We start from the raw sequence: 123,608 nt of genomic DNA on the forward strand, positions 1-123,608 counted from the left end.
CCTCAAATAAAGCCGCAGAAAAGTACAGTATGAGACCCACAAATCGGCACAGGAATACAACAGCAATACCACTGAAGCAGTGATCCATTAAATTAAGAACACAACGGGGCAAAGTGGGAGGGTCAAGCGCTGCCCCGAGTGCACTTTATGTTTGAGGTAAAGTATACAAGCGAACAGGGCAGGCAAATCATCCATATGATCTCTTGAAAAAAAGGCTCCTGCATACCATCTTTTATTTGTTTAAAAAAACAACCCAAAACATGGAGAACATGTGAGCTTGCTAGCAGCTTGCTTTGACGCGGCTACGTGATTATACATGTCTGTTCACATGTGAGTTGCCACAATGCATCAATTTAATTAATGTGAATGTGCTTGGAGCAGCCCGGAGTCATTCCTGCCCACCGTAGAGGGGCTGTTATGTCACTCACACACAGAGCAGGAGACACACACACACACACACACACACACACACACACACACACACACACACACACACACACACACACACACACACACACACACAGAGTTATTTACAGACATTTTCCCGCCTATAAACGTGGAAGAATGTTCTCCTTGTATCCAACACACATCTCTGGTCATTTGTTTTACTTGGTGAGCCATTCCTGCCTCATTTTTCTCTTTTATTTTCATTTTCAGAGCCGTTTCTGTGAGGTAGTGTGTGCTGTAGAGCTGCAGCTGCTGAGCCACACACTGACTTCTGGCTGCATTCATTAGCTCCTGTGCTTCTAGGAGGATCTGGCTAACAGCACTGCACAGGCTTTCAGTCCTCATCTGTGTCTCTCCTCCCCCTTCCCTCCTTGCCAGGCTGCAGGAGTAAAATTCAGACGGTGTGTGTGGTCACCCTTGTGGGTACATGGGGAGACAAGGTGGGAGCTCTGAGAGTGCACATGGCAATTGGCCTCTTCTTAAAATGTTGAAAAGCGTGCATTTGTAATCACAAACAAAGGAAAATCAGTCTAGTTGCCAAAGTTTTTTTTCCTAAACGCTAACATTCTTCAAGCTTTGGAAGAAAACAGTGGAGGGTATTTCATACACATTGCTGGAGGACTGAGCCGATGTCCTCCCTGACCTCAAGGCAGGCCTTAAATTACAAACATCCACCCAAGAAATCCAGTAATATAACTGTGAACATACAGTTGTGACAAGCCTTTGACTGGACGGTTTTATTTGCAGTCTCCCAGGCATTTTGTGAACCTTAACATTACTTGCGGTTGGCTGCAGATCCTCATGTGTCACAATAGTTTATAGTTTGTCTTCTGTGGGTGCTCACAAAGTCACAGAAACAAAGCCTGGGTCATTTGTGAGGGTGGAAAACCCGAAAGACACAACATTCATTTTCGAGACAGGAAATGTTCAGACGTCTCCTTTTCAGTTTATCCATTACATCTCTGCAACTGTCACACCAGGCATGTCAACATGGGCTATTAGGCTATATATAGTTATGTTTTTATAGCTGGCTTAATATTTACAAGTCAATAATTCTATCTGTAAATCCTGTTTGGAAACTAGTGTGCACCTATTAGTGCCTGGTAGATCCTGTGTGTTCCTTACAGGTTTTTTTGTATAGAAAGGTGCTGTGTCTTGTTTGTCAAGTACACCCACTGCAAATGGTAGACAAAGACGTCATCTGCTCAGGCAGCCTGCCACCCAGCCTGCTCCTCGTCTATAAAAAGTGATAACAAACTCCTACTTCTGAATGACAGCAAATGTCAGACTATAGCTCTGACTCACTCTGTGAGGATTCATCAAACCTCACATCATCTGCCAGGCGCCAGGCTGTCAGGAGAGAAGAGTCTTTCAAGCTGAACCAGCAAACTTTGCACACTAGCGTCTCCAAATGGCAACGAGCCGTTTGTGGAAACTATTTGAACTTCAAAACCCATAAATCCTGTGAGGTGACGTCAAGTAAACTAGACTCCGTTTGTTCATGTTTACCGACTGAGCCGGCACACTGGGATGACAAAGGTCTAATTTTAGTATGTCTCCTCTTTCTCCTCCAGGAGTTGAAACATCTTTCAGTATGTTTATGTTGATGCGATATAGTGATTGTTGTGAGGCCTTGATTTGTTTTCGTTCTGCAATCCCACTAATATTTCATTACATCTCAAATAGTACCTTGCCTTATTGGTGCAAATCACTGAGCAAACGAGCCATAAACTCCAGTTTGCAGCAGCTCTTGTACTGCCGCGTTAATGGTGAGCAGGACTACAGATCGTATAAAACACGGACGTAGCTTCCAGGTCTGAAAAATTAAGTCAGCACAGAAGCGCTTAAAACCTGCATTCTTTATTGTGGCCACAGGGGGCAAAAGCTGTTGTTTTGTGACTTAACCTCTGTGAACACGCTCCAGCTGAGTTATGGTCTCAGCAGTCACTCATACTGGTCATACTGAATAAAAAAATAAAAAGGGATCATTCAGGATATGTTCATTGGCTAAACTTGTGACTGACATTTTGCCAATGAGCATGTGCTTTCACAGTCAGACCCGCCCCACTCCCTCTTTGGACACACCCCTGATTGATTTAAGTCAAATGTATTATCAATTATCAAAAGTGGTGCTAGATAAATTTATGTAAATGTGCGACTGTGGATTTTACACTTTAAAATATAATTAGTTTACTTACAAAAATGGTTATGAAACAATTGCTTAAAAAATTCAGTAAAATTAGACAGAGATGATGAGTTTATTAACTTTCTTTGTTGAGGGTCACGCCTTAATTTAATTAAGAACGCATACAGGATGAGTCACGTGAACTGTCAAAGTAAGTCAGCATTACTTGTTTGTTACATTAATTGTTTTTTCAATCAGCAGCTGGTTAAAAAAAACAAAATTATTATTTCCTATAAGAATGTAAAATGCCTTTTTTTTTTTTCTTTTTACCTGAGCTCAAAGAACTGCACAGCCACCGAAATGCTTGTTTGTTGTTTTGTTTTTTGTTTTAATTTCTGGAAGTGATTAATCGCTACATGACTCTTTGGCATGGCGACCTGTTGCTAGCTAAACTTGAGAGACCACATGTCTACAACAAGCAAAGCCCTGACACAGCATATTTAAAGTAATGATCCCAATAAAACTAAGTTAATTACTTAAACTTATGCATTAACATTTCCACGAATCTTTATGCTTGCCTCTGCAGAACTATTTGTTCTTCGGAAGAATCTAATTAAAATCTAATTAAAAACAAATACGCAGGTGAAAAGTTCCGATAATCCAGAACAGGCAGATAAACCAAGGCCGTATATAAAAAAGGTTTAATTCACTCACTCACTTTAACGACTTAACAGTTCTGTATTTACAGGTCAGTGTAGTCTGCTTGAAATTTACTATACCTAAATGTTTAGCAGTGTTGACTAGTTGGTTGACTTTTGTCAAAGAAAAAGCATCAGTGAAATACAAAAGACAAAACTTAACAATGAATTTAAGGCTTTGAAAAGATGCAGAGACTTTAAATGCATTAAAAAGCTCCAGGGGCTGAGAGACCACTGCAAAGCTGAGTGATAATTTCACTGATTGGAGCAGCTTTAAAAAGAGCATTAAAATTGCTAAATTGTAACATTTTCTCCACCTATCAGCTTTGACTGTAACATAGTATTCCATCTTTGTGCAGATTTAATGCTTTTCCTCATTTATTTGTTGCAGATTTACAACAGAAGACAGAATAATACAGGTAGGAACGTTACCGCAGATTATAATGATGACTCCTCACAAGGGCCAGAAGGCCCTTCACCCTCTTCTTGTTGGGATGTGTGTTGGCACATTCCCCCCCATGGCTGGTAACCAGCAGGCCGCAGGCCCAGGGCACGAGGAGGTGAAATGTCAAGAGCAAAATGTAAATTCATGCTGACAAGCGGTGCAGAAAACATGTTCTCTGCGACTCAGGGAACCTTGATATTTCACAAAGTCAAATGAACATGTCAGCCAACACTCCAGGGCAACCATTGGGTTATTTAAAGAGGAGGCTCAGAAAGCAGGCCGGTGTTACGTTACATGCAGCAGGGACTGTTTTCATGTAGCTCAGCAGGCAAAGCTCTCCTCTGATTGTGGATGTTATCCTCCTTCCACAGTCTCGCTCCGCCTGTGAGCCATCACCGAGTCCCACAGTGAGATACAATGACGATGAGACACGAGAGGACACACAGTGTTTCATGTTGGACTGTCATTACAAAACTGCTGCGCTCTCACCCGCCAGGTCCGCTGTTGGACCCAGATCCTGCGCGTTATCTGTCCCAAAACACCAAGCTCCCCAGAACATCATGTGGCCCACAGCCTGAGCTATGATTAGCAGCAGGACAGCACCAGGACTCAAAACCTCCTTCATCCAGGCTGCATTATAAACTGAAAAAATAAAGATCAGAGTCTGGATGCTTTGGAACCGATGACTTTATAAATATGATATCAGAGTCTACTGTGAAAATGTGATCTGGACGGCACTTGTACCTCATGTCTTTTGCATCACTATGATAGAAGAAGCGTGGCTCTGTGAATGTCGCTGTCAGTCTTAGATGCACTTTGGTCCAAACTGAAATATCTCAGCAACCACTGGATGGACAGTTCCCGAGAAGTGGAACTAATCCTGATTAAAATCCTGACGTTTCCTCTAGCACCACCAGCAGGTCGACATTTTAGGGGTTTTCAACTGACAAGAGTATGACGACGACTGAGCAGCCTGTCACACTAAGATTCAAACTCTCTTATATTGGACCTCTATCATTACTATCCAAATAAAGATGTTCATATCAGCCCAAAACTCTACGCTAAGATGAAGAACATGGCAGAGACGACTGTCAATTCCTGCGAGTATGGACTGAGGCTATGAGCCTTATGTGCCACATCTGCTGCCCCTCCTTGATAGCCAGCTTTTCACAACATTTTTACTGCATCCGACTGTTTAAAGGACCTAAAGCTGCCTGATCAGTTAAAAGGTAATCACCAATGCTGTTTCTATTACATTCATAATATTTAAGTTTGAATATATTCATTAAATGTCATTATGTGGACAGGATTTTTGACTAGAAAAAAAAGCCTGGCACCCAGGCCCTGTGGTTGAAAACATGCCTAAATCATCACCCCTCCACCGCCGTGCTCATACTGAACCCTGATACTTCCTGGTGCTTTGCTCAGTTTTATCTTATGGTAAATTTGCTGGGATGTCCACCCCCGTGCCACTCTTTAAGCACACACCTGAATGAGCCAGACCAGCAAATTGCCAAAAAGGTGATCACACTTGCTAATGTTTAATTAATCAAGTGCATTTGATTAGCACTGCCTGACTGCTTTTTACCCTCTTAATTCAGCAAGGGTGTGCTTATTTTTTCACAGGTCTGCATAGAGCCCTGTGAAAACTCTTTTTCACATGAAAGTACGCCCCATGATATTGGTCCTCATAAAAAAATGTGATTATTTTTAAGAATACTACTGAAGCTATGGAGTGTCATAGTGCTTGAAAAATAAGTAATGTGAATTAAAATATGCAAGATTTTGACCCCTTTGTGGATCAAAATGTTTTAGAATGGGATCTTCTACCAAAAAAACATTACATCTTACATAGAGGCCAATGAATACTCATGGATAGCTATTAATATACATTTCAAATAGATGGGAAAATAAACATAAATCTAAAGATTAAAGTGCTTAATTGATGCGTCTGCTCATCGTTCTGTACCAAATTCTTTTTATGCCTGGGTTAATTCATAGCTAAAGAGCTCTCCTTTCAGCAGAGGATGTCCTGATGACACTCTCTGACATCTGAGATCACGCTCCCTTCTGTCATGGTGTACATGAGCTTCGCTGGCTGTGCTCACGAGTAGTTCCGTTTCTGATTTAATGCCTCCTGCACTCAGACACGAAAAAATTCAATGAGCTCTTGATGTGACTGAGAGTTAAATGAAGCTTCAGTATCCACACTTAACACAAACTGAAAGATGCAAAGAAGAATGTCAACATTTACAATGCAGACATGACTGCTGATCTCACAGCAAACAGAGCATGCAGTGGAGTAAAGAACATATGTTGCATATGGCCAAGAGGGGAGTGATTCAGACTGCTAAAAACAACCGTGACCCTACTCTGCAGTGATATAGAACAAGGTCCAGAATACAGCATCACACACAAGGACAGAAAAGTGCTATCAGTGTTTGAAATGTTAACATCCTTGTCAGTCCCTAAATAGAAGCTAATTGCAGCAGGAAGCAGCGTGTTTTTAGGCTTTTTAGCGAAGTGGTGAGGGGCACAAAGCCAGACAGAAAATGGCATGTGATGTGACCAAGGGACGTGTCCATGTGAAAAGATTTCTGTCACTGAGGCCACATTTGACACAGCCAGCCACATGTTGGCCTGATAATGTCAATATCATTTCCTTCATCAGCTGTCAGCTCAACGCCTGCTCCTTGTCACTAAAACAGTGTGAAAATAAAGAACTCCCACACTTGGTGACAGTGCTTGAGCTGCACAATAAACCCCCTAGAGTCAGTAATTAAGGGGCATCCAAAGGGTTTTTTTTTCCCCCCCTCTACAGTCTGCTGCATCACTGACAACCGTCTTTAATGGAACAGTTCAACATTTAGGTTAAGACACTTTCTTGCTGAGAGTTAAGATGAGCAAATTGTACACTAGTCATGTCTGGGTGCCAATACGAAGCCTAAGGCATCAGTCAGCTACCTCAATTTAGCCTGGCTCACTCCAAAGTTAACAAAACACACCTGCGTCATTAACGTCTGGTTCAGACCAAGTTTAGCTTTTTTTAAATAAAGTAATGTCATGTGTTTGGCAGGGGAAAAGTCCGATGACTCACTTCTGTCATGGTGTAGCCTACTGAAGTGCAAATTTTGCAACCTCCAGCTGCTCCAGGGTATTGAAGGTTAACTACAGCGGAGGTGGCCCATCTGCATACAGGCCCTGTGAAAGTACTCATTAAAAAACTGCAGAGTAATCCAAGCTATGCAACCAAACCGGGGGTTTGAAAAACCCTTCCATCATGAAACCCATAAACAGCACACGAAACCAGCTTAATGTTTATGTGCTGCCTGTATGTGAAGTTACACCCCCCACCTCACCCTCATTCTGTCACGCATGTAAGTCTGTCAGGTCCAGCTTGACGTGTGGGGGAGGGACCACACAATGCACATGCCAACTGCACAAAAACATGTGCAGAGCCCTGAGCATCTTCCTCATCCTTCCCTCCCAAAAACTGTGTTGGTGTAATCAGATTACACTGTCAGTAGAGTTGTGCCTGGCTGCTGCCAGTAGCACAGATCCATAACTTATCGAAAGCTGATTAACACATCAACCCTCGTGCTTGTGCCTGCTAAGAACGAGGAGCTGTGCGGTTGTCAGGATTACTTAAGTGTGAACCAAAGACTGAGGCTTCCAGATGTGAGAGCCGTGCATTAACCGTCACTGCTATCATCACAAGCTCCTGTCACTGTGACACTTCAAGCTGGGCTTTACATTTTAAAATATACTTTAATAATCGCACAATAGTTTACTATAATATTAAAGAAAAAAACCCGAATAGGGTATAATGAGGTGGAAGCAGATGAGCTGCGACAGCAAATGGTGTCTCATTAAGAATCTAAACGCCATTAAAGGATGCAGCTGCTTCTGACCTTTGACATGGATTGAGAAAATCTCTCGTTTGATATCTTGAGTGCCTCCTTCAGCACTGCAATTAAATCTGAGCTGAAAGCTCTGTGCTGCTCCTTTTCAGCTCCCTTGGGATCTCAGACTGTAGGATGCCTCCTGGTGGTGACTTTTGGCAGTCAGATGACATCTAGAAATCCTCCCCCAATTGCCTAATGAGCTGTAATTTTCACCAATAGCAGAGCTACTTTGGGAATTTTTTTCAGGGTTGGCTTCAGCAAAAGGGCCCGTCTTGTGCAGCCATGGCAGGATGGTAAATTGGAGCTGGCGCGATGAGTCTTGACAGCAGCACAGTCTTGGCCACGAGCACAAACTGCCGTGCTTACGTAACCAGCCTATTGTTACCGCCCTGTCACTGCCATTAAAATTCATAGGATTCACATGAAAATATGACCCAAACAACTGTCTGCTGCTGCTGCAGCAGAAGATGGAGAAGCAGGCAGAAAGAGGAGATTCAAATGAGCTAAAAGTGAAAGCACCACACAGATGGCCAGTCCACTGAACTCTTGGTCCCGTTTCAGCATACAAGTCACTGTACTGGGGACAAGTGGGTCCTCTCCAAAGAGCAGAGGCACAGTGAAGGTAGCACTGGGAACAACTCAGCTGACACTCCTTCACACCTTGATGACAAGCCCCATCTGTTTGTAGCAGTACTATCAAAGAATGATCACATGAGGATTATTTATAGCTGCAGGTGTAAAACACTCGTCTAGATCATTCAGTCGTTTTGCTTTCTGATCTGCATCACAAAAAAGGTAAAGAGCTGAACGGTTATATCAAAGAACTCTTTTCTATTGTTGTGTTTTGATATTGTTCCTTTTACAAGGGAAAATAAGTATTTTTCATCCTGTTAGACATCTTTAACCCAACTCACTGAAGGGCATTACAATGCAGGAAGCCGAGTGTGGATTTGAATGGCCCTTTAATTGGGATCAAGGGATGTCCTCATTATCGGCAGAGACAAAAGGAAAATGGAAACCAAAAGTAATTTAAATATAGATTCACACAGCTCATAGACCCTGGAGAATAAACCACAAAAGTTGAAAAAACCAAAACAGCATTTAGTAATATTTCTATAACCTCCATTACCACTAAGGACTGTGATCATGATGTGGAAAACCCCCTTCTTTTTTTTGAGCTATTAATAGCGTAGTGCCCATGTGGCTTTATTGTACCAGGATGTAAACATGTTAATTTTGTCTGGTGGAATTTACTCTTTGGAGCCAGCCTCTAGTGGCCAACAGAGGAATTGCAGTTTTTTGGCATTTTAACATTTGCTCCATTTTCAACCCTGAAATTTGGCGCTTGTCCAAATCCAAAAACCATACATTCATGGAGGTGGGGACGTGCTTGTACAGTAAGACAGCACTCCTCCTGCTAAAATATGCTCGTTCTCTCTCTCTCTCTCTCTCTCTCACACACACACACACACACACTTAGATATAATTATGCAGGTGTTTCCACACTGTTCAGATGGAATGATTTATTCATAATTATGATAGCATAATAAAACAATGAACATTGAAAGCACTGACAGTTGAACCCAAGGCCTCTCACACACAGCATGCACCACCCCGACCCTAGCATTCAGACATTGAACATCCCTAACGGCAAGTTGCTCCTGGCTTCTGAAAATCGTCCTTTTTTAACTCTGTCCAAGTCAGTTTTTTCCTTGTTCTTTTTTTTTTTAATCCTTTAAATATATTTTGATATAAAAACAAGCCCACGTATGATGAATCAACCATGTTTGTGAACTGCCTCTCCCCCTTCTTCTCCTGTTATTGCCCTGCCACCCAACCACCCACCCACCACTCCTCTGGGCGGTCTTTAAGGAAGGATGAACATGACACTGGCCCCCCCAAGTCTCCTCAATTCCTATTCTCGTGCTCTTCATGGACGCTTGGATTAACAAAACAAAAACAAAAAAAAAAAAAAGAGTCTGATGTCAAGATGGTGGAGGTGAAGGAGATGCCATTTTAAAAAAGAAAACAGTTTAATAACCTCTGGAACAAAGAAAGCAATAAAAAAAGATTTTGTTTAAAAAATAAAAATAAAAAATGAAACCATAACAGTCCAATCAAAAGAAGTGTTGGAGGGAAGTCTGGAGCTCTGTAGACTGGAGGCACTTTGGCACAGAGCGAAGGCCCCACACCTGACACCAAGGCCGAGGGAAAGCAAGGAGGGATGCAAGGAAGGAATGACAGAGTTGGGCTGAAAGGCATGCAAAGCCACATGGTGATATGAGAATCTGGGAATGATTGAGTGGGGTGGACTGGAGAAGAAAAGAGCACCTGACAAACGTGGAGGAAAAGGCCAGCCTCCCCTCCAGTTAATGCCATGTTCAGGAGAGGAGGAGGAGGAGGGGAGGAAATACAAAGAAACAAAAGGGAACTTTCACACAGAAGAAGAAGAGCAATTTGGACCAAGTGACAAAGAGAAGGGAGAGTGAGTGAGTAGTGGCAGGTGTAGGAGGAGGAAAGAGGAGCGGCCCATCGCGAGAAGAGGAAATTGTCTGGCAAAAGCTATACAACACGAACAGGAAAACAGTCCTAGTGTGAAAGCAGAGGACGGCTGGTGGACGGCGGAGGTCGGGGGAGGGGGCACAGCGTAGCAGTCCCACAGGTCAAGAGGCTGGGCAGGCAGGAGGAAAGTGCTGTGGTCCCTCTTCTCCTTCTCCTGCTCCTCCTCCTCCTCCCACTTAACAGCTGTGCTGGGCTGCATCTCGCCCCCGTCCTCTTCCCCCGGTACCCCCCACAAGCGTCTCCTCTTCACAGGTAGAGCTCCTTGGCTCTGATATGCTGCAGCTTCTCCCTCAGCATGCGGAAGGAGGGCCGCATCACGGGATCCAAGGTCCAGCACTGCTTCATCAGGTCGTACACCACGGCGGGGCAGCCGTCTGGGGCGTCCATCTTGTACCCTTTCTCTACCCGAGGCACCACTTCTTTCAACGGCTGAGAGACACAGACAAAGAAATGCTGACATTAGCTCAACATTGTGATCAGTGAAACTGATGCAACGGACTCAAAGGTGATGCAATATTCCAGGCAAAGGTTATTCTACATAACAAGAATAACTAAAAATGCGAATGTATCAACCGGTGACACATCACCTGCTTCAGTTGTTCCATGGCATAAATGAGGCCAACACAGAGAACCAGCAGTTACACTGATCTTGCACAAAAATAAATAACTGATTCAGGCAATAAAGCCTGCCATCTGCTGGTGTATGTCAGACATCAGCGAGCCACAGAAAATCCCATAAAGGTACTTACAATTCTAGGATAAGGCACACGCCCAAAGGAGTAGATCTCCCACAGTAGGATCCCATAACTCCAAACGTCTGACTTAGTGGAAAACCTCTGTTGGATTAAGAGAGAAGCCGAAATTCATACATTATACATAAAGGCATTCAGAAAGCAGATCAGGCTTGTGCCTCCCTCCAGACCAACAAAACCAGGTCGTACAGTACATACACCCCCACAATGGATTTTAAACCAAACAATCAAGATGTGACTGAAGTGCACACTTTCAACTTTAATTGATGGGGTTTAACAAAAGGACTGCTTAAACTGTTGAGGAACTGCAGCCATTTTTATAGACAGTCCCTCATTTTCATTTTAAATATAAAGATTTCCACTCTATAACTGTCCATTTCCACTCCACTGCTGCCAAGGCCATTATATTTTGGCCTGCTGCCTTGACCCTCGCACACACACACCGTCTGTGTGTTTTGAACCAACATTAAGATGTTTGCATCAAATTCAGAAACACATTTCTCATTTTCAACATTTTCAGTTAAACTTAGGCCTTAATTCATTAACATTTCAGTGAATTTGTTTACACTGTGTCCTAACTTTGTTGGAAACGGGGCTGAATAATTCTTCTTTTCCCCCATATTTGCAGCTTATTCATCAGTCACACACTCTTTCCTGTCAGGCTCTGGGTGCCCAGAGTTACTTTATCTGGGCAGAAATTCTGGGCAGCTTGACAGATGATTCGATTAAGATGTTGGGAAAACCTTTGGGCTTGCTTTTACTCTCCGACAGGAAATCCGTTTATGAGCCACTAAACACCACTCTTTGTTAAACTGGGCTCTTTAAATACTTTTAGGGCAGACAAACACACTATTAATGGACTTGCTAGACCCGGGATCAAGATTTTACCACTATTTAAAAGACTGTCTTGGATTGGCACTCTCATTCAAATAAACTGATATCCTGCAGCCTCCCCTTTTTAACCCATTTTAAATAAACCGCCCTTGTTCAGATCAATTAAGATAGTCAGCAACATCAACCCGGTCTCATTCTATCACCTTCTCTCTTAGTGCTTCTGGGGATGTCCATTTGACGGGCAGCTTGGCAGTGTCCTGTATGGAGGATGCCTCCTTGGTGAGACCGAAGTCGCTGACCTTGGCGATGTTATCGTCAGAAACCAGCACATTGCGAGCCGCCAGGTCTCTGTGGACGAAGTTATTGGCCTCCAGGTACTCCATAGCTTCACATACGTCACTGCCAGGAGAGGGGATGAGTGAGAACTGGTTAACTAATATAGGACAATAGGTGGTTGAGGATTTTACTTTTATCATCTGCCCTTGTCAGGAAAATTAGTTTGGCTAGAGGGAAAACTAAACCATTATGAATTTCAATTTAGTTTCAGATGTAAATGTTCCAAAATGTTTTTTGCACCTCTGAAAGTTATTTCAAAACTTACAAGGCTCGCACAGAAAATGAAACATGAACTGATTAATTTGAGACAAACATATAATAATGCTCATCTGAAGCCTTACACTCATTCTTTGTGGTGATCACAATGGACATAACTTGCTTTAGATTAAAATATTAACTAGATAAATATTACATTAAAATAAATAAGGAGGTCTGAGTTGAGGCAAACAACGCTCATGTTACTGCTATGACACAGTTCTTCTGAAGTTTAGCAAGAATGTTTTGGGTTAAAGTGGCAGTGATTTAGTTTCAGATCCCGAAAAGAGCAGTTTAAAAATGTTCCTTTTTTAAATAATTGCTTGAAAGAGACTCACAGTGAGAACTTGAGTAAGCAGTCTCCACCGAGAACAGTCCGCCCTCGAGAGCGCAGGTAGTCCACTAGGCTGCCCTGTGGTGCAGATTGGATTATTAACACAATGCTTACATTCAAGAAAGTCTCATAGAAAACTGTGTAGGTACATTTTTAGCATGAATAGTCTGAGTAAAATCCATATCCACGACCCCGTGCAAAAAAAGAAAACATGTCAAAGTATTTTTTTTTTTTTTTAATAAGGGGAAACATTTGTTTAATCTGTACAATAACAAGTGTTTTAAAAATCCATTTGCTGTTTTACATGGGGTCACAATCGTCATCATTTCTTGGCTTAGAAGCAAATGCCTCCTCTAGTGCACAGCCTGTAACCCCCTGTGCAGATGAAACAAACAAGATACAAATCTTTTTGTAACTGCTGAATGGGGCCAGGTCAGGTGTTTTCCAGTGTCTCCTGTCTTTATGCCAAGCAAGGCTAACAACTGTTTCATTAGCGTGGTTTTGACTGTGTTTTATTCTCTTAAAGTGCTGAACTAGCCTTTAAATCGCAGAGGGTTAATGCGAGCATGTACCATTTCCAGTTTTAGAACTTGTCATAAAAGAGCACTTGGGCTGACCTTAGCCATGTATTCTGTGACGATGTAGAGACTGCCCCTCTCCTCCACGATTACCCCTAGCAACTGCACCAGGTTGTTGTGCCTCAGTTGCCTGTCAAAACACAGAAGCGGAGGAAGAAAAAAAAAAATGTGGTAAGCATGCAGGAAAATATTTAAAAAAATCATGGTCACCTTCTACCCACAAAAATGACAGAGGACGACCTAATATAATGATGAAGAAACATGTCTGCAGACAGAAACATCTTTTATAGGTGGGGTGAAGTACAAAAAGCAATAGCTGCAGATCTTACGTCATGACAGAAGCCTCAGCGATGAAAGCCTGTGCTGTAGCATCATTTTTGATGCACTTGACCGCCACCTTGGTCCCTCTGTAGTCTCCTACCATCACATCTGACAAGGACACAGAGGGAACAAAGTTTTAGTACATTCTCCAAGGTGACCTTGGCGTCATGTGAGAAATGAAAATGAAATATGAAAATATCCTGGTTAAATTAGGCTCTTACCCCCAAACTCCCCTTTTCCAATGGTCTGGAGTAGTTTCAACTCTTTCCTGTTCAAGGCCCAGCCACCTGCCAAAAGAGGACATTAATGACACTCTGCAATCATAATGCAAGTAATAATATTATTCCAAAAAGGCGTTATGAAAAAAATCCTCTAACAGCACGTTTATATAACTTTGCAGTTACAGCAGCTATTTTCTTGTTAAAATAACTTTGACAATGATGTATATCCTTTGAGCGGGAGAATTAATCTTTGCATTTCTCTGGTGTAAGAATTAGCCGGGTCAGATGGGTACGTGAGGGTAAATAAAGACAGACAGAGCTGGAGATTGACCTTGAGAGCCGGTGAAGCCCAGCAGTCGTTCCCAGCCACACAAAGATTAACAACCCTTGTTGATTAATGCTATTAAAGCTCGTAGGATACGCAGGATTTCGCTGTACACTGTGTGTGTGTTCATGCATCTGATACTGTGAGGTTAATGTGGCATACAAAGACAAGCATAACAAAGTGTCCTGTGTGTATTGGTGCCAGTGTCCCTGTAGGGCTGTGTAATGAGCTCTGTGTGCTCTTACTCCTAGAGAATTCGTCTTGCGCTGCCACTGTTCCCTCCATCAACTTGGGTTTAATCAGCCTGGTACAAAGGCCATCAGCATCTTTGGTGTAGTGCTGGAGAGAGAAAGTTTGAGAATTAAATAAAATCTCCATGCATAAAGGGAAAAAAGTCTGTATGCTTCAAGTGTTAAAAGTTATAAAGAAAATCCTCTCTCTAAAGGTTTTCCCTGAATTTAGGTCAGCAGTATATACTATACTGTGCCACTGTACCTAGCTGAATGATCAGATACGGGTGTTCTTGGATTACTTCATACTGTTGAGTCTATATACAAGCTTTTGATATGCTAAACAAAAGCGAGGCTGATGTTCGGGGCCACCCTCTGCAGGAAAATGTGAATGTAGCGATGAAAAGAAGATTCAAGCTGTGTTGTAAGATTTTATGAGAGGAGGCTCCATCCACCAAACAGATACAGCATGACAGGTTTACCTTTTATCAACATGCATCTTTGTTAAAGATGAGGAGGCTTGTCTTGAGGGACGACAGAATCCCAGCCTTATTTCCATATAAAAGATGGAATAAAACAGGGGCAGCAAAGTTGGGAGGATTTACAGCACAGTACAAAGCTAGAAAACAAAGTAAGGTGTTCGCCTGAAGTTTAAGGGCTGCTTCTACTGCTCTGTAAAATTTAACTCCAGCTCCAGTCAGAAGTACTCTATTAAAGCAGTGTCTGTTCCTAATCAGCTCTATTTACAAAAGACATTAGTACATTTTCAGATTTGCCTTTTTTCCAGCTCTAAAACAAACCCCCCAAAAAACCCCACCAGAATAAAGTTTTATTACTTTAAAAGCTCAATTTTTTTCTATGAATTCATGTAGTTAAAGAGACAGCTATGTCTAAACTTACTTTTATGTGTCTTTCACTGCATTTCCATTTGAAATGATTCTTAGTCATATTACACAGAGACTCATCCACTGTGTGAAAGATTTTAGCTTCCTTCCCTTTAAGACAGATTTCTTTTGATTGGCTGTCCTAAGTTTGCGGGTGGGTCTCCTATGCTCACAGCCTGAGATGACCAAATTATGGATATCAGCCCTTACTGACATCACGCAGAGCCATTAGTAGACTTGTTTGTTACTGGAAACTTTGAACATGTTTAATATGATATGAGCATCCACCATTGTAAAACAAAATAAGAAAAAGCATAAGGTGTAGCCTCATTAAGCTACTTCAGATGTGGACAGATCAGGGGACAACAATACAGAGGGCAAGTCACTTTTAAAATTACATCCCCTGCAGCTTTGGCTACTATATAAAATGCTTATATAATCAATACATTACAGAAAAGTAACTATAACAGAAGTCAATTAAAAAACAAACAAACGAAAAACACAAAGAAATAAAAATCTACACTTTAAAGTTAGACACACTGTGATGAAATGATCACACTTGGGAAATGTTTAAACCTCTGCTGGACACGGTCAGTATGAGTGTTGCCCTGAACTACAGCTGAGAAAAGTTGTAGAATTTCTCCCCAGCTGAAAGGTGAGGTTCCTGGGGAGCATTTACTGTGGGAAACAAAGAGGAGGGTGAGAGGGCTGGTGCATTTGCACTCTGCTGGCAGTACAGGGATGACTCGTCTACCTACAGAGACAGAGAGCTCTGCTGTCAGATGGAGGCAGCGTGCAAAGTATGTGGTACAACCGGTATTTGGGCCACTCTGGCATGCACTGTTGTTGGTCTGTCTGCCAGCCACGGAAAAGAGCGAGGTTATAACATATAAACAGCTGAAGTGACAATGATAGTGACAAGTGTCCACTGCAGCTGCTGTCTGTGCTTTTTGTACTGTATTTCTGATCTTTTAAGATTTTTTTCACAGTCCTCTCATTTGAGATGAACTCTTCTGTCACTCCCTTCCCTATTCTGGCCCACTTGTCAACCAATCGCCTTTCAGCAGACGCATACATCATCTGCTTCCAGCGATGTGCAGATAGGGTTTTGGAAGACTGCATGGCAGCAGACCTGACATGGGTGTACACGCCTCTCTGCTGTCTGTCCAAACGGAAACGTGTATGCAGACAGACACATTTGTGGGACCAAATTACGCTTTACAGTTCATCCTTATAAAGACAACAGAAGAACCTAATCCCAGCCCACATCTGGTTATCAATTTAGGTTAGTATTACAAAGGCAGAGTTCCCGTTTATCAAGGCAAGTAAAGAAACAAAGACCATCTGCGTTGAATTGCAAACACACAAAAAAAGAAGTAATGATGTGAAAATAAATCAGTGCCTCCTCAAGTGATAACAGAAGTTACATAAATCATGAAACCTCTTTCTGACCACTGTTACACAACTGTGGACTGATGTGATGACTACAGACTGTAAGATATTATTATAACCACCAGGGGGCAGCATGGTGAAGGAAGGCTGTGCTCCCAATTACATTATTAACAGACAAATTAACTGCACATGTAAAATAGCCACAGTTATATACACAAATGATGCATTTAGATTATATTCAGCATTCATCAGGTCATTATTTATCATTTCTGAAGCGTTGCCTATATGATCTTGAAAAAGACAGCTCTGAAAGGACCTTAATTAGCACTGCTTATGTAACACATAATCACTGAAATGCAATCTTAGAGTGCATGAAAATGTGTTTTTAGAGCACAAGTGGCTAAACCACAATCTTCCCATGTGTAATTAGCAGAGAAAGGTGTGATCACAGAGTTGAAACAGCCAGTGAGCACCCTAACAGACAATACTTTGACTGTGCAATTACACCCCTAAAAATACCATATGGAGCGATCTTTGCTTTTGTTTTTGTTTTGTTATTTTTAAAAACCACATGCATCAGAGGATGCGCTGACTGAAGACAGAGGTCTGCCAGCATTTGATGTGTAGGTCTACATAAAGAATAACAACAGAGCAGAGGAACACCAAGCAAGCCGGAAAAACACACAAGAATGTAAGGAATTCTATCATGGGCAATTATAGAGAAAGAAGACACAAGGGAATGCAGACAGGCTACAGGATAAAGATGTAGAGAGATACCGAAAGAAAGAAACAGCGAGGTAAAGCAGGGAGCGGGAGACAGTGGAGGGCGAAAGGAAGATACTGAGATGAGAGGAGGACAGAAAGCAATATGCCAGGTATCCACCAGGGAACACAAAGAGAGAAAGAAAGGAGGAGGGAGGTGGAGAAAGGAAGTAGAGGCAGAACCGAGCCCGGAGGGTGTGTGTGTGTTGGAGAGTGTTAGAGAGAGAGAGAGAGAGAGAGAGAGAGAGAGAGAGAGATTGTGGGTGGCTGATAACAAGAATGCGCTGGGGATGTAGATGGTCTCGTTGCCAGCTGGCACATTCCTGCCTGTCCACTTCCAACGCCCCGCAAGGCAAAAAGATGAGGCCCAATTAAAAGTGTGATAGCCGCCAATCCAGCTCTTCTCTTTATCTAAGGAGGATGAAAGGCCTTTATCTCGCTCCCTCTCCGTTTCTGTCATCATGTCTCCCCATCTTCCCCTTTCCACACTCCGTCCTTCCTCTGAACGAGCGCACACAGAGCAGTCAGGGAATGAGAGGATCAGACAGCTTTTTGAAGGATACGTACTTGAGTCAGAGTTTTGGGAGAAGTCCACAGAGATATTCAGGGTGTGTGTCCTTTACAGAGTTATGTAATCAAAGTGCTGCATCATTTATCACCGTATAACTACCATAACTTATTTTTATTAGCTGTCGTGCCATGATGGATGGATGGATTCCAATTGTTTATTCCTAATAAAAAACAACTTTTTTGTTGATTCAAACAGGTTTACATTTTCCTTTTTACCAAACAAATAAAAAAATAACCAAAGACTGCAGGTGTAATGTAAGATAATCAGCTTTTAATGCAACTGACTGACTGTCACAAATGGTAGGGGAATGTGATGGGATCATTGTGTGACCAAATGGACAATGAGATACAATATTTGGCTGTAGAAAATAAGTGATATAAGAGGCTGTTAGCTCTGTAACAGACTAGAAACAGGTCTTTTGTACAGTGTTAACTGTGTTAAGATCTAAAACACCTTTGATAGACAGACGAAGCATATCTGAGGGGATAAACAGTTGGCCTGAAACAAACAGAAATATAAATTCTCATAGGAATTATATAACAACCTTTTAAGGGGAAAACAACATAAAACAAAAACAAAAAACAAGTAGGTTTGTTTTCCTGCTGCTCTTCAGTTTTACTGAAGAAACTCTGCTTGTTTCGGCTGCTCCCTTATTCACAAGGGGTCACCACAGCAGATGTAGCACATGTTTGATTTGGCAGATTTTTTTCCACCAGATGACCTTCCTAACGCAACCCTCCCGCAGGAGGAGATTTGGTTCTCCTCCTGGTCTCAAACTGGGATCTTTCATGTGTCAGGCACACGTGTTAGTTGCTAAACTATGGAGCCACCCTTTCTGAAGAAACCCTAAGATGGAATAAACTTAGTAAAATTACCAACTTTTTTACTGTAACAGTTATTTTAAGGATCGATACTTTAATTTGAGCTACCTAAATAAAATTTAGCCTACCTCTCTGTGACTTTCAGGATAGAGGAAGCATGCACTGGAACATTAAAACAAACTGACATTTAAAGTTTCATTTTCTTACAAATCGCTCTCTTCGACGTTCAGTTAAATGCCTGAAGTCTTTTGGCTCTTAAAAACACACAAACCAGCTGGAAATGATGATGAGAGGGCATTCATCGTTTTTTACTGCCAAACTGAATGCCAGTAGTACTATTAAAGGTGTTCTGTCAAGAAAAATTAGACTACAAATAACAGCTATATGTTCTCCATCCTTCCTCACCTCCACCAGCTGCATGAGGTTCTCAAAATACTCTTCCTCATCGATGGTGAGTTTGCCGTTGTGGTAGATGATGCGGTAGTGCTCCACCTTGCCATCACAGCTGACACACAGGGTGTAATCTCCAGGATAGTTGGTGCTTTCCCTCACCAGGAATAAACCCGTCTCTGGAGGGTAGAGGAGCCGCTCGGCCTGCTCCCGAGTTATCTTCCCATGAAACCAGCTGGAGAGAGTGAAGAGAGGGGTGGAAATGAAGGACAAGTGGGGAGACAAAGAGGGAAGAGGGAGAGAGAGTATGTGAGACAAAAAGGACACACAGTTTTATGGCCGCACACAGAGCGTTTATGTAACAATGACATTGTTTGATCTATCTATGAAACTCAAGTTGTGCCGTTTTTTAAGAACATATATCTCCAAAAAGAGAGAGAGAGAAAAAACAACTAAACTTCAACCATGCAGAGGTACCAAATTCCATGCATCATGGCCCACAGCCTTCCTCTGAAATGAGAAGTGAAAAACAAGAGGGGGGCAGTAATGGGAAGCCGACAGCAGCACTTCCACCCTGTTCAGCTTGAATGGTGCAGGGGCGAGGCTGTCTGATCTTGGGGAGTCAGTGAAAAAGTACCTGAACCCAAACAACAGGAAACATTGTGCTAAAACGCACACACGCACGCGTGCGCACACACATATGCACAAAGCCTGGGGCAGAGTCGGAAACTGACATACAGGCACTGCAATAACAGGAAAATGCAAAAGCTGCTCAGACAAGGCGGGGAGCAGGATAAAACCAAGTCACCCATTCCCGACTGTGGTCAGAGAGACCAAGAGACGGATTGACCTTTCACCACCCGCTGTAGCGAAAAGGAGGGAGATCAAAAAACAACTCCACCTCCTGCTAAGCTAAAAAGCTGATCACAATTCTGTTGGTTGTGGCAACAAAGAAAGCGCTTGCTTCCTGATTTAGAAGCTAACTGTTACACAACAAGCATCAACCTCGCCATATGGCTTGATAGGAGGCATCTATATGCTACTGAAGGACGGATTAGACAGCTGGATCACACACTTTGATCTACTCAACCACCATCTTTAAAAATTCTGTCTTTTACAAAAACAGAATTTTTTTACACTGCTGTTGCAACACACTGCTGTTGAAAAGCACTGCTGTTGCTTTTCAATGATAATTCATCCTCCGTCATGCTTAAATGGTAAACGGTTTTTAATCTTTGTTAGATACATTTCAGTTTCCTACAACAAAAGCTAATGCCCTATTTCAGTATTCTGAATTTCCTTCCATTCATGAGTATTGATCTGTGGTATTAAGCATAAACACAGGGGGGTATCCCATGTACCCTGCTGATTTCTGCCACTATTTGTATGAAAGGTCACATTAGTCACCGAGAGTTGCAAAGCACAAAGTCTCCTTATCGGCACTGGCTGGTCAATGGGTGGTAATTAACAACTATGAATGATTTAGCCCACTTTCCTGTGGCTGCCTCTGTCACGCCCTCCTCCTCTTCAATCACTCTACTTGGTCTCCTCAGACAGCAGAGGCCCTTGTGGTAAAGCTGCTTAACATGGCTCGAGTTGATTAGATCAGAATAGGGAGCTTCTCCGATGGAGAGCAGCTCTTTAACTCCCAATAATCCGAGAGCAGGCGCCAAGAGTGGATGGCCCCAGTGACACAAAGCCCAGTGGTAGACACACACTTGCTGCTTTGTCTCCAGAAATTAACTGCAGTTTTCAGAAATGACATCATATTGAAATAAAAGTGAACAACATGTTCAGCACAACTTGGAAGGAATGAGTAGGACAGCACAGATGAATACGCCAGCTTTCTTTAGGGTGGTTTGGTTACATGGGGCAGATATCTGCCACATGAGGGCAGTAGATGGAGCAGAGTCAAGTAAAGGAGGCAAGCGCTGTATGTACAGCTGAGTATCAACTGATACGGGTGAACATTAAAGCAGAAAACCGCAGATGAACCCTTACATAACCCAGAAGAGAGGGAGCGGTCCTCTCCGAGACATTTGCTGATGATTCATAAAAACATCCCAAAGTCCCTGCGGGGTACAGAGAAACGACTTCTGATGACTTGAGTTTAAAAACACTGAACTATGCAGTGATCTCAAAGGCAGCAATTAGAGCAGAAGGTCAGGACGTGAAAGCATGCTGAATGTTTGGGAGTCAAAGATTAGTGAGTTAGATTCATAGCACCGTCTTCTTTCCTTGTTTCTTTTAGAAAAACAACTCTGAGAAAGACATTTGGTATTGGCTGAAAACAAGTTTCATTAAATTCATTCTGAGCTACAGATTAATTACAGCTGTTGCCCACATTAGCCTTTAATAATCAGTGTTGTTGTGTGCACACAAATTCCTTGTAGCTGCACAAGGCTCATTTTAAGTTACTGCACCATCGGGCCTCCTCATATCACACAAAACATGCCTGAGCTGCATGACACAGTAACCGAATTTAAAAAGGTGTGAACAGACGGTATGAGGTGGCAAACAGAGAGGTCAAAGCTTTCAGCAGCAGTTGATGAAGGGAGACAAAGAGGGTCAAAAGTCTATATAAATGTTTCCTGCCAACATGTTAAAAACATATCACTAAAAATAGTGTGAGCTACACATGCAATGCTGATAAGACTGCATTTCGCTTTCTATCCGCAGTGAGAGCTGACACCTTTATTGTGTTAATGATTTCCTTCTAGGAGCACGAGTTCATTGTTGCTGCACGAGGTTTGAAAGGTACAAGGAAATAAAGGAGCAGCTTATGTATATAACTGCTTACTGTCAAACTAAAATGAAAAGAAAATTAGATACTTCCAATACTGGAAACACTGAGAAACTGAAATAAAAATTCTACTTCATCTTTGACTTAATTAACTTAACTATGCCCATTATAACAAACCACAACTTTGAGGTCCGACGTACCATTCTCTTCTTGCAATTCATGTACTTCCTACTGAAATTAAGAACTTTCTTCTGCTTTGCAAAGTTTAAAGACTTGTTTATTACCATCTCAAGAGTAAACACAAATGGTCTGGCGGCTCTCACAGCTTTCCACATCTTATAGCTCATAGCTCGGTTGCAGCAGCTTGGCTTTCCTGTCTCCTTTCATTTGCATATGCCTCTCGTTATATTTTCCTCGTTTTGAATAGCTGCATTTTCAAAGAGCCCGAAATGTCACTCAAATCTAGTGAACAGCTGGCTCTAGCCTCTATGGGTGTCAGACACAGACAACAGAAGACAGGGAATTTTCATCTTTTGAAGTCAAGACTAATTTCTCCCTCTCACAGCAGGAGACAAAAGTGAATCGGGCTATAACAACTTGTTCATACATTTAAGGATGTCTGAGATACAAGACACAAACCATTAGTATTTTGATTACTGCTGTATTCTGTCACAATCCTGGAGAACATGGCAATTTCCTAAAATGTTATTTCAGAATGAAACAGTTCTGCAATCCTACAAAAAAAATATGTACCCTTCTTTTAAAATGCATTTTATCCTCTTACATTGCATAAAAAGATGTTTGTATGGTCTTAAAAATAAACGCAAAACACCACAAACACACAGACATGACAGTTTAACTGGGTTTATCCATTCTAGTACTCACGGCATAAGACTGAGTTTCCCTCCTGACTTGACGCCTTCCCTTTTCTGGACATAGTTAGCTGGGATGGTGCCCTCTCTGCCCACCTGGTTCCTTGCTCTGTACCAGTTTGGATCCTGAAACAATCGAACACACCACAACACAGCTGAAATACCATAACTAAGGCGGGGTACCATTTTAATATACCAAGTCATTTTGTAGGTAAGGAACACTTCTGTACCTCAGAGATAACACAACACAGAAAGACACAGTGGAGAATAAAAGCCAAAATCCACTTCAGCCCCATCAGATATTTGTGGGCACAAGCTGTTGCATCAACAGAAACCAGCGAGTGCCTCTAGCTAAAAGGAAACCCACCAACTGAAGCAATAAAGCTGTTTGATAGGATTAAGTTCACTGAAATCTCAAGCTTTTTAAAAGCTGATATACTTTTTTTTTTTTTTTTTTTGAAATGTAGCTCTTTGTTTGTCTTGTACCATGCCATAACAAATGAATGAACTAACTACTTTGTTAGGGACAAAACTTTTGGTTGTCTTGTTTTCCCACTTCAAGTACAAAAAACTAGGATTGTCTCATGAAATACTGCACGAAATACTGTTATAGGTGCTGTTGCTGACATTTCAAGGAAGAAAAATCCATGTCCTTTTACATCTCTGCATACATCTGTGCATATCTTATATCTGTATATTGTTTTTAACATACAGAGAACATTTTACAAGTCCAATCTTTGGTGAATGATCCAAAAAACCAACCCCATTAACTGTGAAAACCCATGAAGAAACAGAAACAGCTTAAACACTAAGTTATTCACTGAATAATAATTGCTAGGATGGCAGCTCTGTGGGTTTAGTTAGAACAACCATATTCAAGACACTTGTTTTCTTACCCTGGTGACTCCGATGATGGTCAGTACATCTCCTTTACAGAAGGGTAAGTCCTGTTCATTGGCAGTCTGAAAGTTATACTTGGCTACACACTCTGTGCCAGTCGACCATGGTACCTAGATTATAGAAAACACAGAGGAACCAACATTATCTAGTGGTGTAACTCATTAGGAGCTGAATGAAACAAATTACAGAACACAGTAAAAGAGTTTAGAGGCGAAGAGGCAATTGGGAAGGGCGAGAACAAGTCCTAATCACACTGTTATGAGACTATGATCCACTTATTAAAACCAAAGCCTGCCAGCATTACAGTCCTTACTCTGAATGTTTCTTTAGAGAGTTTACTCTCCTTCTTATGTTGTTTGTTTTCCCTTTTCAAATATTTCAGAACAGCGTTAAATCTGTTCAAATCCAATAAGGCCTCAACAAATAAAATCGTAAGTAACACTTTTTGCAGTAGTTTCCTGGTGCAGTACAGGAAATATGAACATTAACCTAGCAAGTAATTTTCTTCCCCATGTTTAGAGAAACTGGAGCTTTCATGGAAACTTGGGAGATAACTGTGCTAAACTCTGAGCCACTGTTCAGTCATTAAAACAGTTTATTAATCTAAAATAAAAATTAAACATTAAATGTTGTGCATGAACAAAAGGTGTGGCATAGATAGTAAGCAATAATTTATCTCGGCTGAGCTGTGCTTGATATTGCATACTTGAAAGGCAGAGATAATGCACCCCAAGGTAGTTATTTGAATCTTGGCAAAAAAGTTAAGACTGCAATAACATATCAGATAGAAGCAGTAACTGTATAAAGCAGTAACTTTTTATGTGTAATGGTAGTACCCTCCCCATGAATCACAGGCATAAAGGCCTATATAACACCCAAGTGTCTAAAGCCAAAATGTGTTTCTGCTTTGATATCCAAGTAAGTATTTTTCTGGATGATCTACAGTTAAAAGGAAATAAATGGGACCTATGACACTCATTTCGAGATCCAAATATGAATTATTGGAATCAAAAGTAGCTTTGGATGGTTCAGTCTATGTTTACATTACACTGGGCCTCACTGCAACCTTTCATATATAAAACTTATATACGAAAAATGAAAACAGATTTTCTCTAAATATTTTTCTCTTTTAGATTATCAAGCTGATGTCACTTGGCAAACATTTTTACCATTAAAAAGCATTTAAATGTGTAATCTAGGCAAGGCAAGGCAAGGCAAGTTTATTTATATAGCACAATTCAACAACAAGGTGATTCAAAGTGCTTTACAGAGACATTAAAAACAAAAACAAATAAAAAGCAAGCAAAAAAAAAAAAAAAGCAAGCAAGCAAAAAGGAAATTTCACCATTTAATCGCATAAATTTAACTAGTGTTGAGATGGGAGCTGTTGAGAGTTTCAAGCTACTGAAACAAGCATGCAGGACATTTAAATTCAAGAATCTCATTTCAAACTTGATATGTTTCATTTTCAGACATTTAGAGTTCAGTTACCACTCCATGCGTTAATTTTGTTTATGCTTGTGAAACAAAAATCGGATGAGGCAGATCTCCTTCCTAGATAACAAACAGTAGGTTTATTAAATCTGCTGACCTCAGCTTATTCCCAGCATAGCTGCCAAACCTGTACCTGCTTAGAGATAAAATAACCCTGGGAGAAAAAAAAAACATCTGTGTATGTGTGTACCCAAAACAATGTGCTTTCAGTGAGAATTATTGCCTGTTCACTCCACCGCAGTGACTTTGAACCTCAACAAAAGCTCTGCACTATAGTTGGACTCACTATCAATCTCGACTTGTCTAAAAGCCACAGCTGCAAGAAACACATATAAATGACAGAAAAAGGAAAACAGAGCATTCAGCTCGCACTGTTAGATCAGCAAAGTGGTGTGATCACAATCATGCCTCAATAACGTGAAATGACAAAGCCAGAGAACAAAGCAGCAGGTGTGAGTGAGCGAGTAGGGCCCTTGAATAAGCTGCTTTATTCGCAGTGGAGGCTGTGAATGTGTCTATCGCAGTCAATAGAGCGGTACGAGTTTGATGGCTGCTGTGACACAGAAAAAAAAAAATATTGCATCTCCCATAGCCTTCATTTCCATGTGGTCACATCAAGAAAAGAACTTTATTAAACTGAGGCTCTGCTAGACTTAATGTGTCATTGGGGGAAATTTCCTTGCGGCTCTTAAGCAATTTAAGACACAGCCTCATGCAACACACAAAACAGCTGGGGAAGAAAACTACGGCTAAATTTAACACCAAGTTGCGTTCATATATTTTTAACAGCAGCATGTTTTCCTTGTGCCGTTTCCTACGAGGGAAGCGCTTGAGAAGAGGATGTAGATCATCCACCTCGAATTCACCTCTTGGGCGATATACAAGTCAGTTTTGATGGCTTATTGTATTTGCTTACTCCAGCTCTACAGTCCCCACCCCCATCCTTACACTGTCAATCTTTACAGAGGACTTAAAATACATTTATGCTTCTGCAAAGCTTTGAATTTTGATGCTTAAATATCTAGAATAATGAAACCATTATTAGCTACCACTTGGACTGATTGAGAAAATATGAAAGAAAGCTAATAAGTGCAAAAAGCATAATCAGACTGTTTCATCAGCTAGATTTCATTCATCTGATGCAATTATATTTCACAAGATGGTTACATATTTAAAGCGTTAATCAAAATGCAATTCTTAACCTTCCTAAATAGAATTCTACTATTTAAATATTGACAAGAAAAAGAGAAGTTAAAAAGTAGCTGTCAAAATAACTTAGACAGAATATAGAAGAAGGATCAAGCAAAAATTAAAGTCTTGAAGTTAAAAAAAATAAATAAAAAATGCTGTGATAACAGCGTCAAGAAACCTCTGGCAGATCAAGGAGGAGTATGCTACAGTGTTGTTTTAATCTAGAGAGAGACATGCTTGTCATCTACATTAAACAACATTAACAAAACCAGACAACTGTTGCTTGGACATATTAACCTCCAGAGGGCAAAAGTAATGCAGCAACTGAAGACGTGAGGAAACGAATAGTTATGTCTATAACTTCTGTTCCCTGAAGGAGAGGAACGAGGTACAACACATAAGTATGGGATATCACGCCCTCGCGTGTCCTGGCTGAAAAAACCTTTATTCACGCCTTTAAGGCAGATGACGTGTGATGACACGCGCACGGCCCCGCCTGCACATATAGCCGCTGTCATCACAGTCATCCCTCAGTTCGATAGCCGCTCTTCACCGAGCCAAACTGCTCAGTGGGGCCACCTTGTGTTGTACCTCGTTCCTCTCCTTCAGGGAACAGAAGTTATAGACATAACTATTCGTTCCCTTTCAGTCGATTCACTCGGTACAACACATAAGTATGGGACATATATACACGCCCCGCAGAGCAGCCACCGAACCGGAATCAGGCCACCACTTCCTTAGTGAGTGGTAGACCCAGCAGAAAGGACAGTATGAGCCACCGAAGGGGCTGTAACGTCCAACCGATAAAACTGCACAAAAGTGTGCGGTGATGCCCAACTAGCTGCCGCACAAATATCAGCTACAGGCACCCCTTTAAAAAGAGCCCATGAGGTTGCCATCCCCCTGGTGGAATGAGCTCTCACCCCGTGGGGCAAAGCAAGACCTCTGGTGCCGTATGCCAGTGAGATAGCTTCTATAATCCAGTGGGACAGCCTCTGTTTGGACAGAGATCTACCTCTATTTGGATTGGCGAAGCAGACAAACAGCTGGTCACATAAACGCACGTTCTGAGTGCGCTCAACGTAGGTGGCGTAGCACACGCACTGGACAAAGAGAATGCATCCTCCTCTGCTCCTCAGATGCAAAAGGAGGGGAGCAAAAGCTCAGCAACTCAAACTCCATTGAGCTATAAGATTCAGGCATGATCTTGGGAAAATAGGCAGCATTTGGACGCAATACGACCTTGTGGCCATCAGGAGAAAACTGTGTGCAGGCGGGATGCACGGACAGCGCATGAAGGTCACCCACTCGCTTTGCCGAAGCCAAAGCGAGAAGTAATGCAGTCTTATATGAAAGAAATTTCATATCCACAGACTCGATGGGTTCAAACGGGGGGCTACAAAGGGCCTCCAGCACCAAAGACAAGTCCCAAGCAGGGACACTGGACTTAAGCACGGGTCTCAGCCGGCGAACCCCTTTCAGAAAAGCGTATGGCGGGGATGTGCACCTGGTGTCACCCGTCAAAGCCAATATGACAAGCAGATATAGCTGCTAAATAAACCTTAATTGTCGAAAATGAAAGGCCCTTATCCAGCAGCTCCTGCAGGAATGACAAAACATCCACAATAGAGCACTGAAATGGGAGAGTGTGGCGGTCCTGGCACCATTGCTCGAAGGCTCGCCATTTGTAAGCGTACAAGCCTCTAGTAGATGAGGCCCTAGCGCTCTGAATCGTTGCTATCACACTAGGTGGCAAACCCTTAGCAATCAAGTTTAGCCTCTCAGCAGGTAAGCATGAAGGCGCCACAGATCTGGGCGCGGATGAAACACTTCGCCTCCTGCCTGAGAGAGGAGATCCCTGCGGAGAGGAAGCTGCCAAGGACTCGCTGCTAGCAGGCTGATTATCTCTGCATACCACGACCTTGTGGGCCACCAAGGGGCCACTAGAATCAGAGAGAGGGAATGCCGACGCACTCTCTCTAGAACTGGAGAAATAATTTCCACTGGGGGAAATGCATACAGGAGCACGTCTGGCCATTGGTGCGCTAGCGCGTCCAAGCCCAAGGGTGCACCGTGGTCGATTATGGAGAAGAACAGGGGGCAATGAGTATTTACCCTGGAAGCAAAACGATCTATTTGCGCCTTGCCAAATAGATCCCAAATCTGAGCCACTATTAAAGGGTGTAACCTCCATTCTCTCACCAGAGGACGCCCCTGAGAGAAGGTCCGGCCCCAGGTTCAGGTGGCCCGAGACATGGGTGGCTCTCAGAGACAGAAAATGAACACTGCACCATAACAGCAGAGAGCGAGACAGCTTCAACAGGGGAAGAGAGCGTGTTCCTCCCTGCCTGTTTATGTAAGACACCACTGTTGAATTGTCCGTCCTGACTAAGACCTGCTGGCCCTCCAGGACTGGACGGAAATGCTTTAGAGCTAAGAACACTGCTAACAGCTCTAAGTGGTTGATGTGCAGCTGGCGCTGAGCTGCGGACCAGATCCCTCTCACTGATGCACCCTTGCACAGCGCTCCCCACCCTCTTAGGGAAGCATCTGTGGACACCACCTTGCGAAACAACACTCTCCCAATCCGAGAGCCCTGATGCAGCAGCCTGGGCTCCCTCCAAGGACGGAGAGCTAGCATGCAAGACGCGGTTACCGGCAGCCTCCTCCGGAGGTGACGTGATGCACACAGGCGGTGAGAGAGAGTCCAGCGTTGAAACGCTCTCATTTTTAACAGTCCAAGTGGCACTACGGCGATCATAGATGCCATCATGCCCAACAAGCGTAATATCGTCTGGAAACGCAGTCTGCGTCCCAGCTGAAACCGGCGAGGCAGCGATGAAAGCGCGCCACTCTGTGCTCCGACAAACATGCGCGGCTGGAAAGCGAGCATATTTCCAAACCGAGGAAAGAAATCTGCTGACTCGGGATTAGTGAGCTCTTTTGAAAGTTCACAGAGAACCCCAGTGTCTGAATGTGTGACAGAACCAGTGACAGCTGTGTCTCCGCCTGCTCTCTGGAGCAAGCTACGAGAGCCCAGTTGTCTAGGTAGGCTAAGATGCGGATGCCTCTCTCTCTCTCTCTGAGGGGCGCTAGCGCTGCTTCGGCACATTTCGTAAAGATGCGAGGAGCGAGCGACAGCCCGAACGGCAGCACTAGGTATTCGTAGGCTACGCCCTCGAATGCAAACCTCAGAAACTGCCTGTGTTTCGGGTGTATAGCCACATGAAAATAAGCATCTGTTAGATCGATTGTCGCAAACCAATCTCCCGGGCCGACTGCATTCAAGAGCTGTCTGAGTGTTAGCATCTTGAACCTGTACGTACGCAGATACGTGTTCAAGACTCGCAGGTCAAGGATGGGACGAAGCCCTCCCCCTCTTTTCGGAACAACAAAATAGCGGCTGTACCAACCTTTGTCTGTCTCCGAAGCGAGGACCACTCCTATTGCTCTTTTCTGCAATAGCGCCTTTATTTCCTCTCTGAGTATCATGGCCGCCTCGGCGTTGACAGTCGTGTTTACGACTCCTTGGAAACGAGGCGGCTTGACCCGGAACTGCAACCGGTAACCCATGGCAACGGTTCGCAGCACCCACGGAGAGGGGGCGCAAGCACGCCACTGAGGGAAGTGAGCAGCCAGCCAGCTGACCTGCAGCACCGTCGGCGGGGCGTTGTCGCCCCCCAATGTGTCTGCAGGGGACTGCATTACCTGCCTGACCTGGCTCATTCTGCCCGCAGGCTGAGCATTTGTGATTGTTTGAGAATAAACAACACTCTTTATTTTTTGTAACATTCATTCATTCATTCATACATTTTGTTGGAGGCACCTTTTCTGGGGCACAACAATGAAGAACAGCGGGAACACTTGATGTGGTCACCTGAACATTTAACACACCTGAACAGGGAGTTACCTGAGGCATTTTGTGTGCAGGGGTTTTGTGCTTGGGAGACTGTGTTAGGAAAGTGCAGCGCCTTCTGGGGCTGACAACCTGAACAGAACTTAAGCGGCACCTCTTGGGCGGCAACAGAGGGGTAAAAGCAGCGTCTCCCTGCTGCTGGACCCCTTCTCCACTCGAAACCACAGCTAGGAGGGCTGAGGCTTCTTTCTCCTGGGCGTCGGGTCCCGCCGGGGGCCCGAGGGTGGGCCTCTGCTCCAGGCCGACTGGCGTGGAGCTCGGGCCGGAGGATGTGCTCTCGCTGGCGGCGCACCCACTTCAGCAGTGGGCGCCGGTCTCTTGCCAGTCGGCAGAGGAGCGGCGGGCCTGTGAGAGCTAGCTGCGGGCTTGGGCTTCGGCTGACGTCTGGGGATGATGTCGCGCAGAGCTTCCGTCTGCTTCTTCCTCAGATTGAATCTAGCCTGAATGGCTTCAAGTGAATGTCCGAATAACCCAGCCGCAGACACTGGTGCGTCCAGATATACAGCTCTGTCCCTATCCGGGACGTCAGAGAGGGTCAGCCACAGGTGCCTCTGCGCCACTACTGTCGAAGCCATCCCTCTGCCCAGGGAGAGCGCTGCACTGCGAGACGCACGGAGGATGTAATCTGTGGCGACTCTGACCTCGTTAAGAGGTGCCAAGGGGCTGTCATCAGGAACCAGCGATCCGAGCTCCGCCAGGCACATTGCCTGGTACGTCTGGAGCATGGCGCCGGAGCTCATGGCGCGAGCAGTGCCGGCCTGAGCCCGATAAATCTTCCCCAGCTGCGAAGCAGAGAATCTGCAGTGCTTGGACGGCAGAGTTGCGGGGCCGCCGACACCATGGTTATGGGACGGGGCCAGATAAGCAGCCAGAGACGGCTCCATAGGGGGTGGGTTAGCTAAGCCAGCCCCCTCGGCGCCGTCCAACTCCATGTACTGTCCATAGCCGGGCACAGTGACGCGGGTAGACAGAGGTTTGTCCCATGATGCTGTTAGCTCGCAGAGAAAGTCTGGGAACATGGGAAGGCAGTTTTTGGCCGTTGCGGGCTCCGGTGGGAGGAAAAACCCGCGAACCACGACGGCTTCTGAGCTGGCGGAGGAGAGGGCCAGTCCACCTGCAGCTTCTCAGCAGCGCGGCGAAACAGGGAAAAAAGAGAGGTGTCATCGTGGCTGACCGGCGCAGCAGCGGCGGCACATTGGGCCGACAATGAGCTCTCCTGCTCATCCTCCGACAAACCATGGATGTCCAGGCCGATGTCCAGCACGTCATCGTCTTCCTGGGGAGCGCTGGCAGGCTTCAACCCAGGCTGAAGCCCGTCAGCGCTCCTGCATGGTTCCGGCTCGTCCTCGGCTAACCCGTCAACATATTCCATGTGGTCAGCCCAGCTAATTGCGGGGACATCGACCGGAAAATCCTCGTCTTCGGACTCGGACAAAGCCGGGGCTCCAGACTCGGAAAGGAGAGGGTCATGCCGTGCGACAGCCGGCGCCCCAGCACTTTTTCCACAAACGTCACCCATCTTTCCAGGGTCGAGCGCGGAGCTGGCGACAAAACGCACAGGCTTCGGGCTCCGTCAACGCTCTCCCAGCGTGGGACGATCCCCAGGCAGACAGGGCAGGCATCGTGCTGGTCGCTGTCGTGCAAACAGAAACCACATCCCTGAGGACAGGGGCGAACAGAAGATTTCTGCTTTGCTCGCTTCGGTTTGGAGTCCATTCCAAACGCAAAGCATAAACGCTGCACAGGAAAAACTTGAAATTAGCGCCCGCGGGCAGCCTACACACCAACTGGGCGGTGGAGGCTAACACCAACAGGGGCAGTTAAGCTAAGTTCAAGTCGGCAGACAACGGAGCTAACTAGCAGCAGCTAGCTAGCCCAACTCAGCAGAGGTGTTCTCAGCGAGGTGAAGAGCGTAAGAACTGAGGGATGACTGTGATGACAGCGGCTATATGTGCAGGCGGGGCCGTGCGCGTGTCATCACACGTCATCTGCCTTAAAGGCGTGAATAAAGGTTTCTTCAGCCAGGACACGCGAGGGCGTGATATCCCATACTTATGTGTTGTACCGAGTGAATCGACTGAAAGGGAACTTTTCTATCTTTACAGAAAGGCATTATTAATTTAATGATTAGTAAACAAAACCACGGGAACTTATTTGAAAGAGTTGTACATGTATTTATATCTAAAGTAAGAATAGCGCTGTTGGAAGATCAGATGTCTGTATTGGTGGTATTTCACAAATGTTATGCTAGCAGCTTTTCTTTGTGTGGTTTAGAGCTGGGCGATATAATTTTTTTTCATATCACGATATGTTTTTTTCATTTCAGGCGATAACGATATATATCACGATATAAGCCAAATAACTATATTTGTAAGATTTAAATGTGCCGTTGCTCACAAGTAAAATGTGAAATAATTAGCAGCTTGTTTTAATTAAAATATTTATTTCCCATAATAAGTTCAACAGGGTAGATGTACTTAAGGAACATGAGACTTCAGTTTCAGATAAAGGCAAATATTGTAAACTACACAAAAGGCAGCCGCTAAAGCGTTTAAGTTTCAAAATAGAACAAACAAAACAGACCACTAAATTGTCAATTCCACTTAGAAACAAAATTTTAATTCTAAAAATAAATCTTAGGTTGTTTTACAGAAGAACAGACAAAATTGACTAACTTTTGTCAATATCAAATAAACTGAGAACTAAAAGGAAATTCTCAGGCTACGTCCACACGTACGGGTATTTTTGAAAACGGAGATTTTCCGTTTTCGTTTTAAAAAATAATCCCGTCCACACGTAAACGCAGAAATGAAGGAAAACGCTGCTAGGAACATGCCAAAGCAACAGGTGGCGATATATTCCTAACCGTGTAGAAATGTTGGCCAATCAGAAGTCTAGAAGCCTCGGTAGGAAACAGTAAACAAAGATGGGGCATAGAAACAGAACCGAGTCGTATGTGTGGAGGGACAGTAACTATGTGTGTATATGTAAGCATTTAAACACTGCAGAGAGTACAATTAACAGTAACAGTATTGTAGAAATTCATTTCACCGAAACAATAACGTGGCGCACAGTGTGACGTCAAAAAGGCGCACACCTTTGACGCCTGCGTTTTCTCCGCTTTTTCTTGTCCACGCGTAAATGCAAAACGGAGTTTTCGAAAATATCCACCCTGGCAGGCGTTTTAGAAATCTCCGTTTTCAGTGACTGAAAACGCCGTTCACGTGTGGACGAAAGGTGCAAACGCATAGAAAAATCTGCGTTTTCAAAAATACCCGGTGCGTGTGGACGTAGCATCAATCTCTCCTTGTTGTATAGCTTAGCTTTTCAAACAGTTTTAACAGTTACTTTAGTCTGACAAAAGCCGAATGACGAATTAGCGCTTTCAGTCAGAGATTGAGCATGCACCGCTTTATTGTATATCCAGACTTGCTTTCGCACAATTTACAGTGCGCACTACTCTGTTTTTGTCAGACTTGAAATAGCGAAATACCTTCACACCACGGAACTTCTGTGGCCCTTCCGTTTGACAATCTCTTCAGCATTGGAACCATCATCTGTTTTTTCTTCGGTAACCTTCGCTCACGCTCTCGGTTGATTTTTCTCTAGTCGGCAAACTCATTTCCTTCATTACCTGGGCGGCCCGGCTGCAAAAACAAACACATGTGCGCCTTTGGCGCTTGTGCTGTACGTAACAAGTCATGTGACGTGGACGCTGCGGCTGTGATTGGTTCGGCTCTGCGCTACTTAATTTGGATTGGCTGTTCTTTTTTTTTTTTTTTTTAAGAGGACAAGAGATGAGGTCTATCGCAATAGTTTAATTTTTCTATCGAGAAAAAGTTATTTCGCAATACATATCGTTATCGTTTTATCGCCCAGCTCTAGTGTGGTTACATTAGTTTTTGACTGAACTGCACCTGTGGGCTAGCTGGTTGATGTAACAGAAAAGCTCAGACGATTATGATGTGTCATCGTTATGTTTACTTTAAGACTTGTTGGGAAGCTTTTACTGCACTTACAGTTATGTAACGTGTTCTTGTCAGTGTGATTAATATTATTTCACTTCATCTATCTTGTCAGCTCCACTCCACATGTGATGCATGTGTGAGTGAGCGCAGGTGCACTCAGTGAGAGCAGGGTAAAAAGAAACTATGGCAATCATAAATGACAGTAGTACGCAGTGAAGACTCGCTGCACTGAACTGAGACTAGAGCAAATAAATGGGGTCAACCATTATTTTGTTTCTCATTTTTATTCACCTAAAATTTACTAAAGAAAAATACCAATTCATTAAATTGGATAAATTTATCTGATAAATGTAATTTTTCAAAGTTAGGAAAGCAGTTTTTAATTGAAACCTGATATTGCCCGATACATAAAATAAAAAAAAAAAGGTGGTGGTGGGGTGATACCAGCAGATACCGAAAACAAATGTATTAGTATAATTACTGGGAAAAGAGTGAGATCTAAAGCTTTAATAGACTTTGTAACCATCCAGAACAACTAAAACATGCTAATGACAGAATCCTGTGTTTTCATTTCAAACAGATTCTTTGAAATATAGAGAGGAAGAGGATTTTTAATTCTATTACATGTGGACACAAAAAGTGTACAAGCGAAGGTGAAAAAAAAAAAAGCAATATGTTCTTCACTTACATGGATCCCAGACATGATGAAGGGAATTTGGCAGCAGGTGTCCTCAGGCAGGTAGCGGTCACTGTTCAGCTAGTACCATGAGAGCTGTAAGACACAAAGGTAAAGGCATTAGAAAGACAACTACTGTATTATATATAAAACTGCTGAATGATCACAGTGTATGTCATAACAATAAGAACACAAACAGCCACAAGAAGCAAGTCACAACCATATCTCACTGGCTGGTTAATAAGCCCAAATGAAACAGTTTGGGTTCCAACAACTCTAACACTGATCTGATCACTCTACTGCTAGCATTGCTGAAAGATTAGTGGATGGTGTCTGCTACCACGTGTTAGTAGAGATTAGGGCAACTGTGATTTGGGGGGGGGATTAAAATAACATAAAATGCCAATCTATCCATCCATTCTCTTATAGAGAACAGGACACCCTGGACAGGTCATCAATCCATCGCAGGGTTAATATGAACAGACAACCACTCATGCTCACGTCTGACCAACTTAGAAATGCCAATTTACCTAACCCATGGATGCCTTTGGACTGTTGGAGGAAGTCAGAGTATCTGAGGAGAACTCTTGTAAACATGGAGAGGACATGCAAAGTCAACACACAAAGGCTTCGGTAGGTTCAAACCCAGAACCCACTGCCGCTTTAAGACGATAACCAAATGCAGTCATTGCACAGTAGCAATCATAAGTTTACTTACTGCCTGAAAAAAGAAAGCATTTTATTAAAGTGCTTAACTGCCACATTGCATTTTAAAGATTACTTTTTTAATTTTCTACTGCACAAACTGTTACACAACACAGCGTTGTTATAATGAAGCAGAAGTAACACTAGGTGCAGGTCTCTCACGGTAGGCTCCATTCAAGCATCTTACTTCCATCCAGTCCAGAAAACAGCAAGTTGAAACGGGGAGGGTGGAGCGTAAGTAGGAGGAAGTTGCTGACGCACAGTTTCCAGTGGTTCTTATGGAGGCAGGAAAGGGCTGTATTTGGATACCAATGTGAACATGTCTACACTGCTGATCTTTAGACTAATTTTAATGGTCTAAACCTAACTTTAATTGAAATCAATTTGAAAGAGGTGAGTACTGGGGAAAAACAACAACAACAAAAAAAACCCTTCAAATTGGACTGTGACTTGTTCTGTGTATTGTAGATGGACTTAATAATGAAAAACAACCTACAGCTTTCACTTGGATTATATTTCAGTGAGCATAAGCAGGCGATTCCCCAAACTTATGAAATAACAGAGCTCTGTGTAATTTTAGATCCATGAATATGATGCATCTCCTTCAAAGAGTCTGGCATTCTCCCTAAAAGCATCTATAGCAAAGCTTCACAGCCCTACCATATCCTGTGTTGAAACAGGAAACAGCCTAATTGCAGACCACTGCAGAGCAGTATGCAAACTGACAGAGCCAAATATATCCAAGGCCAGGCTGCTCCTGTGAACCCAGAGGGTACTTCTTTTCACTTTACCATTCTTTACATCTAAAGCAACCCTGCTGGAACAGAGCAGCCACACTTGCTAGCCAATGGAAAGGAGACAAGTGAGTGCTATTCTTATCTTACTCCAGCGCTGAGGAATGGCTGCAAGCTATTCAAGAGCTTCAACATCTCACCGCTCACATCACTCTCCATAAGTTCATCAAGTGGTACTCAATAAGGGCCTGTGTCTTTGTCAATTCAATTTTCTATAGAAGACAGTTGAGCAATAACACCAACGCTTCGTCCCACAGAGCAGACTATATATTTCTAACACACATACCTGCATTAACATACATGTTTGATACTGGGAAAGGCAGTCCAGAGAGTGCAATTACACTGTACAGTATTCTTGCTGAGTATCTGTGTAAAAGCCTAAGACTGTGCTCAGTCTGACAATGGCATCTGATTTAAAAACAAAAACATAGGTAAGTGTGCCTGAGTAAGCAGCTACAATTTCTGGCACAGTGTGACGATTTATCAGATGTCAAGACACTGAACATCTTAGATTCCTCTGAAACAGGATTTTTGATTCACATGTGGAACCAGAGAAAGCCAATCCAAAACCAAAAACCAAACACACTTGAAATTTGTGTTAAATTAATTTAGCAAGACAGTATACACAATACATTTATAAATTTAAAGTTTAAGTGAGTCAAACAATTCCCGGTGAATATTATCTTTTTTTTTTTTGCTTTGCTTTTATTTTTGCTTAAAACCTTCATCCATAACAGACTAGCCTGGGAATGTGAACCTTCAGTTTTTCTTTAGCCTGATGTAAATATGAACCATGATCCGGGCCAGATGAGCAATAAGCACAAACAACAAAATCTTGTTAAGTGAAATGGTTCAAGTGTATGGATGTTCAAATATCACATCAAAGGGTACATTTTTAATTCAGGCTCACAACCCCCCAAGAACCACATGTGTGGTAACACATGAATGCAAATCACTTCTTTCTCCACGCCCCTCCTCCTAATTGTCTTCCGTCGTGTGACAGGAGCTGAGTGTTATGGCAACACACCAAGTGATGTAACAGTAGGCTTTGATGCAGCGCTGCTTTTCTCTCTGCTGTGCCAGATGACAGTAATAATGTTATGGTTTTATTTTATGTGTCGTTTGTATTCTAACCTGCATTGTGTGTTCCATCCTGTTCTTTTTAAACCTTTGTGATTCATATCAGCTCCTGCAACCTACTGCACTTTGGTGGATGTAGATTAAAGAGATTAAGTGCTCGCCTACCATCTACAATATGCCTGTATGATCTTGTTTCACCACATTAATATTTCAGTGCATCGAAGCTCTTAGACAACTTCTGCATTTTCCATGACCTTAGAGAATACAGCGATGTTAACTCTTGTTTCTGTACTATACACCCCCAACCTGATTCCTGAAGAGCTGTTGCTCAGTGCGCCACAGAACACAGATACAAAGAACTATCAAAAACTATGACAGGACTGGGTTTTTATTATATGGTGTCTATACTTCTCAAATCAGCTCTGAAAAAAGACAACTGAGATAGCGATAACAAAAGATGATTCATACACCCCCACGTCAGCGGACAGGACAGTTACTGCAAAATAATCCATTGCTTCATTTTATTAAAAGGAAAAAAGAGAGAGAAAAAGACCAAAAATGCCAAAACATAATTAACAAATGTTTCCTTTGAAACAAATGTAACACTGACGTAGGGTCTCTAATTGTGTTATTGGTTTATTTTTACACATTTTTGGTTCATTTGCTTTAAGAAGTTGTAATTTGTTCCAATATAGAAATTTTCCTGTTGCATAATGTTAAAAGAAGTGAAATGCAAGAGACTGGTTCTGACATAAAATAATGTTGGAGTTAAGGTGCATTTTCGAATTCACAGTTCTTGGAATACTGGGAAATTTGTGTCATCTAGATATAAAAGATTAAAATCACCATTTAGTGATTGCAGAGAGCAAAACCTCAGGGTACTTGAACTGATTTGAGCACTGACACAAGTTTTCTTTCTTTTCTTTTTTTTTTTACCCGTTTATTGAAAGATATTTCAATTAGAGTTATTTAATGGAGATGGACATAATGTGTAGACTGTCAGCTTTCAACTGGGGGTATCTACATTCAAACCGGATGAAGGGTTTAGGAGTTTGAGCTCCTTAACATGTGCCACCATTTTTTTAAAGGAACCAAAAGTATTGGGACAATTGACTCAAAGGCTATTTCATGGGCAGGTGTGGGGAATTCCTACATTATGTCATTAATGATCAATTAAGCAGATAAAAGGCTTGGAGTTGAACACAGAAAAATACCCATCCGAGAATTTTCTACAATATTAAGAGTGGCAACTTCTACAGTTGGCACATCCTGAGAAAGATGAAACGCACTGGCAGAACAGCTTGTGATCCAAAGCATACCACATCTGTAAAGCACAGCAGAGGTAATGTGATGGCTTGGGCATGCATGGCCAGTGGCACTGAAGACACTAGTGTTTAATGATGATATTCTCACGTGTTCAGAGACATATTGTCTTATCAAATCCAGCTACGTGCAGTCACACTGATTGGGCGGCGTTTTATAATACAGATGGGTAATGACCCAAAACAACAGCCAAAGCAACCCGGGAGTTTATTAAAGCAAAGAAGTGGAGTATTTTTGAATGGCGAAATAGGTCACCCGATTTTAACCCAACCGAGCATGATTTCACTTGTTTAAGAATAAACATTGGAAAGAAAGACCACAAACAAATCGCAAATGAAAGCTGCTGCAGTAAAGACCTGACAGAGCATTAAAAAGGAGGAAACCCAGCATCTGGTGATGTCCATGAGTTCAAGACTTCAGGCTGTCACTACCAGGAAAGAGTTTTCAACCAAGTATTGAAAAAAAATGAATATTTTATTTTCAGTTATTTTATTTGTCCAGTTATTCTAATAACAGCCCCCCTGATGGGATTGTGTTAAAAGATGCTTTTGTTTCTCAGATTTTTATGCAATCTTTTTGTTCAGCTCACTGAGCTAAAGCTAGAAGTCTGCACTTCAACTGCATCTGAGTGGTTTTATTTAAAATTTATTGTGGTAATGTACAGAATTCAAAATTAGAAAAATAAAATTTGTCCCAGTCCAAATGTATATGAACTGTATAACTATGATCTTTGGCTAAAGGATACAAACAACTGGATACAAACAACTGGGCACAAATGAGATTCCTCTGAGAGGTGTCTTGGCTCTGTTTTAGAAGTATAGTGAGCAGCTCACTCATTCAGAAGGGGCTCTGAGTAGAACTGCTATTTGACCACATCTAAAGTAGCCAACTGACGATGTTGGAGGATCTGACAACAATGACTCCTGAACACCTCCTAGGTGGGGTGCTTTGGGCATTTCCTACTGGACATCCCATAGCAGACCCAGGATACACTGGAGTGATTGTGTGTATTGCCTATCCTGTACTGGAAATGGAATAGAGTCCCTTGGATGAGCTGGCTAGGGAAAAGTATGTATGCAAGCACAATTAGGTTGCATTTAGTTAAGATACAGAGTCTGTGTTACTGTTCATTATTTAATAAACAAAAATATATTTTATGCTTGAACAATTGATACCCAACTTGAAAAAAAAAAAAAAAAAAATAGTCCTGGTCATTTTCTTTTTGGGGAAGACCAAAACCTCTTTGGGCAGTGCCAACATGGAAGCTACAGGAGCATATTTTTGCTTTGGTTGCAAGCTAAAATCTTGGCCATTAAGCTCATGGTTCTAGTCCAGCTCTTATTATTTGACTCAGTCCAAGAAATGCAGCACTGTTTTACTAGACACCTATCATTTGCATGCAACTATGAGAATGTTCAACTGATTGCTGCCATGTCAGCTTTTCCTGGATAAATAAGAGCTTAAACAGAAATCACCAGAGAAGGCTGGTGTTTAACTGAGATTGCTGTTGTTGATTTCTAAAATTACTGTGACAAAGCCTTGGGTTATGCAAGCTCAAGTCCACAGCAGGCCCAAGGCCATCCACAGATTACAATCTAACAGTAATGCTTCAACAAGAACTTATTAAAGTCTTTTTTTTTTTTCTTTTTTTTTTTTTTTTTTTTTAACTTGGGGGTGGCAACTTAGCTTGACCTAGATTTCTGTCTGTTAAACAGCCAATAACTATCCTGAGGGAAATTTTATTTACTTAGACAGCATTATGCCACAGCTCCCATCACACTCAACAAAGAGGAGTATTATACGTAAACTTGTAAACAACATTCCCAAAGAATTCCAAGACTGGTTAGTCAGGTAATGCTATGCAATCTGGTGCCAAGACAGCTCCATTCACAAAACAAAGTGTTTTCAGTGCATTGCATATTTTATATTCCAGCTGTGTGTTGGTTCTTGGGAACTGCTAGTTTTCGACGCTGCGTAAACTCTGCATCTTTTGACAGGACTCCAAACAAAATCTATATTTTGCAAAAACAGCTTTTTACTTAGTAGTCTTACTACAGGGGGCAATTAATCAAATAAATTATTCATCATTTATGACTTCTTGAAAGACCCCATCTTACTCACATGAATATATGTTGGGTAAATTAACTGCCGACACTGTCAGTTTGTTTCGAACTTCAACAAATCAAAGCTTATAGAACTACCAAAAAACTAGTTGCTTTCAGTGAGTGTGTGCTTTTGATCTAGGTTTATGTTCACCCACACACTGATGCAGCTGACATGCTTGGACCTACCAAGCATCTAGTGACATTAACTAATAAAACTCATCTATGGGGGCAATTAAGAACAGAACAGAACAGAGTTAGAGGTGCAGACAAGGAAGAGCTGGTGCAGAAAAAAAAAATGTTGTGGGTCTTTTGGTTTCAGTAAAAAAGACTGAACAAATCTACATGCAAACTGCAACGTGTAACTACAGCAGCTAATACTGTGTGAATTTGAATTATTCACTGAAGTAGTAGTAAATAAACACTGCAAATGTGAACATACATTATGCACTGTTCATTCTTGTCAAAGTCAGGACATGGTGGCATTTGCCCATCTGGAGCATTGGGACATGTCCCAGTGCCATGAGTGCCGTTTTGGCCTGCTGTAACCAGCCAACTTGTAATAACATTAATAACTAGTAAGCTACTGCTAAACCAACAAACAGGGTTGAACTACAAAATTAGCAGTCTGGTGGTTTGTGGCGTGGAACAGAGTTATGGCCTGCTCATGCGTCAGACTATTTTTGGGTTCTCTGGCTGTTTTGAACAAAAGCCACAGGTTTATACGCTGACTTGGGTTGCAGGTTCAAAATTACTTCTAGTTGTGCACAGATGTGTATGATCAACAAATTAAGAAGACAATCAAAGGCAGGCCATTACACACTACCCAAAAACACTGTTACGCTTCCCTTTACAACCAAAAACACATAATGCCGAACTAAATTAGACTACATGTTTTACTGTAAATTTAAAAGTGAGTTGATGTTAACTATTGACAGATACAAGAATTAACAAAGAAAGAAAGAAAACAATCAGACTACTAAATTCTGTATTTAACTATAAAGTGTTACGAGCAGGAAACAAGAAGAGAAGGAAGAAGCAGAGAGCAGAGCAGTCAGCCATGATGCAGCACCCGAGAAGCAAAAAGGGCTAAGGCCCTGGACTTAACAGCCCAACAGTGCAGTTTGGTGGTGCCTGGGCTTGAACCAAATTGTAGTGTTTTTTAATAACATATGCTGTTGAACAAATGAGTTTATATACGTATAAACAATATTTACTAACCTCATTTTGTCTAGAGTAAATAAACCGACTGTATATTTTTAACAATGACGTATCAACAGTAATGTCTTGTCTCTAGCACATGGAGTTATTACAATTATGGCAGTAAGTGTAGTGCCGCTGTGACTATCGAACCTCCACTTAGACTCAATACAAAGTTTGTATTGTATTTGTATTGTCTAAAAAAAGGCAGGGAAATATGGAAATGTGACCTACTGGGTATGCAAATATACAGTGTAAGCTTAAACTAAAAAAAGACACAGCTTTTGCAGAGTGAACAGTTAATCCATCACTTCCTGACCGCCTGGCTGTTCAAACTGTGAGCTTTGCACTCAAATTGAGTTTCAAAAATACAACCCCACAAAAATGTTAAAAGCTAATTTTTAGAAAGAAAAACAAGAATAAAAAGAAGGGGCAGTAACTAACCAAACAATGTCTTTATTAGATCACACCATACAGCAAGTCCAACAGGATGACAGCTAAACAGAAATATTTGGCAATAGAGTCATCCCATCAGAGGACAAGTGTCTGAAAAAAAAAAAAAGTACAGGCTTTTTTTAATAAGCTTTTGATTTTCAAAATCAACAGCACACTGGTGCAAAGCTGTACTGAAAGAAACAGGGTGGGGGATTAAAACGGACATAAGAAGACATGGCAGCAGGCAGGCTTTGTGGTGTGCATTTGTCTTTGTATCTGTATCTGCAACTACACTGATGTGTGTGTATTCAATGTGCCAAGAGACCCCCCACAAGGAAGCAGGAAGTAGGCACCAATTAGTGGAAATGCAGAGAGATGATGTGCCTAGAGATGCAAGCAGCTTCCCCAGACATTTAATAGGCTTCAGTGTCCACATGCCCTTCATCTGGATGAGCTGTCTTCCAGCACAGCAAGCAGCCACTACCGGGGCTCCACATGCTTCACTGATCACATGACTCTGACTGACTGTTCAGAGCAAGGGCGAGGCAAAAATCACCATACAACATCATTTCTCCACTATTCTAAAACCAAACCACAGTGTTCAAAAAGACCGAAAAGCTTAACTGAGGGTGAATTCAGCTGATTTTCAGGTGGACTAAAAGTAGTGGTTAGTGGGTCATTCAAAATGTTAGCTCTCAAAGATAAGCACATAGCATTTTAACAGAGAAAAACATAAAAAAAATGTATTTATCATATCAATATACACTGATGATAAAGTACTTTGATCTGATCGACTTATAGGCTGCAGCAACCAAACAGTTTCTTACAAAACAATTCTTCAATTCATCAGGCACGTTAAAACACATCTGAGAACCTATTAGGGACGGTTAATTTGGATAATTCTTCACAGTAAATGTCATGTCACTCATCACCATTATATGAAACTACATGTATGGAATCACCAGTTAACCCGGTTAAAATCTCTTAAAAAGAGACAGGCGACCTCGCCAAGGTCTAACCTGTTCCTAGTTGACACATGCCAACAACAAAAAGCAGCAGTGGTCCACAAGGAGGAAAAGTTGAAGGCATGAATTCACTGAAATATACAACGTGTTTAAGTTAAGCATAAAAACCAAAGGAGGAAATGACTTCCTTGTAAGTCATGTTTTTTATCCAAGCACACACCTCAGGTGTGTGTTTTAACAGTTACGTAGCTTGTTGCAATGTGTAAACACAGCTTAGAATTGCTTTGTCTTCCTTCTCAAGGCTCTACAGACCTATTAAAGCTCTTAGGTTAATGAGGATAAGAGATACAGAAAAACTGATTCCATGATATAAGGTTTAAAAACATCTGCCTGATTTGTTCCTTTACACTACATGTATTAAGGCTAATTCACACCATCTACATCGGTTAAATCAAAATTAAATGCAATTGAAGACTAAAGTAATTTGTTTTTATTGCTGTGATGCTGGTGGATTTTAAGAATCTTGGTTATGCTTTGGTAAGAAACGTATTTAAGGTTGTGGTGTAATCACACCTTAATATTGCATAAAACAGCGCTGGTCACATTTTCTGGACACGTGTTCTGCCAGCTGATTGCAGCATCCAATCTGCACAACAGTCAAACGAGGGGGAGAAAAACAAAAATCAAACAAACAAAAGCAAAATTGGACAGAGCGGGCAGCGTCAACTTAAGTTGTCGATCACTTGACTCAAACACCCTCAGCACTATGGCTAACCTTTCCGTGCAGCTGGCTAACAATGAAGAAGTCCCTAACACTACACATGCTCCAAAAACCAACTTTATTTTTTAAGCTTCACAGAGAGTAATAAATCTGTGACAACTTTTGAAGCAGGGCTCTGTGGTGTATATATCTGGATCGATACATGTAGGGTTTTATGTCCACTTATTCCTTTTTTTGGTCTTGAAAGAGAGCTCCCGGATTATACCAGGTTGAAGTCAGAAGAGAAAGCCATGTTCTCTCCGGCAAAAGCTGGTGTTTGGAGAGAACACTGAAATCTCAAGAAGAACAGAGAGGCAGGAGAGAGTGAAGAAGTTCAGAGAAACTGTGGCTTACTCAGTCATTATGACTGTGTGGCTCCCTCTGCCATCTGCCACATGAAACATTTCTAGCCATCGCCACTACCTTTTCTTTTTTTTAGCCGAGGTGCTGCTGTAACTGTCCTACAGAAATTCTTGTTCCGAGTTTGACTTTCTGATTTAGCAGCAACAGAGACAGACGGACGGTTGCAGTGTTGTAGGCTGAGGCAATTTTGTGGTCTCAGAAACATTTATCCAGTTTAAAAATAGTGCCCAATACACGGATAATTATAAAATGAACTTAGCAGCTGCAGCTTAAATTATTTTAAGATTTCAAATTAAATTTTAAACATAAGCAAGTTGTGCTTTTACCAGAAAACCTGCATAAACCTAAAAGAAATTGTTACAGTAAATACTAGTCAAAGTCTGAACTGAGGAAGAAAAGACAAAACGAAACAAACAAACAAACAAAAAAAACCCATCCTTTCTTTGCAGAAGATTAAAGGAGTCATGCGTGCATCTAATCCGTCGACCCCTATTTTTATCTGACTCAATAAAAAAATAGAGCAGCGTGACACAGAACCCTCTCACTCTACAGTCAGACAGGCCAACTGACTGACAGGTGGGAAGACAGGAGGCAGCCGTCCAGTCTGCTTCTCTGACGTAACAAGTGACAGGCTTGGGCTTGCCGCTAATGACAAATTACAAAAGCAGGGAGACAGGAAGTGAAAGAAAGAAAGGAAGAGGGAGAGAGAATACCCCCCTCCTCCTACTCCTCTCCACCTCCCCCTTTGAGTTCTGGGAGGCTGCTGGACTGGAGAAAGCAGAGGGGAGGAAGGGTAGTGGTGACGGCTTATTGTTTGAGCTCTGTGTGCTGCGGTTCCAGTCTCAGCACACACTCATGCAAGCCTGGCTATTTATATCCTCTCAATATCCATGCAGGCGGAGGCAGGCTACAGTCATTTTCATCATTTCCTACATTCTGGAGACAAAGAAGAGACTACTTGCTGGGAGTGAGCCTGCTTGGACTACTTTTTGTAGAGGATTCCCCCATTTATAATTGCGTTTTCATAAGAATATGCATTAGCTAAAAAAAAATTACAATAAAAAAATATCCATATTCATACAATTAGCTTAACGATGATTGTTCAGTTAGTAGCACCAATATATATTAAAAAGACCTACTCTATTAGCACTGCATTTAATGAAGTCAGGGGAGTTGCTAGAAAACGTTTGGTCTAATCTGACAATGCAATGCATGCTCTATGAGTTGCCAAGGCACCAAAATGGCTTGTTCACCTGACTACGGAGAGACAGAATAAATATAACAGATGCTTGAAATGTTGACTGTAGTTTCTGTAAGTATTTATCATCACCATTTACCTTTAAGTTACTCTAGTCCTATTTTGAATGATAGGACACGGAGCTCTTTGTAAAGGTTTATTCTGAGCAATTGTGATGGCAAGAGTCAACAAAGTGAAAGCAATACAGGTTCAAAAGTACAGTGCAAGTAGGTGTGTGTGGGGCTGGCTGTACAGACTTAATTACATCCATTAATGAGACAGTAGGTGTGACAGACAAAGGAAAGCTCAGTGGTGATGTTATGCAAGTGTTCATGTTAAATGCAGAGGTGAACAGAAGGAAAAGATGACTAGGGTTCTAGGAAGTTCCTCAAGTAGAGATGAGAGGTCTGAGATAGAAGTGGATGAGGGAATTGTAGTTCATGTGAAAAAAAGTTCACTAGAGAGGCAGTTTAACAAGGGGACTACATCAGCGAGCCAGGTGGGAACTGAGACATAAAGCCCTGTGTTCGGTAGAAAGTAGTGACAGAAGTCAAACTAATAACCAATGGATTGTCCATTAATCAAATTATCATTGATGGGTTTGTTCTTTGAAAAACAAATGCTTAAATTAGTCCCAGCCATTAATATAGCCAGGCTGCCTGCACAACTAAAGTCTGTAGCCATTTTGCACATGTACTTCAAAACTTTGAACTTTTCTAGATATTCTTTGATGGAGGAGACAAATGTCTGATGCAGCTGACCTGGACCTCAAAATGGTCTTTACCCTGTCAGCTCCCAAGCACAAAATCAGTCGCTGTGCGATGCTTCCTGCATGCATTCCAAATTAGCTTCAACAACAATTTTAGGTTCTAAATAAATTGAAAGAATATAATCAAGATAAAATATTTATTGTGCTGCATTCTGTTTTCCAATAATTCTTGGTTTGCCCTTTAGTGAATCCTTTTCCTTTACTTTTGCCTCTCCATAAACCAAACTTAATCTTTCTTTGGTAATTTGACCTATTTCACATCTGCTGTAATGGGAGGAACAAGTTTTTTTCATGTGTTAAATGTAAAGAATATTTTTTTCAGTCTAACAGTAATCAGCAGGGGTGACATAGCATATAACAATACTGGAAAATATAGGAAACTTGTAATTATTAAGTTGTAACGACACAGAAAAAAAAAAATACTGAATGCTTCATTGTTAGTCCGGCTTGCAGACTACCACAATTACTTCAAACAAAATAAATGGAATTTTCCATCCTTCTTTTACAAAGAAGGATGGAAAATTCCTACCATCACTTGTGACAGACTACCTAATTCAAAGTGTAGCTCTATTACCACAAGGTGCCAGCAGCAGCATTACAGTGCAACAGAAGTTACACAGTAGTATTTACAGTGCCACAGCAAAAGTCTAATGTAAACACAAAAGTACCCTAGGTAGTGTTTTCACTGGAAATTTTAAATAAAAGCATAACATAACTGCTCAGCAGATTAACAATAAAGTAACGTAACCCTTTAACTCTTCAGCAGCCTGCACAATATAAGGAACAGTCTTCTTGCATATGTTGCAAAGCATTGTGCTTGTTCAACATTGCTGAACTAGCTTCCCTTTACTAAATTGTAATGCGTGCTACGGAACATACCCTCATGGTGCCCTCATGTCAACGACACACTTTTAGGCCACATAAAAATTTACACCCGTATTTATTGCAGATCATGACAAATGTGTCTCCACATTGTAGTGGTTTACACATTTGCCAGAAAAGTGAAAGATCCTCATTTTGATCTTGAAAGGAGACACAAAGCCCTTTTGGGATTGCATCAAGAAAAGCATCCAGAGTAAAAATCTGCCAGATTAAATATGTCCAGCTATCTGCTGTTGCAGCCCATTGTAAATAAGGGAGCACGCAAAAGTAACTGCTTCTTCTCCTAGTAATTATGTTAAAAAATTCTGATCTCAATACTGACAAAACCTTTTCTGGAATCGAGCAGCCCTGTGAAAACATCCCTAACAAACTGCTGTGTGCTAAGTGTGACCTGATTCTCCAGATTTTCCAGACTCTGTGAAAACAGCTCAAGTGTGGGACACAATGCAGTGTATATAAACAAATACGCACATGCAGTCATGGCTTAATATACTATACCTTAAACGTGCACACCTATATACATTATTGGTTTAAACATCCTAGGAGAGTGACTGAGGAAGGGGATACACAGGGAAACCGCCTGCTGATTCTGCTGCTTTCATTGCCTCTCCTACTCCTTTGATGCTAAAGCGCGACAACTCCTCTATTCAGAGCAGAAGAGGAGACGAGGAGGCAAAGCACGGCGATGGAGACACAAAGAATCTCATTAGAAGCAGCCACAGCGGGGTTTGGGTACAATATGGCAGCAGCATTAGTGGCAACAGCAGCTCAGAATCTCTTCAATAAAAGCAGCATTCAGGGGCAGTGGCACTGAGACCATGCAGAAAAAGATTCAGTGGACAATAAAGGGAATTAGGGAGAAGAGAGGCATACAGGGAGAAGCTGAAGCCAAAACCCAAATTGCAAATGACACTTGAAACTATTATGGTTCAAAACAGTGATTATACAGACTGCCTGCACAACGAGTAATCCCAGATTTGGAAATAGCCGGAATATTTTCCACCTTTGAAAATAAGGTAACTACAAATGGATGCTGCTGCTCAAGAGAAAACAACAGCAGCTAGAAATAGAGCGTTCTTCTGAAAAAAAAAAATAAAAATGTGAGATAGACTTATCAGGTTGTCATGGTCAATGAGTGTTTGACTGGCCAGACCAATCACAAAAGGCAGTCATTGATAAATCCTTATTGCTCTGCAGTTACAATATTTATATAGATTACCAAATTTAATTGACAAATCACTACTATACTTTTCATCTCCACATTATATTTCCAATTTAATATACATGTGCTATTACAAAATGTTTCTTTAACTTCCATCAGATATTTGTAACGCAATTAAAAACAAAAGAAAAAGAGTTTAAATAAAGAGTTCTGTGATTAGTCAAGGAAAGCACAAAATACCCAAGATGCAGAAAGAGAGACGAAGATGATACTAAATGAGAGAGAAAAAGATGCTCACAGATGGAGAGGACAGAGATCAGGAGAACAAGGACATAGAAAAAAAAGAGGAGGAGTCAGACGAGCATAGAGGACTGGTAGGTGTAAATGACAGTGGCTAGAAGCATGAAGTGTGGTTTCTTGGCAGAGGACTCTATCTGCTCGTCCTTAATGCAGTCATCTGTTGGTTCCATCGCCAACCATGAATAATAAAGGCTCCACCCTGCTATGCCAGTACTCTGAATTATTAATTCACAACCACAGACTTGCATTAGCGCACACTATGGGGTACGGACACATTTGCCTGTTTAGACTAACCCACGTGTGTGTGCGCACACAGTATGTGTGCACATGCATATTCACCACAACGACAGTGAATGAAATTAGTGTTCTCTCTGAAGCTTCTAGCAAGTTTTTCTTGATGGAGAGAATGTGATTTTTTTGGGTTTAGTTTACTTGGGGTAATCATTGCTGTTACTTCCATGTAAATATCAAAGCATGTCAGATTTAATAATAAACAACTGTAGAATTAGTAAAACAAAACTATAACAGGAGTTTCTAAAATCAACACGTCAAAATAATGACGACACGTAGCTATTCTTTTGTTTGAGAGGGATAAACTGCACTTAAAATATCTTGCAAGCATAACCAGTTCAGAATTACTACTGTTTCAGCCATAATAGTACACCCCAAGAGATACTATTAACTAGGTCATTGGTTTCTTTTCATAGGCTTGGTTAAGTGATGTAGCCCAATTAGCTTAAAGGCGAACTGACAGATGTAAATGTGCAGTGCTGCTGTGACTGTATGTCAAGCGCTCAACACTGAAAATGAGGGACTGTCCAGAATGGCTGTGTGCACGACAGACATGAAAATATTCACATTTCACCATATAAACAATGTCCTACTTTAAGTCCTTTTAAAAATCATACTAAGCATGCTGAGGACGTTAAAATGCAAGCGCACACACACCAAAAACTCCTCTTACTCACCTGCTTTGCATCTGCTGCAAAAAGAGCCTAACTGAAAAGACACTCCTACACACTGTGTCTCTGTTAAATCAAAGCAGAAAACATCTCTGCTTCCCCACACAGATACCAGGCAACACAACCTGCCAAACAGTGTATTGTTGGGCTGGAAAACAACACAAGACTAGCAGAAACAAAAAACAGAATGACAAACCAGCAGTGAGCATATTCGCTCAGAACATACAGCTGTGTGAACGTTTTAGTGCATGTGTTTCTACGAGAATGTGTAAACTGGAAAAATGCATTTAGGCAGCCCATCCAGACCTTGTTTTTACCATTGGACACTGGGTGTTAAGGTGACAGTAATGGTGTAGGTGAGAAAATCCAGGTAGACAGCGAGGCAGGCATGAGGCATTAGGAGACTTTCTGCTAATGCAGAGCCAATGTTTGCACAGACAGCAACTGCAAATCTTCCCTGCAGAGAGTAGGACTTGGGGATTTCTTCTGCAAATTTATGAAAGCTTGACAGACTTCATGCACCGATAACCCCATTCACTCTCACAGTCCAGGGACAGGCACACAGCCTTAAAGTGAAGTTTGAAGCACTGTATGACCTTAAATACAGTTTTAAACATTGGTCAGTAAAATAACATACAGAATTAAAAAGTTACAAAAAATGTGTTATACAAAAAACAAACAGACACTGTTTACTCTGCCGAGATTTGCAAGTTGACCTGCAGAGTTCATAATGTTAGGGCTTCCTCCATTTGTGATTAACAAGTATATACATGATTAACAAACTGGGCCAGTCTTAAGGTGTTTTCACACCTATAGTTCGCTTACTCTGGTCTGGATCAGTTGATGAACTTGTAAACTTGTAGCTTTTTCTTATGGTTTAGTTTGTTTTTACACAGAGAAAAATCCAAGGGAACGCGTCACTACAACCCAAGTGAGAGTTTTAAGTGGGTTCTGGGTGGGAGTAACAGAGTAAACACAGGAAGAAGGTGTTGTACTGGATGACTATTGGAAAATATTGAGTATTTACATTCATTTCACAGATAGTTGCTAGTCTGTGCAGACCTTTGCACATTTATTGTATCTTCCTGCATTGAGAATACAAAGTTTATGTGGCTATGGGCTTTTTTTTCTTACCTCAAACTTGTAATGTACACCTGGTTATTGGTTCGGATCGGGTTCGCACAATAAAGAAAGCACTCTGGAGTTCATTTGGGACCGTACCGAGACTCCTCCTTCAAAGGGTCTCAGTGCGATTGTTCTGGTCCCTACCAAAGTGCGATTACTGTGTTCACATCTGCACGAGCAAAAAGCACTAATAAGAGAATTATTTTCACAGTTAAAACTCATTATAACACAAGCTATTAAAAAAATGCACCAACGCTGAATGCTTAGCTATATCACAATACAAATACAGGATTTTTCCAGCTTCACAATGGGCCGTTGGGGAGTGCCTACACACGTAAGGTAGATTGTTCCGCATACAGTTAAGACAATGAGTCTACTACCTTACTCAACAAATGCATATACATTCTTCCTCTATTTCTAAATCAACAAATGTATTCCATGTTTGAGGAAATTAGTTTAAAAAAAAACACTGGTTAAGATTATTTCTCATGAACCCTGATATAACCATGCACAACAATGGTCTGAAAATTTAAACAGAATGGCCTTTATTAGTAATATAACTTCACAACAAGTGTGAAGGAACCTCCTGTGTCAATAACAAAAAAATCTTCTGCTTGCCCTACTTAGACAAAAACAGGAAGAACCACAGAAAATGATCTAAAACCCTAAATTTATCACATCTTTGCCCTTACTTGAGACAATGAGAATAAAACTCAAACAGACCAAATAAAGAAGAAGAAGTGTGTGGATATGAAATGACCCTGAATTCTTACATTCCCAGGAGACTCTGCCTTTACAGAAACTTGAGAAGGGTGGGTTTATTTTCCTTAGACACTGACCCCATAAAGTTGTTGACATCAGGAGTAACAGCAGATGATCTGTAAATGAGTGATAAAATGTAAGTACACAACTCAGATTGGACTGTGAGGGCTTTGTGTGAGTGTGAGATGTGCAATTTTATGAAAATTAGGTTCATTTGGATAAGCTCTTAACTGGTTAACATATTCAGTCAGTCACATTTTTTTTTTTTATTTGTTTAGTAAATTTAGACTTATTTATTCATTTTTAATTTGCATTTAGTGGTACGTAGAATACAGTGGCTTGCAAAAGTCTTCGGCCCCCTTGAACTTTTCCACATTTTGTCATATTACAGCCACAAACATGAATCACTTTTATTGGAATTCCACGTGAAAGACCAATACAAAGTGGTGTACACGTGAGAAGTGGAACGAAAATCATACATGATTCCAAACATTTTTTACAAATAAATAACTGAAAAGTGGGGTGTGCGTAATTATTCAAACCGAATACTTTTGCAAGCCACTGTACAATTCTATTGCAGATACCAATTTTGTTAAAAACTGTTCATTTCATCCAAGCCTGGAGTCTGAATTGTCAGTTTTAGACCCCATTTTCTTTTGTTGTTCTGTTGTAGGGCACTGAATTGAGATGGTGATGCAACACATGTCTTTGTGATGCCCATAGACTGACAGAATATGGAAAACCTGAAGACATACAGTTTAAAAAAAAGCATACCTTACTCTCAAGACATCCCAGGTTGTTTGTTTGTTTTGTAAATAAATGGTTCATTAAATATTAATGTTTTCATAATGAAATGCTTATTTATAATGATAGAAAAGAATAACCTGGAGGTCTTTTGAATAGATTATTATGGAACTGTTTTATTGGACCAGGGTGTCAGACAATCAATCATACAGCCTCAGTAAGAATAAGCAAGAAAAAGGAAAAGAGCTGAGTTAGATTTAGAAACTGGTTATACAGTGCAAACTATGCAACCATTAACAACTGCTAACGTGCATACTACTAGATCAGCCTTCATTGTATTTCTAAAAATACACGTTTAACATCGAGGTTCCATTGGACCATGTGTAACAAGACTAAAGATAGCCTGGGAATTGAAACTTGCAAAAGAAAAGCCTTGTTTTCAGCCTGAAACTTAAAATGACCATGATGGTGGACTTTATTTATAACATGATCCAAGCCACGCAGTGCTGAATCTAATGAACCTGTAAGATTCCCATTGTGTACGTACCCTAATAAACGATCCTGAGCAACAGATACGGAATGTAACGTAAACTTCCTTAAAGACAAAATAATTATTTTTTATTTTACCCGCCACCATTATTCAGAGTATTAAGTCCAACAAAAATACATACAGTAATTCCCTCTACTTTCAATATTTCAAGTGCTGACTAAAACACGTGGGCTATACTATTAAGCTATTTGGATTTTAATTTATGAAATATAGTAGGTGGCCTTTAATCAGTCCATCTCTAATCTGCAATTATAAACCCACTTACATATACATCTATCCAGCTGCCACCTACTGCTCAGAATATTATTTTCTTGAGATTATTAGCTGTTGTATCAGAAACATGCTCAGATGTTGGCCACAGTTAACGATAACCATCTGCACTTCTAGTGTAATCTCTCCTAAGACAAAAAAAGAAAGAATAAAAATGCTGCTTTATTAAAAAGATAGCCTGAGGGAAACTGCACACAAAATAGATCAAGTAAAATCTTCCTCGTTTTAAAGAGGAGCTAATTCAGGTCACTTTACATCTGAGCACTTTGTGTGACATCATTAAAGCACAAGCGTTTACTGTATCTTTGAAGTGTATCTGATGACTCGAACGCATTGGGTGAGGGGGGCAGATAAAGAGGAACTGCTGGAGCCTCGCTGCTAAGACAGGATTCATTGCCATTATCATCAGTGAATCATCTTGTATTCTTTTTAGAACAGTCAGAATAATTCCAACTGGGTTTAATGTCGCCATAACTGAAGCAAAGGAATATACCAACTTCATCGTGACTGCACTGCTTCCTCCGTATTTCCCCCCACTGGCCCAAATATGAGGCGCTTCAGTGAACCAGGACGCAGGTGTTATATGTAGAAAGACAGACTGAACAGACAAATGAGATTTAACCACAGGACAATGCATCTTAACACACAGGGTATACAGCAGAGAGCTGACAAACTACAGAAGCCTTAAACCATGAATCATATGATGAGGAGATTTGGTGCCCCCTTATCCCATGGGAAGCATTTTATGATTTTTTTTTTTTTTTTTACAAATCAATACTCAGTAGTTCTGAGTCATCAGCCTTATCCTGTGATTAAACTTTCCATCCTGGTGGAAGTGGTCTTTTCCAGGATGTGCACACCAAGGGTCAATGAGTGGCTCGATGAGTATGAAAATGATGTGAATCACATGCTATGCGCCTTGCAGCCACTACATCTCAACCCAACTGAACACCTTTAGGTCATGTTAAACTCCGCCATCATCAAATAAGGTTAAATCTTTTGGAGGAATAGTGATCCAGAGACTTAGAAAAAGTGCACTGAAGCTGTTCTGACAGAATGTGGTGGCCCCGCAATTGGCTAATAAACTTTGTGTAGACAAAACTGTCAGTTTTTCCTTGTATCATGTAACCTGATTCATTCAATTAGTTAGTTTAAAGATGAAAACAACCAGACAGAAAAGGAACTCTACTGAAAAAATCCTGTCAAATAAATACACTGTATCGCAACAAAAATCCTTTAGCTGACCTAAACCTTTGACTGGAGATATTATATGGGACAGCTGTTCTGATAATATGTCAAAATCTCAATGATCTTTGTGCAATAATCAGGTGGCAAGACTCATATTTTTATATGATTTCTTCATTTTCTTGGCTAAAGGAACCTAAACTGGAAAAGCAATTGGGAAAGTCAAAATATAAAGGATAGAGTTGCTAATCTATGACAAATGGAGCCACTACTATAACATGATTAAACAATGTTTTAGTCATGTAGCGCATGTTAAAAAGTCCGTTGCAGTGGTTAAAAAAATACAGTAACATGTATGTAAGACCTATACAGATATAAATTTTAAGTTCTTGTGTCTTAGTGCTGTTGTGCTTTAGCCATTAGTCACTACCGTAATAACACAAGACAGCTAATGTGGCTATCGGGTGACGGCTAATAGCTAAACCTCAGACCTCAGCTAAACAGCTAACGTTACCATGAGTGGTGTCCTGTTTAATACTTCAATGGCAGGTTTACTTTGTCCTAAAGTGCTGTTCACTGCTGTGAATGTCGTCTATGTCGTCTATTAGTGAGTGCAGGGGCTGTGTGCCTGCCTGTCTGAAGTGGTGCCTGAAATACAGGAGGCAGAGATTGCCCTTTTGGTACTGACGCCGTTGCAAATTAGTATACAAATCAATGAAATAGGCTTTACACCAGCAGCAAATCATTTGGTTTTGTGCTCTTCTGCATGATTCCACTGAAAGAGGAAGTGTCCAACTGTTTCCCACAGCTAACACATATCCTTTTCCTCATTAATTTAAATCAGCTCTTGCAAAATCCAAAACAACCTGATGTCATCAAGTTGATCTTTCATTTAAATAACCAGTCATTGTGTCTGCTGCTTTGCACCATGAGTTAACTCTTGGTAGACAGGTAAGGTGGTGTATTGAAGGAGGATCCCCAGTGGTTAAATGGCAGTTTAATTTTGGACCCAAGGGATTCTTTAGCATGCTATATCTAAGTTATTACTTCATGTTAAAAATGGTTGAAAAGATCTCATGGGGTTGTTATCAGGCTTCTTTTCTGATGACAATACCTCTTAAAAATATAAAGCAACAACACAAACAGGAAGCTTACATATGAAACCATAAAAAATATTTATGGACAGCCGTGACTCATCACACACTGAAAATACAGAGAATGACAAAATTAACAGAAATAAAACTGTTTTCTTTGCTGTTGGTAACATCTTCACAGGTTCAGTAGCAGCATGTGAACAGGCAAACAGGAAAATGCTAAAATGTCGGATTATATCATTATCCTTTTGTCAAACAGTTCCCAGTAGGAAATCTCCAGAGCCCGTGGGCGTAGTGAAAGACTAAGGCATGTGTCAGGCCTACAGCTCTACTCATTGCCTGCATTGTGCAGCTAGCCAACAGGCGTGGTGGTAGAAGGCCCCCGGTCGTCAAGGAGCTGTCCAGCCGCTGCCCAGATGGAAAAGCCAAGCGGAGTTTGCATGCAAGACGGCTGGCACAATGACACTATTCTACTGGGATGCATGATCAGTAGGAAGAAGTGGATGTAGAGGTTTTGCCTCTATTATAACATGGGGGGGCGTGGGACCCGGTGGGGGGGGGGGGGGGTACAATAGTGAAAAAGCGGGCGAACAGATCATGAGTGTGAAACTGTGCTAAAGATCTGTTGAGAGAGATTAATATAATAATATACAAAAAATATAAATAGCTACCTCTTCAACAAGTTATCAACCTGCTCCAGCTCTAACTTTATGGCCTGCAGCATGCAGCTTGTCCTTGTTTTGCTCTGTATCTTTGCAGAGCTCAGTGTGGTGGCACAAGAGTCAGTTCTAAACCTCCTGCAGGTTCTGGTTAGAGCAGCCCTCCAGCTCAGTCCGAGACACCTGGGCTAGAATCTATTTGAACGTGTGATTTAAAAAAAAAAATCATTGGAGAAGAAGCTACAAAATGTTGAAGACTGCCAAAACAGCAACCTGCCAGCCTGCCATTAGTAGAAACAAAAATGGCCTGTGCTGCTTATCAGTTATGGAACATACTAAATTGAATGAATTGCCTACTTAGTCAGCTATTAATATAACTGGACCCAGGAAAGTCTGACCTCGATATTGCAGAGCAATGTCGACTGATTTTTGCCTTGCTGTCAGTTACTGGTCTATCTGCAAATAAGATGACCATTCACATAAGGAGACCAATGTTTATCTGCTTGGTCCCATCAATTTAATAGTTTTTGTGCTCTGGTTTCAGTAGTTTGTAAGATTAGTATTAGATTAGATTAGATTATGTAAGATTAGCTTTGTACTCATTTAAAGACAGTGTGATGAAAAGTTAAAAGGTTGTGATTAGTCCTTTAGTAAGATGGTAAATTTTATGTTTTCAGGTTTTGGACTGTAACCTGCAGATGTCAACTTAAGGTCGGTTAAGGTGCCAGTCAAATAAAAAAAAATATGCGGAGAAAATGCCAAATAAACAATATCTTATTGTCAACTGAAACCCTAAAACATATGTAGTAAACAGTGCTTGTATTGGCTTTAAACTACAGTAATGAGTTGGATAATGACTCATCAAATAAATCGATTAAAAAAAAATTCTCAACACAAATTCTTTGCTTCTATGCTAGAAAAAATTAGCAGGAGACCTTCATCAAACATCCACTGCAGTTTGTTTTACACTGCAAAAAAATCAGTAATCCTCCAGAAGTTATATTAACATCTGCAGATGAACTGTTAACTTAGTCTGATACACCATGTTTAAATTACATAGCATGATAAAGGCTGACAGCAGCTGACCTATTTCACATGGAAGTGACACCTGCAGCAAACGGGGGTGAATCTAAAGGGGGGCATGGGGTGTACTAGACCACATTTATTTCAAGGCTTTCGTAAAAGTTTCAGATTAAAAGTGAAATAATATAAAATATCATATTAATTAAAGTGCATTAATATTTAAACATATAAAAATAAATGCTTTTTTCACAAGCCAATAAAAATATACGTGGGCCAGTAAAACTTTGATCTTCTGACCAGAGAGTTGTTAGGTTATTATTAATTAACATTTACACCATCAAAGGTTATCTTAAAGGTTATCTTATAACATCTTGTTTTCAGCAGCACAAAAACTCTCCTTCAAAGTCCAGGGCAAACTTCAGAATGCTGATACGCTCGCTTCTCTTCATTGCAGCCAAGACATGCTCCTTTAAAGGCTTATAAAATAACTAACTCATTCACTCGCACACTTAAACAATGTAGACACATATACACATTCCTTTTGGAAACCACCAATATGGCTTGGGTTTTGGGGGGTTTTTTGACAGACATATGCAATTAAACTTTAAAACATTGTATCCCCCATCACTCAGGCCACTCACACACCAACTCTATTCAGACCGAGTCTTTTCTTTGCACTACTTCTCCAATGTGCACCCGCAATTTTGTTGTAAATGTACAATGACAATAAAGGGAAATTCTATTCTATTCTAATTTCTAAAATGGAAACCAATGAGCAGTTCGTTTTGAAAGACGCATGTCTCTTTACTAATATGACAAAAGTATTTCTGATCCGATTAATCGATGGAATAATCTCAATAGATTACTTGATTACTAAAATAATTGATATCTCCAGCTCTAGATAACATTATGATACAGTTGTATCATAGTGTTATGCTATATGATGAAAATGATGATCACCTACCAGCTGAGACAATTAATCTGTTGTTCACTACACAGTTATATCCAGTGATACTGTATGATGGACCTAAAAAGGGGAAGGAGTGCAGGTGCAGTGCAGATGTGCTGCCAGTTTCAGTTTCTATCACTCTTTCTATTCAAGTGATGCGTACCACGACTTGCCACTTTGCATCTTGCAAGGTCTAACATATAAGTGCATTACTCTGGAGGTATACACAATAAAAGCAGCAGACACAATACATCACACTGAGCTACTAACACACTACACTAGAATGCTAAAATGAACACAGCCATGAAATAATTGATGAATTCATCCATGCAGAGTGACATGAGACCCTACTGTGTCTTGCACCATGTGTGAAATCCTGTTGCTCATGGGTGTCAGTATTAGAGACACAACAGTACAAACACATAATATCAGAATTATTAGTATTAACCCAGTGCTTTTAAAAAGTGATGAAAATGTTAAAAACTACTGATACACACACCAAGATAGTTTCGCCAAGCTACGTCCTGCCCCCTAAACATCTACCAAGGTAGCTCCTTCTTATAAATCAGAATATTTCATGTAGAATGTGTGTGAAGGAGACTCTCTCCTTTTGGGTGACAGAGGCGAAAGAACAACTGCAAATAATATCCAGTGTGAAAACAGTTACACGTATAGTGCTTTATTTGTTTACTCCTGTCTACAGAACACAACAACAAAGCTGTCAGCTTCTGGACTTTAATAAAATATGTTGGCTGGGTCCAAGGGTAATATATGTGCAAGCAAAATGTAATAGGTTGTAAATGTATCCAACATGCTCATTATGCTATGCCATAGCTATTATTACGCTGGTGTAACATTGCTTTAAAAAAATAAATAAATAAAATAAATAAATAAATAAACAAAATTGATCCTGAAATTCTTTGCTCTTCTCTGCTTCTTTGCCCTCCGTTTCCTTAAAAGTAACTGTTGTTCAATATTAACTTTCAAGCACAGTTCCCAGTCCATGAACAGCTCAGTTTCTGTCGTGATGGCAGAGAATTCAAGGCACACAATTATAAATGCTAACAACAACACTCCCCACTACAACACGGATTCAACGCAGTACTATGAATGTGTTTAAAGTATAAAAGTCTCTGAAGCACTGTCACTACCTTAAGCCTAGACTTTCCTAGACTTTAAGTAAACACATCCTGCATGCTCTGCTGGGAGACTGTTGCTAACTTTGATTGACAGTATTTACAGAAAGTTTTTCTATGGGTGGTAATCAGCAACAGACTTACTGTGAAACAGTAATACTAACCAGTGGGAATTTTATCACAGTAACCATTAACTGTTCCACTCTTTGTCAGTATACTGTTGAGCTCTGCACCAAAGTCACCACAATAAATCCCTCCTCTGCTGTTAGAGTTGGCGATTAAAGAGACAGCATGCGCTGAAGAGAAGAGTCCTGTGGGTGGGTGGGGGGTGGGGGGGGGTGGAGGCAACTAAACGATGTCATTGTGTTGAGGTCAGCAGGGCCTTGGACAGGCTTCAAATGTGCAATGAGATGGTCAGTGTAAAGACAGAGAAGCCATTACTTCCCTGCTGAGCACATAAGCCAGGCACAAAGCTTAATATGAGACAGTAACACAGCTCAGCTCCTCGCCGATTTAGGGATCGAGCAGACATCGTTTCCCCCCCCCGCCTCCTTTCCGTAACCCATTGCTAAATAGAAGAAAGCTGACATGTATCTAGGCCGGTGGGCTTGTAATGTCACCTTTACTGCTCGTCAAGCTGCACCTCAATCAGGACTACTCTGATCTACCCATCAGTCATTCAGGGTGACGGGGATGAAGCTATTGACAAAGAGACAATAGGAATGGACAGAATTAAGTGTGGTCAACGGTTTCCATCTGTGAGGTGTGGGCCACCTTACTAGATGAGTCTGATTTTTCAAATAAAGAGCTGCGTGACCTCTCATTGCCGCTTTTTCCAAAATATGGCATTTTCTAACATTTAAGGTAATGAGTTTTCAGATGAAAACAAGAAAGTGTACTTCCAGGGATCCTCAGTGCACTATGCTGGACATTCAAGCTTATGGGCAGCAGGTTAGCCCTGACAGACACAGCATATGGATTCCTAACATGCTGCTGTCTGGCTCACCAGATTCCTCCGGCTAATAACGAATGCCAAGCCTGTGCACCCCCACTTCACTCTTTGTAACAGATTTATTTAATAGAAAACCAGAAGCTTCATCCTGCTTTCATCAGCACTATGTGCTCATGGTAACTAGCACATGAGTCGAGACAGGTAGGGGAAAAAATAACTTTCTGACAGCAAAGGAAGAAAAATCTACTCTTTCAAGTTATTGTTAGTTTTTGGCTTCAATTCCAGTTTTGGGGTAAACTCTTAAACCATTGTGCAAAATTTGGAGGCAAAAACAGTTGCATATTTTATATTACAATCCAAAAAGAGCAAAGCAACTATCTATCCCATCAAACAGCTGTTTTGCTTTCATTCAGATTACAATGTAAAAAGCTAATCACTGGTCAAACCCGCTGAGGCAATCAGTTATTAAAATAGGCAACAAGATCTGGACTGATATTTGAGATTTCAAGCTACTACAACATGCTAATGTATTAGATAACAAGAACTGGCACAGAGATAATACACTAATCATAAGATTTGTTCCCTGAAAACAACCCTGGAGTAAGATCAGAACTGATTAGGTGTACTACAAACCATTACAGTTAGACAGTCTTCTCCTAAACTACACAGTAACATTATGTAAAGTACAAATACTCTACAAACATGCTTTTGGGTACTCAAGCCTTGGCTTGTAAAGGTATGTACGTCTCAACATTACAAACAGGCAATTATATTGAAGTTCTGTGCACGGAACCTGCACATAATGCCAAAGCTGCAGGGACAAGACGAGTCATAATGTCAATTTTATAAACTACCAATAGGACTGAAATATAAATATTGCAGCAGTGGCTAATGCAGTTCATGTCCTGTGAATGTATCCTTGAGCCGGACACTAAATCGTTCCTAGGCGATTGTAGTTTAACCTGACCTTGCACCTTCCTGTGGAGCCATGCCAAGTGAAAAACAATTTGCCCGTGGGATAAAGAGTATCACATAACTAAGTATTTTTTAAACAGTTATCATTATTTCATTGGTCCTGCCCTAAAACCAAGACAAATGCTAAAGTGAGTAAGGATGTTAGCAAGCTTATATTAAAACATGAGATACGAATCAGTTTTTCCTCAGGAAAGGGGCTGGACCTCAGCTCGATCCCTGTGTTCTAGAGCAAGGCGGACGAGGCTAAGATTACTGGATCCATTATCGGACAGAACCAGTCTTTTGTCGCCCTCAATTCCCAGCAACACGCTGAACAACACTATAAGGCCAGACCACAGTATTTGTGCACAGGGTTGTAATTTCAACGACACGTTAGCTGAACCTCTACCTTTAGATCCACCACATGTTAAAAAAACTGGAAAAACGGTACATCTGCCTGTATAACAATGCTGTACATTTTTTTTGTTTGTTTGTTTTGCTGAACCCATGTTTTTATTTTTGGGCTTCCACGCGGTATTGCACCACAGCGTTTCGACAGACAAAGACTGTCAAAGGAAATGGTCAAGTACCCAAGACACGACCAAGGTGTCCGACTATGGAATCAGATGAAAGAAAAAGGTAGTGACTCGGGAGATTTTCGGCACAGGCGCATAAATCTGGGTAACACAAGCATACAAGGCAAAGATCATTTTAACAGATGCCTTGTTTATCCGTCTTCTGCTGTACTGTCAAGCTTACTGACTGCATTGGTGGGGGGGAGTAAGGAATTGTAAGTAAAATCAGTTCAAGCCTAGCATAACACTGAATTGCGTCCGATAATGGATCTCGTGACGCTACGTTGCTCGTTAACTAGCAGCTCAAGCTAACACTCCCATTCAGGTTAGCACTTCACAGCAGCACGTATTTGCAACAAAAGGCACTTTCATTCTGTTAGTGAATGTAAAATAAAACCTGACTCCAAAACGGAACAGAAAGCCCAGTAATGACACTCCTGTGTGGTGTATCTCCTGAGCCACCCCTGTGCTAAAACCCTGTGTTGCAGCGGCAGCAGCAACAAACCCGAGACAAAACAGTCAATGCACTGTGGGCAACTCACCCAAAAGATACCACTGTGCTGTCGACCATATGCTGCTGCAGTTCAGCGATGAACACCCATTAGAATGATTCCTGCGGTTGGGGGGCATCCAGGTGTTGCGGTGTTAAGATTACACTATTCCAAACGCTGCTTCGCTTTGACGGCTGTTGTCTGTACTGAGACCGCATATGTGTGTATGCTTATGTGTGTGTTTGTGTGTGTGTGTGTGTGTGTGTGTGAGCTCTGTAAGGCCTGCTGCTGGAAGGAAATGGTCTCCACTCCGTCAGTGAAAAGCGCATGCGCTTGGGAATGGGAATAGCACGGCCAACGGGCGAGCGGTCTGTGAGCACAGCCGTGTGGCCAACAGGTGAGATTGTCAACCGATGGCTGACTTGTTACAGCGGGAGGTTACCCGCTAAATGGCCACCTGCTGCCCTTCCCAACGGGATAAAGCAGCGGTGCAGTAATACAGGATACAGGATAGATATACGCTCTAATTTACTAGTAATAGACTGCAATTAAAACAGATTATTAAGGATTTCAAAGTCTTATTTGGTTTTCATAGACATATAATTCTTTTCTTTCTCTCTTTTTTGCCATATTTTCCAAGTAACCTATATTTGACAACAGCATAATAAAAATGGAAATTCTGTTTTTGTGGTGCCACCGCATTCTTTTTAGTGGCCCCCATATGGCGACCCCTATGAAACAATTCTGGAGGCGCCCCTGACTGTTAGGGCTGCGTGGTAAGTTAGTGCAACATGTTCAAAGAATAAAGTGGACTACAGCACGTGTGAGCTTTGATAACAGCGTTCCAATTTATTTGTTTATTTTTTATAATTCCATAAGGTACTGTTATTCAGACCGGAGGCATGAATAATGTTTATTCAGTATACCTATCTACTTTAACACAGGGGTGTCAAACATAATGCCCAGGGGCTGGAATTGGCCCTCCAAAGACTCTAATCCAGCCCATTGGACAGCTTTTAACTGAAGTATATTTAAGTATAGCTTTTAAGTTTTTGATAGGTTTTAAGTTTTATAGCTTTTCTGACTGTTTTCTACCATTTATACTATGCTAAAGTAAATAAGTAACAAAAAGAACTTTTTTTGCAGTAAAATTAGCAAAACATTCCTTTTTATAATTACACTAAAATCTGGGAAGTGAGCTACCAGAACTTTCTCTGTTATTTAACACTTCTTACAATTTAAGTCATGGTGACAGATTCATTTACTACAGTAGGAATTTTTTTAGCATGTACAAAAACTGAGACATACTGTTGAAATTGCACTTCTTTTTCTTATATAAAGATATGTCAGGGATTGAATGTGTAGTTAAACCACTTTACACTAACAAAGTGGAGTTTTACTGGTCTAGCCTACTTTAGATCAACATGAGCCGTATGTGGCTCTTGATGTAAAATGAGTTTGACATCCCTGTTCTAAAGTGAATGAATATATATATATATATATATATATATATATATATATATATATATATATATATATATATATGTATATTTTTTTTAGCCCTGACTGACACCTCTGGGAAACATCAACAATGCAGGAAAAACCTTTTATGTTTAGCCTCTCACAAGGAAGACACATTACCTCATCAAAATGCGTAAAGTAAAAAAAGTCCAGTTGTGAAATTTTCTTGCTACTAATTATTCTACAGTCAGCTGTTAGGGGTTTTATAACAAAGTGGAAGCAACTGGGAATGATAGCAAGTCAGCCATGAAGTGGTAGGCCACATAAAATCAAAGAGAGGGGTAAGCAGATGCTGATGCAGGTGGTGGGCAAAGATCACCAACTTTCTGCAGAGTCAGTTGCTACAGATCTTCAGATTAGCTCAAAACAGTGTGTGGAGAGCTTCATGGAATGAGTTTCCATTTCTGAGCAGCTGCATCCAAGCTTTACAACACCAAGTGCAATGCAAAGTGTTTGATGCAGTGGTGTAAAGTGCGGCACCTCTAGAGCAGTGCAGACGTGATCTTTGAGTGACGAATCATAGTTCTCCATCTGGCAATCCGATTGACGACTCTGTCTTTGGCAACTGCCAAGAGAATGGCACTTTTCTGATTGCATTGTGCCAAATGTAAGTTTGATGGAGGGGGGATTATGGTGTGGGGATGGCCCCTTCCTGTTCCTTCCTGTGCACAAAGCAACGTCCATAAAAACATGGATGAGTGAGTTTGGTGTGGAAGAATTTGACTGGCCTGCACAGAGTCCTGACCTCAACCAGACAGAACACCTTTGAGAAAAATTAGTGTGGAGCCTGCACTGTACTTTGACAAACTGTTTAAAACGGTTAACCTTTTTTAAAACAAATTTTAAACATTTGGATTATTACCTTTGTAGAAGGTAATAAAGTCACCAAGAATCTTTGTGAAGAACCATCTGCAATTACTATGTGTAAAACACCAGCACATCAAGTGATGTTGAACTTGTTTCACGCCTAACGGTGTAATGCCACACTGTATACACTGAGTCGATGTAAGTCTTTAAAGTACCTAATGCAATTCATTCATAACTATTCATATTCTGTAACTATTCTTACAGCAGTGACCTTTAGGGTATTTCTAACCCCCATTTCCTAAGTTCAAAGAACAGAACACTTCTGAAAAGATTAACAAATCATAATACTGCCCCCTGGTGGTGATAGTTTGAGCTTGCAGTTTGGAATTTCAAAACGTACCTTTACATGCTTTGCTGGTGGTCCAACAAGCATAATATACCAAAAAAAAAAAAATAACAACAATAGTCATTTGTTCAAACATCAGTGGGTTTTGTAGGAAGAATTAAAAGGCAGACAGGCATTGAATTCAACATTTTTATTTTGCAAATTTTCTCCTTTTCCCCATTTACACCAATGAATCTCAAAATGAGACTTCTCCACAATCAAAAATCCAAGGCATATTTTAAAACGTGAACTGATGACAGTCATGATCACATTTTAGTCTCTGCTACAATGAAAGCAAAGAACAGTGAGAATACACAAGAGGCTGTAGTCACTGTGACCTTTGTAATCCTGAGTGGTCACTTAGATATTGTGAATATTTATTTTTATGCAATTCACTCAATCTAAACAAATTCCTTGATTCATTCTTATTGTTTTTGGCAAAATACCTATTGCCATGTTCTAACAAAATGACAAATCAGCAAAAGCACAAAAAGAAATGTGTATGGACACCTAAGATGAAGTATAAAAAACAAGGAATAGTTATTACAAATGTAACAAGTTAACTGAGTATATAAAGTGTAAAACTGCAAATCCTTCTTATTTATACCCTTACATTTCAACTACATTTGTTTTATGCAAAAGAAAACGTTCATAAAACCAGACTTATGAGCTTTTGAAAAACTGTTATTGCTCCATTTCAAAAGTGCACAGCTTCAGTTTTGAAAATAAAATACAGACTTTTTTGTTCAGGTACAGTTAACATTTTACTGACCTCAAGCTTTAACAGAAAATTTTCATGATGACCAAGAGCAAGTCAGTTAGAGAGGTAATTTAACTGCAAGTGCCAAAAAGGAAAATGTTATGCAAATAATAATGACAACAACAACAACAACGCCACAATAAATAGCAGTAATACTTGGAAAATCAAAGTGGTAGAAAACTACTATGAACTAAAGACACCAACTAGTGTAGAACGAGTGCTACCACAATGTCAATGAAAATATAAACTTCTGTTTTTTCACCTTTTTAACAAGTTATTCCTGAGATGTGTTCAAAAAAATAAATAAAAATATAGATTCTGTATAATATCACATTTTCAATTGAACATGCTACACAATTTATTTGACAAAGAGCACCCTTTTCAGTAAAAAACAATACAACATATGGAAAGACAATGGGCACAGACCTAAACTGTGAAAGATGAATGGCAGTTTTGACTGGCAGTCAGCTTTAGGTTGAGCGCCACTCCAGGTCCGGGAGTCAGGACCAGACTCTACATGTAATTTAAAGAAGGAAATACGAACTGTGTTTGCACACTATGACTGGTCACAAGGTCAGAGCAAAAGGTCAGAGGTTAAAGATAGACTCACAGTGGTCAGCATTTTGTAAACGTATTCACATCACCACAGAGCCCTTATCAGAACGCACAAGGAACAGGAAACCTCTCCCCTTCCAAAACAAGGTGTCACACACAATGTAACGCACAGTTTATTCTTTCCAATGATGCTTCCAAAAGTATCAATAAGTTTCATACACATTGCAACACAGTTTTGCTTGGGGCATGTTGTTGCTTGTCTGCACACTCAAATTACCCATTCACTCCAAGCACCAATAAGTATAGACTCTGTTATACTGAGTGCAGAGGGATGACGAATTTGCATCCAAAAGGTGAGTGGTAGCTGATTCCAACTTCTTGGTAAACCATCTTAGGGAGGCCAATATCACAGAGGTAGACTCTGCTGTCTTTGTCTGCTAAAGGCAGTGGAAGTCCTAAAGAGAGGGTCCACTTTGCATCCACACTCTGAGGCTGCTCACTGACTGGGGGATCAATACTTAGGACTGGAGCTCGGTTCTTGTTGGCCCAGTCAGCAACAGATTGGTACCAGGACTGCTCTTTCAGCAGTGGATTCTCATGGCAGTCCAAGCAGTTGATGACGAGATCGACTGGGCTCATGGGCAAGTCTGGGACACAGCCAAAGAGGGAGAATGTTTTTTAGTTGTATTGCAAAATCATAAGACAGAAAAAAAAAATATTAGTGCATTTGATCCCATTACAAACAGTACATTGAGACACTACAGGAATTGAAAGTGCCACATGTGTTGGCACTTTCAATTCCTGTAGCAAGGAGTGAAATTATCACCCCTTTCAAAAAGATGCTGGTGCATCTCACCATTTGGCTTTTAATCCAGAGAGGTATACTATAGAGCTCAACCCATATATTTAGTATTTATTGATGTATTATGTTGGTACTTATAAAACCCTGATAAATGAAAATGTAAAAAGTTAAGAGACAGGAGAAACACCCTTCTACCACATTATGAGTCAAATAGTTTGTCCACCAGAGGACATTCTGCAGCTTGCCTGTTGGAAACATGTTTGGATTGCTATAAACACAACAACCAGCTGATCCGAGCAGAATTGGGCAGAGCATAAATGATATATATAAATGGTAAATGGCCTGCATTTGTATAGCGCTTTACTCAGTCCCTAAGGACCCCAAAGCAACATTTTACAACTTCAACCTAAAGCGCTCTACAGCCTCAAAATTATATCATGATATTTACAATGATTTTTTAAAATTGCAATTTATGACAATATAGAAAACACTGAATGTTTTATCGCTGCTTGAAGCTTACAGGCACCAACATTTATAAGTTTAAGGAAAGAAAAGCAAATAAATCTTTTTCAGTCATCTACTGTCACTGATCACAGTAGCTCATTAAAATTTGAAGTGTGAATCTGCTGAAATAAAGCAGCAGCAATATACTGCAATATTAGTGAAAGCATTATATCCAGTGATAAATAACTGTAAGCATAAAAATAGCCTAGGTATTTTTTTCCCCATGGAAATTATAACTATAATATGACTGATTAAAACTTTAGTCTAACCAGAACTAAATAGAACCTGTTTCTAACCAGGTTGTGTTCAACATATGTTACCACTGAAAACAGCGACTTTATGCTGAACATAGTTCACTAACATTCTTCCTCTGCAGTCCCCCCCTTTGAGACTACACTCATCAAACTAACAGTAAATAATTACAAACCAAGAGTGGATAACCTTGTGTTAATTTAGACCAACTAAAACGTTGCAGAGGTAAAACCAGCGTTTTGATTTATAAGTTTGCGTCCAAGATATCAGTATAAGCTCCAAGCACAAGAGGAGTCAGGAGTGTCTTAAACGGTGCAACTCCACTAGAGGGCAACATTTGCCTATGATAGTCATTTCCAACCAGACAAGGTTAATACACCATGTCCCCACTCAGACTCTCTCTTAGCCTTTTCTAGCAACATTTTTGAGACCTGTATAGGCAACAGTGTGAATACTAAATAATTTAATACTAATACTGATGGAGTTGTACCTTTGACGCTGGAGACCTGCTTGCCGCTCGTCTTGCTGAAGAGGTTGACCTCACTGGTGACCGACTCTTGCATCTTGACAAAATTAGGCAGGAACAAGATCACCTCCACTTCATGGTTGGCCAAGTGTCTACCACAGCTGATGCCTTGGGCTCCCTGAACATGGGGCCCACACAGAAGGACCACGGTGGGTCTCTGGTGGACATTTTTTGGTGTGAGCCTACGAATATTTGAGAAAAGAAAGACTTCTCCATTAAAAAACCAAAAAAGATTAAAGGCAACGACAAGCACATGAATTACTCTGCGATCAAACTGGCGATGCCAAGTCTAAACCCCATCAAGTATTTTGCAGAAAGTTGGACACTCATTAAATTTCTGTAGAAAAGAAAAACTGCACCCCACCAAAGGTTTCTTAATTATGATTATGGGAATTATGACAATGGTACTTGACTAAAGCATGTGAGCTATACTAAGTATTTTATTTACAATTACATTTTTAAAATATCCCAACCTTGATAAAACTTAAATAAAGTCTTCTATATTTACATGTTTTAATATTAAACTGAACAGATGAATGGAAATTGTTGTGATTTTGCACTACAACACAAATTAAACCTGATCTGAGTGCACTGTACTTCCAACTTAAATCTGAGTCACGCAAGTATTGCAGTGCAAAGTAGATGAAAGGACTGAGGCAATAAACCAGTTTTGTTATGAGTTACTGTGTTGTGTTTCTTTGATGTTAAATAAGTCTCTGCCACTCTTAAAAGTACATGTAAATAATACCGAACAGGGTTTGCTTTGGTCTTTTAGGATGTTCCTGACATTATATTCAATCTTAATGTAGAATGTAGTGTCTTCCTAAAACAATAAACCTTGTTTTTCAGATGAGGATGTTCAACACACTGTTGTACATTCTTCTTCATATAATACAAACAACTAACAGTAGCTAGCCATGAGCCTGGGAAGTCTAAGGCACCACTGAAGCTAGAACTGGTACTCCTTACCTGTTTGGTCCACCTAGCAATGTGAGAGCCATCTGACTGGAACAAACACCGACTGCTTCTAGCCTGCGCTCAAGAGAAAGACCCCAGCGCTCTGCAGCTGCTAAGAGTTGTTTATGAAGCTCATAGGGCACACTGGGAACCACCAGACCTGTGTCTGCAAAAAGAAAACATGTGAGATAGAGAATATGTTAATGTGTTTTCATTTCATTTCATTTCAGCACCAGTTTTAGTTACATTCTAGCAGCAAAACATTTAATAAAACTGAAGCCATTTAGCCATTCATCTTCATCAAAATGGCTTTAGAAACAAAAGTAGGAGCAAAGTTAAATCTAATAATAGGACTTTGGAGATAAGGACATATTAGTCTACAGATAAACACATTCCCAGGTTCTCAGGGGATGGCAGTAGGGTTGCAATAATTCATTAAGTAATTCAAATAACTTGATTGCTAGAAAAAAAAAGAAAAAAAAAAGAAAAAAAAAAAAGAAGAAATAAATAAATAATAGTAATAATAATTTTTGCTTGACATCATGTAAACTCAAGCATTTCATACACATTTGTGACATAAAATAGACCTGCAATAGAAATTTATCTTGGAGCATGTGTGGGAATAAAAAGTACGGCAACATGAAGCTCATGCAAGCCTCAGCTTCTAAACAAAAAGACGGATAACACAACAGCAGCAGTGAAGATGATGCTGCTATAGTTTAATGTGGAGTCCATCCACACACATACACACACGCACGCACACAGAGAAGAGCAATGGGGGAGCAGTTACCGAGGTGGTGAGCTCAGGTGGAAACAAAACATTTTTCTAGCATCCAAAACAGCAGTGCTTGTTACTGTAATCACCATTAAAACTTTTACTAGGAAGAAGTGTGGTTCATCAAATCACGTGCTTAGCAAGCTCTGATGTGACCAAAACTGAGTTTGTAGCTGCTTCTCTATAGCTGTTAATTTTACACAGCAAAAGTTACAGACGTTAAAATATGAAGATGAACTGTTATGAACTTTGTCTGATACCATTTTTAAATTAGGCAGATTGCTGAAGGCTGACAACAGCCATCCCACGTTCTATCGCAGTGATACCTGCAACAAGGAGAGTCGGTGAGTCTAAAGGCGAGCATGGGGTATAGTAAACCATATTTATTTTGAAGGTTTAGGTAAAATCATTTTTCAGATTTAAAGTTAATTTTAAAAATATTATATAAATAAAACCGTATTAATATTTTAAAATATACACAAGGAAGCTTTCTTGTAGGGCAGCATGAGAAAGACAAATGCTTTTAATTGACAATACTGTATGTGAGATCATTTTATTTTTGGACTTCATTTTAATATGCCATGCAAATACAATAAAGAAATTTATTAAGTCATTTATTTTTTGAGAAATGCATGCAGTTAAGCCATTAAAACATGAATTTTAAAAATAGAAATTAATGGGACATTTATTTTGAAAGTCCTGTGTTTTTTTGTTTTTAATATTTATTATTGCTCATTAATAAGACAAAAGTATTTTGTATCTAATTGCTAGATTAATCAGTTGATTAACCAATGACATACTGGATTACTAAAATAATTGATACCAACTAGGGCTGCAGCTAAGTGTGAGTAAACTATTGGGGGAAAGCTTTTCTTCCTCTATCTGACCTGATCTTGCTCCCATCACAATATTCTCCATTTCCCTTCCTGTTTGTCACTGCTGTCTGAGGAAACAAAGGAAAGATTGGCAGCCTTTAGAAAAGATGACAAACATGAGGCAGTCAGAGTGATAACGCCTATTCCCCACGGGCCCTGAACTCACACGCACCATCACATGGTTTCTGACCAATTCCCAGTTCTTAGCTGCGGGACAGGACTGCACTGCGCTGGACCCCCCACACTGGCTGCTTCTCAGTCAAAACACGCAGCGAGTTCGCGTGACAAAAAAGGGGGCAAACATCACACAAATATGAACACCTGCACCTGTATCCCAACATCTTGTGGTGAGAAACTGGGGAGGGCTAAAAAGTAAGATGGATGGTGGTGATTGGGCTAAAAAGTGAGTCCATTCATCTTCTTAAAACACACTGTTAGCCATTACCAGATGAACCATCACACAAAGTTTTTAACTGAAAAACATAATTCATGCACTATACACTTTTAGGTAAGATTTGCCACCTTCTACTTCAGGAACCTTTAAGAACTGTGTGAAGTACTCTCAAAATCGTTTTGGAGGCTTCAGCCACTGGACTGGTCTGTCTAACCTAATGACTCATATTTTGGACTTCTTAAGAATTTTCTGTTTTTAATTAGGAGCTAAAAACAATCATTTTAGGAGCATCGTTCAGAAAAAAAAAAATCATTGTTACAAATTCTTAATACACATTTAATTAATTTCTATAAAGGTAGCTTTTGTTATACAAGTCACCTTTTCCTAAGCTGTCCTATTTCAAGGAAAATTCTTAAATCCCTTTTTTTTTGTAAATTGCATCCTTCATACCATGTAACCAATCACAATTGTTCTTGTGTATTTCCATGAATTACTGTAATGTATTTCTGCAGTTTGTTTTTCTTTTTTTAAATCACTGTACAAACTAAATTGTGTGGAAAGCTTTATAGAGGGTGTGCTAATCCCTAGCTATCCATTGCCTTTGGCACATTATAAGGGTAATAAGAGTCAAGCTGGGGGAACTGTGCGGCTCAGGGTCCCTTTGATAAATAAAGCTACTGGGAGGCAGTTAAGTCCTTAATGGCCTCCTACATATCTCCGGCCTGGCAGCTGAGAAATTGGTGGCCTCATTGGTGTGCACAGAACCTACACTGACACAGAGATGCAAGCAAGTGGGCGCATACACACACACAGATCCCACATCACACTCATATACACCCACGACTTTGCACCCAGACATGCAACACTCTCAATGACACACACATTCTACACACGCACACCCTCATACACAAGATAATTGCATATAAACACAGAGACTCATGCCGTGCCTGACCGAAATTCTTGCTTATCTTTAGGTCAGCCCTGTTCCCCTCCCACTATTCTTTATTGATACCACACAAAGACTGCTAATATGTTTCAGTGGGCAACAGAAATCTAGAGCATGCCAATCCTCCTGTGAGCGATAAGCACAGGAAAGTCAACTGGTTCTTGTCATGCAAGTGCTGCCTTGAGTGCCAAGCTCAGAGGAAGTGGGTGTTGCACTAGTATGCACTAATTGCTTTTAAACCAACCCATCAGGTGCGCTTCTTAACTCTGCTGCTTAAATTTCTGCAACCAAAACTATCTGCCCCACCTTTCTCTCTCACACATACATGCAATCCCTACACGCTCTCAGTGCAGTATTAAAAACAGACTAGCTAAACTGGGTAGCTGTGAGTATACAGCAGCGCTAAAATAAACTGAGCTGGAAGTTATCCTTCAAGCATGACAAGGAAACCGGCAAGACTGAAAGCAATACGCGCTGGTTGGATACGAGCCATGTGTGACTAAGGCTTGCACTGGGGTAGGGAGGGAAAGCAGCCCATTTCATTCACTTCTGCTCCACTTTAAGAGTTGCAGAGGTAGCAAGAAAGAAAATAAAACTAACATTAAAATTTGAAATATTAGTTTTCAGAAATTTAGTTGTTCAAACAGCACCACAGAGGTTTTTGAGTCTCAGTCTTCCTTTGCTGGTATTGTCTTTACCTGTGAGCATGCAGTTTTAAAACAGACTTATGCATTTCTAGGCACTATTACAGTGGCACATAATAGCAAGGTAAACATACGTGCAAGTAACTCCTATGAGCTCAAGCTCATGCTATACAGGGCTCTAAACAACCAGGTCAGAGGTGTTTAAATGGGTTGTAACAATTCAAAATATGCTTCTATTGGAGAAAACATAATGCCAACAAAGTGATACAGCACGAAAAGTTAAAGTAAAACAAGCTCATTTTAAAATCGTTGCAACATGTTTTCTAATTTGGCTTGCCTGACCTGAAGTTTCACTACAGTAGAGAAGAAAACAGCAAAACTACAGAGGCTACAACCTTTACAACAATGACTTATAGAAACAGAATCTTAAATCCCCATGTCCGCTTGTTATGTCAACCTAATCAACAGCTGGGCACTTTGTTTTACTTTCTGTGTTCTTGCACTGTTGTTTTATCTGTTTACTGGCAAAGTTTCCAGGTCAAGAGCACTGCGGTTTTTTTCCTGCTTCAGAGGTGCTGTTTATGTAAGGTTGTATGGCGGCATACTAATTACAGAGTGCAGAGGATGGGGATTATGATGACAGCCCTGGGAAGCAAATCTGTCTGCACGGTAAGAAAGGACGCTCTGCTTGGAAGCTATATGCAGAATGGTTGGCAGCTGCTTATACTGAGCTCTCCTGAGTCACCACATAAAACTGTCAATCTGGGATAAAAACACCAATGTCATACGCACCTGTCACCCTTGTACTAATATCTAGTCTTACCCATCTTCAGAAATTCACATAGAACCATGCATCCTGAGCAAACAATTTAGATTTGAATCATTTGGTGTCAACAACATGTGAAGATGCAGAGTACAACGCCCCACTTTGTCCAACGGTCAGCAAAATATGCAAATTACATTTAACCACAGAGACAACTAAGAAGCATACCTTGACGATGAAAAGAGTATGTTTTTTTAAATTGCACCTCATTTTAGGGCCTCCTGCCACAGGCCAAAAATTTGCAGATATATTGGGCATTAACTTATTCTACAGTTTATTCCGTAACAGACCACATCAGTAAAGTTTAAAACAGGCCATTCCTTGTGCCACAGCCATTTGCTTTATTACTGCTCACCTGACAACAATCACACCTTTGACTCCAGGGCCTGTTAGCCATTACTTATCTTGTGTCTGAATTAACCAGTTACGTAATATTCCTAGATTGAGCCAGTTTGAGAAAGCAGAGGGCAGTAATGTCTATGGGCTTATGCCACAATAGCTTGCAGAACTTGCATCCAATGACAAACAGTAACCAGGTATATATACACTCTGCCAACTATTCTGCAACAGGGTGAACTCTGATCAAGAAACTGGGTCACCTGTGAGCACCACTTAATGGTGCATGTTGTCTCCTTCATTGTGTTGAATAAAAGAGACACTATTAAAAGCTCATTTAACTTTAACTTTTCATTTTACTAAAGACACACTTAAAAATGTCCTGTATATTTAATGTTCGCAGTTACATAAACTCAAATAAGGATACTTCCCACGATGCACAAAGTTTTAACGGAGGGGAGTCAAACTGTGAGCTTCCAAGATTAATTTTGTTCTTATATCAAATATAGAAACCAAGTCAGAAAAGGCCTTTCATTTACATACTTCATTCATACCCACTATTTATTTCTGTAAGGTGTGATTACAGAAAAAATAAATTAATTAAAAAAAATAAAAAATAAAAACCCTCCCCAACTTAAAATTTGGCCTTTATTCAACATGACTAGATGCAGCCGAGTGAAGCTGATATTTTTCAGATGTTACCTGGAAGTCCTTTTACGACCACTTAGAGAGCAAAATCACAACTCTTTACAACTGACCTGAATTTTGCATGGAGTATTGCTAGTTATTATAGCTGGCTTTCCAGCTTAAATGGAACAGATTTCTACAGTTTTCAGGTGTAGTCCACAATTACATAATTCTGTAAAGTAAGGATCGTTTTTTCTTTTTTAACATTCACAGCGTAGTCTAGCAGAGTTTGACTACTGCTTTAATGTCCTGAAGTGTCTGGCCAAATGATCTGAACTATGACGTCTTGCAGGGCAGAGTACAATTCACTCACCACTTGCAGCTTTGGCTTCTCTGCAACTTTGTCTACTTTTAATTAAAATGAAGTTAAATATTTTGAAACACTGGACCACAAATTGTCATACACAAATGTGTCCTTGCCACCAAAAATTTGTGTGTGCATCTTCTTCTTACCCGTACAATATTCCTTGCCCACATATTGGGGCACAGTTATCTGTCTGTATGTGACCGGTTTCCCCTCCAGAATATTCTCATCATGGCGATAGGACTGGGTCTTCTGCTCAGCCTGTGTATTGTGATGTTGTAACTTGTGGCTGTTGCTACTGGCCCCATCAATCTGGGAAAAAACGGCAGCCTTGTCGAACAGAGCCAGGTTTCCCTCAAAATCAAAGTCAGTGTCCAAATTCTCATCAGTCCCATCACCAAAGCATTCATCATTCTTTGATCTCTGCCCTCCAGCCCCTCCGTTCCTCACATTGCTTCTCCTGGGTGTGGACTGTGTCGTCCCTCTGCTGTTTGATGAACCTGGAGACAATGGAAAACACAAACTCTGAGGATTGCTCACATAAAACAGGATTTGGTGTTGGACAATGCTGGCAAAGATTTAATCAGAATATTATCAGGGGTAGGTGCACAAATGGGACCTCACAATCCCTGAGGAAAAGAGTATATGTGCCATTGCAAACGATTCAAAACTTGTTATGGATTTAATTACCCAAGCATACAAACATTTGAAGAAATTCTGACACTAGGGCCATATGTCTATGGATTACATTCAATTATCAGTGGTGGTCTGCATGAATGTATAGTATATCATGTTAGCATTTTGAGCAGATCCTTTACTCTTACTCAAGGAGGAAAAACAATAGATTTAAGCCACTACATTTAAATAAATGAAATAAAGTAGCAATGCTCGTCTTTTTCACACATTTATATACAATCCATTAAGAGGATCATAGTTTGCTGATGCTAGGCCTGCTGGCATAGTAATATTCCACTACAGCCACACGCCCTCATTACTCTGTTCATAGCTGAATAATGGTTAAGGCGAAAACAGGAGGATCAGTTGATACAAAGCAAAGTGTTCCGACTGCTTACGTTCTGTCTTATTGTAAAGAGCCAAAAACTTAGTTACTTAGTTGGAGTAGAGCAGGGTCTCTCACTGATGTGAAACTGGGGCACTTGTACTGGAAGGCCCTTACCTTACAAAGTGCTCTGAGATTCCTTATGTTTTCAACTGATAACAATACAAAAACAAACAAACAAACAAACAAACAAACAAACAAACAAACAAACAAAAACAAACTAAAATGAACTGAACTGAAAATGTTGACTGTTCTTGTGCTAATTATGTTCTTAATGCATATCTGATTTGCTCTACTATATTTGGCTGTAATGTGGTCTTGGCATGTGTCACATGTTAGATCCAGTTGTGAATTTTCAATACAAGCTGACATAAGGCGTGTGTTCATTTAGGTTCATTTTTGTAAGCTAAACCTGAGCAGTTGTTCAATGATCCCAGGCTTTTACACACAAAAAGACACAGCAGTGTGTTTTTTTTAAATTTAAAAAAAAAAAAAAAAAGTTTTTCAACAAAATTAAGTTCTAAAAAAGTTTTTGGGGCAAATAAAAATGGATTTAAAAATATTCCTAATTTATAAACAAAGACAAACTCAAAAAAAGTCCTAGTGTACTTTAAATCGAACAAAATATTCCAATAAAAATCTGGGAATTATGGTGTAATTAATCTCTGCTACAGTGTCATTTAAAATCTAAAGAACAAATTAATCATACGGAACTTCCAGTCTGAATCCCCTGGATTAAACCCCATCAGCCGCAGGTTCAGACCGGGGATCCAAAGGATATGCTAACCCTTTTCCCTTGAAACACAGATTATTTTAAATATAAATATTTAATCTGTCAGACCCCACTTATATCTTAATCATCTCTAAAAGAAGCTATATTATACTATATTGAAAGCCATTGTGTTATAAACCATGTAATCCATACACAAGTTCCTGCACTCAGCAGTTTCAAATTCTGATTGGGAGGTTGCAGCTCTTTTATCTTGGATAGCTGTTACTGCAGACTCTTATCGTCTCACGGATAGTTACGATAGCTCAATGAGAACAAAACACTGCTAACACTTAAAAGGCCCAATGGCCGAATGAGCGGTGCTTGATAAAGTTTATGTACATGTAAGCACAGAAAACAAAAAACAAAATGAACCAAGGGGAAAAAAAAAAAAAAAAAAAAAAAAAAAAAAAAAAAAGCAAAACTGGAAAAACCTGGCCTTCAACCCCAACCATCTAGAGCTCTCACGCTAACAAGGAGACACAGAAACACACTCACACGCTACTGTCAGTGTGACAGCTAAGGTACTCTGGCCTCTCTCACGCAATATGCTGGGAAGCATATTGTCATCGTACACTTCGCTTGATACAAATTTGCCAGCAAAACTTAGAGCTAGTTTGAGCTACTTTGAGCTGACACCGGTGTAGCTCTATTTAGCAGTGAATTGGGGGTTAAACATGCAATTAGTTTTTACATCACAATTCTTAATTTAATTTTTAAAGAAACCCTATATATAATAGACCTTATATACAGATACTACTCTAAAGCATAGTTTTAATAATTATTGGCATAATTTACAGGTATATGCAAAATGCTAAACAATGGGAGTGAGAAGAAGGTTAAGTGTAAGTGTGTTTGTGTGTGTGTGAATGGGGGATATAAGCTAGCGTTTTATTAGCACAAGCCAACATTGTCATTATTTACAAGGAAGTGTTTTGTCATGCTATGAATCAAAAATCTGAATGAACTTGGCAAAGCTCCAAGTTAAACAGGCTAATGAATAACAAGTAGACAGACAGTGAACCTTACTGATTTGAGTTTAGACAAACTTCCCACAACAGCTACAACTACAGAGGCCTGGAATGTTCTTAACTGAAATGTGAGTTTAGGTAAGAACACAGTGTTCAAACTGTGAAAGCGTTTCATAAAACAATATATTTTATTATTTTTAGTGATCTTGGTGGTTTTCATTAAATTGGTCCATATCCTACTCAATATCTGGTTTCATCAGTCATCATCAGTGATTAGAAGCAAAATAAATAAAAAAAAACCCCAAACAATCCCTACGACGTAAACGTGACTAAAAAAAAATAAAATAAAAAAAATAAAAATATGATGATTGTGGTGAAGCACACGCACACTGATAATCAAAAGGCAAAGTCAAATAAAATGACCTACTTACTTACTTATAATAGACTTCGAGAGTCTATTGTAAGTGCAACATTTTCCGATTAAAGGAAGTGTGTGAGGTTACTTAAAGAACAAGGATGTTCGTGATGGCATGGAAAACACAGTAGGAAGGCAACAATGGTGGTATGCAGGGCAGTACAAGTGTTTGATTAGATTTGCAACTAAAAATAAATGGTTGCAGATTTTAATATGCATTTAGGAGCACGTAGGCATGCGAGTGTCACACAGTGGGCAGCAAAGAGGCAGTAAAAACATTTCAGATTTGGATTTTGGATGGTTTTGGATTTTTTTTTTTTCTTTTTTTTAAACATTACAGCTGACAACAGCAATGATTGTTACGGTAATTGAGATTTAAAAAAAAAACAAAAAAAAAACATTGCAGGTAAAAAACTGATAAGAGTTTTTCATCAAACTACCTTTATAACAAACAACATACGCAAACTTTTCAACTTTAAAAGCTAAAGTAACTAACTTAAAAGTGGATATGATTTCACTCCATATATGAGGCAGCAAGCTGCTTATAGGAATACAGAGTCAAGCAGCTCCTCCAAAAGACAAGCTGAAAGAGATCTGTTTGGGGTTAATGAAATCAACTGTTCTTCTATACCCCTATGTATCCTCCTCTATATTCCCTTTGTGCTCTCCAAGAAAGATCATTAACAGATATTAAAAAAATAAAAAAAATCCTAGAATCTGATTTTATGTGTGCAACAGCCCACCCTGCCTTCCCGTCTTTGTGACTGGGGGCTTTTTGGGAGCATGGCATTGCGTGTGAAAGGACCAGCCCAGCCCAAGCCACTCAGCACGTTGGCCCTGTGCAATTTGGGCATTAGCTCCCTGGCCTCCAGCCTGAAAGCGAGAGATTAAAATAAAAACTCAAAGGTAAACATTGCTTCCACAATTGATATCGCTTTGGCTTTCCAAGCACACTGGGACAACATGGCTTCCTGTCGGGGAGGGGGTGTCGGTTTCCTGTGCTGGCCAGAAGCAAGTCAGGGAAATGAGATGGGGGGAGAGGGAGAAAGAGAGAGAAAGAGAGAGAGAGAGCGAGAGCGAGAGCGAGAGAGAGAGAGAGAGAGAGAAGCAGGGCACTAAGCACAAAAGCCTGGCTTTGCATAACCTTCTCTTTAGGAGCAGACACCAAGAGGGAGGGGTAATGTTTATTGATTTTAGTCACACACGTATTGTAAAGAGGAACTTTGGTACAAGCGTTTAGCACGCTATGGGAATCATAGTGGGGAGTTATAGCGAGGCACTGTTTAGTCCCAGGCTCAGGTTTCTGAAGAGAAGGTAGCAACACGCACACAGGAATTGACAATGGATTAGCAATTTATGACTTATGACTTGAATCTTAATGACTTATTCATTTAATGAAACATGGAAAAGACTGGTTTTCTATTGTCCACGTTTCTATTTCCATGTTCAGGACGTAGTGTTTAATCACACTGGAGAACACTGGCAATTTTTTTTGACCCCTGACTCTTCCATTGTTTGGTGATCCTGAGTGTAAAACTGAACAGACTTTAAATGACTCCAGCAGAGGCCACAGAGCTGTCCAAGCAGATTTCCTCCTTATTTGCTGCTGACTAGAGGAAATACTGTTTTAACTTTTATCTAATCAGGAAGGTTGAGTAACACATTCTGATTTTTAAAGCAATGTGCACAACTTGGGACAGGAAAATCTAAATATGTGCTTCAGTGTCAACATGCATCAGAGTTTGCATGTAAAAAAAGGTTACGACTGAAAGTAATAATACCCCAAGTATAATGGTTTTATATTTAAAATATCAATATGAGTTTAAAAAAAACCCTCCAAAATACAAAACAGAACTTTATCATTAAAAAAAGTTACAATAACAGCAACAAATTAATCAGTTAGTTCTGAAACTAACATCTGCCAAAGAGATGCATTGATCACAAACTGACCATCATACCAAATGAGATACCTGTGTTCTAAATGTATAAACACAGTTAAGTATATTCCTCTATAGCAAAATCTACTGTGCAAGATAAACAAACAATTTAACAATATGCAATATAAAGATGGTAGAATCCATCTTTAATAGGGTTAGTCTACCTCATCGCCAGCTTCTTTTGACAAGAGATGCCCTTGGTAGCCTGAAATCATAATAAACCCTTATTTAATGCTGTCAAGGACAAGGCTAGTGCATTCACTATTCTGATAGTGGGGATCTCACTGGAGCGCCACTTACCGTATTTTTCGGACCATAAGGCACACCGGATTATAAGTCGCATTAAGGGAAAAAAACAAAAACAAAAACAAAACAAAAAAAAAAAAAACAGTCAGATAATTCAAACTTTACTCAAATCACTCTTCTTGCTTCCTCCACTTCCGTACCATTGATTCATTAATGTTAAATTCTCTCGTAGCTGCTGTATTCCCATGTTGTTGCAGTATATTAATGACTAACCTCGTATTGTGGATGTATTATCTCAGTTGTTCTCCAGACTGAAGTTTGGTCTGTTTACAGCATCCTGCCATGCGATTGCATTTGTCCCTAACCATCGGGAACCCTCATGTTAACTTTTATCGAGTGGAAAAAAAGTTAGCGTTCATCCTCCATCTTCACTGTGTTTATGTTATTCTAACATAGCTGTGTCGCTAGCGATCACATAGCACAGCATTAAATACCAGCTGGTCCAACTTCAGTAACCATACAAAAGTAACTGATGTTTAGTTTTCTGTCTTCGTTTATGGTGGAAGTGATAGCAGAGCTGCACATTTTAATTTTTTCAGAAATCTCTCAGTCAGAACATGTTATATCATGTTTAGGTAGAAACTAGCAAGCTAACTTCCTGCTAACGTCTAACTGTTAAATTTAACAAATTCTGTTTTAATGGATGCCTAGGATGTTAAACTTAATTGTTACACCCGGTAAAGCGGCAATGCTGATTGTTTTATTAAAGATGAAAGTATTTTTAAAGATAAATGAGTTTTTAACTCTCAGTGATGGCGCAGTGTTCGTTCGTTCATCTTTGGGACTTGAAGCGGACCGAGTTTTGGACCTAGATTACTCCGCGAGGCTCCTGACTACGGTAGCCGTAATGCTCCGACAATCAGTCAAGCGGTGCGGCTTCGTAGCTTACCAAAGGTGTACTAAAACATTTCTTGACAGATGTTTTGAGCGCCGTGTACCACATAAAATCGGTCAGTAAACACAACCAGAATTCATACATAAGGCGCACCAGATTATAAGGCACACTGTCGATTTTTGAGAAAATCAAAGGATTTTAAGTGCACCTTATAGCGCGGAAAATACGGTAAATGTTCAAGTAGTACAACCCCCCGCCCCCAAACAAACAAGCAAGAAAACACCCACAAATATTTCCAAAGATATAGTGTTTTGCTAGGTTTTTTAAAAAAAAAAAAAAAAAAAAAAAATTCAAATATTGTATAACAAGACAAAACTGTACACGCGAATGCATTTTCCTCCCTCACTCTTAACTGAAGCCTTTCACTGAACTACCAAATAAAAAAAAACTGGCACCCTCTTTTGGGCCAGACACATGGCAGCACTTCTGCTATAATTTTGTTTGCATCTTACAAAATAAAAATGCAGAGGTAAGTGCACACATTAGTTTTTGACTGCTAGTCAAAGTTTCTTTTCAATAAACTTTCCCACTGAACTAACACAGCCAATCCCACAACTTGTTTGTACTCTCTGCTCATACTGCCTTCATATTAAAGTAATTTTTTGCTTTTTAAAGAACTTATTTTAATATCGCACTTAACAACAAACAAATCCTCCCTAAGTGTAAAAAAAAAAAAAAAAAAAAAAAAAAAAAAAAAAAAGTTCTTCACGGGCCAAATTGCATTATTCACGTCAATATACAGACCACAAGTAGGGGTGACATGGGCTGCAGCGGCCCCTGCACCACGAGTTTGAGACCCCTGACCTAAAAATTTAAACTAACAACTGGGATAATAGTGAGCTTCTTTTAAAAATGAAATACCTGTAAAAATCTGTATCTGCTTGTGTTATACATATTCATGCACAACCATGTTTATTTTCTTTACAATTCACTGGGGTATTCACAGTGAATTTCTCACCATGCTGTCCTGGGGTGCCCGAGTGCCAGTGCACCCTGTGGTTCCTTCAGTTTCCACTCGAGACTGGCTTTCAAAGTCAATATCATACACCCCCATGTTACAATGCCCAACTGCAGTGACAAAACACATTTACAGCTGGCTACAAAACAGTTCTCATTTATTTAGCCAATTTCTAACCTACTTAATGGAGATTTGGTGTGTGTGTTCATTTTAATAACTCACTTATTTGGATTTGATTAAGGCTAAAAATGATCAGTCTTGGAGGCAAGGCTGCTCTGACTGACAGCTATACAGACAGAAGCAGCAAAAGCAATAACCGTATGCAAACATCTTGATCCGACAAGTAATGCAGCCTGCTGTGAGGTATAGGGACTTGTAAGATGTTGCTTTAGTTATGGTGAGTGAAATTAGTTTTTATTAGTTTGTTATTTAACACTAATAAGCAGGTATCAGCATCTGTATATTGCACCTGTAGAGTTGATAGGGCTTCCCAGTGTTAGCTGGAAACTAATATGGTTACTTCTCGCTCAAAAACAAAAAAATATCGAGAATAGCTATTAAATTAAGTGGATGGGCGAGTAATATCGCAGTGGTTATGCTAATCTTTTACATGTAGTCTAAGGGCACATATCAACCCACAGCACACTGAAAACATGCGAGTTTCTTTGCACAGCACAACAGTCACTCCCTACCTGTCCAACTCTCGAGCTTACTCTCAGCTTACCCGAAACAAAGTTCAAGTTCACGCATCACCATTTTGACAATGTGAGATCCAGGAGATGTCTTTGATGTGTATAGAGGGTGCATTCCAAGCGTGACAGTTTGGCTGGGAGTGGTGTAACGCTGCACTACTTCAAACAAACCAACTAATTTCAAGTCTTTTTTTCAAATCAGTCAAGGCACCTTGCAATTGCATCTCATAATAGCTGTATGCTTTTTTCATTTTTATTTTTATTTTTTTTAATTCAATTATCATCCATTCTCTTCCGCTTATCCTTTTACAGGGTCGCAGTGGGCTGGAGCTTATTCCAGCTGTCTTAGGGCGAGAGGTCACCAGTCTGTCGCAGAGCTAACACATAGACACAGACAACCATATGCGCTCACATTCACACCTATGTGCAATTTTACAGTATCCAATTAACCTATCCCCACCAACTGCATGTCTTTGGACTGTGGGAGGAAGCTGGAGTATCCAGAGAGAACCTACGCAAACACGGGGAGAACATGCAAATTCCTGCTCAAACTGTACGACTGAATTGCAGGGGTTAGAAGTTCGTAGCTCATGATATATGTTCTCACACTATACGGCCCGATGCTCTGTTGCGACCGGAGTGTTCACAGTGTGCGTTCATATACAACACGTGGTGTCCTTGTTTCCAGAACTGTAAGAAGAAAAAGGAAGTGGGGAGACGGTAATCTGAGAATGTACTGCTGGCACTGCTTCAACAGTGCGATTCCCTCATGAGGGGCAACGAGGATTTCAAACAGGTTTGATTTTCTTGTGACCACACGATTGCTGATCGGGAGCTGGTCGTGAGGTGCTAATCGCTTCTCGTTATCTCATGTATGCTAAGGCGAAACTCGGGCCGATCCCCAAAAGGGTCGCATGAGTGAAATATCGTCTTAAAATTTGCCAAAAATCGCACAGTGTATGGCCAGCTTTACATTACATCCAGCAATTTTATGCTAGTTTCTTGTTTCTATTAGATAAACATTGCCAAATCACTGGAAATCTGTGCTTTCACCAAACAATCAAAGTGTGTATATCAAACTAGTGTTAGGTCAGGGTGGCATACAAAACTAGTCGTGATAACCAAAATCTTTCGGCTCCCTTCCAGTACCAAAGACAAATTTTTCTGGTCAGTGAAGCATCCAAGATAGGCAATGGGGACTTTCAGGAGTCATTAAGTACCACTGAACACAGCATAACATTGGGACATTGTGATTTGGTACAGATGCAGTGTATGACACTATTAATCATTTTATAGTTTAGATTTTATGTAACCTAAAATGATTTGAACTTCCTTTTTGGTATTTGGTGAAGAACACTTCAATTGTACAAACACAAACACTGATGTTGAGTGACACTGCACTTTTGCCCACTTTCTTCAGTGAGGCAACTTTCAGGCAATTAAAAGTGTGATTGGGCAATATGTGAAATTTGTCAACAATTTCACATATTGCCCAATCCTATATTGTCAGTGAACAATATCAATTTCATTTTCTACTTAACAGAAGAGAACTATATGGCCAATGGTGTGGTAAATTCCTGTTACTTATTTCATCACTCTCAACATTATTGCTGCACTCTGCAACAATAGCCCTCTGTGATTTGACAACTAGGAAACAAAGCTTCAAAGTAAGCAATAAGCTGAAGTCTTAAAAACACAGGGATTTCCCCATTTTATAAAGACGTCAAACTGTCTCATTGTTCTGGAACAACTGTAAAATAATCTGTCACCATTCTCCTATGATAATGCATAATCATGTGCTTTCCGAGCTGTGCTCAGTTGCTGTAGTTTGATTAGCACATCCTTTGTTGAGTCTAAAGGTCACTTGGTTATCTGTCATATCAATGGATAGAAGTCAAGATGTTATATGAACGGATGCTTACAAGTACAGCATTTGTCTCATGTCATAGCAAAAAGGTTTCTGACATGTTTAAAAACATAAATTTGGTGTTTTCATTAGTACAAAACAGAGATTTTTTTCCTTCCCTACGAGTCCAAAAAAACCCAATACTTAAAAATGAATAAATGAATTTAGTAATTTTCACCATACATTTAAATTTTGTTAGTACTTCCTAAACATTAGACTTTGAATCAAATAATAGGAATATAATTAGATAAGTAGAACATGGAACAAATTATTAAAGTACTGCATTTTTCTACTGCCAAAGTCTAAGTTTGTGTGTGCTTGCTTGAGTCTTATAATATATTATTAGAAGAGGGAGCCAAGAAGGGTATGGAAGGGGAAAACAAAACAAAACAAAAAACTATCTTATTTTTGTTAACATGAACACTGAGGTTAATTACACAAGTGACTATAATTTACTGACTTTAAGTGTTGAAGTGCTTTATCCCTATATTAACTACCAATTAAATAAACAATAAATGATGAAATGTCAATTTTTTTCAGGTCATGACCTACCTCTACGGGGGTTGCTGATCGAACCAGAGCTGTTGGTTATTGCATGAGAGTGATTTGTTTTGTTAGTCTGGCCATGGCGTCCTGTTGATATGGAGCTGGGTTCTGTTGCAGTGTCTTTCCCAGCGCTGGTCTTGTTGACTTTGTTCTGGATATCCAGGAACTTCAAGTCCTTGATATCCATAGCACTAAAAGGGACAAAAAAACAAAACTAACATTCCTTACATTGCTGGGAAATATTTTTCAATCCAAAACCACTAAAGTGATATTAACGGATTTCTTGACTGATTCTAAAATTTTAAACAACTAATATATTTTGCCTAATTTTAAAGCTATTCATTCAACAAGCACTTACAGTCAATTCGTTTGTGATTCATAGAAAAATATGGAGTTTAGGATGACTATGTTTAAAATTTTCAATGAATACATGGATCTAGATGCCAAACTTAATAAATATACACATAGTGATAAGTAATACTGGTACAGTTATGCAAAAAATAAGTATATACCATTGTTGACTTAATGACATTTGGATAAACAAAGACTGGATTTTCTCCCATACTGGGCCTATTATTACATCTGCTTGACCTCAGAAGACACTATAAAACTCATTATCACAATACTGCTTGTTGAAACTGATGCTGTCAAACAATTTATGTCCACTGTTATTGTGGGGGGAAAAAAAGAACACATTTCTGATTTGTCCAACCAGAAGTCATAACAGGCCTTCACCTCTGGGTTCACTAGCAAGAAGTAGCTTGTGCTGATGTTTTCTGTTGTGAGCATGGATTCCTTGAATTTGAAAAATTTTCAGTCAACTCAAACTTCAGTTCACTACAAAGAGTTAAATATTCATTCTTTACTTTTAATTGCTAATACATGGTCAAAGTTCAACATAACACAGGGATCTGTTGAACTAGCAAGGCAGCACACTTGTTTAGTTTTGTGTTCATTTCCAAATGCTTTTTATTTCAGCAAAATAAAAAAAATGACATGTCAGTAGCAAGCCCTGAGGATTTTATACACACTTTTTTGACAGTTGTACTCATGCACTAAAGGGGAAGCTCAAGGGGTGGGAGAAACTGCAGTAATCTATTTCTAGGGGCTTTAAAACACACACACACACACACACACACACACACACACACACACACACACACACCAAGGAGAATTACAAAACCTGGTCAAAGTTCTGAGCTCTCTGAAGTATTCTATTCATTACCTGAATGTGACCTCAGGAACAGGACACTTGACTCCATTGTGATAGGGATGTTTCAGGGAGATGGTTTGGCTGACGTGATCAACAGATGACACCTCACCCTGATAAACTCCCAACGTTGCTCCACAGTCTATGGACACAACACTACCCACCCAGTCTGTGGCCATTCTCTTTACAATGATCCTGTTTTAAAAACAAAAAAGGAAAAAGGGCTTTAGTGAGACATGTGTTAGATCCATGTTTAACAGGCTAATTGAATGTAACGAGTACATAAGGTTTGCAGACTAATTTCTTAAAAGTTGGCTAACTTGGGCCATTGTAGGCATTATACTGACCAGCAATTAGCCATCTGGCTTAGAACTTGTTTTTCGACCAGAGACCTTATAAGAAAGAGACTTTACACTAAGAGTCCTGAACGCGGAGTCCGAACTTTGCGTTAGTAAAAGCGGCAGTGGAAGCTAAATTGACAAGATAAAACTAGATTTTAATTAGCTTAACTAACCAGCACCTGTGTGGTTGTGTTTGGCGTATTACAAATCAGACGTTTCACAGGTAGGTATAAATATTAGCAACCTACCGTTTTAGCAGGAAAGCTTTCGTTTGTCATGTTACAATACAAACTTATATATTTAAAATGACCAAAACTGTTGCTGACATTCTTGTGAGGACAACATTTAAAGAAAATGAGGGCAAATCTCAACATTTCGCCGTACAACAAAGAATCTATGATAGCTAGCTCGGTAGCTAACATTAGCTTGTTTTCTGCCCCCTCTTTTTTCTTTCTTTCTTTTTTTTTAATAAAAGCAGATTGCAGCTATTTTTAAATTGGTTTCTGTCGCCGATAAGCTAAGAGCCTAAATCTACTGAATCTACAGTTGGTAGATTTACCTTAGCGAAAAGCTGTGGTGAAATGTCAAAGCAAGACAGAGCCCAGGCTGTTTTTTGTGAGCGCTGTGTTCCGGGATAACATACACTACGTCACTTCCTTTATGTCCCACGTTGCTTTGTTTGTGTCTGTCTCCACGCATTTGACGATCAATACTCACACATAATCTCCGTATGTGCACCATTTTTCTACAAAACTAATTATATTATGATTATATATGTGTTATTTGTTTCTTTATTTATTTATTGGCGGTCTTTTTTCCCAAGTCAAGATGAACAAGAACAACAGGATGATTATTAAAATACATTTTTATTTGTGTATCAAGGGTTCATGCCCTTACATTTTGTACATAACCAACTGAAATATAAAAGTGTGTTACATATATTCCAAAATCAATCGATCGCAATGCTGTCTTGATAAGTCATATCATTGCACAGCAAAACATTTTTAACCCCTAATACAAATATAAATCCTATGATCTTAAAAACAAACAAACAAACAAAAACAAACAAACAAACAAAGACAACATGTCATTATGAAATACAAAAGTCTTGGTGTACACTCAAAATCACATTTTGGGATACAGATATAGCTTAAGTGTGTCTTACATCCACAGCATAATGGAATGCAATATAATATAATAATTAGCTTACATGTGTAAATGTTATCACAAGATAAAATCTATTCACTTCAGAGTCCCATATCAAAGAAAATGTTTGGTTGCAGCATCCTAAACTATCCACCCAGTAAGACATACTGTTTGTCCCAAAGTTCAGTTGTTTTGTTTTCATTTCTGAATGGGAGAAATTTAGATTCCTGCTAACAATACAGCAGGTGCAACAAACTAACTCCTTAAACTTCACTGACAAGCAGCAGCCATTTGCAGAAGTATCTCTTAGCTAACCAAAAACAGAACAAGAGACACAGACCTAGACATCACTTGGAATCTCCAATAAGCAAACTCTGCTTATTTGCTTTAATGCCATTAGCTCTATAAGCTAAATTTGACATCCAGTGTCTTACATTCTAACTTTGATCCTTACAGCTTCAGCTTATATCACCTACTAAGTTACAAATTGTACGTTATAAGGAACTTCACTGCTCATTCTTAACTCGCATTGTGGCTCTCAGATGGTAGCGTTTGTGCTTCATTGTTAGACCATACTCTGGGGTCAGGTCTAGCTGGTCTCCAGGCAAAGCTTGAAAGTTTAGTTTTTGAATGAGAATAGCCAAGAAGAGGAAGAGTTCATTTCGTGCAATGACCTCGCCAATGCAGCGTCGCTTTCCCAAGCCAAAAGTCATCACCTTCTCTCCCTCTACCTTGTTGACCTCAGTGCCATCAGCATTCAGGAAACGTTCTGGCTTGAAGGAAAATGGATCTTCCCACAGCTCCCTGAAAGGTTCAGAAAATAAAGGAATAAAAAATATTGCACTAACAGGCTTGAAAGCTTACAAATCTCTAGGCAGGGATGCATTTGGGGAAGGAAATGAAGACTACTATTGTCTTTCTTTACAACTATCCATAAAATGGCCTGGTGAAAGACATGTTACCGTATTTCTGTAGTATAGGGTAGCTTTGAATATGAGTCAGTTTACATCAGTTTACATTCATTTTGGCAAAGTAAAAATGTAGCAAAGGAAACCTACGGGTCATGATTGATCTGCCACTGATTGATGAAGACACAGGTGTCTTTGGGGATGAAGTAGCCATTCAGTGATGTGTCTTTTGTGGTGCTAAAAAACAACAAAGTGTCAATTCATTGCGTAATGACAGGTTTTCACATTTATTTTTATGACTGTAAAAGCCTTGTTTTGTGTCCATCTTTTTGTTGTTCTGTGATACTTAGCAGGTCATTAACACCTATATCCTTGTACTTTCTTACTACAAAATGAATGAATCTCACCAGTGCGGGATTGTGAAGGGCAAGTATGAAGAATGGCGAAAGAGTTCCAGGATGTAGGCTTCAAGAAGGGGCAAGTTGTTCCGATCAGAGAAAACAGGCATACGATCGAGACCTACTTTTTCCTCTGAAAATGAAAAGAGATCACAAAATATTAGCGCATGAGAAGATGAAGATGGACACTGTGCCTACGGACTCTGTCAGTGATTACCGAATTACAGTTAACCATTCATCTTTGAGAGCAACAAGATGTGTTGCACTTTCTTATCATTTAGTTGTTCTTTTATTAAAAATCTATAATGCAAGAGAAATACAATACATCCAAAAGAAACTATACGCACTCATTTCTTCAAAAAGCCTGTTCTGGATCTCTGGGTAAGCCACAAAGTACATCAGTGACCATGACAGAGCAGTGGAGATGGTGTCAAAACCTAGGAGAGACACAAAAGTTCTGTCAGAATACTTTTTTTTCCCCAAGTTATGTTGCTTTATGATTATATCCCTTAACACAAAGAAAAAAATTCTCCTACCAGCTCCAAAGAGATCATTGACGATTCCAACAATCTTCTCATCTGACATCTGGATATTTGCATTCTCATCCAGCTTTCTGTCCTCGCAGTGATCTATGAGGGAGTCTGTGATGTCACGGATGTTGTCCTAAAAGTAGATTAAAGGACCATCTAAATTAATGTCTGTAATTTCTGCAAAGTACAATGAGCTAAATAATATTGTATAGTGTGAGGCGTACCTTGTCAAAGGTGGCATAGTGCTCGGTGACAAGCTTTTGAACAAACTTGCTGAAGCGAGCATTGAGGCTCACAAATTTTTTCATTTTTGTGCTGGGCAGGTACTGAAGAAGGGGGATGAAGTCTGCTGGGTTGCCACTGCCCACAACCTTGACAAAATCATCACTGAGGTTCACTAAGCTAACCAGCTCATCGTCATGGTGGTCATAGCGCCGGCCAAAGCACATGCCACAGATGACATTGGCAACAGAGACGACGACGTAGCGGAAGGGGTCAAAGCTGCCTTTGGTCTTCATGACAGTGTTGAGCTCTTTGATCAGATACTCAGCCTCTTTGCTGATATGTTCCTCCAGGGCACATGAGTACTCTGGGGTTGTGCCCTCTAAGTTGGAAAAAGAGCGCAGAGCACTGTAGGCCAGCTTTCTGCGGGCACGCCAAATGCCAGCTTGGTCTGTACTGAAAGACAGACTCTTGCCATCATTGATGTAGCGAAAGCTGTACAGGTCAGGTCTGCCTGCAAACTCATCCCCTTGTTTGATGAGAGCCTGTCGAACTGTTTCATTACCACTTAAAACAACCACAGGACGCATGCCAATCTGGATCTGGAAGACGTCACCGTAGCATTTGCTCATAGAAGTGAGACTCAGGTAGGGTCTTTTTCCCAGCTCTAACAAATTCCCAATGATAGGGAAGGGCTTTGGGCCAGGGAGTTGCTGAAGCCCTTCGGGAATCTTGTTTTGTGCATTCTTAATAATCAGGTAGACCAGACACGCTGTTGTCACAGCCACCAAAACATGTGATACTGACAGTGCTCCAATGAATGGCAGTATCATTAGTGCCATGATGACGTTTTTCTGGCTTCAACCTGTAAATTAAATAGCAGGTGCATTAGAGCAGTGTAGACAATGAGAGAGAGAGAGAAAAATAAGTGTTACGCAACATGTAGAAAACATTCACTATAAAGTTTGAAGTAACTGAGAACTGTGACATGTATTTGCGTGTATCTATTTGGCTTTTTATTTTTAAAAGCACACCAGCACTTATTACAGGCAGTCTATGCAAAGTAGTGGCCTATGTGTATAGGTATAAGTTAATTACTACATTCTATGATTCAGGTGAAAATACTAAGTAATGCATCAAAGTTATTCTAGCAGAAATAATCTCCATTTTGCACTTCTCTTTTCTTCCAGCTAATAAGTAAGTAAGTCTATAAATCAGTCTGCTGCATTCTTGCCATTTTGTATATGCATGTTTTAAGCTTACCTTTGTTGAACTGATGCAGGAGGAACGGCACTGTGATCCTTGGAGTAGTTTTTCCAAAGTGCATGTAAAGTGTTTGGAAGAGTTGTTCTGAGTTCACACTCTTGATGTCCCTAAAATCGGCAATGGACTCCTGCTTTATACTATGCTCCACAGCTTGATTGGTTACTGTTTGTGACGTACCCTGCCCCCTCTCCCTCCCTTTTTTGTCATGAATGAACTTAGTACAGAAAAAATGGTGCGTGCCTGCGTGCGTGCGTGCGTGTGTGCGTGTGTGTGTGTGTGTGTGTGTGTGTGTTCTGGAAAAAAACACCTAAGAAATGCAAAGAGGAGTCATCATGTCTTTATCATTTATATGAGTTTTATATTTTTTGTTTTGGGCCACATAGGGCATAATAATTATTTTATAACTTCCACAACTGTAGGACGGTTTTTAATCTGTGATTGCATTGTGCCTTGTGCCAACTTTTTTCGGACTGATTTAGCTTGTTTTTCGAGTGTCACAGTCTGAGCGGTAAAAATACTGTTCTTATTCTCATTGCCAATGATTGCAGGCTGTTGCATCTCCGTGATTCTTGCCCAAGCACTCAGTGATGTGTCAGCAATTCCTTCGACCAACTTATAACCCGCTGTGACGTTAGTGCAACTTGTATCGATAATTTAGGGCAGCTTGTTACTAGCGTGATGTGAAATTGGTTTTACTGGCCAAGAATGGACAGCGCAATGAGTCGAAAATCACCTACATCATTACAGCGCAGTTTTGCATGAAAAATGTATCCCCTAAAGATGATAACTTATTGAACTGCAGAAGGACCTCGTCATGTTTAAAACATTTGGAGTTAGAACGGAAGTTTGTGACAACCCCCCAGTTGTAACCTCCCAGACGGCTTTAAGTCCTGATAAAACAGTCAGATGCCATTGCGTGCTTGTACCTGTTAGTTCTCCGTTGGAGTTAAAGATTGACCAGTTGCGTGAGAGCACAGTGATCAAACCCTCACCTCTCCTTTGAAGGGGATGCTGGAGGGGAGGGAGAGAGGGAAGGAGGGAAGGAGGGAGGGAGGGAGGGAGAACAGTTAGGCTGCACTGCTCGAGCGCTGGGATAGATACGTTCAGTATTCATATCTTATTGTCACCACTTTTATTCTTTCAGTATATAATTAGGGCTTAACAACCGCATTTTAATAATAACTTCATCTGAGAAGTGAAGCTTTTTAAAGTTGCCCCCACCCTGCAAGTGTAGAAGTATACTGATTAATTATTTCCCTTAGTCTTTACTATTATACGTCTGCATGAGATTTGTTATAAAGAAAAACTTGTAGAATTAAGTGTTAATACGATTTAAAAGTCTGAACTCTTAAACTATCCTCACTTGTTTCTGAGCAAGAACCCCGCAACACCAAACTGCACTTTACATTTCACTGATCTTCAGTTTGTATGATCACGGATGTCAACATGTGTTACTATAAAGTTCTCAGGGACGTATGATCAGAATATAGATGACCTTTTTTAACATGACCTTTAATAACTGTATACGTTTGCTTTGATAATCAACTTACTAGTTGTGTTTTTAACGTACAATCACGATGTCATCAAAGCAATTTAACGTTTATTCAACAGATAGATATACAAATGCATTTTATTTTTTAGGCCTGTGTATTAGTGCTGATTAGTTAATTATACGAAACATGTAATATTCTGAACATTTGATCAACTACGACGTGATTGGAGGCAAATGTTGATTTTAATGCAGCAATAAGTTCTTCAAAAAGTTAATTTTCTCTGAAAGTCCGTGTGATTTGTATTTACCCGGAGCTTTGGAAAGATTCTGAAAATGATATTGAAAAATTGTTTTCAGTCCATCGTGGATTCCGAATTCTTATTACAGCCACAGCAATGCAAAGATGAACTAAAGGGTTGGGCCGTGTTGGCTGTTATCATTATTATTATTGTGAGGGAACAAAAACTCAGACAATCGCTATTTCTCAGAAAATTGATCAAAACAGTAGATCAAAAATGTCCATGATCGCATCATTTTTTAAGCAGCACTGGTAAAACATTAAAAATGGCCAATCAAAGCACGGCGTTCACCAACGCAGCCTTTTAAATAGTGTTGCTCTGGAAAAATCCTGATCAGAAGTGTCAGTTATAATCCGGGCTTTAAACTTTAACCAAGCCTGGTATTGGGCCTAATTTTCTATGAAATACACATTTCATTTCACTTCATTTTATTCATTATTATGCAGAGTGACATGAAAAATCGCTGCGTTACATCCTCGAAATTTCTACTCAGCCTTAATTTAAAACCAAGAGTGCTCTGACCACCATACAACGTAAATAGCAGAAAAAAGAGAAAGGTATCATGGGCAAATGTATTTTAATGTGTTTTGCCCGTGATATAGACATTTTTAAGCCTAAAGATATTAATTAACTTCATCAACTGACTGTGGGTGGAAAATTAATTTTTAAAAATGAAATCTATTCTTTGGTTGTGGAAGTATCCCGTTCGCTTTAATAGGGTGTAGCACATAACCACAGTGTATTTATTAATTGATTTATTTGCCTGTTCTCTTTTCTATTTTTTTTTCTTATTAAGCTGAAAAAACTCACCAATAACTTTAAGCTAGCACATAAATCAATAAATCAATAAATACATAAATAAAGGCAAAACTTTTCTTTGTTCATCTGGGGCGGAAAATCGGCGAAGCTGAGCTTTGTCATGCTCCTCCAGGACGCGAGTGCTGATTCTCCAGAGATTCTATGCAGTGCGCCACGGCGCTGCGCCTCTGGTGCTGCAGGTTGCGTGAGAAGCGGAGCTGCCGTCCAAAGGGGAGGGTCTCGGTCTTCTGGACAATCCTAAATCTGCTTGGTCAAGTCACGCGAAGGCAACAGCCTCTGGAAAAGACACAAGGGTTTTAAACTTGCAGAACAAAGAGCGCAGACACTTTTTTCTCCACCCTGCTTGGGCACGAAGGTGCACATATTTGCGCGCTATAGCTTCTGTAAATGCGAGGATCTTGGGGCTTTGGAGTCATGCAATCTGCCACTCAGGCTTCATTCACTGCAGTCATGCAACACCGTGGGGCCATTCCGAGCTGCCACACAGGCGAGAATCCACCTAAACCAGGCAAAGAAAGTTACGAAAACTGAAACTTAGGAACAAGGTGAACCAGTCACCCTTTCTGTCACGTAGCAGGTCCCAGAGGTTTTGCAAGGATAAGAACACGGTGGATGGAGTCCCTAGGCAAAACTATTAAGTAATTTTAACCAAAGAGGTCACTGCAGTAAAAAGGGCTTTTAGATCTGTGATCCTGTGTGGTAATCTTTAAATATTTTCTTTAATATGTAAAGAAACGTAACTGCACAATGATCTGTTAAAGTTAATTTTCTTATTACAACGAAGTAGCTCTATTTTTATTCACAATGTTTTAAAATATGTCAAGTTTTTTACTTGCCCTACATACTGGTTGTAACAATAAATTTTATATCATTATCATAACACCATAAATAAATTATAAAACAGGTTTATAATGCAGTTATGGAGAAAAAAGATTATTTTTACCTTCCATTAAAACCTTACAAATGCCATACAGTTGCAAGATTTTGCCAAGCTGAGTGAGTGGGTAAGGAAGAAACAGAAACACATCTTTCAGCAGTGTCAGAATTCAACGATATGAAAGGAATAAAAATTAACTTTGATGCAGTCCAGTGAACCTAAATAAATCCAAAATCTGGAACAGCATTGGACTATCCCTTTGGCATTATATACACCACTTGAAGTGTTTCCGAATCAAACGGATCACATTTCAATTGTTGCATTTGTAAGTTGTGTGATGGGTGTCAATAAGCCCCAGGGATAAAACTGAACCCGATTTGAGATGAATGCGACTGAGATTGTGTGCGGACATGTGCCTGACATGGGAGCCTTTACAGAGAATACTGTGTTTACAGTGGCTGCAGGAGCATCTGTCACATCACAACAGGTGAGCGGTATTCAACAACTGTAAATGCCACAAACTCGGGGAGCAGGTGAGGAAAGATGTGGGAGCATTGATGTGAGTCACAGGAGAGTTTCTGTGGTGAGGTGCACATTCTTAAAAGGATTAAAGAGATTATTTGCTACTACAGGAAGCAATCAGCTGTGCTACTGTATAGATCCTAAGCTGTGTGTACAAATGACCAAAGAGATCACAGTGATAGGCTGGACATTGGCCTGAAGGTGTTTGGTGTTAGTTTGCAAATGTGTCCATTTCAGAGAAGTAGGACTGCGAGTAGAAAAAACAAGAAAAAAATGTTTTGCCCTCTGCCATATACCTCTTAAAGAATTCTTGGACATAAAAGCTGGTGTAATGACTGTGAAGGTTGGTAAGTTTCTACTCACGCAAAGGCTGTCACGCACACACCTTGAGAGCAGGTGTGTACTGCCTAAGTGTGTGAACGTGGTTCTTTGCATACCAGTGTTGTGAGGAGGTTGTTTTTTTTCTGTGTGGTAGTTTCGTGATTTAGAATCAGCTGAGAAATAAAACACACCACTCTGGTTCTTATAATGCTATAATTAAAAAAAACCCCTCTATAAAATAATAATGATGAATGATATTTATTAGATGATAATAATCCACACGAACGACTAAAATCTCATACAATACTTGCTTAAACCATCTGATAATCAGTCAACCCAAGTTTTGCTGCATAAAACAGTGGAGGTATACTTGGTCTAGGATAGCTGTACTGACAGCTGTACAGTACCTCAAGGGAAATAAAACAGAAAATAGGAATTTCCCCTCAATGATCTTAAAGGAAGAATCTTGTTTAATTCTTATCACCTTTGTCTGTGGAGTTTCCCTTGTAACTCTTGTCAACAACAGGTCTCTTTTTCATGGGTCTATTGATTAGTTATAGCACCTGTTTAGTGTTGCTCTTACATTAAATTGTGGCTCAATAGCTGATTTTGAAAATTTTGCCCAAAATTGAGCAACACATACAATAATATTCTAAATCTTAGTGTATTCGACTATTGCGAGTTGAGCCCCGGGGCTTTACATTTCCCATGTCTTTCATCACCATTTCTTTTTTTTCATCTTTGGAAAGATTCTTTCCGAGCCACATCAGAGGATGCAATCATTTTCATTTTCACAGCAGTACTTCTCATGATTATTAACCTGAGTTTCATGTGTGAAATCACTGTGTGCCCTTCTAATGCTTATTCAGCTTCTCCTTTAATTGTGAATTCAAAAGGCAAACCTCAAAGTAACACAAATGTACAGCACGTTTACTATAAATGAGATCAAAGCTCGACCAGTAGGACATCAGCAAACAGGCTCCTGGCCTTGCGTGTGCCCCATCGAGCAAAGCTTAATAGGATTATTTTGGGCTGCAGGTCATGACACCTCACAGGAATGTTGCCTATGACCTAATACAAATTTGCCGCATAGGTATTAATATGAAGCTAAACCCGTAAGTTTGCATCAAACACTCCACAGGCTAGCATGAGCCATATTTAGCATTAGCTCATGCCTCACAAAACTGCATTTATGCTTTATCATATCATCTGTTGCATTTGATATGATCAAAGGTCTTCAGCTAATATGACAGCTTAATAATGTAGAGAAGAATTCCTGCTCAACTTCTCTTAACAACATAATAACACACAAAGCATGCTTACCTGTGTGTTTAATGAGCATACAATGTACCATCCTTTGCTGCACGCAAGGTGTAAAAGTTATTTTTGTCACATTAGATTTCTACAGCTCCCCTGCGCATGTTAAATGTTTATGACTATCTATTGAGCAATGCATCATATTTGATTATGCAAGTAGCTTATTTATTACGCAGTGTTTTATTTATCCCTTTTAGAGTCTTTGTTTTAGTTACAGATCCCATTTGATTTTTTTCCACTGTATTTTAGGGATGTGTGTACCATGACACTTGTAATTTGGAGACTGGAAAGAAACAATTTTAAAATGAAATTACATACACCTGTCAAGTGAAAAGTGAAGATTAATATTCCATCACTATTCTGAATGTGAGAATGTTCTGATTTTGATACAGGTCAGTTACAGAGTGACCCTGCTGTCACCCAGTGAAATTGCTGTTTTGTCAAAACCCAAGTCAAGCAACTAAACATGCATAATATGTCCTTTGCTGATGCCTTGAAGAACACACCACTGTTCTGCTTGAAAGGATGGTAAGATTTATGGAAATGCAAAAATAGCAGGAAAAGTGGTGGTGGACTTATTTTGAAGCCTAATGCTTTTGTTTCACTTTGTTTTAACTTTAAGTTTAAGCACTACAAAATACTTGATTATGTTTAGAATCCTGGTTTGAGTTAACAACATGCCCACAAATCATAACTCTGCATGTTAAAATGATACTTAAGGCTTCTTAGTTCATTAAAATGTGCTCACATGAGGTCCTGAACAAATGCCCAGTTTGGATAAGTTTTTGAATAAGTTGCTGCAGTCAGAAGAACTGTTAGTGTAACAACGATTACAGCCAAGGAATGAGGTTTTGCTTAGAGGTGATAAATCTTGTTGATTAGCACATATTATATATACCAGTATTACTCAGGTTTTAGGAGCATTCACTAAACATGGACACGACACATTAGGAAAATGCATATGGATTTGTCACTGCAGTAATTTCGCAATATATGGCCTCCTTCCCATTTTCACCATCACCCCTGTATGCTACACAAAAACAAACTAGCCAACAGTTTGGAAGGCTGGCACTAATATGCTCACCAAAAACAAAAAACAAAGAAAAAAAACATATTCAATGCTGTAAGGGGAAACCCTAAACATAATGAAAAGCTGGGATATCTGCAGGGTCGTGCACCTGCTGCACTCCATCAGACAGTAATATTTAGATGTGAATTTTTTGTCTGCACAATTTTAAAAGTGAAAAGTGTAGTTTTTTAGCATTGAATGTGAAAATAGTGGGAGGAGGTTTTATGTCATGTTCTTGCAATATAAAATAATTCGCCTGAATGACACAACAATATGACTTTTGCTACCAGCACAAATGTGAACTGAATAAACAGAACAGCTAGGAGATGGTGGTGGTGGTGGTGAAGCGTTGTTGTTTTTGGTTGATTTGAATTACACACTGTAGAGCACACAGTGCAGTTGTGTTGTAATTTCGACTGTTTTTGTGAAATTCACCAAATTCACCAGATTTTCAGGTTGATATTACAATAAAACTATCTAACGTACACGCTGTTCATTGTATTTATAATCAGTGTTAAACTAATGCTAAAGTTTAACATTCAAAGCCCTAAGAACTGAAAACATATATCTCACTTATTAAAAATCTATAGTACTAAATGTTCTCTCCCTTTAAAGTGATCTTAGGACAATTCAGAAGTGATAAAACTGCAGTTTATCTAAAGGCCAATGACTAGAGCAAGTGATTACACCATTTTAGAGGACACAAAGTCAAGTTAATCTTTTAGGTCAAAAAAAGAAGGCAGAACCAAAAGATAACAAGTCAGGGAGGTCATCGAAATGTGCTGTCTTTCACACGCAACCATAAACACTTTGCATTGTCCCTGGGGGAAAAAAAATCCCTTCTCACATGAATTGTGTGTGTCTGCGTTTGCATGCCGAGGAGGCAAAGATTTTATGTGAGTAAGGGTGTGTATGTAGAGGTGGTGCGTGTGTGTGTGTGGGGGGGGGGGGCTGCTGGATCACCTTCCCTTCCTCACCGGGCGTAAATACCACATTAGTAACTGAGCTAATGGTTGATGATGTCCCCTCCCTCCTATCCCCATAACTCTCCTCTGTCCTTATGCAAGACAGTATACTGGCGAGTTGTGGCAGGAACAATAGTTGCGTGCGGAAATATCTCGGTCATTCATCTTTCTGTCACCTCTTCCTGAGCGGAGCACGAAGGTGTCATAACTGAAGGAACAGGCAAAGAGAGAGAGCGATCATAAAGCAAAAAAAACGCTTGAGATCGCGTGTCTGGGTAGAGTCATGACCCGCGCTGCAAAAAGTAAACAAAAACACAACATAAAAAAAGAGAAATCTAAAACTAAACAAATAAATACATACACACGCACAAATATATATATATATATAAACTTGCCCCCACCTGGCCCTGAATTATCTGAATTCAATCAGATAAAGACAGAGAGTAGTCTATTAGACTCTTTTGCACTACCACCACACACATGACACAAATGACAGCAAATGATCACTGCATACTTCCACACTTTAGTCCCTGGATCCAGAAACATATTTGGATGTGAATCAGTTAATTGTATTCTGCTGAGGTTATCTAGATAATGTCTTCCATTTTTTTTCCCCTATTTCAATTTGATATGTAATTAGATATGATGGGAAATATAAAATTCTGCCTTTTCTTACAATGGTAAATAATCTTTGCAGAAATTTCTGAATCCAGATCAAGTCCAGATTGACTACAAGTTGGTTCTAAGAAGACCTAAGACCCAACTAGTAATATATTCATGCAAATCCATACATAACTTTTTGAGTAATCCTGCAAACAAACAAGCAAAATCAAAAGCATAACCTCCTTCTTGGCAGGATCAATATGCATACATATATAAGGATAACTTATATTCTGAAACATTCATTTGTATTGACAAAAAAAGAGTTGCTGAATGATGTGATCTTTGTATAGTGTTAGTTTTGTTGATTATGGAATATCTGCTGACTGACTGACTGACTGATTGCTGTAGCTGAAAAAAGAGTAAATGAGCACTTTGGGGTCATGACACTGTTTAAGTGTCTAGCCCTGACCTGATCCTGGCGCCTAGGTTAAAAAAAATCTCCAGCTTCGTGCAAGAAAATATTCAAGGCTCCTTCAGTCAAAACCATTAACATTGTCTATGCAAAATGTAAAGGAACTTTACATGGTGTCAAACCCAAACTATGATAGCCCAATTAGACTGCAAGCCTGTTTTCAGAAAGACAGGCTCTAATTACTGCTCTGATAAATGGACCGTGTACTATTCCTTTACCACTAAACAAATATAAATAACACTTTTGTACATCTGACACCACTGCTGAAGGTCCTCCCCGTTTTCTGTTTGTTTGTTTGTTTATTTTGGGGGGGGTTTTCTGTAGGATAAACAGTGTACAGGTTTGCTTTTGCAATTGTTAGCTGATCTTTGGTTTTTTTTGTTGTTTTTTTTTTGTCTATGAAGAAATAAGATATGGTTAAGCTTGGCACGCAAAACAAGTCACGCATGACACAATTTAACCTCTTCTGCCCCGTTCACACACAAACGCGAACGCAAGCACACATACACAATGCCCCCACCATAACCTTCATTCTCTCTGCAGTACAAACCAACGGCCTGTCAACGAGCCTATCGTCTACAGGTTAAACCAAAGATCGCGATTTCAAGAGGTTTCACTCTGCTTCATTTTAAAGAACTGACCCGAGTAATGGCTTGTATTGCAATTTCATCTGTTGTATTCGATGTGTCGATGACAAATATATTCACGGAAACTTTTGTGGATAACCATATGCACCGAACTGGGTCTTTTATTTTTAACAAAAGTATAAAGACTTGGCGAAAAGAATGATAGCTGCTAAATAGTTCATTTTGGTTAAATTTAAATAAAAAGTAAAAAAACAAAAATTCAACTTCAAAATACTTTTTTATTATTGTTTTTAATAAAGTCAGAAAACGCCGAGATAACTTCCACTAGTACTTCTTAGCACTTTGGACTTGGCATGAGAAAAACCAGTGAGAAAAAAATAAACTAGCAGATGTTCAGGTCTAACTGTTGCGGCCAGGAAACTATTTTTCTTCCTGAGTGAGTCCTCCCCCAATAGACGATCTGCGGGTTAATCATTGTGCATTGCGTGCAGACTGTGTTTGCTCGGACAGAGCCAAGGGTCGGGAGGTTGTGTACAGAAAGAGCTGAGGGAGGTATCCTTCACCCTTCTCTATCATAACAATCATCGGCCGTTTTTTTAGACAGCACGCAAAGTTGTGCAAAAAAGGGGAAAGAAAAGTTTGCATTTGTGCAATTATGGAGCGATTATGCATTTGTAGCTAGCTAGATATGCTTTGCAATGCACAATGTCCTTTTCAGAAGCAGTGCAGCCCTACACAAGTTCAAACAAAATCTGGAAGCAAAATTAATAAAGAACTATGCTAAGACTGCATCTAATTAGTCACAGATCAGATCCTTATAATACAAAATGTCCCATATCATCATTTTTTTTTCCGTCATTCACAGTATTAATGTAGATTATGGTTAAATTAAGTGACGGCTGTGCTCTTGGGTAACATAGGTACACTGAGCAATGTAAATTCACATGCAGAGCAAAACTGAAAAGTAATGAACCATTTTGTGATGACGATTAAGTCCATAAGAATATGACAGCTTTTACTAAACCTGCCAATTTGCTATAACTGTCCCAAAATCTGTTTGTGAAAAGGGCCATCACATTCTTTATATGTTGCCCTTTTCATAAACTTAGTAGCTTTAGGGAAAAAGAAAGAACTCACTAGATGATGATTACATTTCTGATTTACCAGTGGGACTAAAGAGACTGGCAAACTTTATTTGTGGGTGATAAGCCAAACAGGCCAGGTCCTTATAACTGCACTGATGTTACCACCTGAAACAGTAATATGTTAGCAAGAATTTTCAGTTGCAGGTTTGTGCAGGTTATGTGGCAAATTACTCACACATAGTGATCGTTTTAATCAAAGAAATTGTCTGGTTTTGTGTCTCGGTGCTATGAGCTGACCTGGGGGGATTCACATGTAGAAGGACAGTTCAGCAGGACTGCATTACAAAACTGGTGACAAACTCTGTGGACCTGCCACTGCCAAGTAATTATAACCACCTTCAGATCTGGGCTGCTATGTTCTTGCAAATCTCTGAATTCACAGAGATGCAAAATAAAACATACACTGAGAGGGAAGGAACTACAAAAAGGCAAAGCGGGGAGCTAAAAAGTGCACATACAAGGAAAGTTGAGACAGGGAGACCTGAACTGCAGCTGGACTCATCTGTGCTATCTTATCAAATTATATGGTCTTAAATAATTATAACAAAAAGTTTATTATTTTTTTTATATCAGTAGAACCTGATTGCTTGGGTCTTCTCTTAGACGCAAGATCTATGTTCTCCAGGCATAGAGATGAGTGAAGTCCATGTTTATGTCAACCACCTCTACCAGCCCCAAGTAAACAATTATCTTATAAAGCCCACCTTGTTTTCATGTGGCTCACGAGTTAACCATGCATGTACTGCCAGAAAAGGGTGCTGCCACGTCCTTTGTACATTGTACTTTGAACACTCGACTTTTTTCTTTATTTTAGTTATTTTGTTTGTTTTCACTGCTTTCTGCACCACAAAGTCTTTTCCAGAATTGTTTTTACTATCAGCATAACCTAAAATAACTTACAGAACATTGTTGTTCTTCTGCACTACGCTTTAATTCTGTGGTAAGAAACTGTCACATTAAAATTCCTTGATATTTGTTATTTATTTAGTGATTTCTCTCAGAATTCAAGTTTGTGGAAATCCAAAGAGACTGATCAGTAGAGATGAATAATTTCTTCATTTGAGGAAGCTCTGGTTTTGCAGGTACACGTGTAGCACTGAGACTATTGTGTGCCAAGCTTTATCTCCTTAATCAGTTCTCTTTGCCACCAGTTAATCATTTGTGCATGCCAAGGCTCAGACATACTGGTTTCATTACACGTGGTGGGAAAAAGGAGGCTGGATGACAACACTGTGGCTGATAGTGCTGACTTAGCCGGTGGACAGTGGTATGAATTACACAGCCGCCAGCCCTTTTTTTGTAACAGAGGGAATAGGTTTAATTGTGTGCATTGTAAAGCACTCCAATATATGATCTTCCTCTGTCTCAACATGCTCTTTTATGCACTGCAGTAAGTGACAAGAAGAAAGATGAGAATAAGGACTGACACATCTGGCCAGTGGCTTTGTGAGTGTGTTTGTACATTGGCATTTATGCATGCACATGCAGCTATAGCTGCAGTTGTGTGTCTGACAGGGCCAGACTGTGAACAGTTATTTTTATCTTACATGCAGGGATGACATGTGAGGTGTGTTGGTACAGTTATAAAACATGAAAATGAGCAATCCAGGAAGAGATAGATACTGACAGTGCTGACAGTGCCAGCTTGTGTGTGTCGTGCTGGCGTGTGTGATAAGTAAAGGCAGTAATCCTTCAGATTGTTAGCACAAGCTTCATACAGCAAGAGACCAAAGATGGTGTTCATGATACTGGAATGCTAAAGAGACAAAACAGAAAGTACAGAAGAAACTGCCACACCTAGCTTATGTATATATCACAATGCTTGTGAGCGTGTTATTTGCTGCTGCAGGTATGTGTGAAGGTATGGTAGATGTCAGTGGTGTGAAAATGACAGAGAGAAGAATCTAGATACTTGTTGCCAATGGGTGTAACCTGTCTTAAATAAATTTTGATTTCTGCAGGGCAACAAGGATTGTCATCCACCCATCCCTGAGATTCGAGCATCTTATAAACACCATAACAAAGCTTTGACTTTCTTCTGAAGATCTCTTTAAAAAAAGTTATAAATAAGAGACGAAGGAAATGCTACTGATATAATATGACGTGATGAGTCTGAGTCCAAATGAGGTTACAAATACATCTGCCAACAGCCCATTACCCTGCCTGTCAGATAAGAAATTATTCTGTTTTGATGTCAAGCCAGTTTTCCAAATGTAATTTATGAGCAAATAAAAACCTTTTCTATTACACAATTGTAATGTCGGACTGAACACCTTTGATGTTGCACAAGATTGTTCCCAATAGTTTAGTTACAACCTTCCTTGAAGCATTTAACAAACACAGTTTGTTATATTGACTTAGAGGTTTAATCTTAAATCAAGAACAATGAAATTCAAAATTATTATTTCCATATATTTCCACATATTCCTGCTTATATTTGTTACATTACCAGAGATTTATCACTTCCATCCTACAAACTGGCAAAATCTTGCAAGTGAAGTACTGTGCAAAAGTCTTGAGGCACCCTTCAGGAGAGAAAGTCTGACTCCTTGGAAGCAAATTAAAGTGGTCTTGGACAATAGATCTTGGATAGGCTATCTTAAGGCCTTAAAAGTGTTTCTTTATATGTTGCCTGCTTTTTCACTGATTTTTAAGTCCAGTTTTGTGCCTTTGTCCAGTCTTTTTCACAGTGGTGTGGAAAAGTGTTTGCCTTCTTCCTGAATTGCTATTTTTGTTTCTATGTTTGTTATTAAAGAGGAAAAAACCCTACATGACTCTGTGTGAAAAAGTGACTGCCCACTAAACGTAATAACTGGTTCAGCCACCTTAGCAGCAACAACTGCAATCAAGGATTTGCGACAACTGGCAATGCGTATTTTACAGCGATGTGGAGGAATTTTGTCCCACAGCGAGTCTTCCAGGTCCTGAGACAGCCCCAGACCATCACACTACCACCACCATATTGGTACTGCTGGTATGATGTTCCTTTTCTGAAATGTTGTGATACTTTCACCCAGATGTAATGGGACACACACCTTCCTTTTGTCTCGTCAGTCCACAGAATATTTTCTTAAAAGTACTGGGGATCATCAGGATGTTTTCTGGCAACACTGAGATGAACCTTTATATTCATTTTTCTTAGAAGTGGTTTTCGTCTTGCACAGTCTCTTTCTTATGGTGGAGACATGAACCTTGACCTTAATTGAGGCAAGTGAGGCCTGTATTTTTTCTGCAATTCTTTGGATCATAGCATAATGTCTGGCTTTAGATGAACTTTAAGTCCACTCCACTTTGTTATCCAGATCCTATTTGTTTTAACTGATTTCTTGATTGAGAACAGGGGTGGCAGTAATCAGGCCTGGGTGTGACTGGGGAAACTGAACTCAGCTTTCCAAAGATGTTAATTTGTGTTATAATGGGAGGGGCAATCACTTTTCACACAGGGTCATGTAGGAAATCAGGGAGGAGGCAAACACTTTTTCACACCACTGTAACTCAAGGGATAAGCCAGTACTGTTTAGACACTTTGTTACTACCAGCTAGTTGACTAAAATACTACTGATAGCACAGTTTAACAAACATAAAACAATATTTTTGCACCAACAAAATGATTTCCAAAGACTTATCAGCAAAAAGTTGGAATATCTCTTCAGAAGCAGGCTTAAAAACTACCCACACCAGATAAATACTATTGAAATTCATGACCTTAAGAAAAACAGATAACGGAACATTACCAGTCATGGACTGGCCAAATCAGAGACAATATTTTGGAAGCTCTGGGTATCATCATGACAGAGAACAGAATAAAAGTGTGTCAACACCTAAGGAAGAGCTTTGGAATATCCTTCAAAAAGCCTGGAGAACTATTCATGAAGACTGATGAAAAGAATTAAAAGAAAGCTTGCATTCAGCAGTTCAGACTGTGTTGAAGAATAAAGCTGGTTGTAACAACTATTGACTTTTGAGCTCATTAGAACTGTAAACAATAATATCCTTTATTGTTTGTACATGTTTCAATAAATTACTGTAATTTCCCATTTTCCTAAAAAAAAAAAAAAAGGAATGAAGAGTGGCTCAAGACTTTTGCACAATACTGCATACTGGGGTCATTGTCCATCTGTTTTTATGAATTTATCTCCTGACTGATGTTTTTAAGTCTGTAGCTTTTCTTTCTCATAGTGCCACCTCCTTTGTGCACCAGTCTTTCAGGTAGCAAAGCAGAAAACATTCAATTTTTCAAGTTTGTATATTGATTACACAAAAGAATATTATAAAGGATTACTAATTATTCAAAAATTAGTAAAAGAGCTATCCAGGAACATATAAACAGGATACAGGAAATCTGTGACTTCTGTCATGTGACGTCGAAAGAGACTGAAGTGCTCCTGGGCCACCTCTGCATCATAGCTATGGGAGGTTAAAAGGTCTTAATATTTAGCCTCATGTGAGTAAAAATGATCAGAGTCCTAAAACAGCTTTTCTCTGTGTCCTAATATTTAAGCATTTGTATTCTTAATCAACGATAAATCAAAATATAATTTGATCAATACATAAATGAGAAACGTAGTTTGAGTAGTGAAAAGGATTGCTCTCATGTCTGATTTTTGTGGTGGCATGCATGTGTGTGTGTGTGTGTGTGTGTGTGTGTGTGTTGTGTGCACATGAGCAAGCTTCAAACTTTGCAGTTTTGTGTGTGTCTGGAGGAATGTAGAAAGATAAGAAGTGTGTCGTCAATACACATGATCCTGAATTACAAAATAGCATTAGGTGTTGCAATTGTTAAACACATAACCATCATTTATTTGTGGCTTTACTGATGGTTAACACAGTTGCACAATAACCTAAAAGTTATCATAACTTATATGTGGTTTTAATGAGAGTAACTTAAGCTCAACTGCTCAATACTGGCATACTGAATAAATAAAATAAATAAAAATAAATATGGTTAACTTAACCAGTATAATAAATCAGAATATAGAATAACAGGGAATCTAATAACAGGTCTCACCGAGAGAGTCTGATCTTGGTGTGTGTGGGTGCCTGTGTATGTGTATGTGGTGCAGGATCAGGGTGAAGGCGACACACTGGAGCCACTAACCTCAGAGAATGTCTGACTTATAAAATGTATGATAAAATAAATACAAGTAAATAAATGATGTCTGACAGAGTGTTTAAAAAAGTAAAAGTATTCTTCTGTATTTGAATTGAAATGTTATTATGTTACATAAACGTGAAAATGTGCTAAAGATAAATCTAACTGCAGTAGAATTTCATAAACTGAATGAAACATGAAGTGAATTGTATCCATATGTGACTGAGTGTTTAAATGTGATGTGAATTTTCTATGTTAAGAATACCAAAGATAAATAAGGAAAATAACAAAAGATTTTAAAGTTTAAACTTCTTGTGTAAGTCAGATAGATAGAGAGACATAGATAAGGTGTGGGTGGACGTCGGATGATTAAATGCAATTAAATTAATTGGATGGTGAAAATGTGAAGATGTGACATCCAGTGAAGGAAGAGTTGTGGAGAAAATGGTTAATCTAAAAAGTAATAAATATAGTAGTACATTACTGAATGTGTGTACTAAATATGTTTTTCTACGTGTGTGTGTGTGTGTGTTTGGGGTTCTTTCAAATGAAATAGAGTTTGTCTTAAAATATACAGAGAGATGAGCTGTTCAGTATGGAGCATAAAATTGAGGGTGATCTAAGAAGTTCAGTCTGAGCTGAAAGGTCCAGTCTGCAGAGATGCGCTGATGAGTAGTCTGGAGTTTATGGCTGGGGTGAAAGTCCAATCCTCCCTGTGAACCTGTAGAATTGATTAGGGAAGCTCACCTCCAATTATCCGTTCAGCAATTTTGGAGAGCTTTTCATCTTCTCAGGTGGTTTTAGCCATGTTAAATGTCTTGTTTATGTGTACTGACCACGAAGATGCAATTCAAAAAGATTTGAATTTACATTATACTTCCACTGAATGCCAAGCTGTTTTCCTATTGGGTGATTATCATCAACTTGGAAGATGGGGATAAGTGGATCTTTGAATCCAGTTGTGTGACATCCCATCCTTGTCTCCGAGATGAGCTGTTCCCTCCACTAGAGATCCAGCAGAACAAACAAAGCATTAGCTGTGAATTGATTAGGGAATTTTTGGCTTTTCATCTTCTCATTTTAGCCATGTTAAATGGTTAATTCAAAGGATTTGAATTTACATTATACTTCCACTGAATGCCAAGCTGTTTTCCTATTGGGTGATTATCATCAACTTGGAAGATGAGGATAAGTGGATCTTTGAATCCAGTTGTGCCCATCCTTTCTCCGACGTCCCTCCACTAGAGATAAGAACAAACAGCATTAGCTCAGAGTAGGTAATTTAAATAAGTATAGTTTAAGTGATTTGATTATTCATTTTTTATTTTTACTATTTGATTTAGATTTGGCTTTGCTCTTGTTACATTTCTTTAATAAAACTTCCTGCAATTTAAGTCTAAATTGTGGACATTCAATTTTTAGCCTTTTGTGAAACAGTAAAGGCAGAAGTCTGAATATTATTCTTTATTAGTGCAAATAGCTCTTACAGGTTACCCTAGCATAGTAAAACATCTTTCCTTGGAGCCTGCTGCTGATGCTACTAAAATCATCCCAGAAATAAGATATCATCCCAGCCTATCAACTGATAGGCTTTGACCTGCAAGGATAGTCAGGTTTCTTCATATCAGGGTTAGCAGGGAAGACACCTGGATGAAATTACATGGGCTCCAGACGCCTCCATTATCTCCTGGGTAAGAATCATAGGATCAGGGATTAGGATTTATACAGGAACTGAACTTCCTGTATAAGGATTTTTTGTGGGCCTACCTGAACAGTTTTTGGATACTAAACCCAAGACCTTGATACATTAACAGCTGGCATATGTTGAGCCATTAGGTCAATAAAAGGAAAGATGTTCTTGTGTGGGTGTGGTGCCAACTATGTAGTTGCTTTAGTTTCTTGCTCACAAAGGTAAGTGAGTGTGCAGGCATGCTACTTTGCATTCCAGTTCCCGTAGCGTGACTCATGTATTTGCTTTCAAACAATTAGTGGTGAGGACCAGCACACAGTTTTTTCATGTTGGGGAAATATTTTGTATAAACATAGGTGGAAGCAGCTGCAGCAATAGGTATTTTTAATAATGATCTATACTGAGGCTAAAAATTTGGTAAATAAAGATAACAGAGCTCGACCTAGAGTAATGCAAAGTTTGATATCTCTGTGTGAGATCGAATTTCCAGTTAATAAAGTGTATGCTTCAGATCTTCTTGGTTTATTCAGTGTTATTAAGCTCCTGGCTCCACATAAGAAATTCAGACTCTGCTAGACACATGAATTGAATGTTGTTATGTTATGCCATGTTATTTGTCAGCACCAAAAACATGATCAACTGGTTCAGAGACTCCAGTTAGCTAAAGGAAGGCCTTCAGCTAAAATTTACTGGGTAATTTAACAAAAAACTCTAACCCTGTGCAGCTGTCATTAAAGGAAAAAAACTAGAAATACAGGTTTATCTATGAATTATTTTAACAGTTATAATCTAACACAAAATTTCTTCTGAAAAGTTGTGTATTTAAATATGGGAGATGAAGTTTTTGGTACTCCTGTGTTGACTTTATTTTTTAAAACCTAGAGATTGTTTAATTGCCAAATACAAACCTGGAAACTTACATTTGTCTTCATCTGTTGCTTTATGTTGTGTTCTAGGTAGAAAATGTGCCTGCCTGGATTTCTGATGGCTATGGTCTCCTAATATAACTACAGAGAACCACAAAGAACCACTCACTGTGATGATACAAATGTAAATCTGATCTTCATTTAAATTTCACAGCAGCAACTTGTAAATATTTGAGCAGAATGTATGAGCTTAAGCTTCTTTAACAAAACACATCAGTATCAACAAAACATAGCAATCGGCCTTAGGTCATAGAGCTGAGTCAACAGTGAGTCAACAGTGATTTAAAGTTATGCAACAAAGGAATGTGAACATAACAATGAATGAAGTTGTATTACAGTAACCAAGAGTTGAATACAAAACATTATAGTTTTGCTCAATCGCTTTAGTGCAGTTCTCACATCAAGGAAGTCATTCTCAACACTCTTAACAGTGAAGGCATTTTACTAACACAGACTCACCTGTGCACAAGACACTGCAATGATCAGAACTTTTTTCATATATGTCAAAACATGAAAAGTCAATCAATCACTTCAACTTTGTGAATAATGAATTAAAACCAATCACTGCTGTTTTAAGACATCAAGATGATTTTTTACTTTTTATCCAAATCTCATTGACTTTGAGTGCTGCAAAAAAAGCCGGCATAATGTAGAGTAAAAAGTATTCAGACACAAAAATGAAGTGTGAATGATTCAAAATGTTGAAAAGTACTGAAATGGAGAAAAGCAACATGATACTTATGAACTACACGCATCAGGAAAGAGACAAATCTGAGACATAGCATAAACTACTGTACTAGATACGTTCAGCAGCTGCTTTATAAGCTTGTTAGACTGCTCATTAATTCAAATATCTAATCAGCTAATCACGAGTCAGCAATTCAAAGCATGTAGGCATGCATACATGGTCAAGACAGCGTGCTGAAGATCAAACCGAACATCAGGAAATCAGGTGACTGAAAGTAGAATGATTGTTGGTCTACGTGTTTGCTGACATACTGGGATTTTCCCACACAGCCACCTCTACGATTTACAGAGAATGGTCCAAGAAACAGTGAGCAGCAGCTTTCTGGGTGAAATTACTTTGTTGATGTCCGAGGTCAGAGGAGAATTGCCATAATACTTCAAGCTGATACAAAGGAAGTAAATCAATCAATCACTTGGTAAAAAGAAGGCATGCAGGAGAGCATCTCTGAAAACACAACACATCTAACCTTGAAGCAGATAGGCTACGGCAACAGAAGATCACACTGGAGGCCACTCCTGTTAGTAAAAGCTTGATATAGAGAAGAAAGAAAGAAAGAAAGAGAGCCAAAGAGAGAATATTCTGACAGCATGGGTTTCCTTTCCTTTGCTGAGTATAGTATTATGAGTCAAGGAGGAAATGCCACTGTGCCTTAAGGATAAACTAAAGAAAGAGACATGATGAAACACCCGCACAGCCAGTTGATATTTCCTGATTTTTTGTGATGTACTATAAATCAAAACTCCTTTTTAACTGTCTATCAAACTTGTTTCTCAGAGGAACGTTTCCTTCATTCCTTATTCCCCACACTAGGTCCAGTTCTGTTTACATTACACGTTTCCCTTTGGCAGTATCTCTCAAAGCATAGCATAAGCTATGCAGATTATACCCGACTCAATCTATCCATGAAGCTAAATGATGCAATTAGTTAAACTACAGGAGTGTCTTAAAGATACAAAGACGTGGATGACCTCTAATTTTCTCTTCTAACTACAGGTAAAAATGAGCTTATTGTAATTAGCCCAAAATATTGCATGTAACCAGATACTTACTCTGTATAGCATTTCCTTGGCCTGCAGGAACAATGTGAGGAATCTTGGAGTTTTCTTTGACTGAGATATGTCATTAAAAAAATATGTAGGACTCCTTTGTTTAATATACACATATCTCTAAAGTATCTCTCTAGAAACATCCTGAGTGATACTGAAAAACTCGTTTGTCATTTTGCTACTTCTAGGCTGGCTCCATGTCAGTCAAATTAAATCCTTCCCCTTTATTCCGGCCACATCTTATCTCAAGGACCTCATAGTACCATATCCCTGGCTCGCTTTCACAGTGTGTGTGTTTTTTGTCCTGTTTTCCTCCAATCACCCCAACCAATCGTGGCAGATGGCTGCCCCTCCATGATCCTGGTTCTCTGAGGTTTTTTCCTGTTAAAAGGAAGTTTTTTTCCACTGTAACCAAGTCTTTGCTCAGATGGGGTCGTTTGACTGTTGGGGTTTTCTTTGTATTATTGTAGGGTTTTTACCTTACAATATAAAGTGCCTTGAGATGTGATTTGAGACTATATAATCAAAACTGAATTATTTTTAGAGTTAGCCGAGCGGCAGCACCATGGCGTGGTGGTTAGTACTGTTGTCTCACAGCAAGAAGGTCAATTGCGTTCCACCACCTGGCCGGGGTCTTTCTGTGTGGAGTTTGCATGTTTGCAAATGTCATCTCTCTGTGTTTGCATGGGTTCTTTGCTACAGTCCAAAGACATGCAGTGGGGTTAGGTTAATTGGCCTAACTAATCTAAATTGCCCGTAGGTGCCAATGGTTGTGTTAGTCAGCGAATGGTTGTGTTAGCCCTGCAACAGGCTGCTGACCCTGTCCAGAATAGGCTCCAGCCCCCCTGCGACCGTGACAAGGATAAGCAGAAGAGAATGGATGGATGGATGAGTTAGTCGAACATTTGCTGCCAAAAATGCCTGTCAAGCACATTAATCAGTTAAATAATCCAATAACAGGATGTGTTGCATCTTAAGATATTGAGGTCTAGAATGTGTACACACTCCACTCTTGTTGATAATGTCAGTGTCCTCAGTGATTGCAGGGGAAGTTTTTAGTTCTTCTCCTATTTTGTTGTCAAACAAATGGAACTTGCTTTGTTTTGTGATCACAAGTCACGGATGAAGTGAAGATCATCATTACATAGATCACCTGTCTATGTGCAAATATGGAGAAACTCCAGATATTCAGTGAACTCTGACTGATAGTTTTGGCCTTTTACCAGTCAGTCAATATTCTGATGTCAGTGCTTTGCAACCTTTTTGCGTTTTTTCTGGTGTGTCTTGTTTTTCTATTTTGTATTTTTTAAAAAGAAATCTTTCATTTTTATTTCATTTTAAATTTCTTGCTTTTAGATAATTTTAGTCTTGGTGAGTTTCACACAGTTTCACTTTAGTTAGGTATTTGACTGTGAAGGCCTGTGACACACAGTCACGATATCTAAATCTCAGGTGAGATACTCTATGTACCAAGACCTCCTGCATGACAAACTCTAAAGATAAATGCATTTCTTGCATATTTTTTTAAAATGCCCTTTTATTTGTTTTATTCATTTTTTATTTATTAAAGCTAACTGAATTTTATTTAGTGGTAGTGTTTAGTTTAGTTTCACCTAATTATAATTACCTTCAGCTGATGTAACCCTAACAGTTTGTAACACTTTGTTTTTTTGAGCAAAATTTGTTTCATTTTATTTTGTTAAGCAGAAGTTTGCTTGAGAGTTTAACAAAAGTAAATTGGCATTAGTCATCCTGGGCCTGTATTTTCCTATTAAATAATTTTAAAGTGCTGTTAAACCAAATCTAAACACCCAGTCATGGGGAAAGCTGAATGAGCTTTTTCAGGTTTTGTCTTCTTTCACAACTTGTGGAATTGGAACGAGTTTAAAAGAAAATGTTTACACATTTAAAGATAAAGCAACAGTGCTGATAGAAATGTAACAGTGCTTGACATGTAACTGGAGATCATATGGGAATTTGGCAGGGCAGTGTTGATTTTCAAACTAGTCAGTCAAAGACATGCTCACAACTATCTGTATTCACTCAGATTAATATTAGAGCTAGGAGCTAGGTCTGCTTGATTATTTTGTCAAAAAACTGTTGGAACACCCCCCCCCCACCACCACACACACACATACACATATATTTTTTTTTTTTTTTTTTTTTTTTTTTTTTTTTACAAAGAGCTGTCAAGTCCACATCATCATTTTTATGTTTTTATGATTATGTCAGTGGATGAGTTTAATATTAATTTGAATTCCACTTCAGACGTTCTCAGATTAAACAAGTCGTTGCATGTTGATTATAAAGTTGGAGACCATTGCCTGCAGGGGTAATGCAAGCAATTGTCAAAACTGTTGGATGTTTTAATAGATGTTTCTTAACATTTGGCAAATGTAAAAAGGAAATGTTTCAGAAAAAACATACCCCTGGCCAACATTAATGTAAAAAGCCGTTACAACCTGTGGCTCATAAATAGCTACTGAAAAAAAATCTGACTCTGCTCTCCATGCCACTTTCCAGCCAGTTCCAGGCAGCTGCTGTCTAAGCAAGATCTTTGTTATGGTGGGAGTCGTTTCGTAACACTATTGGTGTCTGCACATTGTTTGCCAAGCTCTAATTGAATTATCACCCCCTTTTCCAAAGCAGGCCACTTGGAAATTCCACCATTACAGATACCAATATCATGCGCTAAAATCCTGCCTGCCTAGGCCAAAAACAACACTTTGTGATGCTATGCTGTGCGTGTCAGTGCCTATGTGCGTGTGTTTGTGGTCTGCACCAGTGTCAGCAAGATAACTGGCTTTGCGTGTATCAGCCTCCACAATCAAAGTGATTTGTACTGAGACTGAATGCTCCAGGTGTCTGAAGCAAATCTTTTACCCACATCAGTGCCATCAGTTGATTTAATGGTTTGTTGGCATGCCATCACGGTTCTCACTTTTATGCAACACGTTATTGGGAAGCACATGTAGTTCAACTGACTTTGAAAGCCGCAGCAGCACTGTTGACAGGAGGTGTTACAACTTGCATTTGTTTTGAAGAATGTGACGACTGTGGGAACACACTTTATTAAAGCAATATTTTTATTATCTTTTTAAACCATGACGTGAGCCAATGTGTAATGCTGCTATTAAGGAGCTGTCAGGGAAATAGTTGACAGGGGATTGAAAACTGTCAGCTGTGAGAAGTTTTTCCAAACATTAATCAGTGTTCCTCAGATGCTTATAAACACTGGTGACAGTGTGAAAAAGGCTAATAGATGTTATGATAAATTGAAGTTGAAGTACTGCATGTGCTCATGTTTATACTAATTAAGGAAATTAACTGCACAGAGCAAGAAAGACTCTGGACCGACTTGCTCAGAGTCTGATTGGGGAAATATATTCTGCATCTACCACAAGAAAAATTAGCATTTGGTCAAAGTCCAGGTTGGTAATGCAAAACACATTTTGCATAAGAACACCTAAAGTAATGTACACATCCCTGTTTTCAAGAGACCGCCATTTAGCCTCAGCGTGTTAAGAGGGCTCGCTAAGCTTGAGTCTGTAATCTCTAAAAACAGTATTAGAGGCTTTATTTTTCCATGGTAATATTATAACATGTACACTGTATGAATATTCTTTTACTAGTTTTTAAAAATTAGTGTTTACTGAAAATCAGTAAAATGACAATTTAAAGGGTTTTTTTTCTTTCTTTATTTTTAAACACACATCTACATCCCACTTCTGGTTTGGCAGAATCTGCAGATGCAGCTTGTAGCAATACTCATGCAAATTCAGACCACACACCATTACCTCCACAGGCATGCTGAAATGATCTGTGTATGTAAACATGCCACCTGACAGCCCTCTCATGCACTTTGCAGAAAAATATGCCAGGCACTGACTACATAATAGATTAAAGATACAGAGATTCACTCCCAATTCAAGTCCTCAGCTTCCCTCTACTTTTTGTTGCAGTTTGTTACAATTAAGTTTGGTAATAAAACTATGTAGTTTATTTCTTACTTTACAAGCCCTGTGTTCAGGTCTGATTCCTGCCTGCCACAATGCCAGCCCTGGCAATTAGTTTGTGTTTCTGTTTAGGTTTCTTTCTTTTATGAGCACCATCTTTTAAGTTATATTTTGATAGTTAGCGATCTAAGCTCAGACAGGATTTCCCAAAAGGTCTTTTGAGAAATTGGATTCTTTAAAATATTCCAACAATTCTAAGTTGAAGTTAAATCAAAATTCAAACACTGACATTTGTTGTCCCTGTAATTCGTCCCTGACCTGGAGTGGGCAACTCACTAGTCTGGCTGAAAGCCATGGTCTTGGACTTGGAGGTGGTAATTCTCATTCTTACTGCTTCACACTTGGCAGCAAAGTCGAGGTCCCCAAAACTCTGGGTCAGGGATGAGTTACTGTCCCGGGTCAGAGGAGATCAATTATCACATGATCTAAAGGGTAAAGTAAAAGTAAAGGGCAAGTTGATGTGAGATTGGCAGATGGATTGGGGCAGGGAAATGAGCCCAAAGCTGTTAATTCACAGGTCAGGCTATGTTCCTAACCTCACCTATATCCATGAGCTCTGGGTAGTCACTGAAAAATCAGGTTGCAAGCAGCAGAAATGTGTCTGAGACTGAGCTCTCCCTTGGGAATAGGGGGAAGAGCTTGGTGCTTCAAGAGGGACTTGGAGTAGAGTCGCTACTCCTCCACATCAAAAGGAGACAGTTGAGGTGCTTTGGGTATTAAACATGATGCTTCCTGGACGCCTTCTAGGTGAGGTGTTCTGGGCATGTCCTACTGGGAGGAGGCCCCGAGGCACACCCACGACTTGCTGGAGAGATTACATCTCTTGGCTGGCTTGGGAACATCTCTGGAAGAGTTAGCTGGGGTGAGGGAAGTTTAGGCTTCTCTGCTCAGACTATGACCTGAACCCAGATAAGCGGCAAAATAGATGGATGGACACTCATGAAAAGATTTTCCACATAGTCACTCAGTGGCATATATGTTTACACCTGTCATTTAAAATTTACATGCCTCTAAGCACGTAAAATGGAAAAAAAAAAAAAAAAAAAAAATGCTGTAAAAGTGTCATTGCCATAGGCAAAATGGGGAGATCAACCCAAAAGATAAAGGTGTTGTCCTCACGCAAGGCAACTCTGCAACCAGAGGCAACACTCTTTTTTTTTCTCTAAAAACAAGAGAGAGCACTGAACTTGCTCATCCAGTTTTTCACACTCCTCACTCTACAGCGTGCATGCGAACAGCTTGTAAATAACAGAGGAAACCAAGGTGTATAGAGAGCAAGTGCCTCAGGGCAGGGGAGTTTACACAGTGCGTTGCCATTAATCCGCCCTCTCAGATTTTTCTATCCAATTCTACCATAGTGATGCCAATCAACAGGAACTTTCCTGTGAAGCTAAGTAAAAGCTCTTGGCAACTCTTTTGTATGCATTCCTAACAGATGTGATATTGTTTCTGTGTTAAACCATCCAGGAGGCACTACTGTGGAGAATCAAATCAAGCATGTCTCATTCTCATGGCAAATAAATCATGCTTTTATAACACCGAAAAGCACTTTCTACATTGATACTGGGCTGCATTTATATAGTGCATTTATCAAGTCTTTTCAGTTACTTGAAATACTTTTTACAAGTTAGACTCAACGATTCACACACAGTAGTTATTCTATATACTATCATACGCAAACAGAAACACCATAAACCATGGTTTTTATGATGTCCATAATGTCCACGTGGTGCATTGGAGAGAATTTTGTGGTTCGGTATTTTGGCAAAGGACATGCTGACATTGTGATTAAGAGAGAATGAGATCTCACAACAAACCTTCAATTTAGTATATGACCCTGTTGCATTTGCAAACATTTATCTAAACACCAAAGTTCTGTGAGCTTGCATTTGTACCTCATCGAAAGTTGGCAAAGAAATCCTAATGAACATCAGAACCAATTCCAGTGTGTAGACAGCTTCTTTTCATAAAATGACAAAATAGCCACTGTTGTAATGTCAGGTCATGATTAAGGGATCAGTGGCCACTCAAACAGACACCTGCAGGACAACAGATAATACATACTGTTCATGGGATTGGTGGCAGGCTTTTGTCACAGCTAATAGGCCCATTACTCATCAGACAAGCTCAAATTCTCAGGCCTCTTAGCAGCTCCATTATGAAAAGAATGACAGAAGTCGGCCTTCATTCGGAAGAGGGTGTGCCCAGAGACAAGGACTGGAAGAGGAACAGGCTTCAGAGAGTAAACTAGGGTGCTTAGTACCTGGCCTCAGGCACGTACCTAAGATTTAAGAATGAGTTAGCGTGTCAAGATAGCGTGTCTTGCAGCAGACCACGCCTGCACCTGTCAGGTGTTCTGTGGCATGCCCAAGTTTCGTGAGGGAGCTGTTGTGTGCGTGTCTGTATGTAATATGCGTTTGTTCGCCGCCTTCTTGTTGCACGTAGCTGAATACCACAACGATGATGGGCACTTCTGATTTACCTAGCTCCTGGAATAGGTACAGATCTGTGGAAACAACTAAATATTTATCAAGAAGTGCAGTGGTTTCACCTGCCAGGCCATCTAGCATCCTCACCTTTTTGCTGACACATGAAATCTGGTTATAGATGCCAAGATTTCTGAATCATCTTTGTCTTGGTTTGTTCTCTGGAGTTGCACTGACTTTGATCCAACATGCTCTTACGTTCAGCATTGTTATATTTTTGGGTTCACTGTTTTTAAAAAAAAATTGCATAATCTATTTAAAGCAGAAATAAATATTGTAGGCAATACCTGCAGGAAGCTGCCATTAAGTATAAATTACCCCAGATATGCAGGTAATAACTGCTTTTACATGCATCTTTCTTTTAAAATACACTTTCTGTCATAAAGGTTTTAACAAAAGGTTAAAAAAATGTAGCTCCTTTAAAAGCTTTTCAAACCAGCTTCCTTGGGTTCATTGTTAATTTTGCTATTACCAGTTTTGCACAGGTCGTTTATCGGGGCTTTGCTACAAGAGATGACAGCTTCAGCTGGGAAAGAGTTGGATTAAAGTGCTGACATACAATCAAAACAGTAATGTTATGGAGTTGCAAACCAAAGCAATGTGTTGAAAGACACCTAAAAGCTCTGTGGAGCTTAGGCGAATTTCAAATTAACTGTTGGCTTGCTAGTATAAGCAGCATTTTTGTAAACTAGTCACATGATGCGCTATAAATATGAAAATGTTCATTCAATTCTAGTTATTTCAATTCTATTTAGATAGAGCCAAATAACAAAAACAGTCGTATCAAGGTGCCTAATATTTTAAGGCAACTTTTAAGTTTGCATTCTCATAGCAATGGGAGTAGGAGGGCTGATTTTTATAATTCCATTTTAATGTTTTTGTGTGTTTTGCCCAGCTACTGATTGAAATTTCCCTGAACTCCAAATAGCCATTGGCTGATTATCATTTGGACAAACAACATGAATTAAACAAGTTAAATGTATATATACATTATTATTTATATAACAGAAATATTTATGTTTGTTTTACCTTTTGGCCATGTAGCAAGTGAAAAACATAATCGCAAACAACAAGATTCTGGGTTTGACCCGACTTCACTGCAGCTTCTTTTACAGGTCCTCCTCAGGCCTCATCTTTCTCACACAGGGATCACTTAGCAGAATTACAGTCTAGTTTGTCTAGTAGAATCGATTTTCTATAGATGTGATTGTATGTGTTTCAGCTTTCTAATCACCTGTGACCTGGATGGTTTACATACATGCATGCAATAGTTAAGTCTACATATTCTTGGACACTATGGGAGAAAAGCCAGTGAATAATTGAATAAACACAAAGATGAGTGGAGAGGAAATGCTCAGTGTATCATAAGAAGCAACCAAGGAGCTAAGGCCTATTGCAGCATAACTAAGGGATGGTTCAAGGTCACTTTAACCAGCTCCTTCTACAGGTTTATCCAAAAGGAGAGTATTAAGGCTAATTTTAAAAGCAGAGAGAGTGTCCGTCTTCTTAATCCAAAGAGCTGGTTCCCTAATCGAGGGGCCCAGCTAAAGGCCCTGCTTCACAGTTTACTTTGAAAACTCTAGGAACCACAAGCCTGCAGTCTGAGAGCAAAGTGAAGTATTGGGGCAGTATCAATTAACGAAAGACCAAGACAGACTTTTAATTCATTTGAAAGCCTGATGCTTAGCCTCGTCCACCCCAGCTGTAAAACTCAGAAACCAGTCTTACTTGTTATCATCTATCGTCCACCTGGGCCTTACACAGAGTTTCTCTCTGATTTCTCAGACTTTTTATCTGATTTAGTGCTCAGCTCAGATAAAATAATTATTGTGGGTGATTTTAACATCCATGTAGATGCTAAAAATGACAGCCTCAACATCGCATTTAATCTGTTATTAGACTCAATTGGCTTCTCTCAAAATGTAAAAGAACCCACCCACCACTTTAATCACACTCTAGATCTTGTTTTAACATATGGCATAGAAACTGAACATTTAACAGTGTTTCCTGAAAACCCTCTGCTGTCTGATCATTTCCTGATAACATTTACATTTACAATAATTGATTACACAGCCGGAGTAGACTTTATCACAGTAGATGTCTTTCTGAAAGTGCTGTAACTAAGTTTAAGAATATAATCCACCCACTGTTATCATCTTCAATGCCCTGTACCAACATAGAGCAGAGCAGCTATCTGAACGCTACTCCAACAGAGGTCGATTATCTTGTTAATAATTTTACCTCCTCACTACGTACGACTCTGGATACTGTAGCTCCTGTGAAAACTAAGGCCTCAAATCCAAAGTCCCTGACTCCGTGGTATAATTCTCAAACACGTAGCCTAAAGCAAATAACTCGTAAGCTGGAGAGGAAATGGCGTGTCACAAATTTAGAGGATCATCATTTAGCCTGGAGAAATAGTTTGCTACTTTATAAGAAAGCCCTCCATAAAGCCAGAACATCTTACTATTCGTCACTGATTGAAGAAAATAAGAACAACCCCAGGTTTCTCTTCAGCACTGTAGCCAGGCTGACAAAAGTCAGAGCTCTACTGAGCCAACAATCCCTTTAACGTTAACTAGTAATGACTTCATGAACTTCTTCACAAATAAAATTTTTATCATTAGAGAAAAAATTACCAATAATCATCCCACAGATGTAATATTATCTACAGCTACTTTTAATACCATCGATGTTAAGTTAAACTCTTTTCTCCAATTGATCTTTCTGAGTTAACTTCAATAATTAATTCCTCCAAACCATCAACGTGTCTTTTAGACCCCATTCCTACAAAACTGCTCAAAGAAGTCCTGCCATTAATTAATTCTTGATCTTAAATATGATCAACCTATCTCTAATAATCGGCTATGTACCACAGGCCTTCAAGGTGGCTGTAGTTAAACCTTTACTTAAAAAGCCATCTCTAGACCCAGCTGTCTTAGCTAATTATAGGCCAATCTCCAACCTTCCTTTCATATCAAAAATCCTTGAAAGAGTAGTTGTCAAACAGCTAACAGATCATCTGCAGAGGAATGGCTTATTTGAAGCGTTTCAGTCAGGTTTCAGAGCTCATCACAGCACAGAAACAGCTTTAGTGAAGGTTACAAATGATCTTCTTATGGCCTCTGACAGTGGACTCATCTCTGTGCTTGTCCTGCTAGACCTCAGTGCTGCGTTCGATACTGTTGACCATAATATCCTATTAGAGCGATTAGAACATGCTGTAGGTATTACAGGTACTGCACTGCAGTGGTTTGTATCATATCTATCTAATAGACTCCAATTTGTTCAAGTAAATGGAGAGTCCTCTTCACCCACTAAGGTCAATTATGGTGTTCCACAGGGTTCAGTGCTAGGACCAATTCTATTTACATTATACATGCTTCCCTTAGGCAGCATCATTAGAAGACATAGCATAAATTTTCACTGCTATGCAGATGACACGCAGCTCTATCTATCCATGAAGCCAGGTAACACACACCAATTAGTTAAACTGCAGGAATGTCTTAAAGACATAAAGACCTGGATGGCTGCTAACTTTCTGCTTCTTAATTCAGATAAAACTGAGGTTATGTACTCGGCCCTGAAAATCTTAGAAATATGGTATCTAAGCAGATTCTTACTCTGGATGGCATTACCTTGGCCTCCAGTAATGCTGTGAGGAACCTTGGAGTCATTTTGACCAGGACATGTCCTTCAATGCACATATTAAACAAATATGTAAGACTGCTTTCTTCCATTTGCGCAACATCTCTAAAATTAGAAATATCCTGTCTCAGAGTGATGCTGAAAAACTAGTTCATGCATTTATTACTTCCAGGCTGGACTACTGTAATTCTTTATTATCAGGATGTCCTAAAACTCACTGAAAAGCCTTCAGCTGATCCAAAATGCTGCAGCAAGGGTACTGACAGGGACTAGAAAAGAGAGCATATTTCTCCTGTTTTGGCTTCCCTTCATTGGCTTCCTGTTAAATCCAGAATTGAATTCAAAATCCTGCTCCTCACATACAAGGTCTTAAATAATCAGGCCCCATCTTATCTTAATGACCTTGTAGTACCATATCACCCATTAGAGCACTTCGCTCTCGCTCTGCAGGCTTACTTGTTGTTCCTAGAGTATTTAAAAGTAGAATGGGAGGCAGAGCCTTCAGTTTTCAGGCCCCTCTTCTGTGGAATCAGCTTCCAGTTTGGATTCGGGAGACAGACACTATGTCTACTTTCAAGATTAGGCTTAAAACTTTCCTTTTGCTAAAGCATATAGTTAGGGCTGGACCAGGTGACCCTGAATCCTCCCTTAGTTATGCTGCAATAAGCGTGAGCTGCGAGATTCCCATGATGCATTGAGTTTTCCCTTCCAGTCACCTTTCTCACTCTCTATGTGTTAATAGACCTCTCTGCATCGAATCATATCTGTTATTAATCTCTGTCTCTCTTCCACAGCATGTCTTTATCCTGTTTTCCTTCTTTCACCCCAACCGGTCGCAGCAGATGGCCGCCCCTCCCTGAGCCTGGTTCTGCGGAGGTTTCTTCCTGTTAAAGGGAGTTTTCCTTCCCACTGTTGCAAAGTGCTTGCTCATAGGGGTCATATGATTGTTGGGTTTTCTCTGTATTTATTATTGTGCTATCTACTGTACAATATAAAGCGCCTTGAGGCGACTTTTGTTGTGATTTGGCGCTATATAAATAAAATTGAATTGAATTGAATTGAATTATGGTACTATGACAGGATGTGATTATCCAAGATTTTCTATATGAACAGAAGGATTTTAGAAGGACTCAATTCTGAATTTAACAGGAAACAATGAAAAGAAGCTAATATGGGAGAAATATGGTCTCTCCCAGTTGAATCAACTGAAGGTTTTTAAGGAACTTTTAGAACAATCCGATAACAATAAATTACTTTTATATCATCCCAGAAGTAATAAATACATAAACTAGCTTTTCAACATCACTCTGAGACAGAATGTTTTTAATTTTAGCAATCTTGTGTATGAATGAAGGTAGTCTACATATTCATTTAATGTATGCATTGAGATACTCTACATATGCTAATGAGGAATGACTCTAATATTCATCACAGTGTTACTGGGGGCCAAGAATGCTATCTAAAGTAAATATCTGGTTAGACACCATGTACTAAGTGCTTTAAATGACTGATTTGTATGATCTGACTGACATCTGACATGAACAAATTTAGTTGGAGATCATCTGCATAGCAAAAAAAATATATTCAGTGTTTTCTAATGATATTGCTCAAGGGAAACGTGTAATGTGAAAAGTCCTAGTACAGACCCCTGTGGAATTCTGTGACTAACTTTAATGTGTAAGG

At 39.8% G+C, this 123,608-nt stretch overlaps 3 protein-coding genes across 6 annotated transcripts; all 3 read right to left on the minus strand.

Moving 5' to 3' along the window:
- Window positions 1–9,101: 9,101 nt before the first annotated feature.
- Window positions 9,102–62,841, minus strand: LOC116325588 (tyrosine-protein kinase CSK). Of its 4 annotated transcripts, none has more exons than XM_031746537.2 (14): window positions 62,508–62,841; window positions 51,952–51,990; window positions 34,961–35,044; window positions 23,700–23,813; window positions 22,817–22,929; window positions 19,204–19,423; window positions 14,384–14,477; window positions 13,814–13,879; window positions 13,601–13,700; window positions 13,311–13,401; window positions 12,698–12,771; window positions 11,972–12,167; window positions 10,932–11,018; window positions 9,102–10,611 (listed from the first exon to the last, which is right to left on the minus strand). In XM_031746537.2, exons 3-14 carry the CDS (start codon window positions 34,973–34,975, stop codon window positions 10,429–10,431), a joined length of 1,353 nt encoding a protein of 450 aa, XP_031602397.1. In that variant the 5' UTR covers window positions 34,976–35,044; window positions 51,952–51,990; window positions 62,508–62,841; the 3' UTR covers window positions 9,102–10,428. The 4 variants fall into 4 exon arrangements, with proteins under 4 accessions (XP_031602397.1, XP_039468888.1, XP_031602396.1 ...); XM_039612954.1 differs by having other exon boundaries at window positions 51,886–51,990; XM_031746536.2 differs by lacking the exon at window positions 51,952–51,990.
- Window positions 62,842–65,305: 2,464 nt separating this feature from the next.
- Window positions 65,306–87,962, minus strand: LOC116325634 (enhancer of mRNA-decapping protein 3). Its single transcript, XM_031746591.2, has 7 exons — window positions 87,875–87,962; window positions 86,990–87,169; window positions 85,771–85,955; window positions 75,459–75,809; window positions 69,538–69,691; window positions 68,533–68,750; window positions 65,306–67,131 (listed from the first exon to the last, which is right to left on the minus strand). The coding sequence occupies exons 2-7, from the start codon at window positions 87,151–87,153 to the stop codon at window positions 66,797–66,799; spliced, it is 1,407 nt and encodes a 468-aa protein (XP_031602451.1). The 5' UTR covers window positions 87,154–87,169; window positions 87,875–87,962; the 3' UTR covers window positions 65,306–66,796.
- Window positions 87,963–88,162: 200 nt separating this feature from the next.
- Window positions 88,163–91,892, minus strand: LOC116325517 (cytochrome P450 1A1). Its single transcript, XM_031746433.2, has 7 exons — window positions 91,783–91,892; window positions 90,522–91,384; window positions 90,304–90,430; window positions 90,115–90,204; window positions 89,777–89,900; window positions 89,520–89,606; window positions 88,163–89,265 (listed from the first exon to the last, which is right to left on the minus strand). Exons 2-7 carry the CDS (start codon window positions 91,359–91,361, stop codon window positions 88,968–88,970), a joined length of 1,566 nt encoding a protein of 521 aa, XP_031602293.1. The 5' UTR covers window positions 91,362–91,384; window positions 91,783–91,892; the 3' UTR covers window positions 88,163–88,967.
- Between the last annotated feature and the right edge of the window lie 31,716 nt (window positions 91,893–123,608).

Source organism: Oreochromis aureus, linkage group 1, assembly GCF_013358895.1.
Source record: "Oreochromis aureus strain Israel breed Guangdong linkage group 1, ZZ_aureus, whole genome shotgun sequence".
NCBI classification, from domain to species: Eukaryota; Metazoa; Chordata; class Actinopteri; order Cichliformes; family Cichlidae; genus Oreochromis; species Oreochromis aureus.

Excerpts from the sequence above, each read along its gene's own strand:
- LOC116325588 (XM_031746536.2), bottom strand. Across the intron at positions 14,478-19,203 it reads ACCTCATGCAGCTGGTGGAG|CACTACACCAAAGATGCTGA; the intron begins GTGAGGAAGGAT and ends TTCTCTCTCCAG. Across the intron at positions 13,880-14,383 it reads GCAAGACGAATTCTCTAGGA|GTGGCTGGGCCTTGAACAGG; the intron begins GTAAGAGCACAC and ends CTCTTTTGGCAG.
- LOC116325634 (XM_031746591.2), bottom strand. The coding sequence starts at position 87,153 with ATGGCCACAGACTGGGTGGGTAGTGTTGTGTCCATAGACTGTGGAGCA. Across the intron at positions 85,956-86,989 it reads GTTCCTGAGGTCACATTCAG|TGCTATGGATATCAAGGACT; the intron begins GTAATGAATAGA and ends TGTCCCTTTTAG. Across the intron at positions 67,132-68,532 it reads GCAGGTCTCCAGCGTCAAAG|ACTTGCCCATGAGCCCAGTC; the intron begins GTACAACTCCAT and ends GCTGTGTCCCAG.
- LOC116325517 (XM_031746433.2), bottom strand. The coding sequence starts at position 91,361 with ATGGCACTAATGATACTGCCATTCATTGGAGCACTGTCAGTATCACAT. Across the intron at positions 89,901-90,114 it reads CAGGCTTTTTGAAGAAATGA|AGGAAAAAGTAGGTCTCGAT; the intron begins GTGCGTATAGTT and ends TTTCATTTTCAG. Across the intron at positions 89,607-89,776 it reads CCCTTCACAATCCCGCACTG|CACCACAAAAGACACATCAC; the intron begins GTGAGATTCATT and ends GTTGTTTTTTAG.